Consider the following 144,179-nt stretch of genomic DNA (forward strand, 5'->3'; position numbering starts at 1 on the left):
GAAGCGGGGGAAGAACAAAGAGAGAGGGAGAGAAAACGAGAACAGGTCATTGTTTATATTTTCAGAAGTGTGGATTCGTTAAACTTGCAGGCAAAGCAACAGGGATGTGTGGCATCTTAGAAGCTGGTATAACTGTATAAGCTTTCTTGGAGGACTGTAAAGCACAAACGCTCCTGCGATAATACATTTGTTAGCATTAAAAGTGCCTCTTGGCTGTTTGGATTCAAGTAAGTTAGAAGAATGCTATTTGAAATGAAAAGCAGATGAAACGGACAGCACAAATTCCTTTGGAAAAATGTAGTTTAGATCTCTTGCATATAGTCCTCAAAAGAAAAACAAAGGGGTCGGCAAACACCAAGTCTAGGGAGTGGAAGATGGTGGCTTGAGAACATCTAAAAAGAAAGAAAGAAACCCCCCCCCCCAATGTTCAAAAGGGCAGAATTTAATCCAATCAATGGAAACTCCAGAGAAAAATTTGGCTCAACATCTAAACAATAAAAACTGTAAGGGAGTGGAACAATAAACTCACTCTTTCTCCCTCCCTCTTCCCCTCCCCTTCCTCCCTCTCTGTGTGTTTGTGTTTGAGAGAAGGGGATGGACATTCATTTCTTCACTGGAAGAGCTTCAGTAGAAGCTGGATAGATATTTTGAGAGAGTTATAGCTGCATCCTGACCTAGGATAAGTCCCCTTATTTTACCCATACTAGCTAGAAAACACACCACGAATAAGGTGGGATAAGTCAAGTGCAAGAAAATTTTAGAGATTTTTGCAAATGTAATGCTGACTTATAAGAGATAACTCTCCCCCCTTTTGATGATATAATACTATTAGACTTGGAATTTTAATCTTTTCAGTGTGAATAGTGTTGGGCCCCAGAATAGGGAAAAGTCATTTTAAGGCCAGGAATGCCACTTCAAAACCAATATATCACTATCTTTTACTTGAAGGCATTCTTGGCTCACTCTTTTAGCTCCTGGGATGCTGGCATATATAGTTGCTGCACCAATATTAGGACACTTAATATTATTTAAGAACTTAAAAATAAAATATCTTTTCTTTTTTAAAGTGAGGAAAGGGTGTTTGAGTGAACCAAGCTTTCATTCCTGGCTGGCATGCAAATGCTGATTGGCTGGCAGTTCCCTGCAAGATCTTTTTTCTGTTTTTAGATGTGGTTTTTAGATGTAGTTTTTATATACTGTAAGCCGCTTTGAGCCGTCACCTTGAGTGGGCGAATAGGTGACAATTTAAATTTAATAATAAATAAATATAAGTAAAACAAATAAGATCTGTAGATTCTCAAATAGTGCCTTGATGCCTGAAAAGAGCCAAAAGTATTTAACATGTAGATCAACTTTGTGTTTGGAAGTGGATTTAGAAGCATTATGAAATGGAAAGGCTGGGGACCTGAAAGTTGATTTGGTTGTGATAATGAAAGTTTCTTAGTTTGTTGTGTTGATTTATAATTCACGATCCCATTGTTATTTGTTATTCCCTCCTTGTGGCAAATAGAGCAGCACAATGACAGGGCAAACAGAATAACAAACTATTTAATTTATTTATTATGCATGGGTCACATCTATAACTTCAGAGTTAGGACACTGAATGCAAAAACTAATTAGGGTGCCACAGGAGAGACATCAGGAACTAGAATATGGCATCCTGAAGGCGTTAAATGTAACTGTCACTGTGGGAGTGGGTTCAGCTCGATCGTCTATCATTATTTCTTCTGGCATGTGTAATAAAAATTGCCAATTGACCTGTTGGAAGTTATCACCCAGCCCTCTCCCAGAAAAATGAAATATCCTAGGAAATATTGAAAAGGCAGAATATTTCCCTGGATGTGAAAAAAGGGAGAAACACATTTTAAACACAAAGTAAATTCCTGCAGCTTCCGGCCCATCCCCACTTTGTCAATGGGCCATTAAGAAGGCCAAGCTAGTCCACTTTACATAATAAAGAGTTCTCCTCTTCAGCGCCAGGGGGATGGGAATGAAGGCATGATAATATAAGCCTTTATTCAACTGACCACATGGCGTCTGAACTCAATCAAACCTGGATTCAAAACTCAGCCTAGAGGGTTGCCCTTGCACGGGCCCATGGGAGTCTGGCAACCAATCAGAATACATTTCTTACACAGGAACAGGAAACAGATAGGTGGGGCAGAACAGATTATAAAAAGCCCTGCAAGCCCTTCTTCACTCTCTTCTCTTCTCTTCCCTTCTCTTCTTCTCCACCAACATTGAAGCATATGATCACCTTTTCTGTTCAGGACTCAGGCCATGCGGTCCTGTCCACCATTAAAACCATCTTTCCAAGCAGCCTCCATGTCTCCAGTGTCTTTTGGAGCCGAACCCAGAAGGATATTTCTTTCATCAGACCAAAACAACCTTTAGTTTTAACAGCAAGATTTGATTTACCCAAAGTAGATAACAGTGGCTTTTCAAAATATTCAAATTATTCAAAAAGTATCAGTAAGGTAAAGGTAAAGGTTCCCCTCACACATAGTCATGTGCTAGTCATTCCTGACTCTAGGGGGCGGTGCTCATCTCCGTTTCAAAACCGAAGAGCCAGCGCTGTCCGAAGACCAAAGATGGTCCCTATTTTTCTACTTGCATTTTTACATGCTTTCAAACTGCTATTTTGGCAGAAGCTGGGACAAGTAATGGGAGCTCACTCCATTACGCAGTGCTAGGGTTCAGTACATTCCACATTTTTGTGCCTTCAAGTCACTGTTGACTCCTGCCAATTGTCTGGAGAAGTCCTTACAGATTTCTTGGCAATATTTTTTTAGAAGTGGTCTGCTGGTGCCCCCTTCTTAGGGCTGAGAAAGCGTTGAGCTAACTATTGGGAAGAAATTAATGCATATAAAGGCCAACACTAGCTAAAAACTGGCAGTTGTGACTTCACATTGTCAACAGATAATAAGTAATAATTTTGAATACCATCAGAATTAATGTAATATTGTTTGTAGACATTGCACAAACAACTGCTTCTGGAAGTCTCCAAGGAAAAATAATCCTTTCATATTTGTTTTAAATTCTTCTCTCTTCTCTCTTTTTGTTTATTAGCTAAAGTTGAGATGATGATGACAACAAAATCAACTTTGTCTGAATTTCTTGCATTACATCCATTACATCTTCATGAATTGAAACCTACATGCAGTCTGCAAGGGGAAAATGTTATTTGATCTCAAATAGTACAAAGAGCTTTCCCATAGTAGAAGTTGAGGAAGAGCTGGAAAAGGATAGAGGGAAATATTTGCTGGTCTTTGGGAAATGTATTTCTACCTTACTGACAAACATGTAAACATAAAATACTGGGCTATACATAATTGATTATTATCATTATGCATCATGCATTTATGAACAGAGATATATGAATAGGAAATCTAATCTGCAAAAAAGGCCATTGGCTATACAATGATACTCAAAATGACATTGTGTATATATTCTTAAACTGCAAAAATTCTCATTCCCAATAAAAATCACTTGGCACAAATCTCACTGGTTTATAGGGAACATAAAGGGATTTAAAAGACAAGAGAAGAAGGCTTAAGCAATCTTAGCCAGCACTCTCTTAGCACTACAGATGATCCAGTGAGACTTAAAAAAAAAACAGCAACAACAAGCACTGCAGCAATGACAGAGAGGAAATATTTTAATTCTGAAGTTGCGGGAGGGGCATTCCAAGGATGTTTTTGCTTGCCCCTCTGCCTACAGACTGAATCACACCCAATCTCCTGGGAGAAGTATGCCAGTTATTACTCTTTCCAAAAAATCAACTTGGCTTACATATCATGTGATGCTGAGACATGACCCACCACAGGGAAATGCCACACAAACAAGAAGGACAATAATAGCATTCAAACTCTCAGTTTAAATTGGAACAATACTATTGAGCTATGTACCAGGTTGTTGGGAGGTAACAAAACAATGAAGAGGAGATTGCTTCAGAAACTCTTTAGTTGCAATCTCATTGCCCAGGGATAGGTGCTTGAAGGTGCATATTCCTGCTGGCAAATCCCATGATGCACTCCAATCCAATGTTTGGTTTGGAAATGTGCACTTACAGGTAGGAGGGAAAAAACCCTTAAAGATAAAATACTGTGTGTGTGTGTGTGTGTGTGTGTGTGTGTGTGTGTGTGTGTGTGAATCTCCTCATCTATTTGCATTCTAGTTTGCTGTGTTTGCTGACTGACTACATTCGCAATGGCAGCCTGAATAAGCATTTTCCAGTTGTAGATGTTTGCCTGCAGTCTCCCAAAATGGTTAGAAGATGCTATGGTTCCTGGAACAGTTTCCAGGTTGTTTAATCTGTTTAGAATTAGAGACAAACTTCCAACATTGAAGGTGACTCCAGTGTCAGAATCCAGCCTTCTGCTCCCATTGCTACTCTGTAAGGCTGGGCCTCCCAAATTTGAAAATCCCAAATGATAATGGAGCCTACTCTCTTAAATTTCTTTTGCTACAATGTACTGTGGCTAACTGCACACTTCATCCCTGAAAGATAACTTTTAGAACAGTGATGGCTAGCCTTTTTGGTGCCGAGTGCCAAAAGCGCATGTGTGAAAGCCTCCAATGCTCCACCCTATGCATGTGTGCATGACACATCCCACATGCGCCCCACCCTGCACATGCATGCATGACACCTGCTCATGCACATGTGATCTCCGTGTGCAACCCATCTCCATGCATCACTGTGCATCTCCCCCATGTCCCCTGCACCCCACGCATGTGCGCCAGAGACCTGAAAACCAGCTGGCCGGCGGGAAGCATGCATGGCGGAACTGAGCTGGGCTGACAGCTCACTTGCCCATAGAGAGGGCCCTACGTGCCACCTGTGCTATGTGCGCCATAGGTTCCAGAAGAATGTACTAAGCAAACCCCTTATGGCCTTTGTGTAAAACAGAAAAAATGAGTTTATGATTTATGGTTTGGATGATTAGACAGGATAAATTATAGAATGAAAAGAGTTACGTTGTAACCATACAGTAAGTAGTAAATTTATAACTGTACTTATAACTGTTGCTACTTTGTATCTTTTTTCTATTTTTCTTTTACTTCTTCTTCCTTTCTTGCACTTTTAGTTTGCTCTTTGATTTCTTTCTTTTCTTTTCCTTACCTTGTATTAGTTTGTATTTTCTTTTATCTTCCTTTTAAGAACATTTAATACAATTATACAAAGAAATATAAGAATCCACTGAGTAGATAGTCTGATAGTGGAGGCAGAAGGAAAGCCTCTGACATCTAGCATTAATCACATTTTGCTTCCAACGCTGAAAGATAATTTTTTCAGTGCCATATACAGAGGCCAACTACAATAGTTGAGTAGTAAATGTTGGCAATGGGAGACAGTTCTTCACTGCACCACTGTGTGTGTGGGGTTGAGTTTGTGAGTGTGTCTGTGTGTGTGTGTGTGAGAGAGAGAGAGAGAAGTGAGCAATGGGCTAGCCCAACGTCTCTGTTTTCCTCTTGTTCTCACTCCCCATTTCCCTCCATAAGAGGAACTTCTCACATTGCCTGATGGAAGAGTCGACCCTGCTCCATCTCTTTCTATTCCGTGCTTATGGTCATGAGCTCTAATTGACTTAATTTTTGTGACATTTTTAAAATTAATATTCATGTTTGCTACAGATAGCTAAGTAATTCTCTGGAACTGAAAAAAAAATGTATCGAGTTTCCATTTGCAGCTGTGTTAGATAAAGTTTTTAAAAAGCATTAGAAGTATTACTTTCCATCCTGAAACAATAAAATCTATCCTGAATATCTATGTTCTCTGTCCTCCCTTACTTCTTTTGCCCTCAATCTTTCCCAGCATTAGGCTCTTCTCCAGTGAGTCCTTCCTTCTCATTAGGTGGCCAAAGTACTTAAGTTTCATCTTCAGGATTTGGCCTTCTAAAGAGCAGTCAGGGTTGATCTCTAGGACTGACTGGTTTGAGCACCTTGCAGTCCAAGGGACTTGCAGGATTCTTCTCCAGCCCCATAGTTCAAACAACTCCGCCAATTTAGGATATGGCAAAATTGCTTGCTTTGCTGTCAATATTGGACCCTAGAAACCTTTGGAGCCCTTCAATAAGTATCTACATTTACCTGTTCCTGATATAATGTGAAGTAGTGGCCTTCTGGATAAAGACAGTAACAATACAAGATGATGGCAAGAGCCGCTATTTGGTATTTTTAGTAGGCAACCTTGGTTGCTGTAGTAGCATTGTTTTGCTATGTTCGTTATTACTGGAATTTCCTCTGAGCAAAACTGTTCTCTTTTTCTTTCATTTCCCACAATATATATATATATATATATACACACACAACATTACAATCTATTATGTTTCGGTTAGCTTAGATGTCTAAATGATATTTTGAGATTTTCATTTGATTACCAGGGGGAAATGATGATATAAACATGCTGCTCAATTACAAGCAACTTAATTATATTTCTGCTTGCAGTTATATGTTGTAAAAGTTGGTTGAACATGAAAGAAGCCCAGGTGAGTATCTTGAGAGTTACCATTTTTTTTAAAGGTGGCAAAAAGTAGAACTTTCAAAGAGGTAAATCTATGATTTATTACAGATGTATAGCTTACAACCAAGATGGAGGGAGGAACTTCTGCAGGTAGTGAACACTTTGAAGAAAGTAGTCTTCAAGACAACAATTCTTGACCCTATAGCTGTGATGGCGAACCTGTGGCATGTGTTCCGGAAGTGGCATGCAAGCCGTCGCCCATTGCTTTTCCAGGTTCCGGTGCATTGGCAAGCTGGTCTTCATGTGCACGGGAGCGCCAGCCAGAAACCGGAAGGGCAGCTGTCCTAAGCACATGCGCGCGCTGGGAAGATGATCTTCTGGTTTCTAGCACAAATGCACATAGGAAGACCAGCTGGCCAGTGTGCATACATGCACTGGAAACCCGAGGATCATATTCCCGTCATGTGCATGCGCACTGAGAGGCTACGGGATCGCATCCTCCCACATACATCCCTGCGGCCAATTCGCTCTCACAGGGAGGGGCTTCTCCTGGTGCCGTCCACTAGGCAATGCCAACGGGCGACACCAAGGAGTAGGGCCTTCTCTGTGATGGGCCCAACCCTCTGGAATGACCTCCCCCCCGACATTAGAACCACCACTGACTTCCGCTCCTTCCGGCAGAAACTGAAGACTCACCTGTTCCGACTGGCTGGTCTGGCATAATTCTTAACGTCTACCTCCTGGCATATATATTTCCTACTGGTTTTTTAGGGGACTTAATTTTATAAGACACTGGGGTTTTAAACTTTGTATATTTTAAATTATTTATTTAGCAATTACAGTTCTGTCTATTTTATCCTCCTCTTATTTATGTATTTATCCATTTAATAATTTTTAATTGTTATTATGTATGATGTTTTTGATATGGACTGTACACCGCCCCGAGTCCCTTTTGGGAGAGGGGGCAGTCTAGAAGTGCTAATTAAATTAAATTAAAAAATTACTTTTCTAGTTTCGGGCACGCACATGCGCGCCCGCTCCTGCTTTTGGCACTCAGTGCCGAAAAGGTTCACCAACACTGCCCCATAGTGTTATACAACTTATTTCAGATTCCAAGTTCCTTTTAAGGAAGATTTGGAAGAAGGTTATAGAACTACAGTTTACAGCTGAAAAAGATTCTAGGTGGAAACAGAATTATCTAGATCCTTTTCATCCAGGACTCAAACTCAGAGTGTTAGAGTGCATCTTTCCTGGACTCTAAGACCTTGGAAGTCTGAATGTGCTTCCTTTCTTCCTCACTTTATCTGTGTGAACCAGAGAGCAGCCTGAGTAGATGGACTAAATGTAAAGGACTATGCTTGAGGCCCATAAAAGACAATAAATAAGAAGATTGAATAGGATCAAGAAGATCAGTAGAGGCTCCTTAGAAGAGTATAAATGTTTGCGGGAATAGATTTAGATTGCATTTGTTTACACAATTGCCTGGAGTAAGGCCCAACTCAATACCACTTAACCAACTATTCCCAAAGTACATCTTGAAAATATGGCATATAATACTGTTTTTCTTCCTTTGTCTGCATTACAATGTCATTTCTCTCACCGTAGCCTTCTCTGAATGGCTATTAACATACTGAATTGTGGCTATATATATATAGACACAATATATAGACATATACCACAAAGGCAGTAGTTGGCTATATGAGAATCATGCAGACTGCACAATCTAGAACAGACAAACGGATCATCATTCTTAGTTTGTATCATCAAATAGTGATGGATTAAAATCATAATTTGTTATGTATTCAGGAATTACAAGCATATTCATGAGCTAAATAATTTTGAATTTCAGCAGAATTTGTCATTCTAATTCTACTGCTTCCGGCCCAAAGAAGAACTTCATTGTTACACATCAAACTATGTGAAGCACTTAGATTGTAGGACACAATTGATCAATCATGTTCTGGTGATGTGGGCAGAAGTACCAAATTTTGTGGGGACTACAATCTAAAAGAAGTGATCAAAATCACAAGTACAAAATAAATTGACAATTGTAACAAATTGATTTGTATGGATATTCTCCCTGTATATAACCATCAACCCCATTTATCACATTAAAATGTCACTTTTATCTGCCATATCTAAGGCTTTTGTGTCCCACATAACCAGATTGTGACTTCTTCCCTACTTAATAGCTATAAAACCTGTTCTTGATATACTTGACTGTTCTGGAAACATTCAAGCTGCCTTTAGTTTCAGGTCCAATTTGTTCAGTCACATATCATTTTCTGATTGTGTCAGTTTGTACAGCACCACCACGTCATACAATTTTCACATTTGGTATCTAAATCTCTTTAGGAAGTCTGTCTTGAAAAAAGATGCTGGGCTGCCAAGAAATGCATCTCGGATCCCCAAAGGGATCAGTGGATAATGACTTAATCAGCTTTATCGAAGTGCTCATGTAACACAATATGCTTCTTTTGTGCATGACAACAAATTGTGACAGCCATTGGTCTACCAGGCCCATTCCATGAGCAGAATTATTGCCTTTCCCACTAGATATACATCCATGATTGATGGGACCCATATCATACTCTGCCTTCCCCTCCTGGTTGACCAGGTGGTTGTAATAGGAGAGAGGCAATGTGTGTATGTTCAGACTTTAATAATATAATCACGATTTCTTACATTTCCATTAATTCTTAAGTAGAGAACTACTCCTTTAACATTTTGAAGTGTGAGCAATTTGGAAGGCTTCAATGTGATGGGAAGATGTATAACAGGAACCTTTTAAGCAGTTTTGCCATTTTACCCATGAGACTTGTTTGTTTGTTTGTTTAGTCAATTTATACAACAACCCATATGAAATATAAGACTCTGGATAGCTAATAATAAATAAAAGCAAGATAAAAACAACACAGCAAAATAATAAGATATCCAGCGGCCGAGATAACAAACCAACCAACACCATTAACGTAACCATGGCTCCAGACTCTGTAATAAAATCAGGACTTATCGTTAGTTAACACAAAAATACCACCTGAAGTCTGACATTTATTGAGCATTCGGAAAACAAGCTAGAAGATAAATAAAAGTATCTTTGACAGGGGAAAACATTTTCTGAAAAACTACAAGGCTGTTTTGGCCCATTACTAAATTTTCTATTGCAGAGATGGGATTTGTCTGTTTTTCTATGCATTTCTAACTTTCTTTTCTGTGGTAAAATGAGTCTATTAAAAAGAAGCCTTCAGTAGTGTTGGGGGAACATTTTGATTAAAAACATGGTAGAGGGAGAATGGATTAATCCCCCCCCCCCCCGATGCTGTTGGAGAGCACTGTTCTGGTCCAAGCAAGGTTTCTCTCATATCTTTGGTCATCTAACCACCACTTCAGAAGGATGGGATGGCAACTTATTGTGAATTTGCGTTTCAGGGCTGGAAACCTTTAATAGCCACTAACATGCCTGCATCCAATGAATTATGAATCCATTTCAAGCCAAGGTTGTACTCTTACGTGCCGCACCAGAAAAGTACTGCAATTGCCCCCAGGAGATCATCATCTAAATCTGGCTCAGGCAGTGATGGATGTTAATTTTGCCAGAACGCACAGACCTTTAATCATTTTTAAGGCATTCCTCTCCTCCAACTGCCATTCTCTGGAGGGAGATTTTGGCATCACAGAGGGAAATATTCTATAGACTGCTCAGACTTGCTTTGCACTGAGAGTCTGCCTTAGGGATGGGGTGGGAAAGAGGGACTTAAAAAAAAAGAAAAACCATAAAGAGAAATGAATTTCCTCTTGATTAGTCATTTCTTTCCTTAGTGCTACCTATATTGCACATATGGAATGTTTTTATATGTCTTAGATGCAGATACCAGGTGGATGGAAACGAAATTCCTCTCGGGCAGACAGCCCAAAGATTATGTCATCTAATATTAAACATGGCACGGAAACCTGACTTTTTTTGTACATGTTTGCATTAGTTTGTTTTAATATATAGCTACAAGGAACAGCTGTAGGTGCTGTAAGAAGGTCTGCAATAAAATGGCGTAGCTTAGAGCAGTCCTTTTTACTTGATTTGATGGAAGAGGAATTTTGTTCCCCAATGGAGGAGAGAATTTTGGAGAGATTCTCATTGGTCAAATGTAGTGTTCCTACATTTAGTTAATAAATGGGTGTGGGTTGTTTTCTGCAGCAGATTGCAACCCTTTGACATCATCTACTTGAAATGATTTCCAGAGAAAGGCATAAAAGAGGAATTCTGTCCACTGGGCTTCTTCCATATCAATGTTATTGCCTCTTCTAAACAAGAGTCCCACCATAAAGAAATAGTTGGAGAAGTTCTCTTTTCCCTGGAAAAGTATGGAGAGATTGCCTATCCAGTTCCATTGTACATGCTTTTGGTGAAGAACTTTGAGAGGACCTTTGGGCCTGATTCAGGGGTGACATCAACTTACCTTCGCTATCGGTTCGCAAATGGGAGCGCGTGGGTGTGTCACTTCTCAACATGCACAGGACCTTCCGTGCATGCGCAGAGCATCAAAAATGATGTGGGTGGGTGAAGCCTGCTACAGAGTGCGCCTGCAAAGGTAAGTAGAACAGTGAGGGGGAGGGAAATCCACGGTATTTCTGATGATTAGCTGTACCACATGATTTAGATTAGCCAGAAAGCACGAAATCCAATGATTCTAGCTAATATAAATTGTGCATCACAGCTGATCACCCGAACCGATAGCATTTTTTTTACTACTGGTTCGGGCAAACCGGTCCAAACCAGTAGCATTTCACCCCTGGCCTGATTCCAGTTTACTGAGCTAGCTTGTCAGTCAACCCTTCCCTTGTCAATCATACTCCATTCCCGTTCCATCAAGGATGTCTTGGGGGGAGGGAAGAAGGGGGCTGAAAAGATCAAGTTGATGTCTATGGAACCCCTCTTGGTAAGAAAAGCATTTTGATCTAATTCTTATAAAATTGAATATCAAGTAAATTTTGAAAAGGAGATATAGCTATGGAAATTAGTTTTGCACAGGCTGCTGCTAACCAGAGACAACATTTTATCAAAAGTTTCTAATGTTTTCTAATATTTGTTGTAATAACACTGTTTGAATGTTTTACAAATTTTTGTACACATTAATTTATTCTCTTAATGCTTTGGGCCCTTTTGGGTAGGTTTTATCTTATTTTTAATATCTGGTGGTCAAAACAATAAATAAACAGATAGTGATAGCCATACATTACATCATTTCACATTTTAATTTTGTTTTCTCAATAGTTATTTAACACTGAGAACCAATGAACATGCCCAAGTCCTAAATAGGTATGTTTGTGTGTGTGTATATGTGTGTGTTGCTTTAAACGTACGTATTGTTTTGAATGAATGCAAACTTTTGCATTTCTCTGATTTTCTGAAAATTCTCTCTCATGCATCAATAATATTGCTGTAAGTACATGAAAGACTAGCAGTCAGAAAAAAATGGTTGCCATTTGTATAATGCCAGGGTGACAAAGCATTTTTAGCCCATGGGTCACAATTGATGTTGGCAAGCGCGTTGGAAGGGGTTGCATGCCAACAGTGGGTGTGGTGCTGATAGATATGGTGTTAACATTTCCACATCTAGTCGGCACACAGATGAAACCACACATTTTAGCAACCATCTTGGAATGTCTTCAGGGTTGTTACAGCGAGGCTGGATTTCATCTGGGCTGTAACTTGGAACCCTGACACCCTCAACACTTCACATTAAACTGTTCTGCTTTCCATATTTCAGAATGTGGGAATGTGAAGGATTAATATAGCTTTCCCCAGTCTGGATGGGAATGGTTGAAGTTCTAGTTTGACAAGTCTGGGGTTAACCCAGTTGGGAACGAGTTATTTGATGTGAAGAGATGTGTGTGATGCATATGATTATGTTTGTTCATCATGGCAATGTAAATGTGATGGCATGAGTACCCAAACCAGAATCTGGGTGGTTCCAAACGAATCTTGAAAGTCAAATGTTTTATGTATAATTCATTTTTCCTGGGCTAACTTGCTTGACACTATGTAACCTTGTCCTCGTGACTCTGTCCACACTGTCCATAGAAGCATCAAATGACTTGAGGGAGTAATCTGATTTACAGAAGTTTCTTTTATGAAGAGATTGGCATATAGCCAACAATATACTAGACTTCCCATGCTGGTCAGCTGCCAGCACTGTTGAGACCCCAAAGCAGGACAGTTTTACAAAAGCATCTTCCAGTTAACATCCAAATAAAAGCATTGTCTTGTAGTAGGAGGCTACTGGTTAGCTTTAGGTTGTTTCTGTAGCTAACAATTAAAATACCCCCTCTTGAGTCAGCAATTTCAGGAAATTGGCTGTAACAATTAAGACCCACACCTACATCCGCCCACAGTCAAAAATCCTGGAGCAAGGAAATTGGCCTGAAATTAAGCAGTGGAAGTAAAAGTTTCCATTAAAAACAGACCAAGCATGGAGAGAAGTAAACATCCCTTGGAGCATATTATAACCGAATTCATGTGGTTATCCTGTTTTTAACTTTCAACAGGCAGTGATCTAGAAGTTTGAAAAGTCAGCTTACATGTCATAAAATTAAAGGGATTTCAGCACTTTAGCTGTCATTCTATGTATCTTGCATAAGAATCAATCCCAAATGAGAAAAAAAGGTGAGCAATTGGTGAACAGGTACAGCAAAAATTTTCTTTTTCCACAGAGCAACTGTGGCCCAAGTCCACATTGCTTGGGTTTAGAAGAAAAATCTTCTCTGAGTTTTTTTTTCTTTTTAGTTGAAAGTGGCTCTACCACCGTTTAATTTCAACCGCTGTTGAAATTTATTTTGTATGGGAAAATAGGACATTTAGACTGGGAAAATTTTGCTCAAATTAAACCTCTCCTTTAATATGTTCTGATTTAATTCTGTACATATACTTCTTGAACAGCTTTTTTTCTTTGAAACTCTGAGATCCCAGAAATGATGTTTCCATATTTGCGCATTTAATTGCTCATATATGAAGGTGATCTTCTGGCCGAAAAAAAAGAAAAGAACAAAGTGTTCTTATCTTTGTTTATGCCTCGCATAAATATGTACATGCAGACAGTTTCCTCTGTCCAATATTTTGAAATCCTGCTTCCTGAGACTTTGATAAATGTTCCCCCAGTTCTACATGAATTCTGATGCTCTTGGTCTTCATAACAAATTAACAAATGTTTGTATCCTTGGTCATTGAAAGGTCACAACACAAATGTACTGAATTTGACAATTTATCATTAGCTTAATTGTAATAGATGTCATTCATAATTAGCTACCTGGTGCTTTATCCCCTTTGTATTCATAGCCCTGTAGTTACATAATTCTCCCCAAATTTGTAACAGATTGGGTTATTAACAAAAGGACACTGTTACAACCATTGACTCCCTCCTCTACTAAGACTGAACAATGGCATTGGTACTGCTAATGGTTTTAAATTTACAGTGATGAGAATTCTAATTTTGTGTTATTTTGCTTCAATCTTTTTTTTTGTTACTCAGTTCCCTATTATTTTTGGTCACCTTCAGCATCAACTTACTTTGGTGACAAAAATAAATATATATGGTGTGTGGTGTGTGTGTGTGTGTGTGTGTGTGTGTGTGTGTGTTCCAGCATAACTGGATCACCTCAAGCAATTTCAACCACACTTGGTACAAAGATAACTTATCCTCTGGAGAAAAATACTGTGAGGGTAAGACATCCCTAACATCCCTTGGGGCGTGTGTTCTGTTAAGATACAGCCTGTTGTGCCGTACTGCAGTACTGGATTCTACTGTACAGTGCAATGCAGTTGCCATGGTAACGGCTTCACAATACTCCACAAGGGGGCTCCCTCTTGTAAGGGGGAAAACCCAACATTAGAAATTACATTTTGTCTGGACATTTTCCCCTATAAATAAATACCCAGGTAATACCAGGTTATCGGCTAGTATCTATATACATACAGAACAGGGAGGGAGGTAGGGAGGGAAGACAGAAGGACAGAGAGAGAGAGAGAGGGAAGGAGGAGGAGAGAGAGCAAGCATCTGCATACACATATATAAACATTAAAATAGGTTCTGTTTTGGAGCAGAAAAGATTGGAGATGATCCAGAGGCTACAGTTTTTAATTCTCCATTCTGACCCATCATTTCATGAGAAAAAACCCACCAGCCTCTTTAACTATTGGCATTGGTCCAGCTAGCTTAACAGATTATTATTTTATATAATGAAGAGATTTAAGCAAGTTCTTCTCAAGTTCTATCAGATCTTTCAGGATCAAAGAAACCGAGGAAATCTAAGAAAATTATTACTGTTATCATAATTCCTAAAACTGGCTTGCATTTCCCATGCAAAGAGGGTGGAGTGGGGCAAGAGATATAATTTAGCAGATGCATTTAAATGGAGCAGATGTACTGAAAGGTTATATAGCACTGCCTTTAATTATCTTCTGCAGAGTGAAAAGCAGCATGATCCTTATCCTTCCTTAAGAGCATAGAAGTGATAATCCAATTCCACTCAAAAGAAAACTACCTCACATATTAAGCTGTTGATAAAACGAGTCAGTGGCAAACCAGAATTCTCTATTAGGGAGGCTAGCAAAACAATGTTTTTCTCCTAAGGTTGAATGCCTGCCACTCCCACTACTTAGGAAGTTTCTGCTAACATGATCTTGTTCTCCCTTATCATTTGACACATCTTCTGCCTTGTATATAATAACTGATTTTTCGCCTGTAATCCCTGCAGTACTGCTACCTATGGATTTATTGTCAAAAGCAATAGATGAGTCCTCTTACATCCTCTTAGTGAGCACGGAGAGCAAAAGGCTACCAAGAATTTCCTGCATGACATGTGTAAAAAGAGGTTTTAAGAGATAGCGGTGTGCTTTTAGGAAACCCATAGGCAAAATCTGAGAATAAATGCCTCCATATGACAATATCATTGTTTCCAGCCATTTGTACTCGGTGACATTTATTTTAGCTAAGGATAGAGAAGGTCAGAGGCACTGATAGGACCAGAAAAACAGAGAAGGAATAAAGAATTCAAGGATGGATATTATGCAGAGAACAATATGCTGTTTCCCAGTCCTAGTATTTCCCCTTTGCTGTATGGAGAATGTCTCACTGTTCCAGTGTGTGGAGAAGTAATACGTGAATGCCATTGGCCTCCGTAAGTTGAACTTGGGTGTAGAGGGAGATACTGTTGGAAGAAATATACATCTGGTTCAGTTCCAAGTGGGGAGAAAGACACTGGAAACATGGAGGCTGGTTAGAAAGATAGTTTATTGATGGACAGGACCACATGGGTTTGAGGTCCTGGGCAGCTGACTACATGGAGGAGAGAGAGAGAGAGGTATTTATACCCTCTCTTGGGACTTGCCCTTGAACTTCCTGTTCCTGTGCAAGAAATGTATTCTATTGGTTGTCAGACTCCCAGGGGGCTATCCAGGGATCATAGCTGAGGTTGTCTGAGATAGGTTTGTTGAACCTTGCTGGCCAAATTATTGATTTGTTTCTACTTATTGGAGTTTTAACCATAGAGAATAATTTTTCATGTTTAGACAGTATTTTTTTTACAGATTTCAATAATTAAAGAGCGAGAGGATGGAGAAAATATACAGGACAACATGGAAATTATTGGTGATGATGCATTTTCAAGTTTCCTATTGTGGTAAATGTGTGTGTGTGTGTGTGTAATTTATATATATTGTATATAAAATATTGTATTGTATATAAAATATTAATACCAATTGTTCTAATATTATTGTTCGTTTAGCTCTTAGCTATAGATTGCTTGCTTGTAATTTGTTCTGTGAATGCATACATTAAAAAAAGGACACACAGCAAAATACCAACTTATGAAAATTTGTCTCAGTGTGAGTCATGGTAGAAAAATATACAATACAACTACATTCTGAGTAACAAAATTAAGTGTTCATTGTCATACTAGTTGATATTTATACCTAATTTATACCTAGGTATAAATATCAATTTTCTCATGTGAAATCTTTAACTACAATTGAGTTCTCATACATGGTTAAATAACATCATATTATGTTGGATTAATGTGCTGACTTTTGCTGACTGCATTTTGTGTAATGTGGTTTAATTCTGCAATGTATCTTTAAGTAGCAGTTTCAGAATTAATTTTGAGTAAATTGATATGCAAAAAAAAGCCTCTGCTTCCTTTAGACATACCCTTTCCATATGCCCTGTGCTTTGTTTTTTTATAACCTTATTAAGACCGGTTATTATGCATTTCATCACTGAAGTTTAAAACTGTAGATGTATCTGGGTTTCAGAAAATAGTAGAAATATTCTTCATTCTCCTCCTTTCCATCAAAATGATATCCAGTTATGCATATAAAAAGGCACTATGTGAAATGATGTTAGGAGATGATAAAAAGTTAATGCAAACCAAATCAAGAATTGTCAAGATAGGATTGACAGAGATTTTTATAACATTTCCAGGATTAAATTCAAGTGTATAATAGAGTCAAATGCATCTTTATAAGATTTATAGTCAAATGCTACATTTATGGATTTGGTTGCAAGTATTCTTGAAAAACATTTAATTGGACATTTCACTCAATTTTCAACTATAGATGAGGGCATGACTACTACTATTGCTCAATCATTACTCAAAATCACATATTCAGGAATAATCATAGTATAACAGAACAGCAGTGAATAGGATACAGTACAAAATAGTAGGGAAAGGACCTTTTCAAAACACATATATGCAATCAAATTACTATGGAAGGTGGCCCCCAAACTATGGAGATTCTACTTGAGTAAGATCAGTGGTGGGCTCCTCTCCCCGTTACTACCGGTACACTGCGCACGGGGCCGGGCATCCTGGTCGTACACTCCACCACCCTTGTGACACCCAACTGCTTGTCGAAGGTCATGCAGGCACCCAACTGCTTGTTGAAGGTCGTGCTGTGTGCGAGTGTGCAATTGACTGATTGCTTTAAAAACATGTATAGAACACGGGCAGGCAGGTGGGCCAAATGAGCCCCCGTACTGGTACGGTGGCAGTTGCTCCCAGCTACTGCCAGTACAGCTGTTCTGGGCTGTACCGGCTGGAACCCACCGCTGGGTAAGATTCAAGCAGTCTTGGCAGTGATGGTTCAGAAATATCACAAATTGTATAACTGAATTTAAGTCAGGGGTGTCCAAACTTGGGAACTTTAAGACTTGTGGACTCCAACTCCCAGAATTTCCCAGCCAGCCTGGTCCACAAGTCTTAAAGTTCCCAAGTTTGGACACCCCTGGTTTAAATGGACCTACGTTGACTTTACCTGAATCCAAATTACAATATCCACTCCTAAAAGTAATTACATACCTATGAAAATTGCAGAGCTTCTGAAATGAAAAAAAAAGCAAGATTACATGACAGTTGTTCCCTAATTAGAACATTGTTATGCCCTCTATAAAATATCCATAGAAATGAAAAACTTAAGCCACTGCTACATTACTTAAATAATAATACAGATAGAATATTTCTTGTTACACATTTCTTGATGGACGTCTCTGCTTTGTATTTCATTTATGTTCTGTTACGCTTAAAGAACCCTGAACACAGCCATAGCAGCAAATTATAGTGTACTATCACTATGGAAAATCAGATATAGTCAAGCTTTATAGCTCCGTAGTTATGGTTGGATGATTATTAATGGTAAGGGAGAAAAACCTCTCTCACAATTTAGCATTTCTGAACTATGCATTTACTATGCGCCTTTCACATTGATAGCATGAACTCGGTCCATAATAACTGTCGTGATTTCTTGACACCTTTCTACAATTGTGATTTATAGGCTTCTATAGTATCAGCCAGACATATGTGACAGCATAAAGCCTATCTTCATTACTGATATAGCTGTATGGTACTATAAGAGCCTATAAATTACTATTACAGAAAAGTGTCAGTCCAGGGTGTACTCTTATGCAGTCTTTGTGCAACAATGATTACATCATTAGACAGATCTTTTAGTGTCACATTCATTTCATTATTATGGTTTTGGCAACCATGTTGTTTGTTCATTTCTTGTAGGAAAACAAAGTACTTGGACGGCAACTAGAAATTACCATTACTTTGAAAACAGGCATTATTGATCGTCATGAAACATGATCAGGAAAGCATATTAACTGAAGATTCTATATTGAAAACATGATTTACAGATGAATAGTTGCTCCAGATCTTTATACTGAGTGCAGAGGCTGTTTCTTATTTGAAGCACATCAGTCTCAGGACTGTATTATTTTGGGACATACTGGCTCCAAGATGTGACTGTGGTTATTGAAAGCATTTGATTCTAAAACAGCATTTGGTTTCTACAAGATAATATAATTATATTCACAATGAAAGGCATAGTTATTTCCCAGGTTGCCCTTGAGTAACATCTACTATATGTTTTCCAGCATAGATTTTTATAGCTGTTATTGCTGGTTGAAGATTGCTTTCTCTCTGTACGCCGCTTACTTTCTCTGGTGTTTCTCCCCACCCCCCCAACTCAATTGGTATACATAGCAGAGATATCAGAGTTATAATTTAAAAGGACATTACGGAAAAAAGATTCCTTGACAGATGGTAATAAGCATTATGGTGTAATTCTTGCTGGGAAATGATTACATAATTCTTGTATTGCCATGATGCAAGCTTTTGACCCTTCTATTAATCTGCCTCAACCAAACCTCTCTTTTTTGGTTCTCTGCATTATGTATTAGAAGTGTGCCACGCGGATACTATTTTTATTTCTTCCAGATAGAAACTCCATAGTTTCTATATCATATTTGATATCCTAGCTGTCAGAGTTCCAAATAGCATCCAAAAGTAAATCAGAGTCCAAGGCCAAGTATTGCTCAAAGTTCCAATTTATTAAGAGAGCCATGTTGGCACATCTGGGGAAAACCCGAATCTGAAAGCTTCCCAGTTTTCCCCACCCAGTTGAAAGTTCAAGATCTTGCCCCCACACCCACAAGTCCATCAGGTGGTCCAGTCTCCCACTGCCATGCCATCCAGTTCTGGTCAGGTGCAAAGGATGATCTTGGCTTTCTAGAAAGAATTTTGTTATGGCTACATCGCATCTCACTCCTACAACCCCCACTCCCATTTTCCCACAATAGAAAATGCATAGTAGAATAATGGAAAGTATGGCAAGCCAAAGACCCAAAAGAAAAGATCGCTGCAGGCCTGACATAGTCGCCCTCTATGTTTTTCCACTCTTTCTTTTTCCTCTTTAATTTCACTTCTGGTTCCAGAGAAGCTATTCTGCATTTGAGGATTGTTGTTGTTGTTTTCCCCAGAGCAGAGGAACTGAGAAAATAACATGTTTTTATTATCCTTTGTTTTGTTATGGATAAGAGCTGTTCCATGTTTATGCTATGGAGACAAATGGCTTATGTTACATGCATACTGTAGCTCATTTTGTAATCAGGGATATAGACATCCACAGTGAGGAGTAACAAGTAAAGTGATATCTACTGGAAATGAATAGTCATGGGACTCAAATTAATGCTACGTCCTTAACAATAGAAGTTTGAATGGGAAGAAATGGTTACTTTATGATCCCAGAAAGCAGACATTCATAGAACACACTGAATTATGTTTACCGGTAATTCATAAAGTTTGCATTTGGTTTAGGATTTTGGCAGTTTAGTAGATCAGGTAAATTCAACCATGTAGTTAATTTATGGTTCAATGTATTGGGAGATTCCAGAAAATGATTTAATTCAATAATTCATCAGAGAGAAAGGTGTGTTATGAATCTAAAACAGAAATTAAGAGTACATAGCACATTCATAGTACATAGTCGTTCATTTCCCACCTTTCAACAAAATTACATAGTTTTATATCCATGCAGTTTGATATCTGCAGATAACATTATTGTTGAAAAGTTATTCATAATTATATCCAAACCAAAACTCTGCCAATCAACAGACATACAACGTGCAACTAAATATTTTGCATTATGTTAAGGGTTTCTTAGTAAGATGGCATTTTTTTTCTTAGCAGATGTTATTTTCAGCAAGACATGGTTTTAAATATTGTTTTGGCTGGAGTTCAATGCCTTTGCATTGAATTATATGCACTTTGATATTTAGCTTGCTTGTGCAAACGCTGCAATTGTATTGCTATATTGTGCTAAGCAGTTGACGATAATTTTCTGGGAACATAGCAGTGTCTTCCCAATCCTAGTATATTGTTAAATATGTTGGGCTAACCCAGCCATTTTCCCCTTCAAGACAAAGAAAGATGTGTAGTGAATTTAACTCAGTGAATAGACTGTCTCTCCATGTGGGCTTCCTCATCACCTTTCATATTTTCTCATTTGTACATAATAAACTGGTATTTCAATCATGATTGTCTTCTATCGTATAATTTTACCATCCTTCATTCACTTGATAAATTTGCACTCTACATAACTCTTTTGAAACTTTATAAAATTTTGCAATTGGTGAGAGAGTGCTGTACTTTGATGTCAGCTGAGTTTTCTACTAGACAAGTGCATCTGTCTCAGTTATAATCCAAGAAGTTTCTGAAGTATCTTCCATGTTTCAGTTACTCTCTAGTCACAAATAAAGGTAAAACAAGCAATGGAGATCAAGAGGAAGGCAATTAATACGGGTCACTATTATTTTTATTGTCCATGTTCAGAAGGAAACGGCATTGAAATAGTCATTTTAGAGCCCAAATCTGAGCAGTATTTTTAAAAGTGAAAGTTATCTAACAGGCACGTTTGATGTAGAACCTCTCTTAAAAATAAGATATATGTTTAATAGTTTTAGAATTGAAATTTCCTATGCACAATAAACATTTCTTATTACATATTTTGCTGGTGAATATCATACACACATAGTTAAACATTCAGTATTTAGTACAACGATGACATTTCTGGTCAAAGTAATGTATTGTTGAAGCAAAATAAGTTACTCTGATTTTATAATAAATTGAAAATTACAGATGTTTTGTTTCAGTTTCAGTTGATGATTACTGGACTCTGGAATTTTGCAGATGTTTCTATTTAGGCCCCCTTCCAATTTGAAGGGATATGGAAATCTATTCCTTCTCATATATGCATAGAAATACTGATAATACTAGCAATAATAACATACAGGATGAACAAACCTACTTTTCACTCTATGCATACCAGTACACAGTGAGAAAATATTTTTTAATGTAAAAATAATAAAAAAGGGCTTGAGGGCACTGACAGTAACGTTATATCCTGATGCAATATGTAACAGGAACTGAACAAGAAGAGTGACGTGTAAACTACATATAGCGGTTTATTTATTTTTATTTTATTTTATTATTATTTTATTTTATTTTTTGAATTTATATTGCCGCCTATTCACCCATGGCCTCTTAAGAAACAGAAACTTAGCTCCTATAAATGCACTGCTCTTCCTTCTTTGCCATTTCGTCCATTATGACAATTTAGTTATCATTCACAAGTGGTGTCATCAACATTTTGTGCAGGACTTTCTTCTGCCATGCATGTAAGAAGTCTAGGCAGCTGTCAAATCTCTTCCTCTAACACCTCTCCAAATTTACAAAGAAGCTTTTGTGGTTTATGCTACAAGTTGCAAGTGAACTTTGGTGTGAGGAACAACCATGCCAGGAAATGCACAAATTGCTTTCCTTAACTTGCACCAGAGGTGGGTTGCTCCTGGTTTGGCCCGAATCGGGCGAACCAGTAGTAGTGGTGGTGGGAGTCTCTGTCCACCTGCCCAGACACTTCTGCGCATGTGCAGAAGTGTCATGCGCTTGCATGCGCTTGCACACAAGCAAAACAGTAGTAAAAAAAATGGAAACCCACCAGTGACTTGCACCATATTCAAACTGTAAGGACAGTAACACTTAGCAGCCTCATTTCTGATCCACAATAGGACAGTTGGAGCAGCAAATGTTTAGACTGATATAACCTTCTCTTGGCTAAAGGACAGGTGGATTTCACAATAACATGGCTCTCTGCGGGTGTCCAGAGGTTGTCAAGGTGATAATTGTTTTATCCAGTAATAATGTCCCCACACAGGCAAATGTCCTAACCTTGGAAATTTGGATGCCAGCAACACATCAAAAGTGCACCAGGCTGGGAGAAGTTTTATTATGTCACTGTATGTGATTTATGGTCATGACAAAGAATAGGATTTTTGTGTGTGTGTGAGTGTGGGTGTTCAATAAACATGAGGCAATAGTTTTGCGTTGTTTTAATTTTCAGGCAGTGCGTTGAACTACAGCAGACAAAATAATTACTGATTTTTATTTCTTCTTTTATGTCGCTGTCTGTCTGCGTAATATTGAAATTAGCAAATGATGTCTCCCAAGAGCTGAACATTAAAAACATTAACCCCCTGAACGCTGACAGCCCCTCGGACGTTGTTTCTTCTTGATTTCAAGCCTTTTCCTCTTCTCTCTCTCCCCACCACTTGACCTTGCCTTCATTTGTCCCAGCTGCACTTGCATCCCATTGGCTGCAGGGAGTTATGTGATTTGTCTCTGAGCATGTGCAGCATCATCACACCACCTATAGCCCGGGATGGCATCAGCAGAATCACGTGGGTCATTTCAGCCAATAAGAATAAGCCAGTGAATTGTTTCATAAGGCTAAAGGGCTACGAAGCTACAATAAACAAAGAAAGAGACTGCAGCTCAGAAGAAGAGCATAAGTTTTTCTTTAATGAAAATGATCTGAAGATCAGCTATAGGAGTCTCTTAGGTTTATTAAAACGTTCGGGTTTGAGAAGACGGAAATATGGCACCAAGAATGCTGGACATGATATAAATGCGATTGGAATGAATGCTTAAACTCTACTGAAAACTGAAAGATGATTTTTACCCAGTACTTCTTTTGTGTGAATTATTCACCTTCTTGCACTGTCTATCTCAGTTTTTGTAACACATTCTGCCGCAGTGGAGCACAAACAGTGGGCTGTGAAATTCTTGTCTTAAATGCTGCAGAAAGTCTGATCTCAGGGTAATTTTATGGGAGGAAAATGCTAGCAGACGGTGTATGGTTTACTGGAAGACGTCAGCTGGTCTAATTCATTATTTATTGTGCTGCATTTTATGGCTAAGCTCTGAGCAGCAGCATAGCTACTGCCAGCTGTCTTATGAAGACATGTATGGAGTGGGTTAAGAATAGACATGCATCTTAACGCAATTTCAACGGATTTCTGGCCTTCCAAAAGAATGGTCAATGCATGTCTGTCTTCCTGAAGAAGGACGAAACAGTTGGAAGAGATGCGTAGGTTTGTTCCTGGGCATTGTAACTCAGCCATATTTACCCTTGGTTTACTATGGCTAGAAATGGAAAAAAGAAACCGGGATGTCTCTCACCTAGCTAGCATGCCAGGATGCTTACCTTATCCATTTCTGCATTACAGAGGGAGAAAGGTTCCCTTTTCAACACTTTATTTAGTTATTGAAGAAAATTGATATGGCTACTCAACTCGCTCTCAGTGACTCCAGGTCGCTTATCAGGATAAAAACCCAATATAAAAATATAAATAAAAAGCAATAACTCCCCATCTCCCTGGTGACAACAGTTAAAGCCATTTGATAGACTCCATCCTAGTCTGGGCTCCTCAGAGTCATTGGCAAAACTAGGTCTTCAGGACCTTGGGAAAGTATTCACAGTGGGGTCCCAATCTTATCTCTGTGAGGATGAAGAGGGAGGGAGCCACCATGGGGAAGGCCCTTCTTCTTGGTCCTGCTAGATGGACTTCTTAAATGGAGGGGACCCATAGCATTCCTTGCCTCCCCACTCTGGTGGGTTAGTAGATATGCCTGGGAAAAGATAGTCCTTCAAGTAACCTGGTCCCAAGCCATGAGGGCTTTGAAGAGGACAACAAACACTTTGACCTGGACTCAGAAGCAAATTTGAAAAATTGACAGGAGAGATGACACGTGCACATCTAGGCCTATACAAAAGTACGCAGGTAGCTGCACTTTGAATCAATGGAAGCTTCTGGATACTTTTTCAAGGATAGCTCCATGTAACCCCACTCTCTTTCAGGGCTAAGCTGATGTTTATCTAGCTGTTGAATGCTTTTTCAAGGCCATCTCTGTATTCTAAAACAGAAAAGTGAAAGCCAGTGGTGAAATTCAATTTTTTTTACTACCGTTTCTGTGGGTGTTGGTTGGTGGGAATGACAGGGGAAGGATATTGCAAAATCTCCATTCCCACCCCACTCTGGTGCCAGCCAGAGGTGGTATTTGCTGGTTCTCCAAACTACTCAAAATTTCAGCTACCGGTTCTTCGGAACCTGTCAGAACTTACTGAATTTCACCCCTGGTAAAAACCCAGTCCAATGACTAACATAGTAAGAACTAGGGATATCCATGAGGATGTTAAAAAAAGGAAAATGGAGGCTACAACTTTGTGACTGAAGTCTGACTTAAAGTATGCAAAAAAGGGCTTAAAGCATGCAAAAAATTCTGGTTGCATCTTGATTGGTTATAAAACCTCTACACACACACACACACACACACCTATCTCCCAATGGATATCCTGATAAGAATATTATACATTTCTCTTCGTATTTAAAGTTTTACTGGAAGCTATGAGTCTTGCAACCAGCTTACTCAGAATGGAGAATAGAGTGGGCAGCCATGAAGTAAAGGAAATTAGCTTAGCTTGAAGCCATGGAGCTACTACCATGCAGCTTGCCATGGAGCCATTGCCAAGCATTCAGGCATAGAGCTAGGCATGGGTGGGCACGGAGGATGAAATATGTGGTTCTGGGAGAGCTGCCATGATAGCATTGATGGTGAGGAAGAGAAGGAAGATTGTCAGAATATAAGGCTTTCCAGTGATGACTCTGATTACCTCAGCCAGAAATTTGACCTCTTACTACCTGGCTTATTCTGTTGGTCCCCTTTGTACCCTCCCTCTGCATTCTCCTTTCCTTTTCTTGGCACAGGTAAGCTGCAGTGGAGACTTGGAAGTCACATTTCACTTGAGTCCAGGAGTTGGAAAGCATTGTGAAGCAAGAGCAAAGCCAATAAAAAATGATTTGCCCGCAAAGCTCAGCACTGAAAAAAACAAAAACAAAATCCAGCTTCCTCTGGTTTTGAATAAAATGGTGCAGAAGCAGAAAAAAAGCTGATTCATCCATCAAAACCTGCTGATGCCACAGGACTGGAGAAGACCAGAGCTACTGCAGGAACAGCCCACGTTGACTTGCTTGGTGATTACTCATTTATTAGAATTTATGTTGATCACAGGAGTCTTCCCTGAAGTGAGATAAGCCTGTCTCATCATATCATTAAAACATTTGGGCTATTTGCTGATATTCTGCCTTAGTTATGTGCCCCTCTTTCCACCTTTTGTACTTCTCCTTTTTGTCTTTCAGTTATCAGAGTTCTTTGTGCAGCCATACTGGTTTCAATTCCATTGAAATCTATGGGTGGTAAACTAGCTGCAACAAAAATTCCCATTCAATACTATCTCCATTCCCCCCCCCCCCCGGAACCAGTGGTGGATTCTGGCCCGTAGGGCCTGGTACAGGCGTACCGATAGTAGCCAGGAGCAGCGGCCACCATACCGGTACAGTGGCTTGTTTGGTGAACCCGCCAGCCCATGTTCCATACCTGTTTTTAAGGCAACTGGCTAATTGCGCAAGTATGCATAGCGTTCAGTGTCTGTGTAACCTCTGACAAGCAGCTGGGTGTCGCAGGGGAGGTGGAGTGTGCATGCAGCGTGCGTGCATGACCAGGACGCCCGGCCCTATGCGCAGCATACCAGTGACAGGGAGAGGAACCCGCCATTGCCTAGAACTCTCAGAAATAGTTTCAAGTTGACCCACTGTCAACTTCAAAATGCAATGAACAAGAAGCAAGGAATATCAGGCACTGCCTCATTTTAAGCAGTTGTAGCTCCCAGAGCATAAACAAAGAAGGTCATGATTCCTCTCCTACTCCCCCCAAAAACGGTTAAAATGGGAACCAAAAGAAATGGCTAATACCACCTTTCTGTAGCCTCAAAACATATTGTGAAACAACCCAACACACAACATTGAATAGTTGCACTGCAAGACTATTGAGCTAATATTCCTTGTGAAAGATTTACTAGGATAATTGCAATTCAGACACCAGGCTGTTGGCTGAGGTAGGAATTAATCTGTAATGAGAAAATGGATGACATCTGAGCGCCATAAAGTTGCCACATTTTTACAACAGTGTGTTGTAAAAGGAAAAAAAAACCACCACTGCAGTTTCAATCATGCCATACAGCTGAGTCAGAAATTAATCAATTCAGCTCTCCAGCACTTTCCAGGAGTAGAGAACGCTGGATCCGTTTTTAAGCTGGTGGTAAAGAACAATTATTTGAAATCTCCTTAACTTAAGACTCTTGCATCCAGCAATGTTGAGTTTTGCTTTTCAACATTAAGGCAAAATGAAAATGAACTCAGCCATCTCTTCTGCTTTCACAAAAATCAGTCCCATGATACATGTTTATTTTCAGTTTTATTTTGGGACTAATCCACTTTCAGCCATCAACCAGGAGATACAGATAAACAAGACCTCCAACTTCCATGGATGAATTACACTAGTGTTCAGTAAGCAGGGAAAAAAATAAATGTTTTTCTGCAGCAACAAAGTCAACTACTGTCTAAGCCTCAACCCTGTGTCCTTATAAACCTTTTCATGCTTTGTTAAAGAAGGAAGATTTTCAATCTGGTATCTGTTTGGTTACTCAAATGATAGGGTCTCGCTGCTTCCAGGTTTTTAAAGAATTTAATTTCTCCTTGGGATGACAGATCTGAGTTGGTTTCCTATGAAACCAATCCAGGTGTGGCAAGCATTTATGTCTGGGATGGCACTAGGAGTTGCCCTGGGCAGAGGGCAGCTGTAGGATGCAACATGCAAGCGGTTGATGCAAAATATTCAGATGTGAATCCTGTGTGTGATTTACTGTTTATTACCAGTTATTTTTGGAAGGCAGTTAGAGAGGCCAAAAACAGATGGCAAGTATACGACAACCACAGCTTAACCTAAGATTTAGAAAACTATAGCCCCAGAATTTTCTGTTAGCTGAAAACAAAACTGATTCTAGGATTGACATGGGCAGCACCTACTTTTGACTAATAAACAAAAAATAATAACATAGCTTCCTATTATTTTGAATATAGTCTAAAACAGATACATCACTATGAAAAATTAAGTTTAACTTCCTGCTTTTGGGTAGCCTTCAGTCTCCTGCTGAATCTTAAGTGGAGCTCTTGGTGACTGAAATCTCCCTCCTAGGGTCTGAGAGGAACATCTTGCCAAGTGTAACCCCACTAAAGCTTGGCATGTCACACAAACCAGCTCATTTTTATTAAAACAATATAGATGATTGATATGCATTCGGTCTTTGGTGCCCTTGAGATATAAGCATACAAGGCATCCATATTGACATCCATATTTATAAAAGTCTTCAGTGCTTAAGAACTTCAGAATTGCTTGTTTGCAGTTCCACCTCCTAAATCTCTTTACAGGATTAATCATCCCAGTTTTTGCCAAAATTATGTCATCCACCAAACTGGAAGAACAGACATATACAGGTACTCCTTGACTTATAACGGTTTATTCAGTGACAGTTCAAGGTCACAACACCACTGAAAAAAGTGACTTAGGACCATTTCCCACATTTATGACCGTTGCAGCGGCCCCATGATCACATGATTTACATTTGGATGCTTGACAACTAATTCACATTTATGACGGTTGCAGTGTCCCAGAGTCATGTGATCCCCTTTTGCGAACTTCTGACAAGCAAAGTCAATAGGGAAGTCAGATTCACTTAACAATCATCTTAGTAGTTTAAGAACTGCAGTGATTCACTTAGCAAATGTTGAGAGAAAAGTTGTAAAATGGAGCAAACTCACTTAACAAATTTCTCACTTAACAACATAAATGTGGGGCTCGATTGTGATTCCAAGTTGAGGTCTACCTATATTACGATGATCTTTTTCAACATGGGAGTCACTAAGGAAAATAGAAACCAAAATGTTTGTCTGAAAACAGGGATGAAATAAACTTACGTTTGCTACCGGTTCGCAAATGTGAATCTTCCGCGCATGTGCAGAGTGTCAAAACGTGATGAGCCTGCTACCAAGCACACCTACAAAGGTAAGTAGAAGAGCAAAGGGGGGGGGGGAAATCCACTGTGCCAGGCGATTTAGGTTAGCTAGAAAGCGGGAAATCTGACAATTCTAGCTATTATATATCGCGTGTCACAACTGTCAGAAATTCCGGTTCGCCCGAACCGGTAGCATTTTTTTTTTTTACTACCGGTTCGGGCGAATCGATCCAAACCGGTAGCATTTCACCCCTGCTGAAAATCATGAGAACTATGATCTAAGAGATTCAAATCAAGGAAGGCTATCACACTATAACTTTGCAATATAAATGCAATATAACATTTCAGTCTGGTAAAGGAGATTGTCAGGGTAAAAGAGATCCCTGACAGTAAAAATGATCAAAATGACTGCCATAACTAAAAGCAAAAAGAGAAAGTCTTACTCTAAGAACTCGGTAATAGGAATCTCCCTTATATCAGATCACTCAAATGATCACTGTAGTGATCTCTTAATCACTATAATCGATCATGGGAGTATAGTGATTGATTAAGTGATTATAGTGCTGAAAATCATTACAATCACTATATTCTGAGCTTCCTGCATTAACTCAGAAAGTACAGGAGCTTTGAGACTGTTCTACAGAAGAATTATTGAGTACAGAAGTTACTTCTATAACTTCTATAACCAAACAGGACAGGTACAGACTTCAATGGTTATTTAGAACTGCAGAAAAAACAATTGCAACCAGCCTGCCTTCCATTAAGGACATGAATACTGCATGGGTCAGAAAGAGAGCTGAGAAAATATCTACAGACACCCACATCCTGGACATAAACTGTTTCACTTCCTCCCCTCAATATGCTGCTACAGGGCATTGTATGCCAAAACAACTAATCATAGATACCGTTTCTCCCCCCCCTCCCCCCATGCCATCACTCTGCTAAACACCCAATTCCCACAGCCCTGCCTTATGTCTAAGGATATTTTACCCATGTAGTAGGGCTGCATTAGTATTATCCTTCTCATCTTTCCTATTACCTTCTATTGGTATCTTTTGATTTATCATTTTGTTATTTGTATGTACGTTGACAGCTTTTGCACCAGAGACAAATTCCTTGTGTGTCAAATCACACTTGGCCAATAGAAAATATTCTAATTGGAAATAATCTCCAGAAATTTAGGTAGATACCTTTTCCTTCTGTTTTCTGTTGTCGTCAAATATTCAGGTAAAAATCTGCAACATTTTATACATAAATCAAATTGTCGCCTCAAGCTTGATGATAGGTAAACAAAAAGAACTGTAACAGAAGTTAATCAGTTATCATGTTTAATGTTTTATCTTCCCATTGCTTATGAGGAAGAAGATGCTCCATCCACCCCTGTTCCTTCCCATACCCACTTCCTTCTGCTGCTTGCCTTCAAACAACTGCCTTAGAAAAATCATTCTGGGCTCCTTTGGTAACATGCCTTTGGGATAATGAAATGGCTGCTCCAGGTGAGCTATAAATCAGCCTTTGATCACAGCCTCTTGCAGTCCACCATCTATAATAGCTGCTTTTTATTTGATTTAGAATTGAAGGACCTTTGGTCCAAATTTCCCCAAAGGATTCTTGTCCCTAAATGTCAGCAGTTTAATGCTTGATGCATTTATCAGTAAACTAAAGATTATGCTTTGCTTTGTATTGGATAGCCAATATAGATTTTTCTGGAACTGATGCAATGTTTTGAAATGTTTTTAGCATTTTATAATGAAAGGTTAAAGTATTTTATATTTGTTGACTAGCAGCTTATTAGATTTTGTTCTTGATCTCTGACAAAATCAAATCAGCTGGTAACATTTGAAATTTAGGCATATGTTCATTCAGGGGCCATGAAAATCTAGGGGCTCTCTTGTACAAGGAAGGAAAATAAATGAAACTGTAAGAGGACAGGAACAAGGATTTCTCACAGAGAAAAAGAAAATTAATACATATATTGACTGTGTTCATACAGCATAGACCATCATAGTTGTTTAATCATGATTTATTAAATAAAGCACAATTGGTTGTGTTTGCACAATACATTAAATTATAAGGTATATAGTTTGCAACCACAGTGGCTGAATTCACAAAACATACTTTTTGTGAATTCAGCCAGAAAAACCAGACCATGTTATGGTTTGCTATATTTCAAATCAAGCCATTGGGACACACAGATGAATGAAATAATTGCTGAAAGAACTGGGCAGAAAGTGACAGATACTTATACCAACTACAGTGGTTTCCACCAAGGTCCTCTGTTCCGGCGGGAACAGAGGTTTAATCCTATTGGTCGAAGGGTCTGACAGCTCCCTACAAAAGGGCTGCTGTCAGACTCAACCTTTGCTGGATTGTTCTTACTTGTTGTGTTATAATAAAGATAAGCCTGTGTGTGCCTATCCATTACCCAATCTAACACTGGCAACGAAGGTGGGATTGGAAGGCAACTAGGCGAACCAAAAAGAGTGAAGAATCCAGCAAGTACATCCAGCCCGGAGCTCAGTGTGGCTTCGAGCAACCATTTTTGAGCGGCAAACTCAAAACACCCTCTGTACACAAAATGGACATGCATGCCCCACTGATTCCATATGACCCAGTCACCGAGCACCGGGACTCGTACATGCTACGATTTGACTGCTTCCTTGAGGCAAATGACCTCATGGGCCTTTCTGAAGGCCGCAAGAAGAACATGTTCCTCAGATACTGTGGCCGGGAAGTGTTCAAGACCGCAAAAGACCTCTCCAAGCCAACACTGCTCAAATCAGTTGCCTGGTCCGTGCTCCAGCAGACGCTTAGGACACATTACATGCCCAAGCTGTCCAAGCATGTTCGCTGGCATGAATTCAATATCAGGAACCAAAAGGAGGGTGAGTCGATTAACGAGTACATTGCTGCACTCCGTAAAGCCGCAGTGTACTGTGAATTCAGAGACTTAGACAAACTGATGCTGGACCGCATAATATGTGGTGTTCAGGACATTAATTTGCAGAGGAGGTTGCTTGCAAAATCAAACCTCACTCTGCAAATTGCCTTGGACCAAGCCAGGGCATCAGAATCAGCCGTCAAATTGACTGAAAGCCTGCAGCGCCAAAGTGCGCCCCAAGAAGCGCAGAAAAGCACATACATTCATCGTGAGGCCGCAGAGCCCGAGAGTTCTGAAGAAGAAGATGACAGCTTCCGCATGCACAGTAGCTGCGCCCTGCTGGTGCACAATTTCAAACAGCATTTCCCGCCTTGCGCAAGCTGCGGAGGCGACCATGTCAGATCGGCTTGCCATTTCCGTGACACAACCTGCCAGCGCTGCGAGTGAAAGGGGCACATCGCAAAGGTGTGCCGGAGCGAATTCCCTGCCACTGCCTGGCAGCCTAGAGGCGCACCAAGCTGCCAACCATGGTGCTCAGAGGGCGATGACAGAGTCATCCACCACACATCGATTGGACAAGTCCGCACCAGGCGGCCAAAAAAGCTGAAGGTCACAGTCCTCATTGAGGACTCATCATGTGAGATGGAGATCGACACTGGGTCATCACTGACCATCATACCATGGTCTACCCTGAAACAGGCTATCCCTAGCCTCAAGAAGCAGCACCTTTGCACCCCTGACATCTGCCTACGCGATTACCAGGGAAACAGGGTCCCCAGCGTGGGCCAAGGCACCTTCCAGGTGAACTTCAAACAATTCAGCAGGAAACTCCCAGTGACAGTGGTCAGCGGCAACCTGCAGAGCCTCCTAGGGCTAGATTGGTTCCAAGCCCTGGGCCTAGAGGTGACCAGTATCAACAACTTGAAAGATGACAGCGCTGAAACCATCTTTCTCCTAAGGAGTTTGAGGACATCTTTGGCACTGGTCTGGGTAAGTATGTGGGGACCCCAATTTCATTTAATTTGGACCCCAACATAGCCCCAATAAGGCTAAAACCCAGGAAAGTGCCTTTTGCTCTCTGCCCCAAAATTGACAGAGAAATTGACAAGCTCGTAGGCCAGGGAATCCTAGAGCTGGTCGATCATGCACGCTGGGAGACCCCTATAGTGACACCTGTCAAATCTACATCTGCGCAGACTACAAATGCACAATTAATAAAATGCTACAACAAAGCGCCTACCCTGTACCCATTGTACCGCACCTCCTCCATTCGTTAGGCCCCGGAAAATTTTTCACTAAATTGGACATGGCGCAGGCATACCAACAATTGCCTATAGATGGTGCTATGGTGGAAAATGAGTACAAGCAGTCTTGGCTAGAATTAGAGACAAGGGCCTCTGTCTCAAAAATGAGAAATGCCAAATTAACGTGCCAAGGGTTGAATTCCTAGGGTACCTGATCGATGGCTCTGGGATTCACCCAACCACACAAAAAATGAAAGCAATTCAGGATGCCCCCACACCTTGCAATCAAACTGAGCTGCAGCCGTTCCTTGGGCTCCTTAATTTCTACAGCATCTTTCTTAAACAGAAACCCATTGTTGCTGAGCCTCTACATCGTCTACTGGCCAAAAACGCGAAATGGTTCTGGGGAAAAGCCGAGGCTGCTGCCTTTGCCGCAGTAAAATGACTTTTGTCGGCGGATTCGTTCCTTGTCCAGTACAGCCAGACCCTGCCGCTGGTGCTGACCTGTGATGCTTCACCATTCGGCATCAGCGCCGTCCTCAGCCACCGTATGCCCAATGGAACCGAAGCCCCTATTGCTTTTTACTCCAGGACCCTATCCGCCGCAGAACAGAACTACAGCCAGTTGGACTGTGAGGCTTTGGCTCCTGTGGAAGGAGTAAAAATGTTCCACGAGTACCTTTATGGACGGGATTTCGAACTGATTACAGACCACAAGCCGTTGTTGGGTCTACTGGCTGGGGACTGTCCTATCCCAATATAGTTATCACCCCGCATGACCAGATGGACTATTTTCCTGGCTGCCTACTCCTACCCCCTTATCCTCTGACCTGGCTCCACTTTGGGGCATGCCAACACTCTCAGCCACTGCCCGCTGCCTGAACGTCTTGCTGACCCTACCCCAAAGACGCTAGTCGTCCTCATTGACTGCCTGGAGACTGGGTCTGTCTTGTCTACTGACGTTGCCCATCACTCTGCGAAGGACTCTACCATCAAACAAGTTTTGAACTGGGTGTGGAGGGGGTGGCCCAAGGGGCTTGTTGAGGCTGATTTTAAAATGTATTTTGCTAAACACGATGAATTATCGGTGGTAAATGGCTGCCTACTGTGGGGGGACCAGGTTGTTGTTCCACCCAAACTGTGCACTGCAGTATTAGAAGCTTTACGTGTAGAGCATCCTGGAATTGTCAGGATGAAGTCTTTGGCTAGGAGTTACGTGTGGTGGCCTAACATGGAGAGGGAGATCGAAGAATGGGTGGCTACCTGCACACCGTGCCAGGAGTCCAGAACAGCTCCCCCAGAGGCGCCCGCTAAGGAGTGGGGGCGACCTCAAGCACCATGGTCTAGGGTGCACATTGACTTTGCTGGGCCAGTTCACGGCCAGACATTCTTAGTAGTTGTGGATGCCTACTTGAAGTGGTTAGAGGTAGTGCTGATGACTCCACAACAGCAGAAGCAGTCATCAAGGTGCTACAGAGACTTTTTTCCACACACGGCCTGCCTGACGTCTTGGTCTCTGACAACGGGCCCCAATTCATGGCCATGCAATTTGAGACCTTCCTAGCAGCTCAGGGAATCAGGCATGCCCTGGTCGTGCCATTCCATCCATTCCAATGGTCAGGCGGAGAGAATGGTGAGATCTGCAAAAGAGGCCCTTTCTACGATGGGAGATTGGCAAATATGGGTGGACCATTACCTACTAATTCAGCACATCACGCCCAGTGCCACTACTGGGAGAAGCCTCTCCGAGCTTCTCATGGGTCGCCGGCTAAGGTCCCACTTAGACCGGCTACACCCCTATTATTTTGCCTCATCGCCCCCAGATTCCGCAAGCAAGATTCGGACTTTTAGCGTAGGGGATTCAGTATATGCCCACCACTACGTTGGGGGAACTCTGTGGATTCCTATCACAGTGATAGGCATCACCAGCCCTCACTCTTACCTCCTAGAGCTCGAGAACGGTAGGAATTGGAAAAGGCATATTGATCAACTCCGTGGCCGCCTCTCCAACTCCAATCTTAGACAGCCAGAGGTAACTCCTGCACGAGTTAGCCCAAGCCTTACCCAAACGGAGCAAATGCTCACTCCTTTCACAGTCAGCTCAAGCCCGAGGGTACCAGGAAACTTATCTGGTTTTTTTGCAGGCCCGCAGCAAGCTCCGAGCGAACCGGCTCCAGAAGCTCCAGTTGCGGCCTATGAAAGGTTCCAGGAGCTTCCACCAAGCAGAGCTGCCGAGCAAGCAGGTCCATCTGACCTGTCCAAGGAAATCCTTCTTACTGAACTGCGCAGGTCAGGCGGAGCTACCCAAAAGCCCGCCTACCTGCGTGACTATGTTACCAATAGGATTGTTCCATCTAAGAGAGGAGGGGTGTTAGATACTTATACCAACTACAGTGGTTTCCACCAAGGTTTTCTGTTCCGGCAAGAACAGAGGTTTAATCCTATTGGTCGAAGGGTCTGACAGCTCCCTATAAAAGGGCTGCTGTCAGACTCAACCTTCGCTGGATTATTCTTACTTGTTGTGTTATAATAAAGAGCTGTTGTTACCATTAAGCCTGTGTGTGCCTATCCATTGCCCAATCTAACATGACCTTTCCATGTTTTTCCTTAATATTTCATCTACTTGGTTTCTCTTTTCACTCTTCCACAGCCCACCCAATTTAGTGGGGTCCTTTGATGCCCAGAAGAAAGTTTCTTGGGACATCTAAAAGTTTGCTTCCTTCAGTAATTTTCAAGAACCATTCACACAACTGTAAATGAAGTCATAAATAATATAATGTGGGAGATGACCAGGCTGAGCCAGAAGGAGGGATCAAACACATAATAAGCCACAAGTCTCAGCACGCCCACAAGAGATCTAAGGCCAGCCAACCTTGAATGCCTCATAGATTTTCACAGGTGTTTTCACGAGTCTTTTCCCGTGTAAGATTACAAGACCAATATACATACATACATACACACATACATACGTATGTACGTACGTACGTGTATATATGTGTATACATACACACACACACACACATGTGTATGTATGTATGTAGAGAGAGAGGTGCTGGTCTTGTTGTATTCGGGTCTTTTCCTGTGTAAGATTGAGATTGTCTTGGCAACCATCTTCAGGTGTTTTCGGCTTTGTGCCTGTGCGAGTAAGGCGTGGTCAGAGCTGTAGATATAGCTATAGATATAGACATAGATAGATATATAGATATAGATAGATAAATGATAGATAGATAGAGAGAGAGATGATAGATAGATAGATAGATAGATAGATAGATAGATAGATAGATAAAGGATCTGTTTACAGATAAGAGAGGAGATATGAGATGAAAAGATTATTTGCTGTATTTTAAGAGAAGGTGACAGGAGGTTGTTAAGATTGTTTATACTTGTGATGAAGGGAACTTTCCTTTCTTTACATATTTCTTTTCTTATTCTTTGTGATACTCTTTTCTTTCGATTTTCTTTTTCTTTCCATATTATTTTTCCTCTTCTATTTCTTATCTTTATTCTTTTATATTTTGTGGTTTGTATTAGTTTTCATCTCTTTAACTGTAATGCTTAATAAACTAATTATATAGCTTAATAAACTAATTATATTAAAGGAATACTGAATGGAGACCTAGCACCCTTGCATTAGATGTGGAAACACACAATCAGAAGATAGATAGGGAGGGTCTCTTTTGTTGCCGGGAGGGTCTCTTTTGTTGCTGGTCTCTTTTGTTGCCTAGTAATCCATAAGTTGTTGTATGAAGAGATTCCTAGTTTTATTTCATTAATTCTAAGACTCTTGCCTATTGATCACTGGATATGCCTTTGGCAGTCTTGGGAATGGTATATTGTGATAGCCCAAGCCATGACAGCAAATTGTCACAGGGTCTTGCTATTCCAACTGGTCTACGTATAATTCCACCTCTGGCCTTGAGAAGGCAAGACTTCAGTTGCCACACAGTCAGGTGGATTTTGGGATTCAAATAATATGGTTGTTGAGGAGAAGGTACTTTGATTCATAATGGTCTTGGGACAGTTTTGGGGTAAAAACGGCCTCCTTCTCCTCTGCTAGTACTAACAGAATTAGTAAATTCAATACAACACTGTATCTTGAATGCATTGTGTAAATCAACCTAGAGTCTAAATTTCTTTTACAGAATGACTTTTGAGAATCTCACTGGAAGGCACATAGAGCCATCACCTGGACAAACCGTGTGATTGCATTTATGTATTATTTTCCAGGTAGGTAGTCATGTTAACCAGTGATGAAATGCAATTTTTTTTTACTACCAGTTCTGTGGGTGTGGCTTGGTGGCAGGGGAAGGATACTGCAAAATCCACATTCCCTCCCCACTCCAGTGGAAGGATACTGCAAACTTTCCATTCCCACCCCACTCCAGGGGAAGGATACTGCAAAATCCCCATTCTCTCCGCACTCCTGGGGGAAGGATATCGCAAAATCTCCATTCCCATCCCACTCTGGGACCAGCCAGAGGTGGTAGTTGCCTGTTCTCTGAACTACTCAAAATTTCTACCAGTTCTCCAGAACCTGTCAGAACCTGCTGAATTCCACCCCTGATGTTAACATTTCACAGCAAATTCAGTGGAACAGGGCTAACAGAATATACATCTACAAGACCACTACAGTGTAGCAAAGAGTTAAGCTTTTATGTGTCTCTTGTGTTAGTTATTTGGATCCCACAGCCCAAACCTGGTAGCTCTAAGAACCTCTTTTCAAATGCACCTAAAGATGGCACAGTCATGCACCAGCAATCTTTTTGTTTTGTGCCACTGCCCGTAACATTGCTTTCATCTGTTTCTCAAGCCCCACAAGGGGCAGCTTTAACAATGTGTTTTAGGACATAATACAGTGATTTAAAAAAAATCCTAGGTCTGAATCATGTTCTTGTTTCTTCAGATATTTAGAAACTTACACTCTTGCATTTGAGTTGTTTTGCTTTCTTACTTGTTTGTCTTATATTGGTTTCGAGAATCATCCACAAAACTTGATCTGACACACCTTTAGGTCACAGGGAAACATGAACGAGATCGCCACCATCATTCTGTATTTGTTTTGTAAGCCTTGTTGCAGAGTTGCTTGTACAAACCTCCCAAGTAGAGTGGGGTGTGTCCTCCAGAGCACCTTTGGAAGTGATTGGTTTTTAATGTGGCAGAAGAAGTAATGAGATGATGTAAGTGATTGAATATAAAGTAAATCATGTTTAATTTTTGACTAGTTTCAATAACATTTGGAAGGCTGGACCCTGGTATGTCCCTCAAAATCCAAATGTGCATTTCACATTAAAAAAAAATTATACACCAGAATTAAAGGTTTGGAAAGAAGTGCAGAACTGCGAAAAATCTCACTCTCTTTATTATTACTCTCTTGGGAGCTATGGTGACATGAGGACTGTTAGCTAGAGATGCCATGGTCTCATAGCTACTTTTGTCGATCTGTTTGCTACAGTAGTTTATTCTGATCATTGCCATTCAGCCATTCACGTAGAAAAGGCAGGACAGAAAAGTGGCATTTCTAAAGGTGCTATGTAATCTTCATTTGCTATTGACACATTTGGGAGAATCTTTATCTGTATGGTGCTCAAAAAACAACTTACATCTAAATACTTGTAAGACAAAGGAGATTGTGCTAGATTTCCCGAAGCCCAGAGAGGAACCTGCCCCACTGTATATGGAGGGGGGATGTGTGGAGGAGGTTTCCTCTTTGAATTATTGGGAGTGCTTAATAGTCAAGATCTCAGAGAAAAACAACACATCCCTGGTGATTGGCAAGGCCCAAAAGAGACTTTATTAAGGAGTCCTGCGACAAAATCAGGTGGAACAATGGCTGATGATGTCTTTCTATTGGTCCACCATAGAAAGTGTTCTCGCATATTGCATTACAGTATGGTATGCTGGTTTAACTGATGCAGACAGGAAGGCACTACAGAGAGTGATCAATTTGGCACAAGAAACCATTGGTTGCCCTTTAACACCACTGGATGACATCGCCAGGTCTCGCTGCTTTAGCAGAGTAAAGAAGATACTCAGAGATGATTCACACCCTTGTCAGTGTCTCTTCGCACGTCTACCATTGGGCAGAAGACATTGAAACATAGCTAGCTGAACAAATAGGTTTAAAAATAGTTTCTATCCTTTGGGCCATCAGACTGTTAAACACAACCACAATCACTCCACGCACACGTGGAAACGTATGACTAGTTTTTCTTTTTGTTTCTTTCTTTCCTAATTACTTGCATAAGGATTATTCTTTGAACTATTTATGTTTGTATTTTTTGTCATGGATTACACTAGTGAAGCTAAAACCAATTTTGTTGTATACATGATGTACAATGACAATAAATGCGATACTATACTATCTTCTTTTATGCCAGTTCTCTAACACAGGCATTGTTGTTTAATGCCACATTCCAGATTTTTACAATCCAGAGTTTCCATATGCATTGAATTACAACAACCATATTCAACGGGTATGGTCATATGCCAGTATGTTCATGTATCTGGCATTGCAAAGGATCTTTAGAGCATTTTAACAGATAGGGTGGCCACTTCTTGAGGACAAGTGGTTTCCCTCCAGTGCAGAGGATTATGCTAGATCAGGGTTGTTAAACTCGATTTCATTGAGGGCTACATCAGAGTCTTCTAGTCCAAACCCCTGTTCAATAGACCCTATACTATTTCAGACAAGTATTTGTCCAATCTCTTCTTAAAAAACTTCCAGTAATGAAGCACCCACAACTTCTGGAGGCAAACTGTTCCACTGATTGTTCTGTCAGGAAATTTCTTCTTAGTTTTAGGTTGGATTTTTCCTTGATTAGTTTCCATCTATTGCTTCTTGTTCTACTTTTAGGCACTTTGGAGAATAGATTCCCCCCCCCTTTTTTTTTCTTTTGTGGTAGCTCCTTATATATTGGAATACTGCTATCATGCCAACCCTTGTCCTTCTTTTTATTAAACCCAATTCCTTCAACTGTTCTTCATATATCCCCTAATCCAACCTCCTAATTATCTATTACTCTTTTCTGCATTTTTTCCAGTCTCAACATCTTTTTTTATACCATGGCAACCAAAACTGGATGCAATATTCCAAGTGCGGTCTTATCAAGGCATTATAAAGTTGAATTAACACTTATGTAATCTTGATTCTATACCTCTATTAATTCAGCCTTGGACTGCATTGCCTGTTTTGGGTGGCTTCAGCACAGTATTGGCTCATATTTAAGTGATTGTCCACTAGGAGTCCTAAATCTCATTCAGTTGAGAGTGATTAAGTCAGGTATCTCCAAAGTCTATACCTGTGCATTTGGTTTTTCTTGCCTTACTTTTTGAATTTTCATTTTGTTAGATAGGGCCCAGTGTTGAAGTTGGTCGAGACCCTTCTGTATCTTGAGCTTATTTTCTTCATGTTGGCTATTCCTGCCAGCTTGGTATTGTATGCAAATTTGATGAGTTTACCCTCTATTCCTCCATTTAAATCATTGATGAAGATATTGAAGAGTACTTCTGTAACTTGTGTTTATCTTTTGGAGTGTTGGTTATTCCAAGCTAATGCTTTTAGGAATTTTGGTAGTTGAGATAAAAACACACAAGGGCTTCCCCCCACAATAAAGCATGTTCTTTATTCTTCCCCTTTGTGTTCATGCTTTGACAGAGTCAACTTAGATGCCACATCCCTGTGTGTTTTGACAGAGGTAGAGGGGACAAATAATTAAGATCTTACATTTTGGTGAATTTTAATAAAACATATATAGGGCAGGAATGTACATTACTTTAGAAGACTTTTGGTCCCTGGATTAATGCAATACATCTGGCAATGGGGTATATTTAGAAACAGAAGCTTTCAGGCAAGCTTACAAACTTGAGGGCACAATCTGAACATTTTGATTTGCACATTTCAGCACTTATAACACAATAAAACAATAAAAACCAATGTTGTAAATTTGTTAGATGAAAGCAAGTTTATTGTGCCAAGTGTATGTGACCTAAGCAAATGCACACATAAATATAAACACAAACTTGGGGATGTTATGCCATAGAACCATCAGTAGGTTCTACATAATCTTATTGTATATTTCATTGTAAAAAAATGATGACAAATACTATTGTTGGCTTGGGTTGGCGGGGAAAACAATTCCATTAAAAAATGGAAAATTTGATAACCACAACAGCATGCAGAAGTAAGAAGGCTCAACTATAGGAGCCCATTCTCCTTAATTTATCACTTTGTGACACCTTGGAACTCACTGCTTCTATGTACAGTGAAAGTAGGACATGCTCTATTATGTAATTCCATTTGGCTGGAGGTAGTATCCAGTGTTCAGAAATTGCTCCCCTAATCATCTCCACAAATTGCAGCAGCCTCCCTCAACATGATGTCCTCTAGATATACTATACCAGTGGTTCTCAACTTTTCTTCACCATGGACCCCTTTTTGTGGCCACAGACCATGGCCACGGATTACCAAGACTCAAGATTTCAATCATAATAGTTCTTCAAGCCTTTGTGGAACCCCTGTAATAACATCACAGCCCCCCAAATGTCCGTGGACTAGAGGTTGAGAGCCACTATATTATACTATTACAGTTTATTATTTTTATTAGTGTATGGCATTGTTACAGTAGCCAGGAGACCATAATCTATTGCAGAGTAGTAGTTTGGCTTGCCAAGGTACCAGCCCTATTATAGGACACGCTTGCATGCTTTCCAAGATGTACCAAAAATGGACAAGCTGGCTTCACACCAGAAAGAAAGATGAGGAGTTCTTCCTGCAGCATCACCCATCCCATTGCTGCCTCACAAATGGGTGCCACAAGCGGGAAGGTTCAGAAACCATCAGGAATCTGACTCCTGCACAGAGCACAAGCTCGTCTCCCCACCAAAGTGGTACCTACCTATCTACTTGCATAGAATATGCTTTCGAACTCTTAAGTGGACAAAAGCTGAGGCACGTGACAGGAGCTCACCCTGCTGCGCAATGCTTGGGCTCTAACTCCCAGATCCGAGACCATCTCCAGCGTCATTAAGCCACTGGGTCACTGTGCTTCCTGCTATTAAAGGTGTTGTAGTGCAATATGTCTGGAGCACTTTTTCTCCATCCTAGTAATTTTAAAAAGTATGGTTGAACTCTCAGAATTCCCCAGCAACATAGTTTAAAGATGCCAAGGCTGGAAGAACCTGCTATGAAGGCATCTGGCTTCGTTCTTCTGTTCAAATTCTGTGATAAACTAAAACATGGGTAAAGTTAACTTTGTTTCAAATACCCATGCTTGCTTTTTTTAAAACCTGGCATTTTCTGGACTTTCTGGAGTTCATAATTCCCCATTATTCTAGCCTGCCTAAGCAAAAGCTTTCATGTGGAGACCGTGAGAAGACACTCCCAACAGATTTGGAGAAGAAATCAAGGTTAGCTTTGCAAAGCCCACTATAACACAGCATCCGTTTTATTTCAGCAGGATTTCTCTCCGTCAATATCTTCTTTCCAAATTATAACTGCTAAATTCAGTTTATAAAGTAATGTCTACACCTTCAGTCTCATATAAGTGAACATACAAAAGGGAACAGATATTTACAAATCTGCAATTCTCTCAATAGTATTTATAAACTACGAAAAATTACTTTAGTTTTTATGATAAAAGGGAATCACATTCCCAATATTAACTCTAAAATATTTCCATTAATGTTATACATCGGCAACAACAAAAAGATATCCCTAGCCCCAAACACATTTACTATCACCATCACAAAAAGTGTAAATTGATTGCATTAATGATATTACTTTGGGAGGAAGTTTTCTTGAAAAGAAGTGTCGCAGTGCGTGTAGTGAGAAAGGATGGGATAAACATGAAAATTATCATGTGTTCATATGGACAGTAATTGCATACCTTTGCCACTAGGTGGCAGACAACTACATGGTGGTATCAGAATAATTACTAATTTTCTTTAAAACAAATCTCTCTTGTCTAATCCTTGGAGTAACAAGTCTTTGTGTAAAAACAGGAATGTGATATATATCTGATAGTATCACAAAAATTGCTTGCGCCAACCTGGTGTAAAGTATAGCACAATCAAATTGAAGGATGTTGTTAACTCAAAAACACAGATCTTTGCAAAATCAGGCCTTGTTGAATCGTATTTCCTAAACTGACACATTGTCTAAACGTGAGATTGGTGCCATAAAACTTCCAATATTTTCTGTGTTAGCTTCAACTTATTCCAGCTGTATTAGATCGTATCTCCTTCACCTTACGTTGAACAATTTTGTCCATCGGGAGTTGACTCCATGGCCCCAAAGTAGCAGAAAATTATTTTGGGATAAGAATTTTGTATAAGGCACAGGCTGAGGGTACTTTCAAGTCTGGATATATATCATATATTTGAGTATTAATTACTTCTATCAAGTACCTCCAGACAAAAATTAACTGCACCCTATTACTATGGCTCCTTTCAATAGCTGAATAGCATGCTTTTTATTTTTTATTTTATTTTTTCTGTCTTGCTGCACCGCCTGCAGAGAAAAGGAAAAGTCAATTTTTAGTGCCGCTTTGAGATTACATCATTCAAACAGCCATTTTGAATTGTCTATAGATTCCATTCAAACTGCAATTTGATTAGCTTTAATACTGTGTCTGCCTTGTGTGTCTCTAGACCAGTGTTTCTCAACCTTGGCGACTTTACGTCTTGTGGACTTCAACTCCCAGAATCCCCCAGCCACAGCTTAGCTGGGGATTCTGGGAGTTGAAGTCCAGAGGACTTAAAGTCGCCAAGGTTGAGAAACACTGCATTACACCATTCTCTGGCTCATCACAGTTAAGAATTATAATGGTCCAAAAATGTCCAAACTGAAAATAATAATGAAAAGTGAAGAGATTTAATTTTGAGTTTTGATTCCAAATGAATGTGCTACTGACAGAGGTAAGAATGAAGAGTTTAAGGGTTTTCCATCTAGCCATTCTGTGCATCTCCTATGGCCTTGGAACAAATCCTGCATATTCAGCAACATATTCAGTCTTGCTATTTAGCATTCTATAAGTACTTACAGACACGTTTTTTTTAGGTTTCTTGATCATTGTTCACCTAGATCAGTAGGTCTCAACTTTCCTAATGCTGCAACCCTTTAATATAGTTCCTCATGTTGTAGTGACCCCCAACCATAAAAATATTTTATGTTTTCTGTATTTTTTTGAAAATATGTGTTTTTCGATGGTCTTAGGTGACCCCTGTGAAAGGGTCATTTGACCCCCAAAGGGGCCGCAACCCACAAGTTGAGAACCGCTGACCTAGACAAACTTTGATCAATTAAAGGAGTTGATTGAGGTTAGTTGATCAGGTAAAGGCCTGACTGTGGTTCACCTATTGATGCTCAGACAACAGAGTCATGACATAGAAGAAGGGAATGGACACACTAGAAATTGCATACTCTATAATCAACCCTTTGAGTTTGCTAACTGTGTGCATGCAGAAAACTGATCATAGAAAATTCAGTTGCTAGATCATCCAGGATCTCCATGTGTGTTTGGCGCTTCCAGTTGGAGATCATCTATAACAGAGGTGTCAAACTTGATTTCATTGAGGGCCGCATCGGGGTTATGTTTGACCTTGGGGGGCTGGAGTGGGCATGGCCAGCTTGACACCACTCGTGTCGGGGGTGCCTGTAGTGGCCCGAACTCTCTGCCAATGAAAATGGGCTCTCAAGCTCCATTTTTGGCTGCGACGGCTTCCTGCAACTTTGTCAGCAAAAATGGAGCTTGGGAGGGCTTCACGCTGGGAGAGGCACTGCAGGCTGTGGGCCATCCTTCACTGTTTTCAGTCGGCCCTGTGGGCCACATGTGGCCCAGAGGTCTTGAGTTTGACACCCCTGCTCTATAAAGTTAGAGAGGTGAAGACGTCCCCTGGAAACACTGAATACTGTATAGTTGTAAATACTTTTATGAGAAGGTATTTTTGTGGAGAGAGAAGTATTGAAAAGGAAAACATCTGAATAGATTGTTGTTGAGTGGGGGAAAGAGGGGCCCTGGTTGAAAATAATGGATAGTAGTTGGAATCCTCACTGAAAAATGTTCCACATACTGTAATTTTCATTTCTGATAATACACTGTAAGAACAAAAAATAGATGAATTGGTGAAACAAGCATGTTGATTACATAGTATAAAGCATTTGAAAATCACATGTCATTTGATTGGTTTATGTTATGGCTGTTTGCAATCAGAAGACAAAGGAGAAAGTAATGCAGTTGCAGGAATGGCCAACTTCTTGTCTGAAAGCAAATGGAAACTGATTCTGAGGAATAATTAAGAATTTTTAGGGTACTAAGAACATGATCCAGATCCAGTTGCTAGGACATAACTTGCAAGGCTGACCCTTGCCTTCCATCCATGGGGAGGGAGATCTATAAAATCCTATAGCAATTTCCGAAGGACCACTGGATTTTACAGTAGTGCAGAATCATCAATAAATATTCCACAACATCAACACCATCTTCAACAGTGTTCAACAAAGACAATGGGACTGAAGGATTGTGTTAGGACTGGAATCTTTTTTTTCAAAGCCCTTGACCAGCCTTATTCTGATTCTGGAGTGAAGATGACCATACCTGAAATTGCCTTTTTGTAGAATTTCAGAGAATGGAAAATGAGGATCAGACAAAAGGAAGAACATTTGCTGTTACCCAACACGTCTAACAACATTAAACAACTTAACAAGAGACAATGCTTTCCTCCAAGAAAATGATGTTTGGCTGACACAAAAGACCCAAAGCCTGGAGTCTTGCTGGCGATTCCAGTAGTACAGAAATTGAGCTCAGATAGCAAATCACCCAAAATAAAAAGCATTGTATTAAAAAAGAAATAACACACTGCATATAATTAGCTACAAGAAGCATAGCTTTATGTAGAGATGATCAACAACTTCATTAGGTGTGTAAGATCCCAACGCAATGGTTAGTCACATACAGCAGCAGCCCTGACGGTTTACATACCTCACTGTATCTCACAAACTCTTTTTGTTTTTTTATCTCCAGTATCAACCATCGCTTTTAAATCAGTGTCAACCACTGCTTTCAAATAAAAGAGAAGACAACTAAATGTAGCCACAAGATATTAGCAAATACCATTGTAATATCACAGTCATGGGATAACAATCAGTGGGCAAGGACACAAGGGTCTCTCTAGATCAGGGGTCCCCAACCCTGGCCCATGGACTGGCATCTGTTCGCGGCATGCCAGAAACTGGGCCGCGCAAACAAGCGAAGCCCCATCCACGGGATATAGGCAGCACATGAAACCACAACCCCTCCGATCCACGGAGAAATCTCTCTCCATGGAACAGGTCCCTGGTGCCCAAAAGGTTGGGGGTCGCTGCTCTAGATTAATGGCATTTTAGTCAATTAAGTGTTTGGATCAACCACATGTGCATGTGAATAAAACAATAGCTTTGTAACAAAAAGCAATTCATTATTTATCAAATGTATGTATGTACACCAGGCGCTATAACAGAGAAGGCATTCCACGTGGGGTCAAAGTAGTAGGGAACATTTTTATAAAAATGATCCAGGTCATCTACACTTTTGTAAATATTTGCATTAACATAATGCACTCCACCCCAAACCTTCAGCTCGTTATTTCATAAATGAAACAGTCTATTTGTGAAATTGACCTTTCCAAATCTGGATCCTTCTAGATACTTTGGATTATGTCTGCCATCAGTCCTACCTATTGGGCATGCTAGCTCAAGTTGTAGGTGAAAATATCTGGGAGGATACAGTTAAAAGAGGTTCATTTTGATTTGGCCCTAATGTTCAAAGACCTCAATGAAAATGAACTTACTTGAATGGCCCTTGCTGTGCCTCTTTTTCTTCTTGCGCTTTGATGAACTTCTTTGGCCATCTTTTCCAGCTTGGGCTTGTTCTGAAGGTACCGTTGCTGAATATGAAGAGTCAGTTACCGGTTCTTCTGAGAAGGATTTATCCTGGGACGTGTCAAACAAGGAGTCTGAGGAAGGGTCTTCACTGCCTTTAGTTGCTTCTGGCAGGGCCAAAGTTTCAAGGGCCATTTCTTGAGAGGTTGTGAGCTGTTTCGTGTTTTCAGGTATTTTTTCTCCTGGGTCATCATTTCTACAACTACTGTTTACCTGGTCATTTGAATTTAAATGGTTCCAGGAGCCATCAGGTTCGGTTCTACTAGCTAGGGCCCCTGAGTCAACCTCATCAGCTTTAATATTCAGGCTGGTTGAATGTGCTGAGTTATCACTTGCAAACTCTACAAAAGAAATGGAGTGAGACAACACTAAATCATGGTCAATGGCATCGTGAAAGGAACAGGAGTCATTTTCCTCTTGCAGATTTGTTCCATTTGGAGCTTGTCTATTTTCCTCCAAAACAAAGGAATGTAATGATGCCTTTCCTGGATCTGGCTGGGCTGGAGAAGAAATGCCATTCCCAATGGCATCAGGCGACTTCTGTAAATTCAATGAGTCAGCAGCCACCTCAGATTTCTCATTTGTGGTCGCCCCTTCTGAAGGCTTGGCATTTTCTACTTGGTCCTGTAAATTATTCTGTGTCCTTGAATCATCTTCTTGCTTTGGGTCTTTCACATCCTGAACGCTTTGGTCTGAAAATTAATGATACCAATAAGAATGAAATCCAACACAAATCGTTGTAGCTCAGACTGAGAAAAGGTTTCCACTGAATCATCCCAACTTCCCCATCAAAAACAAAACAGAAGGGTAGGGAGAAAATAGTGACAATGGGGGAATGGTTATCATCTCAGTGTGGAAGATTATTTTTACTCTTCTCTTGTGGGCTGTGAGTTTTCCTCTTGTCCCTTTTCTTAGCAGTAAAAAAAATAATGTTGAAATAATGGAAACTCCCCCCCCCTTCCATTGCAGTGTTCAGCAGTGAATAGAATTGATAGGAATTGCAGTTGGAGAAGGGAAGGTAACATTTCCCTTTTTTGTCTTGTCTGCAGTACACAATATTAAAAGAACCCCCACCATAAAAACATATAAGCCCTACATATGTAAGCAATTGTGTTTACTTAAGGCCTAAAATAAAAGACGGGGCCTGTATTATATTAAAATACTGTAACGGTTAAAGCACCAGTCTCAAAACTAGGAGACAGTGAGTTCTAGTCTGCCCTTAAGCATGAAAGCTGGCTTTGGGCCAAGCGCCAGGAGACTGTGAGTTCTGCCTCAGGAATGAAAGCTAGCTGGGGGACTTTGGGCCTGTCACTCTTTCTCAGCCCAACTCACCACATAGGGTGGTTGTTGTTGTGGGGGGGAAAATAGAAGGAGGAAAAAGGAGCATTAAGAACATTATTTGTAAAAATAATTCAAATGAGATATAAATAATAAATAAATACTTGCATAAATAAATAGATGTATAAATAAATACATAAATTTAGATGGAGGCTAAGAGCATAGAACATTCTTTCATAAACAAACACCGGCATATTAGTATTAGATCGGGTAATGGAAAGGCACACACAGGCTAACGGTAACAACTGCTCTTTATTAACTCAGTAGCAACTATGTACAATCCAGCGAAGGTTGAATCTGACAGCAGCCCTTTTATAGGGAGCTGTCAAACCCTTCAACCAATGAGATTAAACCTCTGTTCCCACCGGAACAGAGGACCTTGGTGGAAACCATTATAGCTGAGGCTAGTATCTAACACCTAGTACATATAAAACAATCATTTCAGGAGAAGTATTCAGTTATAGCCCCCCCCCCCCCCCAATGCATTTTTTTCAACACTTTGTGCATATAGATTCCTGCCATTTGAGCTCCCGTCTGTAATCTTGAACCTTAGTACAGTTCAAATGAAAAAAAAAAACCACCTTACTTTTGAAGAGTTACCAAACACAAAGTTTAAATCATCCTATGTTCGTTCTCTATCTCTGTTTCATAAGCCTATTGTGTGCATCTGTGCATGCATGGGTTTCTTTATGAGCGGTGGGGAGAGGAAAATTTAACAATTTCATGTTGTGATTCCATTGGGAACAGAGACTTTGGGGAGGCCTATGATATGGCTTTATCCCAGTAGGGAAGTACCTGGTTGACCTCATCTGCACTTCCAAGGGAGACAACTAGAGAATTCTTTGACTGTATATTAGATTGGGAAGAAAAAATAAAAGAATCCTGAAAAATTAAACCACTTCCATAGTGGTTCCAAAATAGTGTAAACGTGTCCCTTAACTTGCCAGGAATCAAGCTTGATTTGGAGGCATTTCTGCTACTAATAATACGATTCACACTAGACGTGACCACTTGAGGGCGTTTTCCAATCAAATGTGGCTTTCATTTTATTTGGAAAAGGATCAGGTGCAACCAGTAACAATAATATCTCCAAGCAATGTTCTAACGTTAAAAAGATGAAAGAACTATGCTAGCTAGAGTTATATTGTCCCCAGTTCATACTATTCTCTTTTCCCATAAACATTTGCAATTAACAATAAGAAGGAAAAATTAATTTCTGGATGCTGAGGTGATATTGCTTCACGCTGTTTCTCTTTGAGAATATTTTTGAAAAGAGCTTTGAGACAAAAAACAGAAAGAAGACAATGAATTCTATTTGTCCTTATTCTGGATTTATTTACTATTTAATAATCAAATTTATTTAGCTGCCCATTTCATTGAAAATTACTCTGGACTGTGCAGAAACCATCAGATAAAAATAAAAAATAAAAAATGTAAAATATAAAAATCCACATGGATAAATATTAAAAATATTAAAAAATACCACAGAATAATAAAATGGCCTCCTCAACAATGGAGCCATTTGAGCCAGTCTACAATTGCCCCAGACTTGATGACATAGGAATGTGTTCAAAATATGGAAATGAATGGAGCTACTTTAATTTCAGGGAGAAGAATATTCCATAAGGTTCGTGTGACAGCAGAGAATGCATATCATCTTGGACCACCAAATGAAGAAGGTTCCTATCTGAAGGTACCTGCAACATGCTTTCTCTGTCAGATCTAATGGGGCAGGACAATGTAACTGGAGAGAGGTGGTTCCTTAGATAGCCCACACTATAAACAGTCTTAAAGGTTAAAACCAGCCCCTTGAACTGGACCTGGAAGCAAACTGGCCATCAATGGAAACAGATGGAAACAAGATGGACTTTTGTAGGTTAAGCAAGGGGAAAAAAACTCATGAGATTTTCTGATTTTCTGTTCTTACCAGTCACTTTTCCCTTCTGAGGTGTAGTTTTCATGGGAGTGTCCGCGCCATTTTTGTTCCTGGTTGTTTTTCGTAGCTGGAATCCCTTTCTTATGTCAGCCAGTAAAGCATCAATAACACACACCTCCTCTTGTTTGACAGCTCCTTTCTTAACTAGAGTTGGAATTTGGAGAAAAAAGTGAGTTGTCCAATCAGATTGAGAATATGGCTGGACTGGGGGCCCTACATTTCACTGCATTTTATTTTGGGTTCCATTGAGCTGCAGTTGTATATGCAAAATAACTTAACAAACAAATTGTTTTGGAACCTGGGAAAAAAACAATCCAAATGTTTGTCCTTTGATGAGAATTTATCCTTGCAATTTCTAGCAGTGAACCAACAACTAATCACATTTATGTAAATAATCTCATCCATCTAGGGTTCATTTTTTGAGTGGGCTCGTGCTTTATTTTCTGGCTGCGTGGAAGAATTACAAAAACAGCCCAGATGTTAGCACCACCTCTGTCCATAAAGTGGAAATCCAGATAACTGGGAGAGAGGGAGCAGAATTACACATTTAGATAGCTTTTAATAGCTCTCACTGAAACTTGAGTACAACAGAACAAGCAACTATAGTTCTGATTATTTTGAGAATAATTACCTGGAAAGCTTAACTTTATTTCCTTATTGATTATATTATGCTTCAGTGTAGCAAATTATCGTATAAAGAGATTATTTTTCCCTTGCATCAAGGCTGTACACATTACTCTATTGTATTGATGCCAGATAGTATATGCACAGGTGCTAGATAGTTTATGCATAAGAACAGCATTAAAACAATAAACTGTTTTCAGTTTCATTGTGTGTGCCTCTGTGTGTGTATCTCTTTCATGTATATATGTCTGTTTGTGTCTATCTATTCATCCATCCATCCATCCATCTTATACAGACACATACAGTATCTATACATATATATTCTGATTGTTTTCTGGCATTATAACTTGTATTCAGCCTGGTATTTAAGCTGATGTGCATAGCATTCCTTTCTTCTTTTTTTCCTGCCTCCAAAAAAAAACATATTATGAAATTGGGTGACTGAGAGATTGAACCTCAGTTAAAGCATCAAGATGGCTTTGAATGTAGGCATTCCTAAAACACTCCAGCATTATAAGTACGACAACATATTGGCTGACAAGTACTTTCTACTAAACTCACTGGAACTTACACTAGCCTAACAGGTACCTGGCCAAAACCATAGTTACAACAGTACTTGAGATGAAATACTCCCCCCCCCCAGGTACTGCAATTCCATGCAGGTTCATTAGGAAGTAACGTCAGTTGAATTCAATGGGCATGTTGCCAGATAAAGGCTTATGGAACCTAAGTAAAGAAAAACATCTACATGACTCACCGGTTTTCCCATCTTCCCCTTTTGGCCTCTTAGCTTCTTCTTCTTCCAACTGTTTCTTCCTTTTCTCAGCTTTGGCTGCTTGTTCCTTTCGGTCCTTGTTTTCCTGTGTATGAGGAACATGGGATGTAAAAGGTGGCTCTAACTTTTGCCTGATTTTCACCTGTCATATTACAATGCTCCACATTGGGCCTACTTAATTTCCATTGCAAAGAAATTGCTTATGAAAGTAGCTCTTGACCTTTGATTTGGCAAGTAAGCGATGCGGTTATACAGCAAGATGAGATATGACTGTGTCATCCCAGCAGTCCCAGTTGCCATCATCAACTGACAATCCTGTGTGTGTGTGTGTTAAGTGAGTATCCACCCATGCCTTGAGCCTCAGTAAGATAAAGTACTTCTCCAATTTCTCCCACATGCCTATCTCCCCCTAACTCTTGGCCACCCTGCACCTTGCCTTGTGGGGAAGGAAGCAGGTGCAAACTGTGCAGCTTTCATGGTCCAGCTGCAGCTGCCTTCCCCATCTTGCACTCCAAGCCTCCTGCCACTCTGTGCTTAGCCACCTCAGCTGATCTTTGTTGTCTTCTTGCTCCTGCTGCTGTTGAGGTGAGGCTCATGAATCAATTAGGGCATCTTTTGGAAACCTGACATGCCTAGCCTGGCTACTGGCCCAATCAGGGCTTGCCTTTGGCTGAAGGAAAAAAAAAGAAGAAGTCAAGAGCATCCCCTGAACTGAGGTGTGCCAAAAAGCCTTTCTGCACTGCACTCCAGAAACATTTGCAAAGGGACTTTTTGGTTTTAACTCAGGAGTTGTTTTTGTCTTCTTTTCCCCACAGCTGAAAGTCAACCCAACCCAAATGCCAGGCCAGGTATATCACGTCAGCAATGGGAGGAAGAAGATGATGAAGGTCAGCTGGGGTAGCAGAGCACAGGGTGGCAGGGGGGCAAATGAATGTAGATGGAGGGAAGATAGGCTGGTGGAGGGAGTTGAAGTCCTTGGTCATCAGTGTGGGCAGGCTGCCAAGCACTGGAAATTTGATCACCATTACTTTGGACCATTACTTTGGGCAAAAGTTGTTCATTCAGCACCATTATAACTGCAAACGGTTGATGAACAAATGGTAATAAGTCAAGAACTACACATAGTCCAAAGAGGTTATGTCTTCTTTTAGCTTTGCTACAAGAAAATCCCCTTTACTGAGTCACTGGCTCAGGCCAGACTGCTATTTGTCGGTCCAGGATTGAACTATGTATTAAGTGCTCCCTTCTTGGATGCCCAGGTATATAAAGAGTTTCTCATTCATTAAACCACAGTTCCTTCTCATGTCTGTAGAAGGAAACTGTGGCTAAAGTCTGCCATACAACAAATCACAATTAGATCAACATTAAGACAAATTATATCCTATCTGTCTTTTGGAATCATGAGATTCAGGGTATCTAATTAAGGAATCAGAACTAAGAAAAATCAATACATAAAATGAAATATAAGTAAGGAGAAAGAAGTAGTGCAACATAAAATAAAGTATATATTTTTAATAGGGGTGAGATACTAAAACCCATCAAGAAGTCACAAAAAGGGGACAATGAGATGAGATCCACATTGTAGCTGAACTACCAAGAAAGACAAACCAAAAATGCTTAAACACTTTCAAAATCTTGCAGGAAAATCCATGGGAAAAATACAGACTCAGTAAGAAGGAATGTGTATATTTTGGTTAGGCAATCAGTTCCCCAAGAATCATTCTGAAACTAAAGTCGTGGTATTATTTTAATGTCAACTTTCCAATGTTACACAGAGATGGAAGCTCAGCTCAGTAAAAATAGAACAGCTTTAGACTCCAGGAATTCCTTCCATTTGTGTTATTTTTATGTCCACATCTGCATTGTGCGCATGTAGGAAGAAAAGCGGAACATGGGAAGAAAGGGAATGGGGTGGGGGTGGGGGGAGAGGAAATGGACCTAAATCCTCTCTTATACTGTGCACAGTAGTGCCAACTCCATTCAATCTGCTATGGATTTTATGACTTCTTTTCCCTCAAACAACGAAAATTATGAATGATGCTGACAAGTGTTACATCTGCAACTTCCTGTGCTATAAATTACTGTTTTGGAATCAAATCCAAAATGCTGTGTGCTTGCAACCCTCTTGTTTGTTTCTGTGTTTGTGTGTATGTGTGGTCCAATAGTCTAAAAAATCCAGGGGTGGGTTTCATAATTTTTTACTACCAGTTCTGTGAGTGTGGCTTATTTTATGGGCGTGGTTTGGCAAATTTATGTTTCAGATTGGAGATGGGAAATAAAATATGCTGTAAAACTTTAAAAAAAAGGCCAAAGAAAGCAGCAAGCCGCGTCGAGCTGAATGCAGGAGAGTGTGTGGTTTTGTTTGCTGAGGGGGGGCAGCAGCCAAGCGAGCAAGACAGCAATCCACTGGCTGCTGAGCACCCTGCTCATGAGTAAACTTGCTCATAAGTAAACTGCAGATTAGAGGCAACCGGCAGATCCTGGCATGCTCGCTTGCTTGCTCGCCCCCACCCTGCCCTGGAGCTCGCAGGCAGCAAATGAAACTGATGCCTCCTGCCTCTGTATATTGATGAGGTGGGGAGGCTCGATCCCACTTAGGAGGCGGTGGTTGTGAAGCCTCGGGGCTCCTTGAACAGCCCATGCTGCTTACCTGTGTATAGGCACTAGGAGGCAGTTGTGTGGATGCATATGGCGAAGATGAGGGTGAGTGTCGGAGTGAGCTGGTTCGGGGGCGTGGCCAGCCAGCCATCACTACTTGTTCGGCGACCCACACCCAATTACCACTACTGTTCTCCGGAACCGGTCCAAACAGGCAGAAACCCACCTCTGAATCCACCTAAGGATTTTGCAATACTTTTGCTGTGCATCAGAATGAGGTTTCACAACAGTTCTGATCTCATTTTTTAATGTCTCAAATGCAAACCTTTAGTGCTTTGATGTAGAGATCACGGAAGGTTTTCAAGGTGTTAAATATCTCCTCCAAAGACAATTTGTTTGGATCTTCACAGAGATAGTTGGCAAGCTTTGTTCTCTTAGCTTCAACGAGTTCAAACTCATCCTCCAGCTTTTGGTTCGCAGTTAAGCTATCCTGGAAGAGATTAAAATTGAAATTCTAAAAGGATCAGCTAACTTCATAGAGGCCGCAGTGGCTTATGTGACTAGGACACTGAGCCTGAAGTCCATTCAGATGTTGATAGCTTGGAAGCTCATAACCCTAGAGTGTGAGCCACATGACCAAATGAGCGCCTGTCAATTTGTCCCAGCTCCTTCTGATCTAGGAGTTCAAAAACATGCAAATGCAAGTAGATAAATAGGTACCACTTTGGTGTGAAAAATAGCAAGGACATGAAAAGAGCACCCTGTGCATCCCCTGGGCAATGGTGATGTCTTTGGCAAATCCTTTCAACACGGAATTTCCTTCCTTCCAACACAAATGTAGTAGTAGCTAACTGTTTACATGGAAACAGTTGGATGTGTCCTCCAAGGAGAGGATTAAGAGTTGTGTTACACCAACCTGAATGGCTGTTCCATATTGGGCTTTCACTTCTTCAATTGAAGATGACAGCTTCCGTTCAAGTTCCAGCAATTTCTTTATATTGGAGCTGGATTCAGAATGAATAACATCTAGATTGATTCTGAAAAGAAACAAGCCATAAATGCTGTTTCTGCATCTATTGGATTCATAGGATCAAAATTGGAATTCTGTGGATGTGATGGGATTGTACAACCCTAATTGTGCAAAAAACAACTTCAAAGGTTTTAGGCTATTATTATGGAGACTCAAACAATTACCTTGCCACGAACAAGTTTTTGATGAGGAATATTATCATACTTTAAAGTATGATTAATCAAATTATCTGTTAAGCATGCTCTAGGTTACTTTTTTCAACACAAATATAAGAAAGAAGTATATCTATAAAACTAGTTTTGCCAGTAATAAAAGATATAGTGATCCCTACCCAGCTGCCTTTGAAACACATTCAAGATCTTTGGGAAGCTGAAGCAAATCGGTGTGATTTTTTTCCACTTCCTAAACCAAAAAAAGAAAAAGGGGGAGAATTTTTTTTTAAAAAAAGCACTTATACACATGTATGATTTACGATAGCTGCAGTTTTTCTGTATGTCAACTGATTTTTCAGAGATTATTAGCACAGTAATACTGGCTGCCTATCAGTCTTAGTTAAACAGAGATCTATCAAAGAGAATAGAATTCCCGAACATCCATGGATGACCTGGAGGCATGTGATTTTCTGTGGTTGGGTAAATGGAACCACCCCATTTAATAAAGTCTGTCTTGAATCCACTGCATTCAGCTTAACTATTAACCATGGATGGAACTGGATCAATGAGTGAGAATTAAAAACAAGTTTCCAAAGGGTTGTTGCAAAATCTCCCAAGCATCTTGTGTGAACAGTAGAACGGAGTTCACACTAAAATATACTGCAGCTCAACCAATTGGGACTCTCTTCATCCAGACCAAAAGCATTGGGTCAGTTGTATATCAAGATCTGTATGCAGATCCTTCCAAGAAATAGAAGCTGCCACTACATTTGATGAACTGGACTGTATTCTACTAAATATGTCCTACCTGTCAATGACTACTTCAGCTTCAAACGCAATAATACATGGGCAAATAATAGATACAAACTCAAGATAAACCGCTCCAAACTCAAATTGCAGAAAATACGACTTCAGCAACAGAGTGGTTAATGCCTAGAATGCACTACTTGACTCTGTTGTTGCATCCTCAAACCCCCATAACTTTAACCTTAAACTGTCTAGCGTGGACCTCACCCCTTTCCTAAGAGGTTTGTAAGGGGGGATGCATAAGTGCACCAGCATGCCTACTGTCCCTGTCCTATTGTCCCCATTTATTTGTACCCATTTCCTGCGTTCATGTCCATGTTTATACTTATACCTGTTATCTCATACAAACTAAATAAAATAAATAAATAAATAAATAAAATACATTTGTTAAACTTTGTGAAAATTCAAGAATCAGTTTAAAAAGCAACCATAAAGATCTACTAGGAAGATAAAAGGAAAAAGAATCATCTCTAGGCTGGATGGATTCTAAAACAGAGAACGGCCATAATTTAAGCCCTTCTTCTGTACCTGATATTTTGCAAGGACGTCTTACATTCCCTTGGAATAATTTAAACAGTATAATTAATGCCAGAAAATAAGATTAAAAAGTATAAATAACAATTTGACAAAAAAATGGCATTAATAAGAAAGCAAAGCAAATCAATAAAGTTAGATGAGCAAGAAAAACACTAAACATAGTCAAGAAGAAATATTTTATGTAAGCAAAATTTTGTGTGTATGTTTTGGCCAACACCCGTTTAATTAAATACCATCTCCCTCAAATATTTTTGCAATAAAATTATTAGGGAAACAAACAAACAAAACAAAATAAAGGAATATATTGTCTTAGATGGTTTCTGGCTAGTATACATTTCAGCTGCATCAGTTTCTTTTGATTAGTATTTTACCATTATTGCCATGTTTATCAATGAAAAACAACAGAAACTACCTCTAATATATGATGGAGCAGTGTAATGCGAGTCTGGTTCGCTTTAGTTTCTGTTAACTTGAGCAAAGTACCAATTTTAAAGCCATCGGCGTCTCCCGTGTGACTTCCCTTTCAGAGAAAAAGAACGACAACAAGAATGAACAATATTATATTTGCTATTTTCATAATGCTGGTTTGAACAATATTTACAAAACAGGCAAGAAGAACAACACTGTTTTTACCCACCGCTTTTTTAAAAAATGTGCATTTTCCCCCCCAAGATCACTTACATAGTTCAGGAAGTTTCCAACGTTGAGGATCAATTGACAGAAAACGGGCAACCGTTGACTTGAGAGGAGATCTACGAGGAAAGAAAACCTGTTAAATAGGTGAACACAGATGGCCTGGTGAAAAAATATCAATATCAATTTAATAAGCATTTTCATTTTTTTTTAACAAATAATAAATGTTGGGAGAATATTGAGAAGAAGAAGAATGTTGTAGGTCTTGATGGGGCAACTGAAGAAATGTTTACATATAAAAGCTTTTTTTCTTATGGAGTGGATGTGTGGTTTGTTTAGTGTGTGCATATATAAAGACTACATCCACGTCTGATGACTAGAAGATAGTGGCAACTGTTCTTCTCTGCAAATGTAAATGGAGCAAGAGTAAATGCAAAAATGACACACCTGCCACAATTTAAACCTCTAAATAGAAATTATCATTGGCTCCATTTGTTGAGAAAGGTATAGTTTATTAGAGATCATGTGTTAGAGCTGCGGTGGCACAGTGGTTAGAATGCAGTACTGCAGGTTACTTCTGCTGACTGCCAGCTCCCTATCTGAATTTGGCAGATTGAATCTCACTAGGCTCAAGGTCGACTCAGCCTTCCATCTTTCTGAGGTCTATAAAATGAGGACCCAGATTATTGGCGGCAATATGCTAACTTTTTAAACTGCTTAGAGAGGGCTGTAGAAAGCACTGCGAAGCGGTATACAAGTCTAAGTGCTATTGCTACTGCTATTGCTATTGCAGTGTTGCAAAGCCAGAGTCAGTGTGTGGCAAAATGAATAGTCTTGAAGTGGTGTGTTTTGCATTAATATGGAATTGAAATGTGTTTGTTGAGAGTCACAATAGAGATAGTAAGTGACTGAAAGTAACATTGTGTGAGAACAAATGTTATAGCAGATTGTGCACCAAGCCAAGGCTTGGACTAGTTGTCATCTGAGACCCCTTCCAACTTGATTATATATAACTGCACCTAAGTGAGGTGGAAAGGAAAAAAAGGCAGATAACAGAATATGGTGGGAAATGAACGGAGAAATGTTATAATGTGCAAAATGTTGAGAGAAAGCTAGTTCATACACTGTGGCCTATTTTGAGGAACGAATGCTTATCAAAATAACTTTTAAAAGGCTGCATATAAAAATACCTCTCTGTTGCATATTGTAAAAGTAAAAGTTCAATGTCAAAATTATCTAAACGCAATGAGAACAGATTGCTTAAGGAATGTGTGTGGGGAAACAAGAAGAGATACAGTCAAGAATAAATGGATGCTGAATAAACATTGTCTCATGCAGTATAGACGTGATTGATCAGTATGAAAGAAATGGTTTGGTCATAAAGATAGAAGGACCGAAGATCAAATCACAACAAGAGCAATAATTTATGAAACATGTATGCTGCTTGACACCCAATGACTTTGGATAACTCACAACAAATAAATAAATATCTCAGAGGTTGCCACAAAGAAGAGGGAGTCAAACTATTCTCCAAAGCACCTGAGGGTAGAACAAGAAGCAATGGGTGGAAACAAATCAAGGAGAGAAGCAACTTAGAACTGAGGAGAAATTTCCTGACAGTGAGAACAATTAATCAGTGGAACAGCTTGCCTCCAGAAGTTGTGAATGCCCCAACACTGGAAGTCTTTAAGAAGATGTTGGATAGCTATTTGTCTGAAACGGTATAGGGTTTCCTGCCTAGGCAGGGGGTTGGACTAGAAGACTTCCAAGGTCCCTTCCAACTCTACTATTGTATTATTGTATTGTAAATTACAATAACACCAAACAAAGATGGGAAGTTTGACAGACTAGATGGAATGAAGTGAGGGGGTCTCTCTATCCCTGGATGAAGAGCTAAGTCTTCACTGCTTTTCTGAACAACAGCAGAGTAAGATCCATCTGGATCTTGCAGGAAGGATATGCAAAGCAAGAGTGAATGCAATGAGAAGATGGGGCAACTAGGGCATGATTCTATGAAATTGACAAAAAATGTCTGTATTGCTATGCAGAGATATAGTGATGTTCGTGAAAATTAGGTTTAGCTGTTTCCTTTTCTATCTCTTGTTTCATCTCTTGCTCCTTCTCTTTCCTTTGACTGCAGTTATTTACACAAAAAGGGAATAGTATGATGGACTTGTATGTCAGTATGGAATGTGATAAAAGCGCAGACAACTGAGGTTTTGCTTTCTACCTTGCGCATTTGAATTACTTCAAAGGTGAACACTTGAGCTGCTGGTAGACAGATGGGATTAGTACATTGCATACCAAACTGATAATGGCTTCATTCCATTCTCAAAGAGGGGCTAACTAATCTGGAGAGCTTGAGAACACAAATATTCTATACCTTTTGCAGGGGTGGACGCGGATCTTCTGAGAAAACACAGATCGAGGCATTTACGTAAGCACTGACCAAACCATTTAAGTCTTGGCTTTCTTCAAAGGTACTAGACTTTGATTTCTCAGCAAATTGTGATTTTTAGGTTGGAAAGAAACTGACGGTTCCTCAGACAACTCAGAACACCCAAACTGTACTTAGGCCTTAGACAATCACTCACCTTCACAAGCCCTCCTTATTGTTTCTGCTTTGGGCTGCAACATCTCCAGCAGAACAGCCGTCTCTTCACACATCAGCATACATTCAATCCTCAATTGGTAGCTAGAATGGAGAAATCATACAAATACCACATGGCACACTATGCACCCAAACAGTGGTAGAATGAACATTTTCCAAGCCAATCAGTAGTATGGAGCAAATCTGTTAAATGTATCTTACAGATTTAAATGCTTGACTTCTCAATAGACAATACAGGAAAAGTAGCAATATTAAGCCCATTATTAATATATTGATATTATTTAAACTTTAATAGCCCAGTGAAGGTGGTTGATCGAGTAACAACAGATCCCAGTTCCCCCCATTCCACCCCCAGCCTCCTTAGATTTTAATCTTTGGTTTTAATTTATTTATGTTTTAATGTAGATATATTTTTATGACTGTAAGCCACCCAGAGTTACCTTATGGTAAGATGGGAGGCAAATAAATTTTATAAATAAATAGTTAGGGTTAGGATTAGGTTGTAAGTATATGCCAGTTGCCAAGCATCCAAATTTAGATCACATAACTGTGGGGATGCTGTGATGGTCATAAGATATAAGTATCGTTGTAACTTTGAACAGTGCTAAATGAATGAGTGTAAATTAAGGATTACCTGAAGGAAGATGTAGCTGGCATAATTTATTTGCATAAAAATATTTTGTATTAATCTTATTCTAAACTGACAACTGAATACATTCAACCATTATTTTTATTTTATCAAATTACCTTTCAATCCATTCATTTAGATATTAAAGTATACCTCTTTATACTATATTAGTACATCTGAAACTGCAGATAACTACCATCGGAAAAGGATTTCTCCTTCGTGCCATCTATAACTCTTCTGTGACTACTATAACACTGGAATCATTTAAAACAAATGATATTTCCTGCTTTAGAAATGTTTAAAAAATGTATATTTAATTTAACTAATTAAATGTATGTTTCCTTAACAACTACTGTATTCTCAATAACATTCCTCTTACCTAGGAACTCCAAGGAGTAGAAGATAGAACTGATCTGCATTTGCTAATTTTTCCTTTTCTTCTTTGAAAGCTTTCAAATTTTCTATCTAGCAAGAAAAGAGAAATGTCATCTTCTAGTAACATCGTTGTTTCCACATATACAAAGGCTTGTGGTCCTCAGCATCATGATGGGTTAAGAAGCTAATAAATCATTAATTTATTGACTATATTTTTGTTTGGATGTAATATTAAATTCTGATTAATAATAATAATAAATAAATAATAAATTTAAATTTATTAGCCGCTCCCTTTCCAGACAGGACTCGGGGCGGCGTACAGTGGAGCATATAAAACATATACAACACATAAACATACATATATACAGGACATACATGCACGGAGGAGGTAACAAATTACATCACATTGGACAATTAAAAGTCACCATTACAAATACCCCAATTGTAAAACACAATTTAAAATTTAAAGTTTTTAAAATTTAAAAGAACTGTCAGGAGGAGTAAGAAAAGTTTACGGTTGAGCCAGGCCAGATAATTGAAAGAGGTGGGTCTTCAGCTGTACACAGAAGGAGCGGAGATCGGAAGTAGTCCTGATGTCACGGGGGAGGTCATTCCACAGGGCTGGGCCCATCACAGAGAAGGCTCTGCTCCTGGGTGTCGCCCCCCGACACTGTTTGGCGGACGGCACCCGAAGAAGTCCCTCTCTGTGTGAGCGGATTGGTCGTAGGGATGTATTTAATTTGATTAATTTAAATCTGAGGAGACAGCTTCTGAACTTCTTTTCTCAGCCACACTGATGAAGAGGCTAGAAAACACCCTCCCTCTCTTTCCCCTAACACACAAACCAATATATATTGATTTTTAAATCATGATGTATAAATGCAGCAAATGCAATACAAAGAAAAATTGAAATAACAGACTTTTGTTGTTGTTTGTCTTACTTCATGTTTTTCCGGTAGGAGTTTAAGAAGCTGCTTGAGCACTTCAACATCAAACTTTGTTCTGTCACCTTCCTGAATCATTTTAACCACCTCCCCATTAGTGCTGTGGATAAAAGAGATTGTGGATTAGATGCAATCACTGTTATGTAATTATGGGGAGGGCAAAGGCAAGGCTCTCTCCTCTTCTTCTCATAAGGAATCCTGATGATGCAGTGGTTAGAAGGCAGTATTGCAAGCCAAATGTTAGCCCACAGTCTGGATTCTGATGGGATGAAGGTTGACTCAGCCTTGCACCTTTCTGAGGTTGGTAAAGTGAGCATCCAGATTGTTGGGGGCAATATGATGACTTTGTTAATTGCTCAGAGAGTGCTGCAAGACACTATGGGACAGTATATAAGTCTAAGTGCTATTGCTATAAGGTTAGAATGTTGTGTCCACCCAATGAAATCAATTACAAGCATGTTCAAGTCAGAAGGGAAAAGATCTCTTCATTCTATGCATACAGTTGACATTTGGAATTCATTACAACAACATTCAGTATTGGTTGCTAGCTAAATTAGGTTTAAAAAGGAATGGGTATACTTAAGAAAGATAAAACAATTAGTAATAATTAGTCATGGCAGGTATATTCTGAGTTTGGCTATCAATGAATGTGGATGCTAGGTAGAGTAAATGATCCACGAGGACACAGATCTTTAGGTTCAGGCAAAATAGCTACCCAGGTCTAGTTTTAGGCTATTATGTTATGATGACAGGTAGAATCTATCCCAAGTGGAACCAATCCCAAGTATGCATGCCAAAAATATATCAGATTTGAGACGATACCTCCTGATAGCAGGTCCCAGAGTATAGAAATAATTTTACTCTTTGCCTCAATGCAAAAAGAAGCTTCATTAAAGCAAGATGGCTACTTGGAGAAGTTTCATGTGTATATGTGTGTATAAATCAGATTCTAAATGTATGATAAACTCTGTTGTAATTCTTGCATGTTTCAGTGCAGTTTAAGAGAATAGATATGTAGACGCATAATAATTAGATAAAACAAGCACAGGATGGCAGTGTTAATTATTACAAATATTATTTTTAATGTTAGCATTATTTTATCAATATAAAAATACCACTTACCACTTAAATTGCTTCAAAAATATGTTCAGATTAAGACTCTTTTTGGAATCTAGAAATGTAATCTGTTTTGGAAAATTGAAACATTTTTGGTCAATTTTATAAATTTGTTACAAAGTATAAATTAAAACCACTTTCCAGTTATTCTCAGACTTATTTTTATAGAAATTTGTAAAATAAGATTTATGGCATTATAAATGGACTTTGGCAAATCTATACAATGCTATTAACAATTCCTTGTCCATTTTGACCCGCAAACCTGTTCTTTCTCTGACAATGCTGCTTTTGATAGGTTGGGCTATTTTTTTTTCTTTTGCAAAAAGAAAGATGCAAAGAAGGAATTAAGCAGTTCTGCTTTCTCCCTGCTGTCCATCACTTCACTCTGAATTCTATTAAGAATCCTGTTTTTGGAATATTAGTAATGAATTACCTGCATTTGCCCTAAATAATGAACTAATTAAAACTGCCTTATTGGAGCAATTTAGCATGGCCACATCATTTTACAGGCTTGCGTGTTCACAAATAAAAATAATAAAAATGAAAAGATGTACACGGTGTAAGCTTTATTCACAAGTCCCATACTCACATAACATCTGAAACGTTCCTGGCAAATCATTTTTAAAGCATGTGCAATCCTCAAACTAACATGAAAAAAACCCCATGTTCCTTCTAACTTCAAAAGCTTCCTTGCTTTGTTGGGTAACAGGATGTTTTTCTGTAGCAAGCTCAACGTCTGATATATGGGAACTCTTGGGTGGTTCAAACAATCATCCAAATGAATAGGGTTAGTTCAAGTAGATTATCAACATACCTCTTTTGGTTCTGTCTTCACTGGTGCAACTTCCTTTGATTTGGGCTTGGTTTGTGGAAAGCAAAACAACTGTTCTATTTTAGAGTAATCAGGCTCAATGTGTTCTTCACTCCTTCTTGTAGCTGATGCCCACATAGAGTGACTCTCTGAAAGACACAAGGCAGGATGGTGACTTACATCTCAAAATCTCACAGTCCACATCTATGCCTTGGAAAGGATACGGCCAATTTGGTAAGTGTGATGTTTGGACAAATAAATTGTCTTGAATTTCTGAACGAACGGCAGGATATGCATATGAAAGTAGTCTTTGACTTATGATCATAATTGAGGCCAAAATTTCTGTTGCTAAGCAAGACACTCGCTAAGTGAATTTTGTCCCATTTTACAAGCTTTCTTGTCACAGTTGTTAAGTCGGTAACACGGTTATTGAGTGAACCTGGCTTCCCCATTGACTTTGCTTGTCAGAAGGTCACCAAAGGCGATCGCCTGACCCTGGGATGCGGCAACCGTCAGAAACATGAGTCAGTTTCCAAGTGTCTGAATTTTGATCATGAGACCAAGGGGATCCTGCAACATAAGTAAATGTGAAAAATAGCAATAGCACTTAGATTTATATACCGCTTCGCAGTGCTTTTTACAGCCCTCTCTAAGTGATCTTCAGAGTCAGCCAATTGCCCCCAACAATCTGGGTCCTCATTTTTCCCACCTCGGAAGGAGGGAAGGCTGAGTCAACCTTGAGCCTGGTGCGATTCGATCTGTCAAATTGCAGGCAGCTGGCAGGCAGCAGAAGTAGCCTGCAGTACTGCACTCTAACCACTGCTTCACTGAGGCTCAATGGTTATGTTACTTTTGTCCAGTGTTGCTCTAACTTCAAACAGTCACTAAACAAACTATTGTAAGTTGAGCACTACCTGTACACACACACACACACACACACACACACACACACACACACACACGGAAAATGCATAGCAAGATTGCATGTACAGAAACATATCCTAGGATTAAAATTGTTAATTATTTAGTTGGCTTAGATTTTCGATAGAAAAGGGGAAGAACACTTGCTTAGACAGAACAAGGAAGAACACCTATCTCTTGACCTTTCCCCATGTGCTGCCTTTAACTCCAATATCCTTAGTTTATAGGATGATTACTAGGGTTACAATAATAAAAATTCAGTGCAATGATTGGCTCAGCCCTCTATGGTTCTGGCTGAGCCCCATGTTCATTATATATATATATATGTTACGGTGAAAGACCGAAATCTGGTGAATGTCGACATTCACCGGTGAAAGACAGAATATTTCATTACATTGTTTTACATTCGGACCTTCACCGGTGAATGTCGACATTCACACAGTCGCTTGGTGTATGTCCGAAAATACCCTTATCCTCTCGACACCCTTACCCTAATACCTCGGCTCCTCGCTTCCTTTTAAGCGTCTTCTTAAGGATCGCAGGTTTTTTTAAAAAAAACTCCGCGAATAGAAGATGCTTAAAAGGAAGCGAGGAGCCGAGGTATTAGGGTAAGGGTGTCGAGAGGATAAGGGTATTTTCGGACATACACCAAGCGACTGTGTGAATGTCGACATTCACCGGTGAAGGTCCGAATGTAAAACAATGTAATGAAATATTCGGTCTTTCACCGGTGAATGTCGACATTCACCAGATTTCGGTCTTTCACCGTAACATATATATAAAGAACATGGGGCTCAGCCAGAACCATAGAGGGCTGAGCCGAAGGACAGAAAGGGGGAGTAGTGAGCTCCCTCCCATATTTGGGCATACCAGGGGTTGTAACACAAATACATACATACACTCTCTCACTCTTTGGGAATGGCAAGAACTGAAATGTAACTTTCCTAAATATCTGAGCAACTCTCAGAGAGAAAGTCCATTGATTGCTAACACACTATGTACTCTTGATAATATACTGAACAATAATGCCTCTCCAAAACCAGAAAAATTATTTCCTGCATTTTTTACTTGTAGATGACACCTATAGGGATATATTTTTATTTTAAATGACAGTGCTTCAGCTTAAAGAGAACCATTCATCAAACACTGATAAGTTGATAAGTTTATATCATGGCCTGTTGTTGTTGTTAGTTGCAAAGTCATGCCTTTCTGTACTGATACATTTCTCCCTTTCAAAAATCCTGTTCAATATGTCATTTACAATATACATTAAAATATTCAAATTCTGCTTTCGTCTCATTCGAAAAAGTGTCCACGAGAGGGAACATGAATGTAAAAGCTTGGCTTACATTATTGGTACCACTAAGAAAAAGCTCCTTCAATTACATCAGACGCAGCACCTACTGTAGCACAGGGACAGACTCAACTGCAAAGGAAAAGAATCTGCTGGAACAGATTCAAGACCTTTTCTCTGAAGCCTCACTGGAAGGGTCTAAGTAAGGATGTAGCACTTCAGAAGTTCTTACCTCTGACCACATTGGAGGGGAGCTTCTGCCAGTTCAGCTTCTTCATCCTTAGCGTTGGCATCTTCCTTCTTTTAGGGGGTGGTGCAGCAGTGTCAATACTGTTGGCCGAAGCAGGGACAATTTCCTCTACGATGAATCCCGGAGGTGGAGGAGGTGGGATGCCTGGCAGTGAGGGAGGGGGTGGTAGCCCTTCCATCCCAGGCAGTGGGGGAGGAGGAGGTGGCATGCCTGGGAGTGGTGGGGGTGGAGGTGGAACTCCTGCAGCACCAGGAAGAGGGGGAGGGGGAGGGATCCCTACCATGCCAGGCAGTGGGGGAGGGGGAGGGATCCCTACCACACCTGGCAGTGGGGGAGGTGGTGGTGGCATGGCTAAGTTTTGAGGTAGGGAATGGGCCCCTATCATAGTGGGAAGAGGTGGAGGTGGAGGTATCCCTGTCATATTGGGCAGCGGAGGAGGGAGAAGAATGCTGGTCATCCCAGGCAGAGGAGGAGGGGGTGGGATTGTTACTACATCATGTAACGTGGGAACTGATACTGGCATTTGTATCCCAGGTAGAGGAGACGGCTGTTGTGGCAACATGTCTAATGTTCCGGGGAGGGGAGGGGGAGGAGGAGGAGGTGGCGGCAGTGGAGCAGCTGAAGACAGATTCCATTCTGGTGAAGATGAACTGACCGAAAAGCAGGAGGATGCAACGTTAGACACATTCTGTGGCTCTACATTAAGTGCAGTGTTTGAAGAGCAAGTTCTTGGAGGAGAGGTCTGGGTGATGTTTGGAAATTGCCCCAAATCTTCATTGGTCTGAGTGCTTTCGTTCACCTTCTTAGCTGCTCTTCTGGAACCTAACTCTCTTTTCTTGCGGTGTTTCTTGACAGACAACAATCTGTCCATTACTTCTTCCACACTGTTATCTTGTACTGCAAAACAATAAACAGAATAGAGCAAAATAAACTCAATCCTATTCTTTTTTTTTCATACAAATGCAGAAGTGGTATTCAGCAGGTTCTGACCAGTTCTGGAGAACCGGTAGCAGAAATTTTGAGTAGTTCGGAGAACTGGTAAATACCACCTCTGAATGGCCCCACCCCCATGCATTCTCTGCCTCCTGAGTCCCAGCTGATCGGGAGGAAATGGGGATTTTGCAGTATCCTTCCCCTGGAGTGGGGAGGCAATGAAGATTTTACAGTATTCTTCCCCTGCCAGGCTCACCAATACACAGTACACCCACCAAGCCATCCCCACAGAACTGGTAGTAAACATTTTTGAATCTCACCACTGTACAAATGTCATAATGAACATTTTTAAGAATATAGCTTTCACAAATGAACAATGTTTTCAAACAGATTTAAACAGATGAAAATCAGAAAAAAAATGATTTAAACCACACAAATAAGCACATTAGTTTGGTTCAAACTTAAGAGGGTGGAAGAGGCTCTTATAGTCTATTTTCTCAAACTAGGCAACCGTGGAACCAAGCAGAACTCTTGGAGAACTATGCATTAAAAAAAATACGCCCTCTGTCTCCACCATTTTCTTGGTCAAGCATGTGGTCATGCCTGAACTGAATTGATGTCTGAACTTTTTAGCCTTTGTTTAACGTTTATATCCCTTAGTGCCTTTTCCCTACTTCATACTATGATGTAACATGGTTTGGTAACCCTGTAACTATAATTGCCATAACTGAAGACAAGTATATTACACGTTATGCATTTCATAGTATTATATTTTGATTAAGAGTAAAATCGCTATATTTACATTTAAATATTTATTTTGATTTCTTGAAAAAGCTTTTTATTAGGAGAGTTGACAGCAGGAAAAGCTTTCATAGACTTTTCCTATACATTATTTGTAAAACACTGGAAGGTGCAGTGTTCTCTGCGGCTCATGATGACCCAACACTTGGAAAGCTACTCTGAAGAAGCCAATCCTAAGAAAAAAGGAGCGAAGAAGGCCTAGTTGGAAATGCCGAAGAATTAAAATCAGAGATGGACTGGAGCCAATGAAAACCAACTTTAGCTTCTCTGCATTTTTCCAGCCAGTCTTGAAAATCCTGGGGTTAACTGGTCATCACAGTCTTCCATCTGTATCTATTTATGTTCTTAATTTTGTATATTTGTATTTCTGTTTCTCATGCTTACTGTGTGCAATTTTACAAGGTCATTTGCAAAATTACTTATATATGTAAACATGTTCCTTGCTTATGTTTTGCATTTGACCATATCATCTATCTATCTATCTATCATCTATCTATCTATCTATCTATCATCTATCTATCTATCTATCTATCTATCTATCTATCTATCTATCTATCATCTATCTATCTATCTATCTATCATCTATCTATCATCTATCTAAGTGGCTCTCTGTGTGTCTGTGTGTGTGTATGTTCCAGCTATAACTCTGGAACACCTCAAACAATTTCAACCAAACTTGGTACATATATGACTTACTCTCTAGAAAAAAAACACTGTGAGGGTAAGACACCCATAACACCCTTCGGGGTGTGTGTTCTGTTAAGATACAGCCTGTTGTGTCTTCAAATGGCTCCTACTGAACTGCCATAACATGGATTCTACTGTACTCCACTGTACAGTGGAGTTGCCATGGTAACAGCTTCACAGTACTCCACAACGGGGCTCCCTCTGGTAAGGGGGAAAATCCAACATTAGAAATTACGTTTGGTATAGTGGGACATTTCCCCCCTATAAATAATATCTGGACAACGCCGGGTTATCGGCTAGTGTATTTATAAAGAAGAGGTATTTACTACTGCTTGAAGAGAGGCTTACATTAATGATTGAGTAGAGGAAGGGGTGATTTCAAGTCCATGCAGGGATTTATCAACCAGAGGAAACCATACACAAGCTCTGAACCTTAAACTGTACAGTGACAATTGAGATTGAAATAGGCTTGACTGAGGTTTACTCTGTATTCAAGCATTTATTGCAATGATTGTTGTATACTCTGGGTGCAGTAATAACCCAAAAGCATAGGAGATCTAAAGAACAGTCTTTTTTTTAGCAGCAAATTACCTTTTGCATAAGGATTATTGACAGTGAGGCCATCGTATGAGGTGAAGGAAGCCTATTAATAAAGGCCTCCTGCCTTGCATGAGTACATTCTCCATGAATTGGAAACCTTTCAGACCTAACTAAAGCAAAGTCACTGTGGCAAGATAATCTTCTCTAAGATGATGACTAAAGGATATACCAGCCAAATCTGGGCAGTACCATCAGTGAACACTACCATAACCTGACCTGGAAATATCCTAAACTGTAAACAAAACCCACTTTCCAGAACAGCTAATGGAACCTCTATCTTGCATGGATTGAACCTCAATTTATTGCTTCACAATGCGCAATCCAGCATTGTTCCCAAGGATAACTCCCTTAATAAAGAGTACTTTGTTCTGGATGAAGAATTCTCTGGCAGCAGACTCTCTTTAGAAGGAAGCAGGAAACAGGAAACAGGGTGGGAAATGTTTACTCATATTCTTTCTGAGCAACACTATCTCTCATCCACAATTCTCTATTGCCACCTGTCCTGGAGTGCCGAAGTACTGTTTCCTTTATTCTGTTGATCTAAGAAGATAGTGTAAATGGAGTAGAGGTCTGTTGTAAACCTGGTGGGTCACAATCCCAGAGCCAGATTTCTTAAACCAAACATGAATTTCGGTATTTTGGCTTGGTTTGCTTTTGGGGAACACCGTATTGCACCACGGTTCATAGTGCGTTAAAACTTACTGTCATTAGCAAGCAAGATGGCTCTGCTTACTAAAATTTCTAAGGATTCCCAGAGCAATAGGCTGGAGCGATGAGAAGGTTCAAGATGCAAGAGGCTTTGCAGAATGGACAGCAATTGAATGGAGACTGGAGAGCTGCTCACCTGAAACAGAAAATGAAACTTTGAAGCTATTTATATATTACAGAACTGATGTCACTGTAATGACACTCTAGAATTACAATCTGTGCTAGCAAAAATCCCGAGCTGCAAGAGCGTTCTTTAACCTCATGCTGGTCACCGGTTGGTTGCTGATTTAAGTTTTATTCCCTCACTTTTGATATGTAATGTTTATATAGTTTTAAATCACTATTTAGGAATGCTGAATTCTATGGAATAACAAGGAGGTACAGAAACAAAGAGGAATTATAGGTTGCATTAAAAAGAAAATATTACTCACTTTGTTGAACAGAGATGAGAAAACATCTTGATGACTGTTCATATCAATGCCATCGCATATTCTCAGTAACTCTTCATCATCTTCAGTCTTAGCCTCCTCAAATGTCTCACACTGGATAAGCAAGTCCTCATCTTCTATGTCTCTATATAAAGCCCACAACAATAAATATTAGCAATTCCTTAATTATGATAAATGATAAATGTTTAAATGTTTAAATCATCAGTTGATAAGCCTACAGCAGAAGCTAATATTCCCACCTTGCATCTATATATCTGATTAATAAAAAAACCTCTAAGTTGATGCAATTGCAGGCTAAAGTAATGTGGCAGTAAAAATACATCCTAAATCCAAACTTATACAAAAAGAAGTACTGAATGAGGATGGCTTGCTTGTTATCATACTTATAGACACATGTATGTAAGTAAGTAAGTAAATATGTATGTATGTATGTACTTTTCACATTTCTCCCTCTAAGAAGAACTTTTTTGCAGGTAACACTCTGTTTTACAAATAACACACATAGACACACCAAACAGATGCACCACAATGTAATCTAGATCAGCTAGCCTGGGCTATCTAAGCTTCAGTGGGAATAGAGATGACCACTGCAAAGTAGCTTCAGATAGTTTCTGGAGAGACTTCTAAGACATGTCAAATTTTGAACATAATGAGTGCTTAGTTTTACAGATCCCAATTTAATAGAATTTTTTTTGAAAAAGTATATCTAGATTATTTTTTAACTAATGAAGGGAAGGTGATGAAGGTGATGAAGAGCCAAGAGTGTATTATTACTCAGTCTAATGGATGAACCCAAAAAATCAATGAAACCTTATTTTCTAAAGGAAATACTATTGTGGTCGATTATATTTAAGCTCATGTCTGTTGTTTCCTCCTACAGAAACTAGATATTAGAGATATAACAGTAGACTCAAAGAAGTATTATGATAAGGAAATGGCTCTCCCTTAATCATGTGATGTATACAGTACAAAATTGTGAAACAATTATCCTATTTCAAATATAATATAGTTACATATTCCAAAACATAATGAATCACTCACCGTAGTTTGCTTAAAATATCCAAGAACTGAAGACCTGAAAATAGAGAAGATGAAAAAAAACCCATCAATATATGGTCTAATAAAAACAAACTACTTTAGCATCAGTAACACTAGCAAATATGCAATACAGAAAATGACTAGAGGTACTCCTTGACTTATGACCTCAATTGAGCCCAAAATGTCTGTTGTTAAGTGAGGATTTGTTAAGTGAATTTTGCTCCATTTTGACCTCTCTCGCCACAGTTGCTAAGTGAATCACTGCAGTTGTTAAATTAGTAACACAATTGTTGAGTGAATCTGGTTTCCCCATTGACTTTGCTTATTAGAAGGTTGCAAAGGAGGATCATGTAACCCCCATAAATATGAGTCAGCTGCCCAGCATCCAAATTTTGATCACGTGCCCATGGGGATGCTGTAATGGCCATAAGTGTGCAAAACTATCATGTCACTTTTTTTCAGCGCTGTTGTAACTTTGAATGGTCACTCAATGAATGGTTGTAAGTCAAGGACTACCTGTAAATGGGCTATCAATTTAGGTAAGGAGATCTTTTTGTGAAACAGATGCAAATTTGAATGACAAATGATGTACAACATGGAATTGCTATTTTTAAAAAAAAAAAAAAAGTTTAGCAAGAAGGATCTGCCTTCTTGGAAGCCAACTTTTTGTTTCGTTTTATTTTCTTGAGTTTAGATAAATTCAGGGTAGGTAAGTCTGTCAGGTCAAAGTGCTTAGAAGGTTCCACTAGGATAGGGGTGTCAAACTGGCAGGCCGGATGCATCACACGCAGCTCTATGAATGGGAAAAGCATCGTGAAATGTCACGTGACAGCAATGTGATGTGGTGAGTTTCACCCCCGTACACTGGAGCAGTGGTTCACAACCTGTGGGTCGGGACCCCTTTGGGGGTCGAATGACCCTTTCACAGGGGTCGCCTAAGACCATTGGAAAACACATATTTTCAATGGTCTTAGGAACCGAGACACCAACTTTATGGTTGGGGGTCACCACAACACGAGGAACTGTATTAAAGGGTCGCGGCATTGGGAAGGTTGAGAACCACTGCACTAGAGGTTCGCTGATAGGCCAGGGGATTTTCTGACAAAGCTAATTGCATATGGAACATCTGAACTGAAAGCAATTCTTACCAATGAACTCATTCCGGAGCTGCATCCTCCCTCTCAGTTCCTCTGTTCCCAATATAACTGCATTGATGGCACTCAAGAGCGTTATCATGTAGGGCACATTGTCTGTGACCGAGAGCTCATTCATAATGACGCTGAACCGGTACTGTTGGTTTTTCACAGTCTGCGGCAAAGGAGGCAAATAAAAGATGTGCTGGATTGAATGCTAGATTTCAAAACCAAGTTTGTTCAGCCTACTATTGTTACCTCAATTAATCTTCAGAGTTTTAAGTAGAAAATTCAGAAATCTGGTTATGCCAGAAATCCAACTGATGAAGTTTCACTTCTTTCTCTGAAAGAAGTCCCTAAATTCATGGGAAATGGCAAGATGGAAAAAAAAAGTTTCCATCACAACGCTTTTACTTTTCTTAAGTATAATTAAATTTCCCCGTTTCAAGTATGAGGAACCTGTGGTTCTTTAGATGTGACTGAAGTTTCATTCCCAACATTCACCAATGATCAAACAGGCTGGATGGCTGAGAGTTGTAGTTAAGCAACATTAAGGAACCATAGCTTCTCCATCCCTGTGATGTCAATGATTTCAGTTATGAGAAAGTGGGCCACTGAAATGGACTGGCATTTCATAGTAGATTAAAAACAGAGGATTTTTGACACAATTCATTATCCACCAATGGAATTCCTTACTATATAATATGTTAATAGGAGCCATTGACCTTGCTAAAGTCAACAGAGGTAGCAGAAAGGATAGACATGGGAAAATATATTTGAGTTCCTTATCACAGAGCGAGGGTTTATGTGTATATATGCTCTAAACAGAACCTAAAACTGAGGTCAGCAATCTTCTTGAACCGTTCGGCATATTTAGCATTTAAGGAATCTCCCTCCCATCTCATTGTGTGTATTTTTAAAGGTAGATGGGTACAAAGCTCTAGTCCCGTGATAGCGAACCTATGGCATGCCATTTGTTAGGGCACGCAAGGCGTTGCCCTGTCAGTTCCAGCCTGCATGCATGTGCTGACCAGCTGACTTTGGCCTTCATTTTTGGGCATTTTTCACTCTCCAGAGGCTTCTGGAAACGGACTTCTGGTTTGGTTGTTGGGCCATTTTTCGCCCTCCAGAAATGTCAGAGAACCCCCTGAAACTTCTGGAGGGTGAAAAAGGGCTCTACGGGCAACCCAGAAGTTCAGGAACGGACTTCCAGGTTGCCCATAGGGCCCTTTTTCATCCTCTGGAGGCTTCAAGGAACCCTCCTGAAGCCTCCAGAGGGACTCCGGGGGGTGAAGGGGGCCATTTCCCCCCTCCTCATGCTCCTAGAAAGCCTCTGGAGCCTGGGGAGAGTGAAAAACGGATCCATTGCACACAAAAAGTGGGGGATGGTGGGGGTCGCATATGCATGTGTGGAGGGTTGTGCACATAGAATTATGGGTGTGGGCATGACACCCACGCTTTTGGCATGCAATGGCAAAAAGGTTAGCTATCACTGCTCTAGTCTATAGATAGGCACAATTTTTCTTTTTTAAGAATATCTATGAGGTCCAGAGGCCGTTTCCTTTTCTTTTAGGGGCAGGGAAGAATGATGTTGGAGAATGACATTTGGCTTTGCAGCATGTGAGTTTTTAATTAATTAAATTTTAATAACCTCAAAGAAAATTTAAAAAATGATGTAGGTAATCTGGGGGATTCCAAGATAGATTCCTTTTGCTTTAAATACCAGATTCCCTAATTCTGCTCTGCAAGTTCAGAAGAGACTAAATGCTTGTGTCTTTCTGGATGAGGACCAATGAGATGGACTAATTGGTTGATTCTGAAGAGCTACTTTGATCGAGGCAAATTATTATATGGGTTAATAATGGTTAATTGTATCCGATTTTCCACTTGCCTTGTAATGGTCTAGAGCATCCAAAGCCAGTACATGGCCATCAAATGAATAAATGCAGAGAGCAGCCAGGAGTTCAAACACTTGCTTTTTGACCATTATATTTGAAGTGTCCAGTGCTACAAAGACAAAGAAGAACAATTATATTTCAGAGTTATTCTATGTATTTTATAGATGATATAGCTAGAATAAGCTTTTCTACTCAACTCTAAATTCAGGGAATCCAATCTAGATTGAGGCTCTAATTTGTGGAGGAAAGGGCCTAAATTCCTTGTTCCCTGTCCCAATACAAATACAACTCATTCTAATGGGCCTCCTTCTTCCTACACAGGATTGCAGCTCTCCAGTTTACAAGCCAATTCAACACCCTAATACCCGTGGTGGCAAAGCTATGGCACGTGTGCCAGAAGCGGCAGGCAGAGCTATCTCTCTGGGCATGTGAGCCGTTGGCCATTGCTCTTCCGGGTTCCGACGTTCTGGCCAGCTGGTCTTCAGATGCGCTGGAGCGCCAGAAAGTAAAAGAGCAGCTGCCCAGGGCACATGCGCACACTGGCCACCTGGTCTTCCAGTTTCTGGTGCATGCATGCGCACCAGTCAGCTGATCTTCATGAGCACATGCGCACCAGAAATTGGAAGACCAAGTAGTCAGTGCACATGCGTGCACCAAAAACCGGAAGATCATCTTCCCGGCGGGCACATGTGTGCCAGGCGGCTGCTATTCCAGTTTCCAGCATGCACATGCATGCATGCCCGTGCTCCCGTTTTGGCACTTGGTGCCGAAAAGGTTCGCCAACACTGCCTTATACTGTACCAAAATATTGCACTCCAATTTCCTACTCATCTTTTTTTCTTCTTCCTCAGCTATGTAAGATAATGTACAAGGTATTTTCTGTGAGACACCACTTTATATACAACCTTTTGTACTGTACCTAACAATCGTGTTCTATTGATCTAAAGAAGGCCAGGGGGGGAGTTCATTTCTTTTTATGAGCTATTTCCTGTTTTTCTGAAATAGAAATCATGTTATTTTCCCTTGGCTTGTCATTTGAAAAGTGGAAGGACAGAAAGGCTTCAGACCACTGGAGAGATGATTTCATAATGCAAGGCAGGACAGGACATTCTTATACACCCTTCAGCCATTTCACATGTTCCCCCCTGCTGAGCCGAAGAGCTATTATCCATCATATCTTGAGTCAGCAGAAAACTACACTGACATGACATTTCCTGCCCTGCTCCTGCTTCTACTGGCTTGGTTACAAGTCACAGCGCCCATCTACCTTCCCTGCAAGGGATGACAAAGCCTACAGATTTTTCAATGTTATGATTGCTAGTTTATTCAGTTATCCCCACTAACCTCTGTGCTTCCTAGGGTTTCTTGAAGAGCTCTAAAATCCAGTAATAATGAGACCCAACTATGAAATCATAAAAAAATCAAATCATAAATAAAGGAAAGGAGAGAGGAGAGAGGGAGGGAGGGAGAGAGAGAGAGAGAGAGAGAGAGAGAGAGAGAGAGAGAGAGAGAGAGAGAGAGAGAGACAGAAAGAGAGTTAGAGAGAGACACAGGGAGAGAGAGAGAGAGAACGAACATGCCCTTACCTTGAGAGAGTTTCCTGACATAACCTTCATTGCTAACGATGTATTCAATGCCCTTCTGAGAGTTCATTACGGCCCGCACACAGTTGATGCATGTCAACTGCAGGAGGGCATCTGAGATTCTAGAAACTCCTCTCCCCGACAGTCTGTCTAAGGCTTCCAACAGAAGATCCAGTCCACAGAGTTCCAAAAACTGGACCATCCAGCTATCATCACTACTTTCCAGCCGTTTCTTGAGCCCCGAGTAATTCACCACCGAAGGGATCTGCAAGAGGCGAATGCAAAGCTCTGGCTCTGCGTTTTCCAGATTGGCTTCTGTTTGATCCGAATCCTGGGACCCCAGCCTTTCTTTCAAGACGCTCCATTTCTTGTGTGCATTCTCTTTCTTGCTAGACATTTTGGCAGGTTGCTCCTAAAAGAGGAAGAGGAAAACCAGAGATCAAGATTTCATTGATGTTATTATATTTGTCTGTAAATGACTTCCCCACAAATTACTGTCCAAGTCATCAGACAGATAAAGCTTTTACTACTTTACTGGGAAGCTTCAATCTTCAAAATTAAGCATATATCATCTCAGATCTTTTCTCATCTTTCCCACAAATTGTGCTATCAACACAGCATCATAAGAACATAAGCAATCCCCTGATGCACCAGACCCTTGTCCAACATCTTGTCACAATGGCCAAGAAACTGCACAAGGGAACTCACTAATGTCCCAGAAGATGGCCTTTAGAGATTGTCACACTGCCATCAAGAACCACTGAATCCTAAGACGTCCATGAATTTATCTAATCCTTTTTTTAAGCTAGCAAGCAGTAGCTAGCACCACATCTCATAGTAATGTGTTACTGAGTTTAAATACACATTAGGTTAAAAAAAACACCCTATATTTATCTTTTATCTTGCCTGATTCTTCCAGAATTCAATGAAGTCACATAGGACTAGCAATAGCACTTAGACCTATATACCACTTCATAAGGTTTTTACAGCCCTCTCTAAGCAGTTTACTGAGTCAGCTTATTGCCCACAACAATCTGGGTCCTCATTTTATCCACCTCAGAAGGATGGAAGGCTGAGTCAACGTTGAGCCGGTGAGATTTGAACTGCTGAACTGCAGCTAGCAGTCAGCTGAAGTAGCCTGCAGTGCTGCACTTTAACCACTGCGCCATCTTGGTTCATATCCTTTTCTTTTGTACAACTGCCTCCCTCGCGCTATGAGGCGACAATAAAAACTAGGACACTTCTCTTCCTCCAAAGTTATATAGCATTAGCAATAGCACTTAGACTTATATACCACTTCACAGTGCTTTTACAGCCCTCTCTAAGCAGTTTACTGAGCCAGCCTATTGCCCCCAACAATTCTGGTCCTCATTTTACCCACCTCGGAAGGATGGAAGGCTGAGTCAACCTTGAGCCTGGTGAGATTTGAACTGACAAATTGCAGGCAGCCGGTGATCAGCAGATGTAGCCTGCAGGACTGCACTCTAGCCACTGCACCACCACAGTTCATATCAAGGTATGTTGTGTAATATAATGAGAAGGTATACAGATAGTCCTTGACTTATGTCTGGTCACTTTAGTTAACATTACAATGGATCTCCCCAGAGCTACCTATGACCAGGTTTTGAAATTTTAACTGTGCCCCCCCACCCCCCGCAGTTACATGACCACATTTTGGACTTCACAAATGAAATTCACAAAATCCACAGTCATCAAACCATGATTTATGTTTGGTTTTTTTTGCCAGAAATGTCTGGTAAACTTCTGATTTCTGGCAAAAAAAACACCATTGGGTACAATGGATTTGCTTAATGACCATCACATTTGCTTAGCAACCATTGCAAAAAAGCTAATACAATCAGGCACAGTCACATGGTGACCCACTTAACAACTGCCAGGTTCAATCATAGTCCTAAGTCAAGGACTAACTGTAACGGAATTCTGGGGCATCCATGGTGTTTACACCCATGTAAACACTTTAATGGGATGCAATGGCTCAGTGGCTAAGATGCTGAGCTTGTCGATCAGAAAGGTCGGCAGTTCAGCTGTTTGAATCTCTAGGGCAGCGATGGCGAACCTTTTTTGGCTCGCGTGCCACACGTGGGGGGAGCGCAGGGGGGTCGTGTGCGGGCGTGCTGTACCCATACTGCAATGTGCGAATCCCCCCAGTGCGCATGCGCGCACAACAGGTGCTCCCCCCATTTTTAAACGCTTTTTTCGCCCTCCCCAGGCTCCAGAGGCTTTATAGGAGCCTGGGGAGGGTGAAAAGAGCCTCCCCCGCCCCCCTGGAGGCCCTCCGGAGGCTTCAGGGATCGTCCAGAGGCTTCCCTGAAGCCTTCATAACTCTTAAAACGACCCCCCAAGCAAACCAGAAGTGGCTTCCGGTTTGCTCAGAGGGTCGTTTTAAGCGCTCCGAAGGCGTTAGGGAAGCCTCCGGACGGTCCTTGAAGCCTTCGGAACACTTAAAACGACCCTCCGAGCTCGGAGGGTCGTTTTAAGCATTCCGAAGGCTTCAGGGGCGCCTCAGGACGGTCCCTGAAGCCTCCGGAGGGCCTCTGGAGGGGGCGGGGGAGGCTCTTTTCGCCCTCCCCAGGCTCCTATAAAGCCTCTGGAGCCTGGGGAGGGTGAAAAATGGCTTATAAAAATGGTGAACTCAGCTGACCAGCGCGCGCATGCGCTCTGGCCAGCTGATACGGCAGCGCGCGCATGCGCTCTGGCCAGCTGATAGGGCAGCGCCTCGCGTGCCCTGACAAATGGCTCCGCATGCCACCTGTGACACATGTGCCATAGGTTCGCCATCACTGCTCTAGGGCTGCATAACGGAGTGAGCTCCCATTACTTGTCCAAACGTCTGCCAACCTAGCAGTTGGAAAGCATGTAAAAATGCAAGTAGAAAATAGGGACTACTTTGGTGGGAAGGTAAGAGCATTCTGTGAGCCTGTTTGGTCATGCCGACCACATGACCGTCTTTGGACAGCACTGGCTCTTCAGCTTTGAAATGGAGATGAGCACCGCCCCCTAGAGTCGGGAACGACTAGCACACATGTGTGAAGAGAACCTTTACATTTACTTTAAATACTTTAATCTCAGATGTGGTAGGAGGAAAGGAAAAAAAACCCTGCCTGTTACCTTGAAACAGAAAACCCAATTCACTTTTGACTTAACCCTGTTAGTATCTTCCCTAAGCTTGTTAACTTTTCTCCAACCCCTCCTACTGCTTTTCAGCTGAGTTGGATTTGTTCCCTGCCAGGGGGATAATTCACCTCCCCTTTAAATGTTCTCAGAAAAAAAATAGCTGGGTTTTCCATCCTAGCATACTTTCTACAACCATAACCTTTGCTCATGCTTTTCCCCAACAGCAGGATCTGGCCTAATTTTGCAAAAGTATCACTTCAGCTGCCTTTCCTGAAACTTAGAACAAAGCTCTGTTTATGCTGTGAAGGTCTTTCCTACCAGAGAAATATATCACCAGAAAGGAATGTATGGTAGGTTGAATGAACTGTAGCAAAAAAAAAAACCTCCTGATCTATGCTTTGCCAAATAACTCACAGACATCTTAAATTAAGAAGTATCTGGGGGTGGAGAAATAAATATTCCAAATGTGGTATCCTAATTCTTAATGTTAATACAGGGAGTGTTTTTCTTTACTTTAAATAGCTGCGGGGATATTTATTCCCAAGACAATTAAAAGAGGCTCCTCTCCAAAATGACATGGTACATTATACACAACAAAAAAGAAGTGAAGACGTCTGGAGAAGGATGTGGTTTGCTATTACTTTCTTCCCTGTTATTTTCTTAAACTTTCCAATTTAGTCCACAAATTAAATTTTCCTGGTTGCCTCCCCATTGAATTGCTAACTAGGTTTGAGTTTGCTTTTAGCCCTTTGAGAGCAACCAATGTTGGCTAGGTACCGTCAACGGCTGGAGCACATATGAAAACAGCAGTTTGACAGTTCTTCTCATGGAGGTGCAAGTGGCAACGCCATTAAATTAAGCAGCAAATTCAAAATAATTTCTCTTCCCCAGTATTTTAAACTATTATATTATGCTGATTGACATGACATTTGTGGAACTGTTATCTCCCCTTGTCTTTGCATGCCCCTCCAGCTCTAACAGCTCTTTAGGGTCCCTTCCATTAAGCAATACTACCTTCTTGTATCCAAGAGTTGTTTCTGTGGCAATGCAACAGCATCCCTGCAAAGATCTGGATGGCTCTGACCCAGTTAGTTTTTCCATAATGTAGGTATTAAAGACTTGGTTACTCCCTGAGGCGTTTGGACTGGGAGGTGAAGCAGGTTCTACAGGTTAATGTTGTTTTCTTATGTGCTGGGATTGTTGTTGTGCTCGCAGACATTAAGTTTTCCTTTGCTGAAGTTGTTTTTAACTCTATATACTTCCCAGAGTCATTGCTATAAGATAGGTGGCCATATAACACGTTTAAACAGATAAGTAACATTTTGAGTTACTCTTTCATTGCGATTCACCTTAGAAGTTGTTGTTGGGGCAAATGAGAGGAGGAAATATTATTGACACCATCTTGAGCCCCTGAGGAAAAAGCAAGATATAAATCTAGCCACAAAATAAATAAAATGTCCTTATTTGCTATTGTTCTATTTGCACTACCAAATGTTTCCATCATTATTAGTGATATAGAAATAAATATATAAGGATAGGAAGAGTACAGACACTTTTGAACTTTGGTGTTGGAGAAGAGTCCTAAGAATACTGTGGACAGTCAAAAAACAACAACCCCCAGATGGATAATCAAATTAGCCCAGAGTTGTCACTCAAGTACATAAGTAAATAACCAGATTCAGATTATCCTATGTTGGTTACAGTATGTAAAGCTCCCTGGAGAAGACTTTGAAGCCGAGAAAGGTGGAATAAAAGAGAAGTGGAAAACCAGCAACAAAATGGATGGTTTTAGTTACAGTGACAGTGGTACACCATTGGAAGATATGAAAAACCAGGTTAGGGACATTGTCATGTAGAAACTCTAACCCAGGGGTGTCCAAACTTGGGAACTTTAAGACTTGTGGACTTCAACTCCCAGAATTCCCCAGCCAGCATGCCTGGCTGGGGAATTCTGGGAGTTGAAGTCCACAAGTCTTAAAGTTCTCAAGTTTGGACACCCCTGCTCTAACCGTATGGTCACTAAAAGTCAATACTGACATGATGTCAGTCAATCAGCCAAATCAATCATATTAAATTAAACGAAGAACAGACTAGCTACCACATCTGATTTTCAAAATCCAGATAGCAGTAAATAGATGTCACAACGCTTTGTGGCCATCTAAAAGCAGTCTAGATTTTTTTTTTATAAAAGGATAGATAATCTCAAATTATTGGAGAGGATCAACCAGGAGGACATAAGCATTTTAGAGGTAGTCACTATTTAAAAAAAAACTGATTCAACTTTGCAAGGTTTTGTAGGAGTTCCATCAAAACTCACTCTCGACTTTGCTCCTTGCTTTGTTTGGGCAGGAAGACTATGGGTGTTCCCAGGCAAAGTGGGAGTGAATTTTGACAGAGTTCACACTTTGCCTGGGCAAGTCCTGGTAGGTGGCTGCAGAACTGTGAAAAAATACACACACATACGCACACAGACCAACATTTAATAATTAAGTAGTACATTTATTTATTGCCCAATCCTGACCCCAATAAAAAAATGTTTTATACATTACACACAAACTCATATATTATTTATGGAGTCACAGCACTGCAAAGCTGGACAAATCCTCCCCTGAAGGATTGTGTAAAACTATTAATAAATAATAATAATAATACAGACAGAGAAGAATCAGTGGGTAGAATTAATACCCTTAATCCTTCTCTGCCCATTGGTTTAGAACTTCCAATGTAAATAATTTCTCCACAATTGAGCTGAAAGTGCAAAAGTAAAATGAACCGGGAAAGATGGGGTTAAACAATCTTAGTGTCATTTGCAGAGGAATTCAATCGGCGGAGAAAGGGATGAAAATACCCCTTACAGCTGATTCTTCCTGTGGCCTGATTGGTGCAAATACATATACCTTGATATCGACCTAGGTATTTGCGGGATTGCATCCTGCCCCATACATCCCTGCGGCCGATTCGCTCTCACAGGGAGGGACTCCTCCGGGTGCCGTCCACTAGGCAGTGCCAGCGGGCGACGCCCAGGAGTAGGGCCTTCTCTGTGATGGGCCCGACCCTCTGGAATGACCTCCCCCCCGATATTAGAATAACCACTGATCTCCGCTCCTTCCGTAAGAAGCTTAAGACCCACCTGTTCAACTTAGCTGGCCTGGCCTAACTGTAGTTTTGTGTCCCTCTAGCCTGTATTTTAAATTTTTAGGGGTAGGTTTTTTAGGTTGTTTTAATTTTTAATCATACTGTACAGCCTATTATTTAATCTGATTTTACGGGTATCTAAAAATATTTAATTTTGTATACTGTTTTTATTGTGTGGTCTGTACACCGCCCCGAGTCCCTTCGGGGAGAGGGGGCGGTCTATAAATTAAATTAAATTAAATTAACCCCTAGTCTGAGAGCTCAAATTCTTTGAAGTAAAGCTAAAAGGCAAGCAGTAATATTCAAGCAAATTCATTTAAATTGCAACATATGTCCCAAAGTTACTCATTTGTAAAGCAGAATAAGATCCTGCAGTTCTTCTGTTGGTGGATATATTACATTTTTCTAGCCATCAATATTGCAAAACAGTATTTTTGCTTCCATCAGAATTTTGTCCAATTCTCTGACAATTCCATCTAAAACATTGCTTTGTCTTCTTAGTACTGCAGTGACTGTCACATCCCTTGTAAGAAGCATGTTGCTCAATTTTGTGTAAGTAACACAGTTAAGGAAGAGAACATTAAAGGAAAGTACCGTTGGTGGGTGGAGAAGAGAGAAATTTGAAGATTACCAATGTTTTTCTAACGTGACTCTGCGCTTCCAGCTTGCACCCGTTGTTTCTAGAACAAAGGGTCACAGGGCATGCTTAGCCATTTCTGATCATAGGAACTGTGAGATTACCATCTGAGAACCTTTTCCCTTAAAGCAAGCCCCACTGAGATCAATGAGATTTACTTCTGAGTAGACAAGCCAGTGAATCAATAGTGAATCAAATGTCTGCTTACAGCAACTGAAATTTCTCAGGAAGTTTTGTACTACCCTAACCAATATTTCACACATCAAGCTAAACCAATGAATTGTTTCTTTTGGGGTTTCACAGGATGTGAATCCATCTACTGTGGCATGTAAACTATGATTTACGAGAGACCATAATTGGCCTTTAATGGTGCCTTATGGATTGTAATCCCAAAAGGAGGCAGGGCAGGTGGGGAGAACTAATTCTAGTTTTATGTAATTGTGCTTTTATTCAGTGACTTGTTAAACAAGCTGTGCCCTAGGACAGTTTTTAATTCGGAATGCATGTTTGTATTTGTAAAAATATAATTATTACTTATACGTCCTGACTGAGGCTACAGAGTATAGTAGACATGCTGAGGGTTAGTTCTGAAAAAAGGTGAATAAAGTTACTTCTCCTTTCTAACCTTCAATCTCAACTTTCCACTTCTGGAAAGTTCAATGAACTATTTAAAAACATAAAAGCTTTCTAAAAATACACTACAGGGAGTTGGAATTAACATTACTTTATTTTCCTTTATCTTTTAAAAATAAAATGTTACATTTATTCTTTCTCAGTACCAATCTATCCCCTGGGAATTGGCTGTTGTGCTGAGTCTTTGATGACTTATAGCTGTCCTAATTCATATTTAGTAATGGTGAAATAATGAAATTTGCTCAGGCAGATGTCAAAATAAAATGAAGAGAAGATTTGACATCCGAAAGATATACATCTCGGTAGTACACAACAGCAAGACTTACACAGTATGTGTGTTTGTGTGTGTGTATAGAAAGATTTAGTATTGCTCACAATGGAAGAGTGGATGGTGCAGAAGATGGAGCTTGTGGAAATGGCAAAATCGACTTACTTGATTAAATAAAACACACTGATTAATTGTAATTCTGATTGGAAACCCTTTCTGTACTTTTTGTGCGAAACAGAAAAAAAATTATGATTATATGGCCTTGATTAGAAAAAATAGTAGATAATGGGGGGGAAATGGAAGTTACATTGTAACCATAAAGTAAGATGTCAGTTTAAATTTATAGTTATAACTATTTTAAAGAAATATGGTAAGCCATTATTTTATTTTACTTATTCCCCTTTGCTTTCTTCATTCTTTTTCTTTCTCTCATCTTAATTATCAGTTCTTGTTAGTTTTTATCTTTCTTGTTTAAAAGAATTAATAAAGTTATCTTTAAAAAAATATAAAGCAGAGCATACCTGGAGTAGTATGAACTGCACACATGTTAATTAATTAATGAATTTATTATATTTGTTAACCACACCAATGGTGTAACTTTTGTTGATGTACAGAGAAGTAAGAACAACAACAACAACAAAAAACCCACCACCACCACTGTAAAATAAGCTATACAGGATATGAAACCAATAGCTAAACATGGGATGAATACCAGATTAATATGAGAAGGGGAAGTGCTGTTTAGGTATCCAGAGGAAGCATGTTCCTCCAAGGAAACTTCTGGCCCAATATCCAGAAACCTCAAAGAGGAACACATTCTTAGCAAACCTTCTTGAGATGATTGGATGAATGAAGTTGATTTTGACTCATCAAGGAATGGCACTAAAATTACTAGGATGGGAGGAAGTCTCATGAGTATCATCTCTGTTTTCCACCCTGCTACTTCTGTTCATCCCAATTTCATTTTTCAACTTTATTCTCAACAAGCATAGGTTTTTATTATGTATTTTCTCATGTAAGTAAGGGTGCCATATACATTTCTGTTTTTATGTACAAAGAGTGCTGAGGAATGGGTGGAGGGCAGAAATCCAGGTATTCTGGAGGAAATCTGGGAATTCTGAATCATTTGGGAAATCTTTATAAACTAAAATTGTATGCACATTTACCTAGCAAAGTTTCAAGACCAAATTCCTATTGAACAATGAAATTCACTTTGTGTAGGTAAATTTTGATTGCTGCACACTCTGATACAAACCACCATAACCAACGTGGGCATCCTTTACAAATTCACTCTCCAACTTTCCAGATTCCCAGCCAGAATTATTGCAAATTCTGGAACTGGGTCACAGATCTAGGTAGGCAGTTAAACTGGAGAAAGCTAGCCTGGCCTACTCACATGATTTTTGTAAGAGAAAATGGTGCAAAGAAAAAAAAAGTTGTATTGAATTCTTTGCTGAAGAGGCTGAATAAAATTGAAAATACCCAGCAACCACACACACACACACACACACACACACACACACACTTTTTGTTATGGAATGATTTTGGTAACAGCCCAGTTATTAAGCTATCCTATTGGCTGAAAGAAGGGAAAAAATAGACAGCAGTGTTCCAAAAGGGGAACAGTGAATAAGCTTTTTATGAGCAGAGTGTCCAAGAAAAAGAAACACTAAACTGTTTAGAGCTAACAGACTTTGAGATGAATGACTATTTCAAGCAGGATGGCTCTATCAAACTTCTGAGGGGTCAAAATTTCCAAGAAATTTTGAGAATTGCCCTTTTCCCTTATTTCTCAAGATCCTTTCTAGATCCTCAATAAATTGGGGGAGGGACAAACAAACACCTTATTTCACCTGAAGGCTGCAAAACATTTTATTGAGCAAACAGATATACACCTTTTTTCCCCTTTTGACACACCCAGAACTACAACAGTGCAATAAAATGATCTTTTCATACATTCCAATTTCCTGAGTGATAATAGGGTTTCAAAGGAACTTTACAGGTCTGATTTCCTTAGAAAAAGATACTTGGCCATAAACAGCTTATTTTGCATGTATGCATGCACACATGATTTCTATATTCTTTGACACTTTTGATTCCAGCTGTCTCTAAAACAGTAAAATTGACTACATGTTAAATAGCCCCTGGATCTCAGTATGATGTTTTATGAGACCAGTCTAGACTGAACAATGAGACTTCTTGATTCCTGCAGAAAAATCAGAAGGTAGTGCCAGACAGCAAACTTTGCTATTAAAGATTGCTTACCTGTTGGGAGATGTCTACAATTATAATATATAGTAAATAAGTCAGGGTTTATTACTGATCTAAGATTAAGAATTAAGATCCTTTCAAAACTATTGTAATAAATAAATAATTGTAATGTAATAAAGCAATAACAATAACGAAGTCTGTAGTGATTACATATAGAGAAATGGTGATGGCCTCAGATGGAATCATGTTTGAACCGTCCTCGCTGAAAGAAATGAAACCTAATAAACTTAGAAATAAACTAGTAAGTTTTTCCAGCCACTGGCTCCTTTCTCTGTAATAATATTTCCTCCAGGTGTTCAAATGTCTCTTTCCTTTCTGACTTTCACAAAGTCAGGGTTGTGTTTGACCTTGGGGGCCAAATGGGCATGACCGGGGTGGGTGTGGCCAGGGTGGGTGTGGTCAGTTTGATGTCACAGCTCGGCTGTCACAGCTGAAAATGGATCCCAGGAGGGCCACACATGGCCCTCGTGAGCTCCATTTTCACTGGCAGAGGCACTGTGGGCCTGTTCTTCACTGTTTCCAGGGCCAGATCTAAACACCCCGTGGGCTGGATGCAGCCTATGGGCCTTGAGTTTGAACAGCCCTGCTCTAAAGTCTTGGATATTCCCTTTAATCTAGGACAGGGCTGTCAAATTCCCGGACAATGGGCCAGATGTGCCATGCCCTCGTCTGGTTTAGCGAAGGGGGAAAAAGTCCCAATATGTCACGTGATGATGTCAGTTTGACACCCTAGGAGTGATCTAGGAGAAAAAGTTGTTTGGGATTATTCTTCTGGATGATGAAAAGGATCTTTTAGTTTTGAATGTTTTGATTCCTGGTTATGTATGTTTTTTTTATAATACACAGGGATCTCAACACTTGAGACATAAAAGAAAACTTTAGAAATAATGAAAAATTTAAGGTGCAAGATTTGGTTCCGTCTTGTCTGTACCATCATTTCCTCACTCTGACCTCTGATTCTTCCAAAAACATTAAATCCTTATCCACCAAAAAATCTCCACCCTTGGAATACAGAAATTAAGTACAGTAACCTTGGAAAAAAAACTTATTGATTGATAAGATCCTTTGATATTTATATCATCAGCTAGACAGCATGCTAATCCTATGTAGGGAAACTCAATTCATTCTGTTACCTAACTTTGCAGCAATCCTCTTTGAAAGCTTGTAAGATATCATAATAAAAAGAGAGAAACAATATGAAGCTAACAGGAAAAGTTTAGGATCTATTCTTGATTTTAATGTGAGAACTTTGTTCCTGGTCAAAGTACATGCTACAACATTCCCCAGAATCCTTTTTCAGCAGTGATTCCCCAGAAGGCTATTCATGTCAAAAATATTCTCTGAAGACGGAAAAAGATAAGGAAAGTTAAGATATTAGCAAATTGCTTGTTCAACAGGTGTGACTGCTCATACGTAAAGTAGAGTCAGAGGAACATTCTTTGGGGTGGGGAATGTACGATCCTAGGAGACATCAAAGCTGGGTAATACAGCTGAAAGAATGCCAAGATTTATTTATTTTTAATAACATGGCAGGATTATGTTTAACTATTTGGGTTGTGTGCCACTTAATATGTGTAATATGGGTAGGATTAAATAGGTTGTGTTTCAGAAAAAGCAAGACTATTTGTTGAGAATATGCAGAAGTGATTGCTAGCAACTGTTAAAGGACAATTAAACTGTGGACTCCATTTTCTTCTGACTCATCAGGAATAAAATGTTTCCAAGATGAAATTTGGTTAATTAAAGAAGAAGTCTACTTACACAAGTAATATCTGGGTAGCCAAATTCTGTCTGTCATTAATCCAAATGTAAGCAATCAATACTTGTTGATTACTAAATGTTGGGATGCTAAACAGTTTAAGAGCATGTATTGCTAAAAAACAACAATCCCAAACCAAACAAATAACAGGTATCGGTGCTTCCCTATAACTGCTTTACAAATTATACCTTTGTGTAAGTATTGTACATTTTTTTCTTAAAATAGCTTCAACGTCCTCAAATCAGTACAGTTCTCCCTTTTTATATGGTACATTTTTTTCCTTTGAGTCAAGAAAAGTTTCTTTTAAACAAGTTTGAAAATAAATTGTATTTTCTTGCTCATTTAATATGCACACATGGGATTAATATATAAAAGGAAGCCAGTTTCCTCTCTAACTTGAAATAAAGTCATTACATTAAGAACTTCCTTCCCATCTCTATCTAATGACCTCAATAGAAAATATTCTTTGGGGAAAAAATTCCAGTGAAGGTCAAGTCTGCTCCATGGTGGCGTAGTGATTAGAATGCAGTATTTGCAGGCTAACTCTGCCACTGCCAACAGTTCGATCCTGACCGGCTGAAGGTTGAAATGTGAACCCAGATTGCTGAGAACAATATGCTGACACTGTAAATTGCTGTAGAGCACTGTGGAGTGACATATAAGTTTAAGTGATATTACTATTGCTGTGCATTGCAAAGCCATACAAACATCAATTTATTTCACCTTGCTCATTTTTATTGATTTATTAATTTTTTATATTACCAATCTCCCCTATAAAGTGACTCTCTGAGTCATATAAGACTCTTAAAAATTCTACTAGTGCAGATTATGGCAGTACTTAACCAATCATGGTTAATTATAGAGGGCTAAGCAAATTATCCTTGGTTAGTATTTGGATGGGAAACTGACTTGGAATTTCAGATCTTTGGCTAGCCCAGTGTTTCTCAATCTCCACAACTTAAAGATGTGTTGATTTCATACAGGCTGGCCAGTGGTGGGTTTCCATCTTTTTTACTACCGGTTTGTGTGTGTGACACATGCGCAGAAGCATCCGGCCGGGTGGACGGAGCTTCCCGCCGCCACTACTACTGGTTCGCCTGATTCAGGCCGAACCGGGAGCAACCCACCTCTGATGTTGGCTGGGAAATTCTGGGACTTGAAGTTCACACATCTTAAAGTTGCAGAGATGGACAAATGCTGGGCTACACTAAGAAGTAAATCAACAACATGGAAGATGGAAAGAGCAAATCACTTCCTCTATGCTGCCAATTAAACAGCAGGGAACCAGTCACCAGGAGTTCCTAATTTGTACACTGTATCACCACTGCCACCACCAATGCTTGTGTATGGCTTTTCCTCGTGCTGCAACATGGTCATACAAGACCTCTGAAAAATGCACCATTAGTATCGAATACATTAATAGCCTATTTATTTTCCAGTGTTTTCCTTATGCTGTCAAAATAACATATACAGTGTTTGTGGCAGTGGGAAGATTTCAGTCAGACTTCCTGAGTCCATCTTTCAGTTACAACTAACAAACTGCCCAGGAGGAATCAAATCATTAAAATACAAAATCAAATCTTGATTACAGAGCAGACTCAATTATTAAAATAATAAATGGAATTGAGGCACGGTCGTGTAAGGCACAGTACTGTTAAAATTAACTCTCCCTTCTCACAATAGGCCTCTGGTTATTTAAATCCATCTACCCTCAACTTTGAAAAGGTGGTTTGTACACATTTTCACGGCAACTGGCCACAAAAACAAGATTAACAGGGAAATGGTTATAAATAAATGGGCTGTGCATAATAGGCCATTAGTAGATAATAAGCACCTTGCACACAATTGAAAGAAAAATAGCAGTATATTGATTAACTGGTCTTTGCCTTGTAGAAATGTCAGTACAATGTTGAATTGCTGGATATTCTTGGAAGAAAAATAAAGTAAGTTGGATGCCTTTTTTCTTGCTTATGTTTCAACAGCTAGACTAAAGAGTATTTCTTAATCATAAGACATTATAGTTTATTTTTTTCCCTTCTTCTTTAATATTAGAACTGCTCCAACATTTGGAACAATTTCTGGGGAATTGAGAGACTGAAAGCTATTAGTGGTGTATGACTGGGTAACATTAGAATAGAGGTCTGCAATATTTGGGAGGGAAGGCTGCAGTCCATTGGGAACTGGGCCACACAAGTGGTGGTGGAACATGTGCACAAGGAGATGCCTTTGCACAAGTAGAGCGCATGAAACCATCCCCTCTCGCCCTCCCACCGCCGCCAGTCCGTAAAGCCAGAAAGGTTGGGAACCGCTGCACTAGAAAAATAATTTAATTCTAGTGATAAAATTGCAAGATTAAAATAAATTTACAAAGGGCAAAAAAATGGTTAGATTTAAAAAATGTCAATATTCTTAAATGGGCTCCTGTGAAAGATAACATCAGATATCTCATGACTAGCACTAAAGACTATAGTTTCTACGACACAAAGGCTCAGATAAGTATGAGAGAAGTGAGAGAAGTTCTCCAAGGATGGACTCCAGCATAAGTCCAAAAATTTGGAAGAATAAACATCTGTTCCAAGTGACTGACTCAGATTGGATCCTGCAACATTATCCTGGGACATGTATATTTGGCTTCATTTGTCAGATAAGTAATTTTTTATAGCAAAACTATGAAATCACTATTCCAGAGACTGCTGTGTATCAAATGCTAGCTCTATTTATAACAATAAGTGTTCCCATTTTGGTGCCTCTTCCACCTGTTCTATATAAAAGGGATAAAGGGAAACTCTTTTGGAAAGGAGACACAGTTTCTATTTGCCCTTTATTTTGTTAACAGATTTATCTAGTGTCAAATTGTTTATATTTGACAGCATGAGAAGTTTCAGACAGTGAGAAAACTTTCAATTTAGTGACATCACTAAACTGTAATGAAACTTGGTGATATCACTAAATTTATCCACATTCATTTTATTTCACTTTGCTATTATGTCATATGCTATAATGATATCTCCCGCCTGAAAAAATTGCTGAACTCTGCAATGTTATCCCTATTTGCAACAGGTGGCCCTCGACTTACAACAGGTGGCCCTCGACTTACAACAGTTCATTTAGTGACCATTTGAAGTTAGCACAGCACTGGAAAAAGTAACTTATGACCATTTTTACAGTTATGACCATTGCAGCATCCCCATAGTCATATGATCCAAATTCAGATGCTTGGCAACTGACTCATATTTACAACAGTCACAATATCTTGAGGTCCTGTGATTTCCTTTTGCAATCTTCTGATAAGCAAAGTCAGTGGGGAAGCAAAATTCACTTAAGAGCCATGTTTCTAACTTAACAGCTACAATGTTCATTTAACAACTCTGGCAACGAAGGTTGTAAAATAGGGGGAAACTCACTTAACAAATGTCTTGCTTAGCAATATAAATTTTGGGCTCAATTGTGGTTGTGAGTTGAAGAGCTGTACTGCTTTCGGGAAAATCCTGACTGTAAAAGACTCTCAGTTAGGTTTGCAAAGGAACCTGGTCCTTTGAGCATAAGGATTGCCAGTGATGAAACATTTTAGAGGAAAAAGGAATTAGGAACTTGCACATTAACCAGCTACACTGTATGAATTTGCCATAGGGAGAGAAGGTCAATCAACTACTAAAAAATAGCTTGCTTTTCAGTTGAAAAAACAACCAATTATTAACTTATTATTAATTTATATTTTGCTCTGCTTTGTGCCTCAGATAGGAGTAGGACTCCCAGTCTCCTGGTTTTAAGTATGAAGCCTTAACCTTTGCATATCAAACTGGCTCCCTACATTGCCTTAATAGTTTGTTAAAAACACTTAAAGAAGCAATAAAAATAAAAGTAACAGTACAAGGAGGGGAAAAGCTTAATTAATGGAACACTAACTGATTAGATACAATATCAAGAAACAGAAAAGAAGAATAAATGACCAAAGTCTGAAATTGGAAATGACATTATCTCCCAACAGGGGACCAGCTCCTTTAAATTTGTCAATGAGCAACTGACATGATCAAGTCTAAAGACCAGTGGTGGGATTCAGCCAGTTTGCACCACTTCAGGAAAACCGGTTGTTAAGTTTCTGAGCAGTTTGGTTAACTGGCTGTTGGAAGAAATCATTAGGGCAGAGAACCAGTTGTTAAATTATTTGAATCCCACCACTGCTAAAGACAGTGAATGATTTAGAATGGTTAAAACAAAAAGGGCCAGCAATGAACTGCCGTAGAACTTCTCATAGCTGGAGAGGCGTATGAAATAGCCATTTTAATGTAAGCATTTATGTTCATGGTTTTTGGTCTAATGATGCCTCATTAAGATGAAGTAGACAATTTCAATGTAAATAAGGCTCCTGCATGATTTGATGGGTTAAGTGTCATCAAGTCATTGTCAACTCATAGGGATACATTTTCTCCATAACAACCTGTCTCTAACCTCACCTTTCAGATCTTCCAATGATGCCTCCATGATTGGGAAACTCAGTGCACGATCGTCATTGAACAGGGAAGAAAAGGGTGTTAATATTTGTTGAGTAGTGACTGTAATAGTAATTAAATGCTCACTATATCTTCACTGTGCTGGAGAGGGTGTGGGCATCATACTAAGTCTGATATAACACTATACATAACTCTTATATAATGACGAAGGGATTCACTCAGGGGAATCAGGGTATTCTCTATTTTAAGGCATCCCATACTCTTAGCTTGCATGGGAACCAGAAATGAATCACACGGGTGTTTAATATTAATATATGCAATGGCATAGAATTGATTGGTATGGCTCTATGTCCGCTACCTAAGCTTTTCTTCTGATTTCCTGGGGCTCTTCTATATTGTATGATCCAACATGTTCTCCTATGAGTTATGACTCACAGATGGCATGTTTATTCTTCATAGGAGTGCCAGATGGGTGGATGCTATGGTAATGGGTTTTTTTCATTATCTGAAATGAGATAAAGCTGCATTTCCATTCGTTTGCTCCATATCTAAGAGCCACATTAGAAAATATTGTCCTCCAAAAGGAGAAAGGAAGTCTCCTACCAAAAGGCTCATTACAACAGATGGCAAGGAACATTCTGATTAATTAATACCTTATAACTATTTGTCCAAGACATCATTTTGTGAATGGACAAATGTCTCCCCAGCAGCTATTTTGTGAAGGCACCCATTTCCCCAATTTTTCATCTTTTCAAATGTATCCGTTAGACCCTGTGAAAATGGCAAAGCCAACCAATTAGGTCATGGAAATTGATGTAAGCATTTATATGGACTTCTTGCTGAAAGAAGAAAAGACTGAACTGATGATTTATGGGTTTGGGGATTAAAAAGGGTAAAAGAGGGATGGGAAAGAGTCAGGTTGGAAGCACTGATAAAGAGTGGAAGTAAAAAGTTTGCATTTTCTTTCTTTAGTTTCACTTGTTTTTCCCTTTTTTGAATCTTTTTCTTCCTTTTCCTTTTTATTCACTTATTAAATTGTAAAATTCTAATAAAAATAGCAACAGTGATAGCTGAAAGTTGAAATAGGAAGATATTGTTGAGGGCCAAAGGAAGTGGAGGCAGAGCGAATAACTAGGATCCTATAAACTCCATTATAGAATTCTTTAATTGGGAAACCAACTCTACCAAAAACTCAGGATACATGAGTTGTCTAAATCTCAGTGGGAAAGAGAATATATAGTATATTTGAATAATGCTTCTTTTTCTTTTTAAAAAAATTAAGGTAACCCAAAGTTTGGGAGGAAAAAAAGGCTTACATTCATTCTCCAGCTGAAATCTGTTCAATAGTTCCCACCATCCTTATTTTGTTTCTTAGCTAGGAGGATATGTACAGTCTGTACTCAGCACTCCTGTCCTTTTTAATATCAGTGTTTATCCGGATCCCGGAAACATTGCTGAGGCCTTCTGTTTTACTGCAAGACTTAAAGGACACACGAACAGCTCTGCTGAATCCAATCAACTGTCCACTGAATCAAACATTCTCTTACTGCCATTGCCAGCAAAATGTTTCTTCAAAGACCACAAATGTTCTACCTCCCATCATCGTTCTATAAAAGTGGATGCATATTTAATTTAGAGATTTACAACCTGCTTTTTAGTATAATCATTCCAAAGTTGGCTTATAAAGGTGACAAACACTAATACTCCCTTGTGTTCAGGCATACACACAGAGCATTACTTTTCTAGCTATTTAGATCTATTAATAGGCATTAAAATATCCATTAAAAAAATTCTGCTGTCACAGAATTCCACATCTGGAACTTGTTAAACCACTTTTTTCCAGGTTTTTTTTTAAAATCACCAGCCACAGATGTTTGAGAGTATTCACATGGTGTGTACATTGATCTACAAACCAGCCAACCAATCTTAGCCTTGCATGTTGTGCAAACCTTCTGTGTCAGAAACCCAGAAACTGGATTAATGATTATGGTAAAACTATCCATAGATAAGAGTTTCCTACAAATACAGCAAATGAGAGGGCTCTCAGTCAAAAACCACTACAAAGTGGAGAAAGGAGCTGACGTCACAACGATACAGACGTGCGATCTCGGAGCTCAAAGATCGCAGCCGATACCGCTGGGTGGTCCATCTGGACCTAAACCGTCCCAAAGAGATGGTGACAGGAAAGAGTATGTCTTGCTGATCTCAGGGACATCGCAAAGTCCCTGGTTGATCCAAGAGAATCTCTTCTAGCCGGCGATAGAAGCGCAGCCCCAAGCTGCTGAAGTCGGGACAGCTCCACAACCGGAGGAAAGCGGAAAGAGAAAGTGTGTCCATCTGGTGAGGAAATTTTATTTTTACAAAAGAGTTTTTTTAAATGCTTGGGGGAAAAATCATTGGGATTTAAAATAGTAGCATAACTTTCATTTCATCCTTTTCATTACTCTGAGAGGAGCCATTTACTTGCCAAATGGAGGAAAAAATTGCTGATTTATTATCCTGTCGGCCAACTGTGCTGTAGCAGAGAGTTCAACCGGATGTTGGTGTTAATTTATATGTTCAGATCAGTCATGCTGTTTCTGCCAAAAACAAGCAAGTGCTTGTTATACAGAAAAAGATTCACTAGGAGATTTCTGGTGTGCCTCTTGTACTTACATAAAGTGACACTTCAGTAATAATATCTCCTGTATCTCATTCTCCATCTCAAAATGACGTGGAAAAAATACTGGAGTTGTGTTCAGCTTGATCCGGGGTATCAAACTCTCGTTGTCACGAGGGCATCACATGACGTATCTGGATTTCCCCCCTTCACTAAACTGGGCAGGAACAGGGGCAAGACATGACATATAGGGTTTCCTGCCTAGGCAGGGGGTTGGACTAGAAGGCCTCCAAGGTCCCTTCCAACTCTACTACTGTATTGTATTGTATTGTATTGTATTGTATTGTATTGTATTGTATTGTATTGTATTGTATTGTATATCTGGCCTGCGGGCCGTGAGTTTGATCCCCCCCCCCCGAGCTTGATTATAATTTTCCTATGGCTTGTTGAATATTGTTTCTGCTTCTTTCATGGATTCAGATCTAACAGCTCATTTTCACTGAGAATAAACAGTCTCAATGCACTTAGAATTTCCCCTGAAATATGCTTACCCTGGACCAAATGATCTACTCTGCTAATCAGAGCTGGTCCAAGATATTTTGCTGATGGGGCAGAACAGTAAATGGCATCTCAAGTGTTTTGGCACCTTAGGCAGAAGAACCTTCATTCGTTCCTCCCTGGCATTAAAAATATGATAATGATGATTGGTGATAATAACAATTACAGACAGATGTCCCATTTTATTTTAACACCCTGAATTATTTGTAAAACCAATAAAGGTGGGATATAAATAAATAATACATGAAGAAATTAAAATGTCATGCTAAAAATCCTTTCTCTAAAGTACCTCTGCAGAAAGTAGGTGAAACCAAACATCAAGATGGCATCCATCTTGTGTGATTGAAGCCCTACCCCTTTTTAAGTAGGCTAAAGATTCATATAAAAAAGGGGTATGTTGCACCCACCATTTTGATTATTTTGAACTGTCCAGTAGACACTCCTGCCTGCCTCCACAGTGCTCAATGGCCACATGTGCAGTGGAGAATTCTGAGGCAAACAAAACTCATCTTTATGAGAAAGACTTCTGTATGCATTCATCTCACTGGCTACCAAATGCCACAGTGAGATGTATTTTTATATACATTTGTGGGGGTCTAAATACTCATCTAAAGTATATTTGTGCCAAGTCTGAGAAGTATGAGGTACAGAAAAGTCACAAAACAGCTTATTTGCAACAGCTGCTCCAACCCAAGGCCCTTTAGATATGTAGGACTACAGTTGCTATCATCTTCAATTTTTATTGTTGGTTGCATGACTTCAGATGATGCAAACATAGTCTAGCAGACAATCTAGAAAGCACCATTCTAGAAAGCTAAATTGTAAGAAGTTAAAATGTTATGTTGATTTTTACCAGCAGATTACTTGAGCAAAGGGTTTGAATAAATTAATTGGTCTCTCTGCCCAAACGTTTAATGGGCAACTAAAGCTTCATCCTGGCTGACTGCTGTGCTCATTGATCTGGGAAATGAGTTGGCAAAAAACGATTTCTCCTTCTCCCTCTGGGGAGGAAAGGAAGACCAGAGAGCTATTTTTGTAGCCCAGCTTACGCAATATTCTATTATATGGATTTCACATCAGTAACAGCAATTTATGTTCAGGTGATTTGGAAGGTATAAATCCTAAATCCTCCAATAAAATGAGCCTCTGAGCTTAGTCTCAGAATGAAAAAAAAAAGACCATTGCATAATACGTTGTCTATGAACAATAACAAAGGACATACTAGAAAGAATGCTGATACTGCAAATTCCAAAGCACAACAAGCCATTGGAACCCAATGATTTTCACAATAATTTGTGGAATTTTTCCTAATAATTTGTGGAATTCGTCAAGCAGATATTACTGTTGATATAAATCAGTTGGACTCTTGCATTCAACGGGATTAGGGTGCATTCAATACATGTAGACAGAAATAACAGTAATTCAATAGGTGCATAGAAGCTGCCTTCTATCAAATCAGCTTATCAATTGAGGTCTGAGTCAGTATTATCTACATTAACTTTCCACAATCTGTTAGTCTCGACATGTCACTCCAGAGTTCTCTATGAGGGAGATGGGAGGTCTCTAAATGTGTTATAAATAAATAAGCAAGCACTGAATTATAGTACATGGCTATTAGCTGGTCCACCATACTTGGCAGGCACCAGGTTGGCATCAGCTTTCCAGGGTTTAATCTTTGGCAGTTTGCAAATGACAAGGCTTTCTGAATGCTGGATGATACCCTTTCTGGTCCTGCTGCAACTACACACAATTCAAGAGATGTCTATGGAGATTATCAATCATCCAGGTCATGGTTGTCCCAAAGGTGCTTTTTCAAGAGGCAACTAGACTTTCTGGTTTTTCTTTGAAGACATTTCGTTTCTCATTCAAGAAACTTCTTCAACTCTGACTGGATGGTGGGGAATGGAGGGATTTATACTTCTTGCAGACAGCTGGTCATTTGCATTCTTTTAGCGAGTCATTAAGGTCAGCTGGAGATTTACCTGTGTCATCAGGGTCACCTGAGTGATGCAAATGGGTATGGAGCCTTCTTGGAACTGTTGAAAGGACTGTGTTGTAGACTGGAGGTAGATGATGTAGACTTGAGATAGATGGATGAGAAGCGAAACATCTTCAAAGAAAAACCAGAAAGTTCAGTTGCCTCTGGAAAAAGCACCTTTGGGACAATGGAAGAAAGTTTTTCAGCTTTCTTTCTCTCAGTGATACAGCAAATCTTTTGCAAGGAGAAAATCCCCGGATCTATACTTGGCATCATTGATTGCTAAATGTTTTAAAGGATCAGGTAACAGGCTATTAGTAGAACCTTTCTCTGCCTGAGACCTAGGACACCTTCAGTGCCAGTCAGAGGAACTGATGTGGGTGGAATCAATGGATGATGTTCTCACCTGGGATAAGAAACTGTAAATAGTCTTCAAGGAGACAGTTTGAAATCGGAAGCCTAACAAGGTTCTTTAGGGCAATGGAAGTTATCCAAAGGAAAGGGAAACATAAACAATATTAGGCCCTGGGGGGGTTGTTTGGTTCCCCTTTGAACACAACTCCATCTAATTTCACACGTTTGAGTCACTACATAAATTGAAGCTTAACTATCCTTCAAAATGTGCTTTTTATCACGCAATAGACCATTTAAAAAAAGTACATATTTTAAAAAAAGAGGATAGAGAAGATTATTTGAAAAATAATGGACAAATATACCATATGCTAAGGGAAATTATAAAAAAACTTAAATGGCAAATAAATACGTATATTACAGGGAAAATTGATATTTGAATATTATCTTTCACATATTTTTTTCCAAACTAGTTTGGGAATCTGACCCACCAAGTGAAAAACTAGGAGACAGATTCACATTCTTCTTTCTTCTTTTGTTTTTGTCAAAATAAATTGCAGAACAAAGCACTTAGGAAGTACTCTGTCTTGATACTTGGAAATGCCACCCATTTCCAGCAGGTTTCTAATCCAAAGGCAGATGCTTAGCATTCCCCAGGGAAAAAAAAAGTTTAAAAGTACAGAAAGGAAACATGAATTGGGCATAGAACCAGCTCCTGCAGGGTGCTGAGCAACAAATGAACTGCACTTTGGAGTGATTGATGATGGAAGAAACATTAGCATTAGGAGGTGTTGTTGTGGGAGGTCAGCGTATAGCTAGCTGAAAGCACATTGAACCAAACCATTAGTTACTTGCATAATCTAGCCCACCTGTTTAGAGCATCTGAGATCAGTCTAGCTCAGTCTTTTTCACACTTGGCAACTAAGACATGTGAACTTCAACTCCCAGAATTCCCCAACCACCAAGCTGATAATCCTGGAAGGTTTAAGATGAAGTCCACACATCTTAAAGTTACCAAGTTTGAAAAAGACTGAACTAGACTGATCTCAGACGCTCTAAACAGGGTGGGCTTTAATTAAAGCTTAGATTGGGACCACTTGAGAATTGAAGGGCTGTTTGTAGACCTGAAAATTGATTAATTAGATTGGAAGCTAGACTGGTTAGACTGGAAAGGAGACTATTTGAGAACTGCAGGGCTGTTAGGCTGGAAAACTGTAAACACTCAAGAAAGAAGGCATTGCCAAATCATTTTTGTAATGTTAACAATCAAGTGCAAAGTCCGTCACAAAGAGTCAAACTTGACTTGAAGAAGTTCTTGCGTTCAACTCTTGGGATAAGATCAGGAACTTGGCCCTTTTCTCCTGATATTAATATATTTAGCCTATCATGCAGAATGCAAATGAACCCTTCCATTGAGTTGTCAAAAACTTTGCCTGCGATAGGCCCAGTGTTGTCCCACAGGGCTGTCCTGGGGAACGCGAGGGATCGTCCCATGCCACCCAGGCCCACCCTGGCCCACCCACCCAGTCAGTTTTGATGACCAGGCCACGCCCACCCCAGCCTCCCAAGGGCAAACAAAATCTTGATACCGCCCACAATGGGATCCAGTTTGACACCCTTGTTGTAATAGATGAAGCAAAACCAAAGCAATACAAGGAAGACAGAGGGGAAAGAAGGCAAACATATCCTTTCCTGGGCTGCTTCCCAGTGAGATAAGCATGTAAGAAGAGCTAAGAATAGGACTCCCAGCCAACATTCAGCACAGGAAAAAGAGATGCAACATTTATTAAAACATCGAATTGAAAACAAGCAGGGCATTTCCCACTATCAAGACAAACCAGAAACAGCTGGGCTAACTTAAAAATGGTTGTTATCTTAGCAGGCACAGAAGGAAGAGGATGCATGTTAAAATAAAAGGTGGTTGTTTTCAGAAGCACATCTTTAATTTCTACTGTAAAAGGGCTTCATCACTTAATAAATTGCTAAGTGGTGAGTTTTCCCCATCCTGTTTACATTTTACATTATTATTAACATAATACTCTTGTGATACTTGTAATGATGAGATGAAATACCTACTGTTAGCTACTTAAATGCTAACATGAAAAAAGAACATTTTTCTTCAGTCAGTAAGCAATAGAGTTGTGCAATGCTTTGGCTTCAAAGTGAAAAATCTGGTTCGGAGTACAATATGTACACAGCACTTGTCAGAAACATCTTAAAGGAATTCTGTATTTTTCTGTGCTTGTGTGAATTCCTTCTGCAGCTGCTGTGCAGTCCCAGGAAAAGATGTGTCCAGGTGAGCGTGAAATTCACTTCTTATATGCTGAGACAGAATGCCCTCCATATGAAGTAAATTAGAAAATTACTAGTAGAAGCCAATACCTAACCAACAGGATAGGTGTTGGGATTATGCAGGTTCTGGAAGATGAGCATTTGCAAGAGATAATTTCGAGATAGTTGATTGAAAACATTTCCCCCCAAAACAAAAGGTTGCCGATTTAATTGCTGAAAATTAAATAAAAACCCAGTTCACGGTTTTATCAAGGATAACACAAAAACCAGTATGGAACATTTTCTATACCTGTCTAGAAGTTAGCATGGTCAGCCTGCCTTTCCTGCACATTTAGCGCTCACCCCCTTCCTATCTTTGCTTTAACATGGATGCAGCCTGCCATTCATGGAGCAATGGTAAGAGCCATTGATCATATTTTGCATTCTAAGCCCAAGAACACAGGGCTTTCTAAGGTACATGCATTTTTAGAGTTGGATAAATTCATATTTATACTAGCTATGGTAATGGGTTTTTTTGTCTTTCATTTAGTACAGGTGGTCCTTGAGCTACACCTATAAAGGAGCCTGCTTTATGTTTGTAAGTTCATAAATCAGTCATGTGATCAACTCAATTTCCCATTTTTTTGGGGGGGGGTGAACCCATTGTTCTCTATGGTATAATTCTGCTGAGAACTCTAAGTAAGGGTTAGTTTTTGGCAAAATTGTTGTAAAATGCAATTATGTAAATGCAAGATGATGCAAAACAGCTGTAAATACAAGTGTCCAAAGTGTGGTCATCTGAGCACAGGGGGGGACACACTATTGGATTTACAGTTTCTAGGTCTTTTTCAGGTAGTTTGTAACTTCGAATGATCTTTAAGCGATTGGTCATGTTGAGGACCATCTGTAACATAATTAGGGCAGAATGCATGCATTTCAGAGGTGGGTTCCTACTGTCAGCCCAGTTCCGCAAGTAGGTAATAACTTGGCCAGCCTCGCCCCCAAATCGATTCTATCAGGGGTATCATAGGCGCCACCATCTTGTTTTTTTTCTTCTGCGCATGTGCAGAAGCATTTTTTACCTAGCGGGCATGCGTGAGTAGCATGTATCAAGCATGCATGTATGCGTGAAGCACGTGCATGCCCGAAGCGTGTCCTTGAGCAAACCGGCAATAGAAGAAGCCGTAACCCACCCCTGATGCATTTCTGGCTTTTTTGAATTTAGTGCTTCAGCTGTTTGGTATTTAAGATTTTTGTTTTCTACTATGCTGTAGAAATGAATTGCTATTATTGTTCTCTGAATCAACCCATAAACTTGCTTACGTTTTATTTACCCAGGGAAGAAAAAGGACGAAGTTGACCAATTGTGCTCTTTAACCATATCTGCGCTTCGAGTCAGCAGCAATCACTCCAACAGTTGCAATGACTGAATAGTGGGCGAACAAAGGCACACACATGCCCTGTTTTATTCCAGTTTCTATAGCAGGCTCTGTAAATCAGACACCCATCCACCCTCACTGGCATTTAGAAACAATTACTGAAAAACTCTGTTATACAAGAATAGGGGTTCCCCCCTCCCTTTTCCTAGGGAGAGTTTACCATTTTTGGGCCCTTAGTCAACAAATTTCCCCAATCCCTGCAAAAGTGCTCTTTGTTAACATTCCGATAGTGTAACATCCAGGCCAAACTAGAGCAACATTCAAATTCACAGTGGCTCTGCTAGGGAACAGAGCAACTAAATTCATTAAAAAAAAACTGAGAATGATTAATCTCAATGAAGCTAATCCTCTGATATAGTGCTTAATCCTTCAAACAAATCATCCACATTCTCTACACCAGGGGTGTCAAACTCAAGGCCAGGAGCTTGGATTCGGTCCCCGGGGATGCTTAGATCTGGCCCGCAGGCCACCCTGGAAATAGTGAAGGACTGGCCCGTGGTGCCTCTGCCAGCAAAAATGTAGCCTGGGAGGGCCACAGAGGGTTGTAAGAGGCCATCACAGCTGAAAATGGAGCTTGGGAACCCGTTTTCTGTGGCAGAGGGCTTGGGCCCCTACAGGCACTTCCAGCACCAGTGACGTTGAGCTGGCCATGCGCACCCTGGCCTCCCAGGTCAAAACCCTGATGCGGTCCTCAATGAAATTGAGTTTGACACCGCTGCTCTACACTTTCATTTCCACCAGCGGTGCTCTGAAATACTGCTAGTCAAGCGACATGCCACTTTGTTTTTAGATTTATTCATATAAGTCTTACAAACAAGGAATTATAGTTGTGCTTTTGTTTCAGAGAACAAGATCTCAAGATATTTGGAAGTCTTCAATATGAAATGTAGAGAATGTATACAAAGGCTGTTTGCCAAGGTAAGGGACCACTATGGAAGACAGAGGGACATATAGTGTAAGGATTCATCATCAAATACAATTGTAAGAGCCCTGGACAAAGCAGAAGATCAGCCTATGCAACCTTTGCAAGATGTTTCAAGTTTAAACATCTTAGCATTATTGCCATCAGGTCTCCAAGTAACATCCCCAACGAAATATTATGAAATATATTAACGAAACGTATCTCCCATGCTCCATATAATCCCCACTCCCATTTTCCCCACAGCATTAAATGTGGCAAGGCTGAAGGCCCAATGCAAAAGATGGTTTTGAGGCCTGACAATTGCCTTAATAGACAATAAATAAATGTATGGATTGATTAGGTTTCCAGGATGCCTAATTTCATTGCCACTCTGGTTGGTGTATAATATAAAACAATATATAAAATCCAGAATATAAAGAATATAAAACGAATGTCCAGAGAAAAACAGCACAGGTTCTAGTAAAACAGTCATTACACAGTCATGTATCACAAGACCTGGAACAACTGCCAAGTTTTAATAAGGGTTCATTTAAAAAATGCCAAAGTGAAGGCCATTTGAATCTCTGGAAGATGCTATTCCAGAGGGCAGGCCTGAAGGCGAAGAAGGCCCATCTGGTGACTGCTTCATCAGTGGGACTTGAAGCATGCCAACTCTGTCACACTGGAATGTGTAACTCCAGTATGCTGTGGAGTATAGATTCTCTTTGTTTTCATTTCATCTTTGATTTGTTTTTAAAACATGAGAACAAGAAGTCTTTTCTGATTCTAAATCACTTAGAATGCTACAGAGTCCACTGGAGTTGGGTGTCCAATACATTTAAATACATACATACATATTTTGTAAATATTTAAGGATATATTTTCATGTGACAACACTGAAGAAATGACCCTTGGCTACAATGTAAAGTAGTGAGTATATAGCTTGTATAACAGTGTAATTGTGCTGTCCCTTCAAAATAACGTAACACACAGTCATTAATGTCTAAACTGCTGGCAAGATATACGTAAATATTTACAAAATGTGAGGGGGTGTACTCACTTCTGTGATATACTATACATACATACATACATATATACATACATACATACATACATACATACATACATACATACATACACATACATAGTTTGTTATCTGCCCTAAACTGAGTGGTAGCTATCTCTGACCATGAATAAGAGACTTTTGGTATGCAAAATAAATGCTTGTCAACGGTTTCTTCCCAGCAATAGTTTTGCACTTACTTTCAATATTGTAATTCCATTTGCAGATTGTTCAAGTGTGCAATGGTATCACTTTAATTTCTGCATTTAATGGGGAGGAAATGAGCACGGCTCACAAGAATATGCCTCCCTTGAAAATAGAATGCAAGTTCAGTACCATAGTGGTAGCTTAGGTATTACATTAGGGAAATCCAAATTCATATTCAGTTATAGGAGCTCACTGGGAGACTTTGAGCTAATCCCTATCTCTTAGCCCATGGAATGTGAGCATCAGTGATATCCTAGAGCAGTGATGGTGAACCTTTTCAGCACTGAGTGCCGAAAAGGGAGCGCGCACACACACACACACTTTGAGTGCATTTGTCTGGCCCGCAACCCGGAAAAGGGGCTGCCCAGAGCGCATGCCCGAAAATGAATTTCCAGTTTCTAGGGCACACATACACACCGGCCAGCTAGTATTCTGCCATTCATGTGCCCGTGATGACCAGCTGGCTGGTGTGCATGCTCATGCAGGAAAATGGAACACCAACTCTTCCAGTTTCCGGCACTGCTGCACGCACGAAGGCCAGCTGAATATTGCACACACATGCACACCAGAAACATGGAAGAGGAATGGACAACACCTTGTGTGCCAGGTGACATGGCTCTGCGGGCCACTTCGGGCATGCATTCCATAGGTTCGCCATCACGGTTCTAGAGGAAGGATAGACTATAAATCAAAACAATGAATGAATAAAAGTAATATGGGTATTCTCTCTGTAATGTTAGATCTGTAAGAAACTTTTCAGCAGTGAATTCATCCATGGAATTTCATGGCTTGGAATTAGTAGGTGTGAAAAGGCACACCCTCTCTTTGAGCTTGTTTCAAGAGACTCATTTCAGAAATTTAAATATTGCACAGGAGAAAACCTCTTCAAAATATAACTCCTGATTTCTGGGAGTGGAACTTAGTTCCTCCAGCATGCTGTCTCTTTATACCTCAGAACCAAAATCTTTCTAAGTTCTGGGAATGTTCCGTTGAGTTGGGTTTCACAGTCTGAAAGAGTAATTGGATTTACTGATCAGCTGGACCAGGCCAAACACAGGAGGAATATGGCAACGCCTATCCTCTGAACTAGTCCCATGTTGGGCCCAGTCTAGAGATGAGACTGTGAGATTCAATCAAGTCCAATCCTTTTTATTTGCTTATACCTAACAGACAGAATCTTGCCAACTTAAAGCTATTCATTTTCCAAGATACTAGATACAACCTAGAGATTATAAACTATTATCCTGAATTTCGTCTCCCTCCCACTCCAGCCTTCAGTTCTGGACTACACAGTCTGTCCAGTTTCTTAATCTGGGTTTCTTTCTGGGAAATCTATGATTTGGCCAAATCTTCCCCCTCTGCCGCTTCCGATACACAGTCCATCACACCCCACCTCCTAGAGAATTGTGGCTTCAGGAATCCTAACCCCAGGTCAGCCAAACAGCTCTAGCCAGTTGCTATGGATAAGGACCCCCTACCTTCGTTGCCCTCCTTTTAGGAACTTCTGGAGGCACCATGCAGTGTCAATCCTTGAGAACCGGGAGTGTAAAATGGTCAGATATGGCAATCTTTCTCCTTTTCATTCTCCTCCTACCCAATTAATTTGTCTTTCTTTACACATAGGCTAGCTTCTCAGTCCTCTTTCTCTTCTCTGTCCTTTTTCTCTCATATCTCTCCTGCTTTATCTGTTACATACAAGTGTTTTTCAGTTTTCTTTGCACTCTTCTGTGGTTTGAACTCCTATGTCCCATAGGTGGGAGTCCCTTTTGGGAGAGGGGGCGGTCTAGAAATATGAAATAAAGTAAAGTAAATAAAGGTAAGGCATGCATACCGGGACTTCTCTCTGCTTATCAAAAATGCATGCTCTCTTCCCTCTCTTATGTAGAGAAAAAAGTTTGTACATATGGGATTCACTCTCTTCCTTAAAAACTGTACATGTTACGTCTCGGCTGGACTACTGCAATGCCCTCTACAAGGGGCTTCCCTTGGGACGCGCTCGAAGACTGCAGCTAGTCCAGAACGCAGCCGCGCGGGCTATTATGGGGAGTACTAGGTACTCCCACGTAACACCGCTCCTGCGCGAGCTGCACTGGCTGCCTGTGGTCTTTCGGGTGCGTTTCAAGGTGTTAATTACTATCTTTAAAGCGCTCCATGGCTCAGGATCTAGGTACTTGCGGGATCGCATCCTACCACACACTTCCCTGCGACCGATTCGCTCTCACAGGGAAGGACTCCTCTGGGTGCCGTCCACTAAGCAATGCCAACGGGCGGCGCCTAGGAGTAGAGCCTTCTCTGTGATGGGCCCAACCCTCTGGAATGACCTCCCCCCCGATATCAGAACCACCACCGACTTCCGCTCCTTTCGACAAAAATTGAAGACTCAGCTGTTCCGTTTAGCCGGCCTGGCCCATTTATAGTTTCTATTCTACCTCCTGGCAGATATTTTAATTGGGTATTTTTAGGGTATTTAAATATTGCTTTTAACTACTTTACTTCAGATATGTACAGTTTCTTATTGCCTCCTCTTTGTGTTTGTATCTTCTATTTATTGATGTGTTTTTATTTGACTGTACACCGCCCCTAGTCCCTTTGGGGAGAGGGGGCGGTATAAAAATCTAAATAAAAGTAAAGTAAAGTAAAGTTACATGTTGTTGCTAGATCTCAGGAATGGCTGTTCACTGCTATTCCTTCCTTCCTATTTAATTGCTGTTTCCCCAGCAATTGTTGCATTCTCCTTCATTGCCATTTGTTTAGTAAAACCTGAGTTTTCAAAGGCATGTATGATTGCTACTTTTATATTTTACATTTCTAAACTGCCCATATCCTTAAGAGGGGGATTCTTTGAGGTCCATATTTGCATAGTTTTAACAACTGTTTAAAAAAAATAGTCTTACTTGTGAACTGGTCACTGCCAGTGGTGGAATTCAAATTTTTTTACTACTGGTTCTGTGGCTTGGTGGGTGTGGCAGGGAAAGGATATTGTAAAATCTCCATTCCCTCCCCACTCCAGGGGAAGGTTACTGCAAAATCCCCATTTCCTCCCGATCAGCTGGGACTCGGGAGGCAGAGAATAGATGGGGGAGGGGCCAGCCAGAGGTGGTATTTACCGGTTCTCCGAACTACTCAAAATTTCTGCTACCGGTTCTCCCTGAGGAACAATTTGGGGCTGATTTCAATATGAATCAGCAATGTGACAGGATTGAAAAAAAGGCAAATGACATTTTAAGCTGCATCAACAGGAAGCATAGTTTTCAAACCATATGAACAAACAATCCTAATGTTTGCTTTAATAGCCAGACCCCATTTAAATAATGTGTTCAGTTCAGAGTACCTCAATTTAAGAAAAACAAGTCAGTCAGACTGGAATGGGTTCATAAAAGGGCAACAAGAGATTAGAAACTAAGGTCATTTTCCATGTTTGTGATTTATAACATCTTCTGGAGTCATCCAGCCATAATTTTGCCAGCATAATAATGTGGGCAGGCTTTATATTGCTTCAATGATGCCTGGGTGATGCTATATGTCACTACTGTGGAAATAACCAGGGTCATTCAAGGACAGATTGAGGAAACTGGGTACATTTAAATCTTGAAAAAATACTTAAGTGGGGAAAATATCTTTGTATAGTAGAAATATTTGTAACAGTGGAATCAAGATATAAGAAGAGAGATTCCAGCTGAATGGTAAAAGGACTTACCAACAGCAAGAGAAATTGAACTTGAGAAATGTGTTGGGCTCTCCTTCTTAATATGTCTTAACAGAGTAGATAGATTCATCTACACTCCTGCACTGAGCAAAGGTTGCATTTTGTGGCCAAAGTTACCCCTTTCAATTCCAATCTCTTCTGGATGCTGCACTCAACAAGAAAGGCACCAAACAGAAATAACCATACCATTATCCAATTTAGCAATAGCAATAGCACTTAAGACTTATATAGCACTTTGCAGCCCTCTCTAAGTGGTTTACAGAGTCAGCCAATTGCCCCCAACAATCTGGGTCATCATTTTACCCACCTCGGAAGGATGGAAGACTGAGTCAACCTTGAGCCTGGTGAGATTTGAACTGCCAAATTGCAGGCAGCCTGCAGGCAGCAGAAGTAGCCTACAGTACTGCACTCTAACCACTTCACCACCCTGGCTTATTTCTTAGACTTCTACCAACTACAATATGCAAGACTTTTCATTCACATCTGGGTCAATGTTGATAGAGCATCCTGAATATTTGATTCCAACATCACCATGACTGAAATCACAGTAGCTGCATTTTGATTCTTTCAATAGTTTGTCTTACTCTGTCTGGATTTATATTTTTAAGAGAAAAGGATAATAAACAGTACACTAATCATGTTTGGAAAAAGTAAACATCATCACAAAAATCATTTGGATTGTATTTCGTGTTTAAAAAAAGTGCAACTTGGTACATGCATTAAAAGATCAAGTTAGAAGAAAAGTAAACTGAAAGATGATCTGGGCTTTTATTTAGGATATAAATGTGCAAAATGAAGCAAAGATGACTGTGATCAGCCAAAATGGGGGAAAAAGAGCTCACCTTCTTTGATTACATATATGCATTCATTGCAAAGAGATTGTTTGGCTGAGAAACCTCTAAGATGGCTCACTATCTAAGGGAGAGGGTTCTGTTAATTATAAAAAAGTATTCTTGTCCATATTGCAGTAATTTTAAAGTGGACAATATGCCTGAACAATAGTGTCTGCCTTTGTTTTTTTTTCCTTTGGAAACAAAGTCATTAAATTGGGTTTGGTTATGTAGAGACCTTGACCTACAATCATGATGACAATGATGATTTAGTATTATTTTAACTATTACCATTTTTATTTATGATAGTTTTAGTCTCCTGGTTGGTACAAAATGCAGCAGTGTGGGAGGTTGTGGGCATGTCTTGTTATGTTCATGCAAGTTTCCATGTGTGTTTCAAGGTGCTAAATTGTTTAAACTTCTACCCTCAAAACGATGCACACCAGAACAACTAGACACAAGGACAGTTTTTCCCCCAAATTCCATCACTCTGCTAAACAACTAATTTCCACAACACTGTCATATTACCTACTAAGACTGTATTGCTATTATTCTTCTCTTCCTTCCTAGTACCTATTTCTTCCCACTTATGACTATAACCATATTGCTTGTGTCTTTAAATTTTATATTGCTTTATTTGTTTCTTAGTATAATCTGATTGCTTATTAGTAACCTATGACTATCACTAAGTATTGCATCTTATGATTCTTGATGAATGTATTTTATTTTCCTTTATGTACATTGAAAGTATATGCACCAAAGACAAATTCTTTATTTGTCCAATCACACTTGGTCAATAAAGAATTCTATTCTATTCTATTCTATTCTATTCTATCTGAAGGCACAACTTCATGGCATAGAACTGGGTTACTTGAGGGACCACTTTCCCTCATGAACATGGCCTACAAGCTCCCACAGGGAGGACTTGCTCCAAGTTCTTTTTTTTTTTAAATCTTGGCATTTTATGAAACGTAGGAAGTGTGTCTTTTCTTTGGTTTCCCCTGTTCTAGGGGTCTTTGATGCTTTCTGAGCCTGGTTGTTTTCTTGCAGACATTTCACTACCCAAACTAAGTAGAATCATCAGTGCTCTGCCGATGTTGCATCGTTTGGGTAATTAAATGTCTGCAAAAAAACAACCAAGTTCAGAGAGCACAAACCACCCCAACGAGGCCGTCGAAGTGATGTCCCGGTGTCTGGAAGCCGTACGGGTCTGGATGGGTGACAACAGGCTCAAGCTCAACCCCTCCAAGACAGAGTGGCTGTGGCTCCCGGCTTCCCGGTTCAACCAGCACATTCCATCACTGGCCATTGGGGATGAGCAATTAGCCCCGGTGGAACGGGCGCGCAATTTGGGCGTCCTCCTAGATGCCCGGCTGGCTATGGAAGATCATGTGGCAGCCGTGGCGAGGGGGGCGTTCCACCAGGTTCGCCTGGTGCGCCAATTGCGACCCCTTTTGGACCGGGAGGCCTTGCGCACAGTCACTCACGCGCTGGTGACGTCTCGCCTGGACTACTGTAATGCTCTCTACATGGGGCTCCCCTTGAGGTGCACCCGGAGACTGCAGTTGGTCCAGAATGCAGCCGCGCGGGTAATTATGGGGAGATCGAGGTTCTCCCATATAACACCTCTCCTGCGCGAGCTGCACTGGCTTCCTGTGGCCTACCGGGTGCGCGTTTATTTATTTATTTTTACCTCCTCTATATGATACTGTTTTGATTGTTGCTTTTGTACGTTGCCCCGAGTCCCTGTGGGGAGAGGGGGCGACTAACAAGTTCAAATAAATAAATAAATAAATAAATAAATAAATAAATAAATAAATAAATAAATAAATAATAAAAATAAATAAATAAACAAACAAACAAACAAATAAATAAATAAATAAATAATAAATAATAAATAATACATAATACATAAATACATAAAAGGACTGCTCATTTCAACCCTGAGTTACAAATATTCTCCTTTATTGGTTTCCCTCGAGAATGGGTTCCCCCTATTATACAACAGATCCAATTCTCTTAAGGAAACCCTTAAGACTTAGACATTCCCCCAAGCATTAGGGATAGTTGGTTGGGAGTTCCCTCCTAAAGGTTGTTTTCTTGTGCATTTGGCCATCATTTTATATTTTGTATTTACATTTTGCATTTTTTTTTGTTTTAGTTTATTTTTATGCTGTATGCTTCCCAAAGTCACATTATTTTCATTGGATGATTTTATAAATCTTATGAACAAACAAAGTGAAATTTTCTGGGAAAGCAGAAGTCTGCTTAATATGGTATATTGGCAACAAATCAATTATGTGAAATATTAATTATTAACATGCCTAGTCCCTAATGAACTATGAACACAATGCAATTGGCATGGAAGACAACAGCCCTGAACTGATCTTGATTAATCTCAAAAGAGCTACCGGTAATTAATGTCTGACATAATTAATATTTTACTGGAAGCAAGAGCACCCATTTGGGGTTGGGACATATAAACAAGGCCAAGATGGCAGTAGTGACCACCTGGTTTAAACCCCGCTGCTTTTAAAGGTGTATGGCCATTTTGACTTTTTACAGTTGCCATCTTGACTTTTCGACTTGCCCCTACAAATGCCCTTGATAGCCATAGAGAAAAATCAGCAGATTAGATAGGAAAGATACAGAAGCATCCAGGGAATCAATGGCAAACGCCTTGTTGCCACATCTATGAAATCACCAAGAGTTGAACTTGAACTTGATACAAGGAGACATTATTTTTTGATATTACAGAAAAGGAAACAAGCTGGTTGGGTTTGCCAGAAAGAAGATAACTTTCTACGTACAGAAAGTTAAAACGCAGTTCTGGACATCTCAAACACTAGGTTGGAAAAACACGTGTAGCTGGGAACCAAAAAGTCTATGTCAGAGTATGACATACTGAGACAGATGAAGGAGGGAAAACCACGACCAAAGACTGCAAGTAGACCCTGATTATTTTGGCCTGTGTTACTAAAGTAACAAAACCAAAGATTAGGCTTGTGAGACTTAAACCAATTTCACAATCAGTCTACTGCTCAGGCTTTGACAAATGGAAAAAGGGAAATTTTTGAAATGCCCTTGGGAGTCATCACTACATTACCAGATATCACATGCCCTTTGTAAATCCCTGGAGCCTGAAATAATAAGAAAAAAATAATAATGTATCCTGTGCCATTAAGAAGTTTCCCATCCCTTGATTAGATGGCCATTCAAGGCTGTTGAACCGATGTAGCGGTTAAGGTGATGATTTAGGAGCAGAATCCATCCTCAAGTCATGGAAATTCACCCATTCACCCAATTACTCTGGACCAAGCACTCTGTGTCCAACCATGAGCAGCTTTGAGCTCTTAGAAAAAAAGGGTGGAATATACATTTAATGAACAGTAATAAACAAATGAATACATGTTGCAGACAGGATATAACAACAGGTGTTTATCATGTTTACTACATGAAACGTCCCCATCCAAAGGCAGTGAACTCTGAAATGGTAGCAAGAAATAGAGGAAGTCATTACTGCTCCTACTGTCTCTAATCCATCCGCCTCTGCCTAGTCCTCATTTAATGTCCACATTTGGGGCTGGAATCTCAGTCTTTGAGTGAAGCTGTCATTAAGTGACAACTCACGTAACTGCCTACGAGACTGCCTTAGTCAATAACTGCAATCCTGGCACTCCCAGGTATTAAACAATCGTGCAGATGGAGTCTCAGGGAAAAAGCTCAAGGTTGTGGGGCGGGGGAGACTCCGGAGCTGAAAATATTTCCTGCTGAAATTCAAGTAGGATTTTCATCCCCAGGGAGGGATACTTGCATTGTGGCCTGTGTGGGCATCCTAGGGTGTCCCACACCCACCTGAGACATCCTGTACAAGAGTACAGCAGGAAATATTTTCAGCTCCGGAGTCTCCCCCGCCCCACAACCTTGAGCTTTTTCCCTGAGACTCCATTTGCACGATTGTTTAATACCTGGGAGTGCCAGGATTTACCTTACTATGCTGCCTCTCTGCTTGGATTTCATCTCCCTCTTATCTCTAGGAGCTGGCTGAAAGAGTTGGAATTCAGCTTCTGTCTAAGCATGGAAGGAATGCCTTTAGCCAGATGCAGAACATGAGGTTCATTTCTTCACCCCATGAGAGGATGTCAGCTCTCCTCTGTGCATGGGAAATAATGCCTTTGGGGGGTGCAGATCTTCAGGATCTGAACTCCATTTCTTCACCCTGCTGAAGGAGTTCAGCTCTGTCCATCAGCTATTTCAGCCAATCCCCAGAGATTAGAGGCGGCTATCCTGGCAGGCAGCAGAAGCTTGCAACTTTTCCTGCTGGCTTCCCCATTGATATTTTGGGGGAGCTGGCAGAGAAGATTGCAAATGGTGATCGTATGATCATGGCATGGCTTAGCAACTGGTCATATTTGCAAACAGGTTGCCATTGAGATCACATCACCATAAGAGGGCACTGACATGACTTTTTATGACAGCTGGAAGTGCTTTATGTGCCACAAAGCACCCTTTCCAAGTTTGTTATAACTTTGAATGGCTGTTAAAGAACTGCTCATAAGTTGAGGACTGTCTTTTTTTTTTAAAATTAGATTTATAAACTGCTCCCTCTCCCCGGAGGGACTCGAGAGCTGCATTTGTGAAGCTTGTTGGGTAACAGATTCTTCAGTCCAGCCTTCCCTATCTTCTGGCTGGGAATTATGGGAACTGAAGTCCTATACATCTGGAAGACTTCAGGCCTTCACTCAGATTTATTTGTTCTCCATAACTAATACAGGAAAAGCAAGGTGTTTATGAACATCTAAGATTTGTGAGATGGCAGACTGATCAAATACAGAGTCTTTCCTTGATGATGTTGGGTTGGAATTGTGAATAGGGTGATCACAGGAAAATTAAACTGCAGAATGAACAATACAAAAAAAAGTAGTCTTTACAGAACAGTTATGGTTGATAACACAAACATGCTTGCATTGTGTAAGCCAAAGAAGACAATGAAGGAGCAAACCCATGCACACTCACTCAGGAGCAAACTCCATTGTGCTCACCTGGAATAAACTTCCACTGGAATGTGAGACTCCAAAAACAACACATCTGCAGCCCTCCCTATTACATCTCAAGGCATCTCAAGGCAGAAGAGCTGCAGGAAACATGACAGTATTGAACTTTTCATGGCTGGCAACTTCATTCTCTTCATTATTATAAAATGGTTTTAAAGTAAGCAATGGCCTTGGAAATTAGTTTCATTAAAAATATGTGATGAAAATATATAATTTCCAGGGGCTGAACATTTTCAAGAATTGCCATTAAAACAAATAGGCAAGATTCTTTGCCATCAGATGCTTTGGGCTGTAATCCATGAAATTTTGTGCTGTAGTAAGTTGTTTTTAATGCGCACAACATTCTCGGCGCTCTAAATGCCATTAATAACTCTCAGTGACATCTGCAATCTGTGATAATGTGATGATATGCAGATCGAATGGTTATGTAGCACTTAAGAGTACTTCCCTAATTGGATGGCCACGGCTTGCTCGTAGTCTGGAAGTAAACTTTTCATGCTTGTCAAGTAGGGAAAAGGTGTTGGTATCACCAGAGACAGAAGAAAAACTCCCCAAAACTGACAGCTGGTAAATAACACACCCAACCTGCAAATACAAAGACGGCTTCAAAGCCTAACTTTCCTTCTTGGTGTTTGCATAATCTACCCTGGAGGGAAAGAAAGGCAGGATGGTTTCAGTTTTAAAGAGGAGCAAATTTGGAAATGGAATTGAACTGGAATTGAAACAAAAGTGGAAACTGGAAGGAATTGCATATAAAGTGTGTGTGGAGAGCAAAGTGCATTATACTTATTCATTGACTCTGTACACAAAATTACACCTTTGTGCCCATTTTAATGAACTTTAAGCAACTACTACCAACTGATTTTGCAGACATTGTCACTTAGCAACCATGGAACACCAGCCAGTTCCATTCAGCTGCACATAAAAAGAGAAGAATATGGCACACTGCTTCTTTAGTTCCCTAGCTCTGCCTCAAAGCACGTCAAAAAACCGTTCCCAACCTGATTTCGGTCAGGGAAGTTAGACCACACTCCCATTAACCATCAGACAGTGTGCTCAAAGAGCTGGAGATTTCAGAAGCACATCTGGAATACAAGCACATTTGGAGGGCACCAGACTGGGACCCATCCAGGCTACCCAGCCATCCCAGAAGGCACAGTAGGAAGGTCAAGGTGGGTGAGGGGAGGCAAGAGGAGGGAATCAAACTTTCCACTATTGCCCAAAGCCCCAAAGCTTTGAAGAAGAATGGAGAGAAAGAATGAAGACAGAGAGGCATCTCCCCCCCCCCCCAAAAAAGATGCTCCCAATCTTAAACTGCTTTGTGACTCTTCAGGACGCTGCAAAAGTTTTTATTTGGGGGAAGCAAGCAAGCTAAAAATATCACCCAGTATATCCTTAGAAGCAGCAGCAGCAGCATAACATTCCTGCTCCCACTGTAGCCCCAAATCTCTCTTTCTCTCTCTCTTTCTCTCTCCCCCTTTCTCCCCCTATCCCTTCCTCCCACCCTCTCTTTCTCTCTCCCCCTCTCCCTCCTTCCGCCCCTCCCTCCCTCCCTCCCCAATTTGATTCCCTCGGCAGCCTCCGAAAACGTAGCAGCTAGCTGGTTTCCTCCTTACCCGGCGCCCCTCTTCTTTCTTTTCCAACCTTCGCTCCTTCTTTTTTCCACGGCCTGCCGCTTCCAGCCCCGGATCACCAGACAGGCATCCCTTCGTGGCCAAACCTCTCCCTTTGGCTCCGAGGGCAGAGGCGGAAAAGAAAACTGATCGGTTCCCCACAGACGGGCTGCTCAGGACAGAGACGCTCCCGACCACGCCTGCTCTTCCCAACCCCGAACGAGAAGGCGCACTGGCGCTAGAAAGTGGAAGGAAGCCCAGAAGACAGCCCTGCCTGGCGCTCCCACGTGGAAGGCGTGGGGGGAAAACGGGAAGGGCGCCGGGTTGAATCTCATGCGGGGCGGAGCCGGCATCGCCGTCCAGTCCTATGCCGCGTAGGACTGTGATCCAGGATTTTCTGGGGAGGGGAGAGCCGCGATCCTACGCCCCGCTACCCCGGGAAGGATACGTCCTCCGCCTCTCTTTGCATTGCGAGAGTCTTCGCACGAAGGGATCTAGCTGAATGCGGACTAGCTCTGCTGGCTAGTGGCATTGGGAAAGTAGGTGGGAGGTCCCGGGCTGTAGTAGAGGAATACCTGAAGGGGGGGGGGCTCTGTGTGTGCGTTGGGGTGGGTGTGATCGGTTCCTGTCATAGAGAGCTGCTCTTGTGACCACTTTTTAACTTTGGAGAGCTGCTGCCGATCCGAAGAGGTGACATTGTTTTGGGGATGGGGAGGAAAAGTTACGCACCACTACTGGAAACTTCTTAAAGTAACTTTCTGGAATGTGTTGGATGACTACTTCAACACAACTGACTACTTCAGTTTCAGCCACAACAATACACGAGCACACAATAGATACAAACTTAAGGTAAACCGCTCCAAACTCGATTGCAGAAAATACGACTTCAGAAACAGAGTGGTCAATGCCTGGAATGCTCTACCTGACTCTGTGGTTTCATCCTCAACCCCCCACAACTTTAACCTTAGACCTCACCCCATTCCTAAGAGGTCTGTAAGGGGCGTGCATGAGCGCACCAGCGTGCCTACCCTATCCTACTTTCCCCAGTTACTTGTATCCATTTCCTGTATTCATAGTCATTTTTATACTTATATTTGTTATCTTATACATGCCTGACAAAATAAATAAATAAATAAAAATGTTGCATGTGCCTTGGAAATCTGCTTCAGAGATTCCTGTATATTTCTTGTCCTGTTGGAAAACTGCCGTTTAGATACTTTTTGTTACTTTATTATGGGCCCATCTTGTCCAGAACTCTTGACACTATGAAGGATTTCCCCCATCACTTGCCACTTGAACATGTTAATCAGAAGGCCAGCATATTAATTTGGCAGATCTAAAAATGTTACTCTGTTGTCCAGGGGAGGGTATAGAGGAAAAACTGCAGTTCATTAGTAGAGCCAAGCATTTCATGCAAAAATCTTAGGTCCAATATCTGGCATCTCAAATATGGCTAAAAAAAAGTTATCCAATTACCAGCTTCACCAGTCTTCTTTCGGAGTTGGGGGAAGATCACTTTCTCTTTGAGCCTTTAGGGCAGGGGTGTTAAACTTGATTTCATTGAGGGCCGCATGAGGGTTGTGTTTGACCTCTGCAGCCAGGGTGGGCATGGCAGCTCAACGTCACTCGTGTTGGGGGTGCCGAGTGCTCTGCCAGCGAAAATGGGCTCCGGAGCTCCATTTACAGCTGCGACGATTTCCTGCAACCCTCTGCCAGCAAAAGCACAGCTTGGCAGAGGCCATCCCAAGCTCCGTTTTTACTGGCAGAGGCACTGTGGGCCTGTCCCTTGCTGTTTCCAGGGTGGCCCCGCAGGCCAGATCTAAGCACTCCATGGGCCGGAGTTTGACACCCCTACTTTAGGGGGTTTAGATTATAAAGTGACAACACTACTGCCTATGTCTGGAATTTGTTGAACATTCTTTCCATTTTGCCTTTTAATATTTCTTCCATTGATAGACCTGCCAACAAGGGTTTTAAGCAGTGCTGTGGATATTGTGACTATCTATAATTCTTAACCCAATTTGGATCCTTAAATTTCTCCCAACCTTTAAAAAATCAAAAGGTCTGAAAATGTCAATTCTGCCTAAGGAGGTTGGGGCTACAAATTGGGTACTGGGGTTGGGAATATGTCTGTAGATTGCCTTCCTCTAGTTTAATCAACAGCAATGGCAGGTTTATAAATAGTCTCTATGGAGACAGAGCCAGTATGTGTAGTCATACATCAGGCTGGAGTTCTCATTCTGATTTAGGCTGGGTGAATTTGGACCAGTCACTCTTAGTCAGCACTAGGAAGAAGGCAATTGCAAATCACCATTGAAATGTTGCCAAGAAAATTTGTAGAGACCTGTCCAGGTGGTTTGCTCCTTCCTTCCTTCCTTCCTTCCTTCCTTCCTTCCTTCCTTCCTTCCTTCCTTCCTCAAATTTAGATGGCTGCCCAACACAGGTGACTCTGGGCAGCTTACAACATTAAAAAATTCACAACATAAAAAACATACAAGTCCTGTCCCCCCCCACAACCCAATGGCAGCCGCAACACAATCAAATCAACCACTTGATCAGCCCCATCTCCATTTGGTACCCAGGGCCACTGACAAAACTGCACATTCAGGGGCTTTTCAGAAGAGCAAGAAATCATAGATTTGGCAAATGACATGACTCAAAGGCACACACACAAAAAGGATACAGCGGTTTCCTATTTTTCTCCTGCCTCTGTGACGTTTGCTCACAAAGCAAGGGCCAAAATGAGTCAACCGATATAGAAGTCACAGGGTTAAACTCATCGTTTTATCATTCTAGCCATGTTTGCTTTTACAACATCTTTATTTTTAGGGTTGCTGCTGGGAGTGACTCACAATAGATTCCCACTTTAATCTATTCAAAGTAAAGTATTTCTGAAGTGCTTTTTTTGTGGGGATAATGTAAGGAGCCAAAACTCACAGTGTGAATATTTTGGAATAACATAGAATTCCCTTCTCTCTTTTTTAAAAATAGTTTTTAACTGAACATTTTCAAGTTTAAAAAACCACAAGTAACAAAAAAGAAAAAGGAAAAAAAACCCAAGAAAAAATACAAAAACAAATACAAACAGATAAAACACAAACAACGTAACAATGTAATATAGTTTTACAGCTTCCTGTATCAGCATATATATTCTGCTTTTGTAGTTTACTATTCTATTATTGCCTTCTTATAGATTGTAATTATTCTAATACTGATGTAGTAATTATATTGTAATAGAATAAAATAATACATATAACCAGATTTTACATACTTACATTTTTCTTCAGATTATAATCAATAGTTTTAAAAACTTTTATTTCTTGTTTTGGCTTCTATTCTCTAGCCACTTGTGCAGTCTACTCCAAATTTTATAATAGTCCAACTCTTCTCTTTCTTTTAACTCCATAGTCCCTTCTCTTTGTATGGAATAAGTCATTTAAAAAAAAAAAGCTTTCTTTTAAATAGTAAAATAAATTGTAATAAGTAAAAACTACAAAATGGATCAAGATAGATATTCCCGGATTGTGCAGTAATGTGACACCCTAAGGGTTAAATGAATCTCTGCAACCTCCCTCTGAATCGCAGAATAACTGATAGTGATTAATTAGACAAAAATTAAATGACTAAACAATAAACAACACTCTGACCCATGTATAATTTTGGCAGGTGCCGAAATCCATGGTTTTAGCCCTTTCTCAAAATACCCAGCTTTGCTATTCAACCCCTCACAGACAAAAGTGGGTTGTTGGCAGTGAGTCTTGATACTAGTGTAGATATTTCAGGTTTTTTTAAAAAAAGTATTTATAACTCTTAAATTGTTAGGTCAAGCTGGAAAATCCCAAGCTACAACTGTGAGTTGTATCTTTAAAGGCTAACAGATTTCTCACCCCAGAGATATGTCTTTGGTTGAATTAAATTCAGTCCCAAAGCTGAGTTAACATGTGCATAGGGGGTGGTATATTTTTAATATGATGGGCTGCACCATATTTTAGCAGAATGACCATATGTCAGTCTAAAAGAATAAATGCACCATTCCTCTACTTAAAACCAACAGAATTGCATGCAGTTTGCAGATGATCAATACAAGGAGAGATGATATGCATTGAGAAATAGTATCTATAGGAGTTGAAGCCGGTGAGAAGACCAGCAATTCCCAAGCTAAAGAAAATCATAACAAAATATATATAACCACCTTTACATTTTAAGGTCTCAAACAATCTGTAAAGAGGAAGTAGGAAGAGTTTAGTTTAAAATCCAGAGAGCATATGTCCCTGCTACCTTTGTACTATGATGTACTGTTTATATTGTATTTGCATTTATTTGTGATTGTAAATTAAATGTTTGTCATTTTGATTTGCAATAAACATTCTTAATCTATCCAAACTGTGTTTGTGAGTTTTCTGCCAAGGCAAGCCAAAAAGTGAAGCTAAGCCTTAAACTTAATCACAAACTGCTATTGACAGTCATATGTTGATTAGAAGAATCTGGCAACCTCTATAATTTAAATAGTATTGCAAAACACCCCTCTGAAGTATGGGGATAATTGTGATCAGGTCATCATATGCCTGCTTGGCCTGCTACATAGGCAGAGGACAATGATTCAAGGGTTCAAAAAAGGTGCAGGAGCATGCAAGAAACCCAAACTCCTGAATGACTCTCTCTCTCTCTCTCTGTAAGGAGTAATGACATGGTTGTACATTCCATCTTTATTTTCTGCGTTCCCAACTCATCTCCCCCCACCCCTTTTACATTGTATGTAAAGTAATGCTATCCAAATGCTAATAGTTCATTTTTAAAAAATAAATGTTCCCTTGCAATTACAGAGAGGAGAGACAGAATTAAAATGTCTCCCCAAAGGTGTTGATGGAATTAGATTCATTCATTTTATGCACTGAATATATTCATTTAGCAAACCTACATAGTTACCCATCTCACAAAACATGACTCTGGGTGGCATATAAGCTACAATTAAAGCAATTGAAAGATTGCTCTGAATGACCAGGGAAGTAACCTGGGAATGTATCCGGCACCTTCAAAATAGCAAATGAATTTTTGTAATTCCCCTCATGAATAAAACTAAACAGCTAAATAACTTAACCACAGTGACTTGCTGTGCATTTGGGCAGATGTCTAATTTTAATTTAATTTTATTTAATTTATAGACCACCCCCTCTCCCCAAAGGGACCTCTGGGTTTAGCCATCTCTTAAGCTTGCCTTTGGCTTTGCACTTTGTACAAACCTACTTTGCCAGGCTTTCAGAAGTAAAATGAGAGTACTATCCACAGAGGTAAGTGGGTTGGAAAAACTTTAGCTTTGCTTCTCCCAAAGGTGCTTTTTTCAACTGGACTTTCTGATTTTTCTTTCAAGATGTTTCATTACTCATCCAAGAAGCTTTTTCAGCTCTGAATTTCTTTGATGGCATCTCACTTCTTGGATGAGAAGCAAAACGTCTTCAAAGCAAACCCAAAAAGTCCAGTTGCCTCTTGTAAAAAGCACCTTTGGGACAAACATAACCTGAATGGCTGAGAATCTCCATAGACATTTAGTGATTCAGCTTTGCTTGTGCAAATCTCAGCTTTAAAAAAATCTGTGACCCTCCCATTGCTTGCAAATACCAGTGTTGCAAACCACATTTTGAAGGATTAAGTTTACCATCTCTGCATAAAATGATGCTGATTCTGGACTAGGCGGTCCTATACTTAACATTCAAATATACATACATTAAAATAAAATAAAACAAAAGCTTTAGCTCTTCAGCTACCTGATGGTTTTCCAGACCCTGTAATTGATCTCCCAGTGTGCAACTTTTGTAAGCCAAGCAAATTCCACATAGCTGCTGAACTCACACAATCTGTGTATCCAATGAATAGCTGGACACTATATTAAACTTGATTAGTTTTCTCTTGTGGAAGACACCCAGATCTTTGGGTTGGCTTATGGTTCACTATCTCTATTAGGGGAACCTAGAAAGTGGGTTAACTCCATTACTAATACGTTACATAAACCCAGGGAATTGTCCTTTATTCACGAAATTATGATTGTAATGAACTGCAGCATAGTGTATTGTGCGAGTTTTGACTTTGTTCATAAAAGCACAAAAGTGCCAGTAAGAAAAAAGAAAGAGCCTGATACCTAAGCTTGAACATTAATCAGAAGAATAGATTGATTTCCACCATTGTTATTCTTTCTCACTTTATTTATTCTGCGAGATGTGTAAAAGAACCGATGCGTGTTACTTGAATACAGTAATTGTAAGAAAAGGAATGATATGAAAAGTGAAACTGGCAAAAGCATACTGGTTCTTTGCAGTTCTATAGGTCTGACCGCAGAATATATATGGAAGAGTAGAAGCAATTGTTGAAAAGGGTCCAGAGAAATTCCATTAAAGGAAAATTACAGTGATTAGAACTCTTCACCTTCAAATGAAGCAACTTACAAGAATTACTAGTCTATTCTATCCTGAAGGACCAAAAATGTCAGGCGCAAGCAACCAGATCCTCACGGGTAGAGTTCAAGCTAACTAAAAATGGTTGCAGGAACGTGGTATGTCTAGTTTAATGAAAAGAAGGACCAGGGAAGGCATGATAGCAGTGTTTCAGTATCTCAGGGGCTGCCACAAAGAAGAGGGAGTCAAGCTATTCTCCAAAGCACCTGAGGGTAGAACAAGAGTAAGGTTCTACATTTAGGCAACAAAAATGGAATGCACAGGTACAATAGAGGCAGGGACGTGCGGTCAGGGGAGGCAGGGGAGGCAGAGTCTCACCACTCTCATCATGAAAAGAAAAAAAAAGGAAAAGGCGCGAGCCACAGTCTCCTTCATGTTGACTCAGGAAGGCGGAGAATGAGACTACGTGTGCAGGACAGAGGGAGGTGCAGGAGGCTCCTCTAGCCTCAGCCTCCCTCCTGCGCATGTGGTCCCATTCCCCGCCTTCTGTCGAGTTCTGACGCCAGAGCTCATGGTTCCAGGGTGAATGTGCATGCGCGAGCGGCTCCCTTCATCGCACTGAGCAATGGCGGGTTTACGGGAAGTTGCTCATGAAAGCGGAAAGTGCAACGAACTTTTTGGACTGGCAGCTACCGTTTCCCTGCCAGCTTGCTCGCAAAAGGACCCTGGAAACCGAGTCGTGACCGGTGCCTTGTTAAGAATTGTGCTGCTGAAAGAGACAGAGAGAAAAAGCAGATGTATTTTTTTTACAATTATTATTTTGTGATACAATATTGAACATAGCGCTTAGAAGGCCATGGCTGATTCCAAGAAAACTAAGCAGGGTCAGATTTGATTCATCTTCGGTTAGGATGGGGACCCAGGAAATCCTAGGCAGGGAATGGGACCACGTGTGCAGGAGGGAGGCTGAGGCAGCCTCAGCCTCCTGCACACGTGGTCCCATTCCCCGCCTTCCTGATGACGTCACCAGCCTCACCAGCCATAAACCTCACCGCACATCACTGAATATAGGTGATACCTTGCTCAGTAGTAGTAACTGTGAAAGGGATCTTGGAGTCCTAGTGGACAACCATTTAAATATGAGCCAGCAGTGTGCAGCAGCTGCCAAAAAAGCCAACACAGTCCTAGGCTGCATCAACAGAGGGATAGAATCAAGATCACGTGAAGTGTTAATACCACTTTATAATGCCTTAGTAAGGCCACACTTGGAATACTGCATTCAGTTCTGGTTGCCACGATGTAAAAAAGATGTGGAGACTCTAGAAAGAGTGCAGAGAAGAGCAACAAAGATGATTAGGGGACTGGAGACTAAAACATATGAAGAACGGTTGCAGGAACTGGGTATGTCTAGTTTAATAGAAAGAAGGACTAGAGGAGACATGATAGCATTGTTCCAATATCTCAGGGGTTGCCACAAAGAAGAGGGAGTCAAACTATTCTCCAAGGCACCTGAGGGTAGAACAAGAAGCAATGGGTGGAAACTAATCAAGGAGAGAAGCAACTTAGAACTGAGGAGAAATTTCCTGACAGTTAGAACAATTAATCAGTGGAACAGCTTGCCTCCAGAAGTTGTGAATGCCCTAACACTGGAAGTCTTTAAGAAGATGTTGGATCGCTATTTGTCTGAAACGGTATAGGTATTTCCTGCCTAGGCAGGGGGTTGGACTAGAAGACCCCCAAGGTCCCTTCCAACTCTACTATTGTATTGTATTGTATTGTATTGTATTGTATTGTATTGTATTGTATTGTATTGTATTGTATTGTATTGTATTGTATTGTATTGTAAGAAGCAATGAGTGGAAACTGGTCAAGGAGAGAAGCAACTTAGAGCTAAGGAGAAATTTCCTGAAAGAACAATTATTCAGTGGAACAACTTCCCTCCAGAAGTTGTGAATGTTCCAATACTGGAAGTTTTAAAGAAGAGATTGGACAACCATTTGTCTGAAGTGGTGTAGGGTTTCCTCCCTGAGCAGGGGGTTGGACTAGAAGACCTCCAAAGTCCCTTCCAACTCTGTTATTCTATTCTATTTAGAAGTGTTAAATTATGCATGGTGTTAAGAAAGCAGATTGGAAGAAACTTTCCTCTCTTTCCACAACCAAGCCAACTTACATTATTGGGCTACAACGGTCCATGTATACTGGTATTATTATGATGGTATCAATGGTTAGGAGTCTTTTGCAGCTTGGTTGATTAATTTCTGCCTTAGCAATTGCACCACAAAAACTACTGTGAGGATAGCAATGCAGAGTCTCTTCTGGAGATGTGAGAAAGGCAATTTCTGTTGATTCCCACTTTGACTCATTTCCTGGTTCCTAGTTTTCTCTAATTCCGTCCAGAAGTACTACTATGACTTTGAATTACCATTCCACTGTATTCTCTAGTGAATCGGTGAGGTGGCTTCCTTGCTTACTTGCATGGTAGTAGTATAAATCCCTCAGGAACAGGGATAAGTGGGTTGTGTGTTACCTAGAGCACCGAGTTTGCATTTTCCTATTGTCCCACTAGGAGAATGGCAGCTAATGGTGAAAACACTTGTGAACAAGGCATGATCATATGATTTTTTGTATTTGGGGGGAAATGGTGACTGAGTGAAAATGCCTTCAAGGTCATCCAGTAATGTATAATTATTGAACATTCAAGAACTAGTGAAAAGGCACTCTGTTTCTCATAGTGAATTTATGGAATTAGCTACCATAAGACAGTGATGGATACCAACCTGGATAGCTTTAAAGGGGAATGAAACAATTTATGGAAGACATATAATTATAGATACCAATAAAATTATAATGGCTCTGAATTACATCCAGTATAAGAATCTGCATGTCTCTCAATATCAGTCTCATGGGGGAACATGAACAGGAGGTGCTAATGAACTGATGTTTGCCTGTAGGCAAATATTCCAAACTTTTTCAGAGTATTTGTAAGGTACTATGACTTGCATGATATTTTATAAAGCATCTTCTTATGTGCCATACTGTGTGGCATGAAAAATGCCCTATTGAGGGTGTCATGCCTATCAGGGATATGCTATGCAGCAACTCAAGATACTTGAGATTCGATACAATTGCCTTGATCATGGAATTCCCTCCCATCCTACAAAGAGTAATGAAGTTGATTTTGATGAAACTGTACAGGAGCTGTTCCCTAGGTAAAAGGGCATTTTAAAGCCCAGAACAGCCAAATAACATCTGGAAATAACTCAGGCAGTTACAGTACCTCTTTAATTCATTACAGTTGGCTTCATGAAGTGGTCCATTTGGTGGGGCTGACACTTGCCCCTTGTGGCTATTGGCTTATGGTTGCCCCGTTAATGCATATTGTGCTGTTTACCATATATTTATGGCTGATAGAGAAAATCTATCTATGTCTATCACTATAAGTCAACATCAACTTGATGATACCTAATGTGTCTGGCTATCAGCTAAAGATGCTTTGCATTTCTGGACCATAGTGGTAAAGGAGATTCTGAGGAAACTGACATGTGGATGAGTTCAGGATTACCAGCTGAGTCATAGCATTATTTGGCAATCAATTGTCATCATTTGCATACACCATTGTTTCCTTTATGTATGCAATTCTTTTCAATTATGCCAGAGAAATAGGCGGGACACTGAATGAAAATGCTGAAGTGATACTCTGGAAAAAATATGTGTTGCCCAACTGATATGTCACGCATAGGTCTGTGTTAAGCCAGACCTTGAGAATTAAATATGAATCATACAGTCAGTAATATAGAGTAAGAAAATGCAGAACCTTATTTTGAGGAAGATTGAACTGCCTGGCTCCGAGTTTGATAAATAGAAGGAGGTGTAAAATCAAAAGACAACATAATGTAGTTTCTTCCTTCACAGCTACAGCTGCTACAATGGCACTGGGAAGTTTAACTGTACTCTTCCTTTATCTAGGCTGCAGAAAAATGAAGCACCATTCATTCATTCATTCATTCATTCATTCATTCATTTTATACAGTTGCTCAGCCCAAATACATGACAGGGCAGATAAAAATAAATAAAAAACAAGGTAAAACATTATAACAACATAATAAATAACTTATCGGGCAACTGAGTTTCTTTTAAAAGGAAGGCAGGAAATGAGGCAGAGAAAACACACTTTGCTGCCATCTAGTAGAGCGATGGCAAACCTTTTTTGGCTCATGTGCCATAAGTGGGGGAAGTGCAGGGGGGGTCATGTGCAGGCGTGCCACACCCATAATGCAATGCGTGACCCCTCCCCCAGTGCGCATGCACGCACTACAGGCGCAAACCCCCATTTTGCATGCTTTTTTCGCCCTCACCAGGCTCCAGGGGCTTTATAGGAGCATGGGGAGGGCGAAAACTGCCTCCCCCGCCCCCTGGAAGCCCTCCAGAGGCTTCAGGACCTTGAGGAGGCTTCCCTGAAGCCTCCAAAGCAGTGAAAACGACCCTCCGAGCAATCTGGAAGTCACTTCCGGTTTGCTTGGAGGTCGTTTTAAGCGCTCCGAAGGCTTCAGGGCCTTCAAGAGGCTTTCCTGAAGCCTCTGGAGCAGTCAAAATGACCCTCCGAGCAAACAGGAAGCCCAATGCCAAACTTCCGGTTTGCCCGTAGGGCTGGTTTTTTGAATCCGAAGGCTTCAGGGAAGCTCATGAAGCCTCTGGAGGGCCTCTGTGGGGGGGAGGCTCTTTTCGCCCTCCCCAGGCTCCTATAAAGCCTCTGGAGCCTGGGGAGGGCAAAAAATGGCTTTAAAAAAGGGTGAACTCAGCTAACAGGGCAGCGCCCCGTGTGCCCTGACAAATGGCTCCGCGTGCCACCACCATCACTGATCTAGTAGTTATTTGGATGTTGAATTTTAGATATGGTAGCTTTGTTAAAAAAAAGAGAAGTAATTCTCCAGACTAATTGCCATCAACAGTCTTTTGAGAGCTGGAATAGTTGTAGTCTGGGGTTAATAAGCTTTCCGGATGGGGAGACACAGTTGGACTTCTTGATAGCACATCATGCATACCCTCAAAAAGTGGCTGCCATGTGAGACTTGTACAATCAATATAGAGGCCATAAATAATATGATAAGCTTCAATTCACCCATTTATCCAAAGAGAAATATGAGGCTACTCCTAGTCATCCCCTCTAGCCCTTCATTTGGTTTTGTAATCCCACATCTTCATATTTTTCCTGAGCAACTGAGCAGTGAAGCCCTAGTCTGAAGCCACCCACTGCTTTTTCATTTGGCAAATATGTATATAGCGATCATGTATGACTCAGGGGGGTTCTGTTAATATTATGCTAGAGGCTTGTGCTTTGCAATATACCTTTTGAATTTTTTTTTTATTATCAGCTACTCTTATTAATGTAACCTTTGAAAAATCCGTGTGAGGCAGGGCGTGGCAAGAATTAAAGTAAGTTCTGCAGGCACATTGGTGTTCTTATCCTGCAGCCTAAAATTCCAAGCTGCAAATCAGGGCTTCCAGATAGTCAGAAAACACATCAGGATTTGGCTGAAGTGTTAAACTGCCTTCCTTGCCTTGGATGACTGAAAGGGTGCAGTGATTTCAGCAGCATTCTTCTTATCTGTTTTTCTTGAGAAAGTGTGATAATTCAAAAACTCAGAGAGGCAGTGCCAAGTTTGCTTCATATCAACCTTTTCTTAATAGCTTAGCTGAAGATATCAAGCGCTAGTTTTGCTGTGTTTACCTACAGTGCATAATAAAATCATTCAGGTGCTGATTAAGTTAAGCTACAACTTTAAACACTGAAGTCCAACATTTCATTCTCCAGGTGGTAAATTTGTGTTTGGTAAAATATGGCTGTGTAGAAAACCCTGTGACAAAGAGGAAAGTTCTAATCCAATTTTCCATCTGCCATGATATTTTCAATGTACAAATTCAGGGATGTAAGTCCTTAGTACAGAGGTGTCAAACTCACGGCATCATGGCAGCATCACATGATGTATCGGGACTTTCCCCCCCCCTTCACTGAACCTGGCATGGGCATGGCCAGAGCATGATGCATCCGGGCCGTGAGTTTAACAGTGGAAGACTTAAATGGTACAGTCCAATCCAATCACATTTCTTTCTCCTCAGATGTCATGTCAAGCTCAAACTGGGAGGAATGTTTGTGTGATAAGATTTGCACCACATTTTAATCTTTGTGTAGGGCCTATTCTAATTTGTGATTCTGAATGTTTTGTCTAATTGCAGTGGGAAAAATGTGTGGTTGGAGGACTTGATTTCCTTCCCACATGACTTCCTTGTGGTGCCCTTTTTATCAAAACAGTTTTTAGACTTGGCAAGTTTTGAAATGATGAAAAAGTGAATACATACATGTTTACATACATAAATTACCATCATGCAATATTAGCACAATACAGAAAAGGAGTCAGAAATATAAGTTAAAAGAAATTAAAACATAAGATACACAAATCGCAACATCATTCAACAAACCTTTCCATATCTATCTATTACAAACCATCTGTCAGGTTTCCGAAAGATGCCCTAATTAACTAACGAGCTTCGAGCCAAGTTTCAAAGAAATCTAGTCACTTATTAGGAACAACATCTTGGGAATTCCTGCGTGGAGTCAGATCTACTTTCAGTTTAATTATGGCTGAACTTTACCCCTGCATCTCCCCTCCCCTCAGTCTGTGTCATAAATCACATTCACCAATGAAGTGCTGCAGCAGGTTGTAAAATTTCACACCTCACAAGCCTGCTGTAGTAATCTGAGATCCAACTATAGCTGAAGGTATGATTGGAATTCTCTGCCCCCTTTCCCCCAATGTCAACTTGATAACAGACATGGAAATGCTTTACAAGTTGACACCATCCTTTATTCTGCAATGCCCATGCATAGCTTCATTCACTGCCTTTTATTTTTTAAACTTCTCAACTCCCTTTTTTTCAGGACCTTATCAATTCTATCTGACCGTGACTTTCTCTGATTTCTCCTTTGTCTCAACCCATTCATTCTCCTGTGATCTAATAGTCTTTGGGTGAGATGACAGGATGCTAATCCAGCAATTTCTTCAACTGGTTGGTTGTACCTTTTTTTGTTTTGTTTACAGCCAACCATGACATCTTCCAATCTGGAACCAGCATATGTATATGCCTTTTGTCCTTTTGCCTGTTCTTCAGCTGACAAACAAAAGCAGCTCTTTGTAAAAAGGAAAGCCACATGCCTTCTAATCATCGTTTTGGATGCAAAAGAGGGCCACTGTTTATATCTACTTTAGTTTAAAACTGGATTAAAAAAAAACCCAAATACTTCCCTAAGGCAACTGCTCTCTGACTCCAAGTTTCTTCATAATGGGTTTCTGGCTAATATACTCACACAAAACATTAACTGCATTTAGTAAACTCTGGCAAAGGACAACATGAGGGACACGCCTGGAAGTTCAAAGTTCAGAGCCACTCATTTCTACTGCAATTCAATGAAAAAGACAGAGATTGGAACAACCTTATGAAAACAGTCTGAAAGGAAATGCAGATTTTGCATTTCCTTTGCAGTGGAAAGTCATAGGTGATGTAAGATATCTAGTCCAATGTCCAATTGCCCAATGTGGTTTATTTTGTTTTAGCTAAACAACTGGTGGGGACTTGCCTTTATGGTTTTGCAATTCATAGTTTGTAGTAGAAGTGTATAGTCAAAGCTCCAGTGTAGCAAGTAGAGCCAAAAACTTGGAAGAAGCTCCCTGTCACTCCAAAAGTTGTTATTATTTGTTCATTGTACCCATTACACTATTCCTGTTTGGGGTAAGCAGTGCCAAGCATAAAAAGGGGGAAGAAATAGTAAGTGAATGTAGTTTTTTATGTTTCGTAACCAAATAAATATAAGTACATACTGATAGAATTGCGGCGAACTTTCTATCTTGGCAAATCAAGGCCCATTCTTTCTTGTCTCATCTATCCTCTAACTTTTTATACTTCATCCTATAGTAATTCTTTGATTCTCCTCCCTCCCTCCCATTTTTTCCAGGATCCATTCTTGACATAAAAATGGAGGAAAAATCCCTCAAGATGAAGGCAGAGAGAGGTTGCATTTCCCCTTTCAGAATGCATGAGATGTCAAAAGTCTCCTTTTCAACTCTGCTTAGTTTTTAGCATTTACATGATATATTTTTAGTAGGACTTTTTACACAAAGACTTCCCTTTCTGGAACTTGCTGACCAGACCATACAACACACAACTTGCATTAAACATTAAGAGCTTAATACTATTTTTTTCTTTAGAAATTCCTTTGTCACCACATGTGTTTTAAAAAAACTACAGTACATGCAAATTACCTTGCCATGCAAAGATCTGTTAAAGCATAAATGCTAACTCCACAGATTCCTCTCTAGAATCGCCCACCCCCCAAATCCATCTTTAGAATTTGTGAAGTTCTTTTACATTCCTAATTTATGCTGTACTCTATGTTATTTTGAGCTTATGGCACCAATTTGCTACTGCATTTTTTTTACATCAATTGCACATTTCTCTGTTTTCCCATTAAAAAAATCTTTCCAGGCTTAAAACTTTTTTTCTTTGAAGAATCAGTGTTTTTAGAATCTTACATTAAATGCTGTATCTACAATGGAAACCATTTATACGAGGAGTAATACTCTGTTATTGATATTTGAAGGGTTATTAAGAGGAGAGTTTGGATTTATGGCTCATAGTGCCTGAGGGTAGGAGAACAGCCATTGAATGGATAGATGGAGCTAGAGTTAGAGATCCTGGCCATGAGAGCTATTGAGCAATGGAATATCCCCCCCTCTCCCTCCCTCCCTCCCTCCCTCTCTCTCTTTCTGTTGGGGATGCTCATTGTAGGTTTTCATAGCAATAGCAATAGCACTAGCACTTATATACCCCTTCACAGTGCTTTCCAGCCCTCTCTAAGCGGTTTACAGAGTCAGCCTATTGCCCCCAACAATCTGGGTCCTCATTTTACCCACCTTGGAAGGATAGAAGGCTGAGTCAACCTTGAGCCTGGTGAGATTTGATTTGCCAAACTGCTGGCTGCCGATGATCAGCAGAAGTAGCCTGCAATACTGCACTCTAGCCACTGCGTCACTGTGGAAAGGTAGAAAGGTAGAATAGTAGAAGGTAGCAATTTGTCTCAGAATGGGTTGAGAATTCCTACTTTCAGCAGTGTTGGAGCAGAGGATTTCCAAAGACCCTTCCTATCCTATGAATCCATGATTCTGTGACATCATGGTTGAAGTGGACAACCATTTAAATATGAGCGAGCAGTGTGCAGCAGCTGCCAAAAAAGCCAACACAGTTCTAGGCTGCATCAACAGATGGATAGAATCAAGATCACGTGAAGTGTTAATACCACTTTATAATGCCTTGGTAAGGCCACACTTGGAATACTGCATTCAGTTCTGGTCGCCACAATGTAAAAAAGATGTGGAGACTCTAGAAAGAGTGCAGAGAAGAGCAACAAAGATGATTAGGGGACTGGAGACTAAAAGATATGAAGAACGGTTGCAGGAACTGGGTATGTTTAGCTTAAGAGAAAGAAGGACTAGGGGAGACATGATAGCAGTGTTCCAATATCTCAGGGGTTGCCACAAAGAAGAGGGAGTCAAGCTATTCTCCAAGGCACCTGAGGACAGAACAAGAAGCAATGGGTGGAAACTAATCAAGGAGAGAAGCAACTTAGAACTAAGAAGAAATTTCCTGACAGTTAGAATAATTAATCAGTGGAACAGCTTGCCTCCAGAAGTTGTGAATGCCCCAACACTGGAAGTCTTTAAGAAGATGTTGGATAGCCATTTGTCTGGAACGGTATAGGGTTTCCTGCCTAGGCAGGGGGTTGGACTAGAAGACCTCCAAGGTCCCTTCCAACTCTACTATTGTATTGTATTGTAAGGTGGATCTAAGCTCTTAGAGAGGCTTAAAGGCCTTGGAATACCAGAATTGCTTTCAATTAGTACTCAGCAAAAGATCTAATATTTCATTCAGCTCTTGGCTCAGTGAACTGTGTTCTTGAAATCTTGTTCAATAACTCATGTTTTGTACTACATTGTTACAATATTATGGGACTTTTCTTCAAGCTTGGACCCTTTTGAAGTGCAGAGCTGTATAATTGTACAATAGCACTTGCGAAATGTTAGTCCTCAGCATAAGCCACTCGTACGTATTCCTTGGCACAAAAGTCAAAAGACTCCAAAGAGCAGATGCTTCCTGACTTGAAGAGGCAAAGCTATGCCAAGGTTTAATTTTTTAATGAGGAGATGAAAAATAACAAAAATCAGAGTATCTCTTATTGGTTTGTTCTACAAGTAAGAAGGAATTTTTTCTTTAACGTTATTTTTCCTTCCAGGCATTTTCCTGCAAATGCTACTTCTGCTATTTTTGGGGTCAACTGAGTCTTGATCCATTGGTTGTGACAGGAATTGATTGAACAGCTTGTTGCCTGACCCTTATGCTGTGAAAGAAAATAACTGACCCAAAGATACCCATGCATCTTTCACGTCTAAACTAGGACTGGTCTCCTGGTTTCCAGCCTGGTGTTATAACTACTATCTCCAATGATCATTTTTTTTTCTTCAAATTAAGAAACAAAGACATCAGACAAAACCTTATGTTTATTAGCATAAGGATAGCTTTGGTAAATAGCCAAATTAATTAAACAGTGTAATCTTTTGGGATCCAGAAAGTACTTGCCCTCTGCAACGAAGTTCCCCTGAGATCTAAAAAGCCTTAAAGAGATGATTTTATTCCAAATCCTGAAACTAGAATAGTTGCAGTCCTTTGTAGAATGTGTTTGCATATGTTTTCTGTTAGTTTTGGACAGTTTTTCCATCTTGTTCTTAATTTTCATTTGTTCTTTGTTTAAGGTAAATCAGGATTGACAATAAGACAAACGTGCACCTGACATAATAGCATAGAGTTGGGGGCTTTTCCTGTTTATATAGTGTTATTAATTATCCATCACAATATCTTCTATATAATCTACTGCATTCTAATCATGGCGCCATAGTGGCTCAGTGGTTAGACTGCAGTATTGCAGGCTAATTCTGCCAACTGCCAGCAGTTCGATCCTGACCTGCTCAAAGTTGACTCAGCCTTCCATCCTTCCAAGATTGGTAAAATGATGAGCCCGATTGTTGGGAGCAATGTGCTGACTCTGTAAACTGCTTAGAGAGGGTTGTAAAGCACTGTGAAATTGTATATAAGTCTAAGTGTTATGGCTATTGTTTTTGACAATCAGTTTTTGGCTGGGAGCCCAGTGATCAATCTTAGATGGGAACTGAATAAAGACACTTTCTTTCAGAACTCCATTCATGTCTGTATATGAGATAGAAAGGCCAATTATGCTAGAATAAAATCTGAGTTTATCAAATGCCAAAACTTTTGAAGGGTGAAAAAGCAAAAGCAGGAAATAGTCCGAAGTTTCCTTAAATAAATTATCTAGTATGGGTCACTACAAGAGAAAGAGAAAGAGACATATATAGTAGCAACCACTCTCATCAGCCAAGATAAATATTTTCAATTCAGAGTAGACCTAGATATTTCTCTTCCAGAAAAAAATGAGAACATGGTCCTTTTCGGTTCTCCCAGCATTCACCTGTATTCTAAGTCTAAAAGTTTACCAGATTGCAAGGGTTTAATATGTCTGTGAAGATTCTGGAGGCTACATTTGTGCCTGATGATTGAAAGACTGTGGTTAATGTTGTGAGAAAATTGGAGGAGGGAGTACCATAGAACAGTTTTTCTCAACCTTGGGAACTTTAAGATGTGTGGACTTCAACTCCCAGAATTCTTCAGCCAGATCTGCCATTTGGAGAATTCTGGGAGTTGAAGTCCACATATCTTAACGTTCCCAAGGTTGAGAAACACTTATAGAAGTTGACTTCAGCTCCTGGATGAAAGGTGGGACATAAATGTTATAAAGAAAACAAACAGGTCTAAACAAACCACAGGGGCATAAATGTGTAAATCTAATCTAAAAGATGAGATATTTTATAATTCCTATCACTTCCTAGTATATTCATTCAGTATTCATTTTCTGTATGTTTTTATACAGATGCTACAATCTTTTCTTTCTGACCTGGAATGCTCCCAAACTTTGAATTAGCAGGCTGTCTTTTCTTTTGCCAGGTTTTTATAAAATGGCATTAATATTTGGTCTCAGGGCTTTCTCCTATTATTAATGGATTTGGGAGATGGGTTGTGTGGGAGCCAGAGGTTACTTAAAAAATGTTTTAGACTGAAGTAGATGGAAATTGCAGCCTTGTTTGCATAAAAGACAATGATTAGAATGCATTTGACCTTTAGTTTGACAAAGAGCTGTTTTTGTTTGTCAGCTGAGAACAGACAAAGGAGCAAAAGATAAGTGGTTTTGGAAGATTTATGCTTGATTGCAAACAAAAAAGCTACAATTGAACAGCTGAAGAAATTGTTTAGGAAGGGAAGAGGAGAGGAGAGGAGAGGAGAGAAGAAGAGAAGAGAAGAGAAGAGGCATAGTTATTTTGAAAAGTGCCTGGAATCTAGTCCAACATATTTAGATATAAAATTGTCACTTCCGTTTTCCCTCAGTTTCTCATTTCCTTGACTGTAAATTCTTTCCAACCCATTTTTGCATCTCTTTGCAAATTCAGCACAAAAGTCTTAGGACAGCTCTCTCAAAAGATATCTTTTGATGCCTTTAGCTAGAATGCCTACGTTTTGTGAGGGTTTTCTTCCAATTTAATCCATTGATCTAGGTATCCCCCCCCCCCAACAACATAAATATTTTTGAGTGTGATTTGAGTTAGAACTACATTACAGCTACTGGAAGATTTTGGTGGATGAGTGCTTTGTGGTCAGCCAATGCAGCTCTACTTTAAGGCAAGTGGAAGAGGAGAATGGGGGACAAATAGGGAAAAGGGAAGTGACTGAAATGGATACTTTGCCAATTGTTTTGGAAGGAAACTATTCTTTCACAATTGGCATTTAGTAAGACTCATGCAATAATTTTGTCTATCTGCAGGAGCTGTTGGCATGGATACGAGAATCTGGTGACTCATAAACTCACACAAGTCTAATGAATCAAAGGCAATTTTCAGACATGCATAGAGGGAAGGTTTTTGTTGTTGTTGAAAGTATTATTGCTATTAAACTAGAATGAATATATTCCATGGAGGTAGAATTGCATTGTAAACAAAACAAAGTACAAACAACACAACCATAACTATCCTAGAAGTTTAGTTTCTTTTACCAAATGCATCTTCTCTAACAAATCATAGATGAATGCTGCAAACCTATTGACAAACCTATTCTCACCCCAGAAATCACTATTTGACATGAAGGCTGTTTCTTGTAAGCTGCATATACTCATGCTAATGCTATAACAATGTTTTCCATTAGATCAGAACTGGCATCGGACATTAAAAGTCTCATTGAGAAAAAAAATTGTCAGCTGATGAATGGTTCAAATACTTATGGCAATATCTATGCTATGTGGAACAACACACAGCAGTTGCAATGCTAAATAGGCCTGTTTAAATGCAATTTTAACTGAGATATGGTTCACAGATCCCACCCAGTAAATATATTATTGCTGGAGACACTGGAGAAGGATCACATTTTTTTTTAAAAAAATGAGGTATTAGATTGCTTAAGCTCTCTTGTTTTACATGATTTTTTTAAAAAAAGGTGTACAAAAATGTATACCATGAATGTCCATGTGAATTGCATATTACTTTTCCATTCTTCCCCTAAATTAAGGTAAATTTGTGACTCAAAACATCCTAATAGTCTCTGTGACACTCATTCTCCCAGAAATAAAAGCTATACTGATTTTGTTGCAATTTAGGTGCGCACTAGAAATGGTTTTTATTTTCTTTGCCATTTGACAGATCATGATAGTGTAGAGAAATAATTATGATCGGTGTTAAATTATCTGTTTTATTACAGAAATAATTTTATACATATAAAGTATTGAAAACATTTGTTCAGTAAAATAGATGGAGATTCACTGCAGTATATACTGAGTCATGGTGGTGCGTAGTTAGAATGTTGTCTTACAGGTTCACTCACTGCCCAATACCAGCAGTTCGATTCTGATAGGCTCAAGGTTGACTCAGCCTTCCATCCTTCCAAGGTTGATAAAATGAAAACCCAAATTGTTGGGTGCAATATGCTGACTCTGTAAACTGGTCAGAGAGTGCTGTAAAGCACTATGAAGTGGTATATGTACTATTGCTATAAATGTGAATATTTTAAACAAATAATAGAAATTGTCAATTGAACATTCTCTCCGTATGAGCCATTTTGTTTTTCCTTCTTTCTGAGCCAGATGTGGTTCAGAGGAGCATCTTAAAGAGTCAAAGAGAAGCACATACAGGTAGTCCTCGACTTACAACTATTCATTTAGTAAATTTCAAAGCTGTAATGGCACTGAAAACAGTAACTTATGACCATGTTTCACACTTACGACTGCTGCAGCATCACCGTGGTCTCGTGATCAAAATTTGACCACTTTCTGACAAGCAAATCCAATCTGGAAATCCAGATCCACTTAACAACCGTGTTATTAATTTAACAACAGCAGTGATTTACTTAACTTGTGGCAAGGAAGTTCGTAAAAAGGGGCAAAACTCACTTAACAATTATCTTGCTTAACAAAAGAAATTTTGGGCTTAATTGTGGTCGTAAATCATGGACCACCTGTACTTTATTTTGATTAATGGCAACAAGACAAGCAATACTACCTCTTTCTTACTATATTTGTTCTTGTGAGTTTTGGTGGTGAAATGGTAGTGGGGGGGGGGGGGAAGGAGAATGAAAATAAGTTTGTTAGTTTCAGTGTTGTTAGTAGTGATGGTGACAGGTGAGTAAGTGTAAGGTTTTTGTTCCCTGCATGCTTATACTTCAGCAATCACTTGGGACTTCATCATATCCTCAGGTATGATTTCAAATCGCTTGTGATTTAGGAGTTTCTGAATAGATTAATCCCTCTTTACAGCAGACAGATGGTAGCTGAGCACTCTCCCCCATTCTAGTGGTGTAAATTAGAAACTAATTTGCACAGCATAAGCCAGTAGTTTTACAGCTGCAGCCGACAGTTCCACTCTATGATCAGAACCTGGCCTCTTGACATGAAACAGCTGCCTATCGCTATTTTCTTTTTTTTTGCAAACAAAATTTGAACATAATTGAATCATTCCACAGGATAAAAAATGTTAATGGAGAGCAGACTTTTTTTTTCAGGTTGGCAAATTTCCATGGACATTATACAGGAACACCAGTGTTCCAGACACAACCTGTTTCCACCCCCATAAAATTAGCATTAAGGAAATCAGTTCTAAGGCTCAATATGGGTTTGCTTATTATGAATTGTTGAGTCAAATGTGACAGGAAAGGCAGGGAAGGAAGAAAAAAAGAAAGAAAAAAAGAGGGAAGTAACATTATTCTGTGCAGCATGGAAGGGTGATATTATCCAGCTACCATTAATTCTAGATTGCAGAGCCAATAGTTAGAAATGATGGGAATTACAATGCAACAAGTATCTGGAAGGCCACAGTTTGTCCATCCTTCCTGTAGAGGGCAGTGGTTCTCAACCTTTTCTTCACCATGGACCCCCCTCCCTTTAAATATCTTTTGTGGCCATGGACCATGGCCATGAGCTCCCAAGTCTTAACTCAAAATTTAAATCATAACATTTCTTCAAGCCTTCACAGACACCCTGTGATGACATCGTGGCTCTCCCTAAGGGGTCTACTGACCAAAGGTTGGGATCCACTACTGTAGGGCAGGGGTGTCAAACTCACGTCATCACGGTGGCATTGTGTGATGTATCATGAATTTTCCCCCTTAGCTAAACTGGGTGTGGGCGTGGGCGGTGCGTGATGCATCCGGCCCGTGGGCTGTGAGTTTGACAGCTTTGCCCTATGGCATATCATACAGTTGACCTGTGTAGGTCTTTTGAAATAGTCCAGCATTCTCCCTTTGAACCAATAGCATGGTTTCAATTGGTCATCTTGGAGTCAATTGATTCCAACCAACAGCCATGATAAGAGCAGTTTCCGCGTATCTTTAGCTTTGAATTAATCAAGAGCAGCATTGGCCTGCTTCATCTTTTCAAGGCACCACGCTGAAGTGGAACAAGCATGAACTGCACACTCTGAAGGACACTGTATATTTAGTCCTCGACTTACGAATTATGGGCTTATAATTGAGCTCACAATTTAAGTAGTAAGTCGTGACGATCGTAAAGAGGCTGGCTGCACGACCTTGCCCAATTTTATAATCTTTCTTGCGGCAGTCATTAAGCAAAGCTATTGTTCACCATGGGCCATTTACAGCAAGGTTGCAAATTGCTTAAATGCAGGCCGGTTGCTGAGTGTCCAAAATACGGTCACGGGATGGGGGGGGAGGGGAAGATGATGGGACTTTGACGTTTGGGTTGTTGGTAGCTTTTTGGGATTCTTTGTAACTTCGAATGGTTGCTAAGCAATTGATTGTAAATTGAGAACTTCCTGTAATGCAAATCTATAGTTACATCTATAGGTGTATTCAAGGCAAAAGAAAAAAGAGGACAAAAGGGTAAACAAAATTTGCTTATTGTTTATATATGCTAATGTATATTTGCTGAAAATAGAGAAAAGTCAAGTCCAAAGTAAGAGAGAGAAAGAAAAAAGAGCTTACCTTAGGTAAAGGTTCCCCTAGCACATATATGCTAGTTTTCCTGACTCTAGGGGGTGGTGGTGCTCATCTCCGATTCAAAGCCAAAGAGCCAGCGCTGTCCAAAGGCGTCTCCGTAGTCATGTGGCCAGTATGACTAAACATCGAAGGCGCACAGAACACTGTTACCTTCCCACCAACAGTGGCTCCTATTTTTTCTACTTGCATTTTTACATGCTTTCGAACTGCCAGGTTGGCAGAAGCTGGAACAAGTAACGGGAGCTCACTCCATTATGCGGCACTAGGGATTTGAATTGCCGAACTGCCAACCTTTCTGATAGACAAGCTCAGCATCTTAGCCACTGAGCCACCACATCCTCTTACCATAATGAGACCTATTATAACTGAGTGACCATTTGCTTTGCTTAGTCCAGGGGTGTCCAAACTTGGGAACTTTAAGACTTGTGGACTTCAACTCCCAGAATTCTCCAGCCATGCTGGCTGGGGAATTCTGGGAGTTGAAGTCCACAAGTCTTAAAGTTCCCAAGTTTGGACACCCCTGGTTTAGTCTCTTCTCCAGATGCCAAGTATTGGCGGGGAACTTTAAACCCCAGGCCATTTGTCTGATGGCTCTGGACAGAGGAATGAAAAGAAATGACCAGAGTCAAGTGTTTAATATTATCTTAATATTATTTAATATTTCCTAAACAACGGGAGGTAAAATGGAACAACAATGGAATAAACCATTTAATAATAGTCTTTCAACTACCACTTTTAAAAGCTTACTAGCCACATGGGTTCTGAATAGAAGGAGGATTTTCCAGAGGTCATGAAAAGATGATTTTGGAGAAGGGGGACTTGAGGATTTAATTAAAATCCCTTCTGCCCAAATGCAAGATCTAAAAAGAGAATAGAGAGAGGCTTGCTTGTCTCTCCCTACATTTCCATTTCACATAAATATAACAGCAGCTCTGAGAAATTTAGAGCATCAAAAGGAAAAAGAGAAAAGGATAAGCAGTAGAAATGAAAGGTACTTTCCTGAGACTTAAAAATTTTTTTTTTTAAAGGAGATTTTAAAAAAGACATTAGGGGAGAGGGAAATGCCAGCCATAAGTGCCTTATGCAACTCAATGCCAAATTACGTGTGTTTTTACGCGTGTTTTTAAAAGCTAGAATCAAATGTGAATGCTGCAGTAACTGAAAGCAGAGCATATAAACTGTACATTAATATAGAGTGTTAAGAAATTAATTCATTTCCATTAAAGTGCAACATAAGACAGCTATGGTTTTACCTGTAAAGGTGGTATTGCAACAATCCTTCCTTGTGGTCCTAAAAAAGCCTATTCAGCTGAATTCCATTACCGAGTAGATCAACTAGCCAGTCTTCATACTTCTATTGGATCTTTAAATCACCAAGAGGATGGCCAGGGAAAGCCAACAAGAGTTTGGCAGGAGACTTCAGCAGGAGAGGTAATGGCTACAGATCTTCCCCACTCTCCCTCTCTCCATTTTTACCCTGAGAGACACTTTCTCAAATGCCATAATCAGAACAAATGAACAGGAAACAAACTAGGACATTTTATGTGGGAGTTTGCCCACATAATATGCAGCCAAGGACAGGGGCCAAGAAAGCTGAACATGAAGCTGAAGAAGCAGGAGGCTACAGTTGGGCTCAGATTTTCACAGGAAATTACAATTGAGGCCAGTAGGTGGCGCCAGTCAATACTTCAGATGTTTCTACTTTAAGGCGCACAAGAGTGTGAAAAAATAGAGGAAGAAAAAGAAACCCACAAGTAACAAAACGAATGTATTGTGGTAACTGAAATTTAGCAGGATAATTCAGTTGGTATGTAGTGCTGGAAAGCTACAACTTACTCTAAAGGAGTAGAACATATGAAATAATATTTCATGCAAATCTCAAGTCTATCTGAGCTTAAGCCTTTCTGACATAACTCTTACACTTTTGGGACACTGGCTTGTGTTCACCTCTTCAATTTCCCGCACACATCCCTTTCTCTCTTGAGCATTTGATAGAATCCTGCATATACATTTAGATCTCTCTCTTCCTTGTAGATTTTGTTTGCAACCAATTGATGTTTTAATAATTAAAAGGGGTTTACAAACCATAAAGCAAGGGAATAACCTGGATAATTTTCCTATATTGGATTTATAAAATTGTTAAATTTTTGAAGAATCTCGTAAGAAGGGACAAAGAAAAAATGTGAAGAAATCAAGGAAGCAATGTAAAGTTGATTTATTTGATCAATGTTAACATACATATATTGTTATTTATGCTAACCTTTGATAGTCTTTTGCCTGACATTAGGACTGAAATGACAAAGCTTTAAGGATACAGTATATACATATACATACACACACACACACACAATCCTATATATATACATACATACATACATACATACATACATACATACATACATACATATATATATAATGTGTGTGTGTGTGTGTGTGTGTGTGTGTGTGTGTGTGTGTATTTGTGTTACAACCCCTGGTATGCCCAAATATGGGAGGGAGCTCACTACTCCCTCTTTCTGTCATTCGGCTCATCACAGAAAACCATCCAGGCAGAAACCCATATTTTTATTTTTAATGTTGCCTTTTTATATTTGTGTTGTATTTGTGCTGATAAATCCCAGTAAGGGTATGGCTAGCTGATGAGAGCTAAATAGCTTGAAATGGATCCATACTAGTCTCCCTTTATTTATTTATCAGCACAAATACAACACACACACACACACACACACACACACATATGGTGGGATAAAGGAAGAAGAGATCATTTGTTGCATTTTAAGAGAAGGTGATAAATTACTATAATTTTTTATATTTATGATGAAAGTTAGAAATGACTTCTTCGTCTGTTTCTTTCTGTTTTCTTAATATGGTCTGCCCTTCCTTTTTTTCTTTTTTCTGCACCTTTTCTTTTTTATTCTTTCTTTTAGTTTGTATTAGTTCTCACTATTGTTTGTATAATCTTTAATAAAAATAATGTTTTAAAAGTAGATCCTGTACTAAGTCGGAGTTGAGACTAAATGTCTACAGGGAGATTCTCAGTCATCCAGGTCACGGTTGTCCCAAAGGTGCTCTTTCAAGAGGCAAATGAACTTCCTAGTTTTTCCTTGAAGAGATTTTGCTTCTCATCCAAGATGAGAAAAAGCACCTCTGGGATGAGTTGAGACTAAATGATCTCTGAAGTACATTTCAAATGCGATTCCATGAACCACATTTCCTTCTGCCTCCATCCCTGGGTCTTTCCTCGCCTTAAACATTAGGCTTCTCTCTCTTAAAATAAACCTAGTGCTTTTATTTAATCAGCCTTCAGGGTATATTTAAACTTCAAAACCCACTCCAAGCCTCTTTTATAAAGGGCATTTGTTGTGGTTCTCTCTTTATATTGCATTATAATGGTTTTTATTATACTTAGGTTTTTATGTCCGTAATTATTATACTATGCTAATTCTGGTTTTAATCCTGTTTTATGATTGTTCTGTATTTTATTTTTCTTTATAGTCATTGGCCATGAGTACCTTTGTGTGGGAAAAGGATACAGTTATTTTCACTGTTGTTGCCACTATCACCAAAGTTGTAATTTATGAACTGAATAGCCAATAGAGATGTAACTGAGCATTTACCCTGCCTTTTGTTGACCTGTTGTTCTGTTGTCCTGTTTTTTCTTCAGTTGATGTTGACTTCTACAATGAGGGATTTGCAGTGAAGTGGCTGTCAGAGTTCTCATACAGTATCTTCATCTTGATCCGGGTGCCATTAAATGAAGCTCAGTAGCCAACGAGATTCACTGCCTCTACATCATTTCCCTGTTAGTAGAATACATAAGCAACCGAGTGTTTTGCACTTATATCCTACTATCATTTTGTAGGCTTCTTGGAGGCTCCTGGCAGACTACATTGGGGACAGAAGTTTGGACTAGACAAGATTTGGAGATTTTGTTTCTTTTTTTTTTCCTGCGAAAGCTCAATTTTTAATAGGGCTGGAAGCAGTGGTGGGATTCAATTTTTTTTACTCGTTTTGTGGACATGGCTTGGTGGGTGTGGCGTGGCTTGGTGGGCATGGTGTGGCTTGGTGGGCGCGGCAGGGGAAGGATACTGTAAAATCTACATTCTCTCCCCACTCCAGGGGAAGGTTACTGCAAAATCCCCATTTCCTCCAAATCAGCTGGGACTCTGGAGGCAGAGGATAGATGGGGGCGGGGCCAGTCAGAGGTGGTATTTACCGGTTCTCTGAACTACTCAAAATTTCCACTACCAGTTCTCCAGAACTGATCAGAACCTGCTGAATACCCGCTCTGGCTGGAAGGTCCATTAGAGGTCTTTTACTCCAACCTCCAAACTCCAGTGAAGGAATTCTCATTTCAAACAAATGGCTGTCCACTCTTTACTTGAAAATCTATGTTGAAGTTCCATTGCTTAATACAGGGGTGTCCAAACTTGGGAACTTTAAGACTTGTGGACTTCAACTCCCAGAATTCCCCAGCCAGTTGAAGTCCACAAGTCTTAAAGTTCCCAAGTTTGGACACCCCTGGCTTAATATCATTCCAAGTGAGGAAACTACCTTTCCTTTCAAGTTTGAATCTTCTGTAAATTTCCACCCATTTGGTTTTTGTCATCTTCAGATGCTTATCTTCCCTGTGGAATCTTCCCATGTAGTGGAATATTGCTGTCATGTGTCCCCTCAGTCTTTTCTTCTTTTAAGGCTAACTACTCTTTGTAGGATTTAGTTCTACTCAAATTCTGAATGAAGCAAGCATTCCTTTCTCTAATCTACTATGCAGTGTGATACATTACCTATATCTGTATATGACTGGGCTCAACATTAAGCAAAATATAGAAGCAATTTGAGGCAACTAATAGGGATGGGTGTAAATTAAGAGCTGCTGTTTAATTCTACGTAAACCACGAACACTTCAAAGGTTATTGTCATTCCAGCTGACCACCCTATATAGTGAGTAGTTAACTCCAATATAGGTAGTCTTTGATTTATGACTCGAATGGAACCCAGAATTATGGTTTTAAGTTGTTAGGCATGTGACCATGTCTAATTTTGCAACCTTTTTGTACTTATCATTAAGTGAACACCATGGTTATTAAATGAGAGCACTGTTTTTTGTTTTTTTTTTGCCAGAAACTGGAAGTCATCATCATCTTTTTTAATGACTCCACAATCCCTTGTGGGGTGTAGTCTGGGCAACTGAATGGAGCCGAGTGTTTACTAGCCAGATGCCCTTCCTGTCGCCAATGTGGAGCTGTGTTCAGCAGATATATTCTCATTGTGCCCAGAGAGAGAAATATCTGCCTCTATGTAGGATTGATCTCACAGCCTCCTGATTGTGAGGCGAGAGCAGCACCTCTAGGCCACTGCACCACTCATGCCAGAAACTGGAAGTAAATATTGAAAACTAGCAAAAACTGCTGAAAATCATGGTCATGTGACTGTGGGACACCACAATTGGCCATAAATGTGAGTCAGTCGCCAAGTGTCCAAAATGCAAACATGGGAGTGTGCCAGTGGTGGGATTCAAATTTTTTTTACTACTGGTTCTGTGGGAGTGGCTTGGTAGGCATGGTGTGGCTTGGTGGGCGTGGCTTGGTGGGCATGGTGTGGCTTGGTGGGCATGGCTTGGTGGGCATGGTGTGGCTCGGTGGGCGTGGTTCAGTGGGCATGGCAGGGGAAGGATACTGTAAAATCTCCAGTCTCTTCCCCACTCCGGGGGTAGGTTACTGCAGAATCCCCATTCCCTCCCAATCAGCTGGGACTTGGGAGGCAGAGAATAGATGGGGGTGAGGCCAGTCAGAGGTAGGATTTACTGGTTCTCTGAACTACTCAAAATTTCCACTACCAGTTCTCCAGAACTGGTCAGAACCTGCTGAATACCCCCTCTGGACAGTGCATGTGTATGCTAGTGCTAGGGATAAATGTGAGAGAAAACACAACTGGGTCTGCTGGATCTCAGTTAGTAAGCCCAGCAGAGTAATGGTAGATTTAGATGGATAAATGAAAGCTTCACCCAAACAATCATCAGGCAAAAAACATAGTTTAGGGGCAGTTTAAGTGTCAGTCAAGTCATCCTCACCCCCCCCCCCCAAATCAGAATATCCTGTCCCACAGGAAAGTACAAGTTTGGCCAGAATCTACTAAGTCTAAATTTTCATAGCAAAATTCTAGATACCTTATTACAAAGTATGGATGTTGGTTTTTTGCCACTGGATTACTCACAGATGTGGAGTTTTATTCAAAACACCATTCACTGTTCCCTAATTCAGCTCCAAATGCAGATTTGCAACCAAATCAGGATACCTTTCTTCCCAAGGAGCTTTTCCTTGGTATCTTATAACCCTTTACCTTCTCATTTTAATGATGCCAGGTGAGACGAGAACGTCCCAGGTTCCAAACTGACCCCTGAGTGCTGGGCCATGGTCCCTTGCATTATTTGTCCCCTGGCTTCTCTTCGTCTTTTGGGGAAGAGCCTTGCATGAAA

The 144,179-nt window shown here is 40.1% G+C and overlaps 2 protein-coding genes across 5 annotated transcripts in view; one reads left to right on the forward strand and one right to left on the reverse strand.

Moving 5' to 3' along the window:
• Positions 1 to 40,598: 40,598 nt before the first annotated feature.
• Positions 40,599 to 114,783, reverse strand: INF2 (inverted formin 2). 4 transcript variants are annotated; one of them, XM_081935229.1, is made up of 23 exons: positions 114,651 to 114,783; positions 75,792 to 76,200; positions 74,199 to 74,314; positions 72,323 to 72,482; positions 71,178 to 71,211; positions 70,119 to 70,260; positions 69,682 to 69,823; positions 65,941 to 66,855; positions 63,497 to 63,642; positions 62,689 to 62,750; positions 61,564 to 61,666; positions 60,627 to 60,712; positions 59,603 to 59,703; positions 57,057 to 57,127; positions 56,788 to 56,895; positions 55,211 to 55,281; positions 54,766 to 54,886; positions 54,175 to 54,339; positions 51,234 to 51,336; positions 49,844 to 49,996; positions 46,488 to 47,270; positions 45,641 to 45,718; positions 40,599 to 43,170 (listed from the first exon to the last, which is right to left on the reverse strand). In XM_081935229.1, the coding sequence occupies exons 2-22, from the start codon at positions 76,183 to 76,185 to the stop codon at positions 45,642 to 45,644; spliced, it is 4,053 nt and encodes a 1,350-aa protein (XP_081791355.1). In that variant the 5' UTR covers positions 76,186 to 76,200; positions 114,651 to 114,783; the 3' UTR covers positions 40,599 to 43,170; position 45,641. The 4 variants fall into 4 exon arrangements, with proteins under 4 accessions (XP_081791355.1, XP_081791353.1, XP_081791352.1 ...); XM_081935227.1 differs by lacking the exon at positions 114,651 to 114,783 and adding an exon at positions 79,938 to 80,151 and having other exon boundaries at positions 45,641 to 45,715; XM_081935226.1 differs by lacking the exon at positions 114,651 to 114,783 and adding an exon at positions 79,938 to 80,151.
• Positions 114,784 to 139,071: 24,288 nt separating this feature from the next.
• TMEM179 (transmembrane protein 179) overlaps positions 139,072 to 144,179 on the forward strand; it is a 104,970-nt gene continuing 99,862 nt past the window's right edge. The window contains exon 1 of the mRNA XM_081938485.1: positions 139,072 to 139,455. The gene's annotated coding sequence lies outside the window, so the exon portion shown is untranslated. The remainder of the gene's footprint in view (positions 139,456 to 144,179) is intronic.

Source organism: Natrix helvetica (assembly GCF_964273705.1).
Source record: "Natrix helvetica genome assembly, chromosome: 1".
Taxonomy (NCBI): Eukaryota; Metazoa; Chordata; class Lepidosauria; order Squamata; family Natricidae; genus Natrix; species Natrix helvetica.

Coding starts and splice junctions, on each gene's coding strand:
- INF2 (XM_081935226.1), bottom strand. CDS start 80,024: ATGGAAAAACTAACTGGGTCAGAGCCATCCAGATCTTTGCAGGGATGC. Junction 63,643..65,940: donor CCCCTCCAATGTGGTCAGAG/GTAAGAACTTCT, acceptor TGTGTCTTTCAG/AGAGTCACTCTATGTGGGCA. Junction 62,751..63,496: donor TGAAGACAGAACCAAAAGAG/GTATGTTGATAA, acceptor TTTCCAAAACAG/ATTACATTTCTAGATTCCAA.